The sequence below is a fragment of the Tursiops truncatus genome, chromosome 7 (genome assembly GCF_011762595.2).
Source record: "Tursiops truncatus isolate mTurTru1 chromosome 7, mTurTru1.mat.Y, whole genome shotgun sequence".
In the NCBI taxonomy this organism is placed as follows: Eukaryota; Metazoa; Chordata; class Mammalia; order Artiodactyla; family Delphinidae; genus Tursiops; species Tursiops truncatus.
In genome coordinates this window covers 15639447-15783625 of record NC_047040.1, presented here as the reverse complement: position 1 = coordinate 15783625, position 144179 = coordinate 15639447, and the positions used below count along the sequence as shown (strand labels likewise).

Here is a 144179-nt window from a genome sequence, read left to right as displayed (position 1 = left end):
CAGGAATGCAGAAGTGCAGAAAGAGAAAGGCAGTACCAGATGGGTCTTGCTTGTGTTTTGTCTCTAGAAAGTCAGTAGGAAAATGAGGTTGGAGGCCAATTGTGACACCCCAAGCTGTCGGATCTGCAGATAATAAGGGAACATCGCAAGCACTGCTCTCCCAAAATAGAAACTCTTCACTTATAGAAGCCACAGGTCATGACCTCCCGGGTTTCAGCCTCCTTATGTATCATCCATTCCTAAAATTACCCTCCGCTTCTGCCTGCAGGGTCCACGCTGGGAAAAGAAACAAAGAGGTTTTTACAATTCTTAAAAAGTAGAAAAAGAAAGAAGCAATGTCTTTGCGAATTTTTTTTTTCTTTTCACCCATTTGGACAGGGAACCTCGGATTCTACACGTAGATAGTTACAGATAATTTATTAATACATCCAAGTGTTTAAACAGTTTTGGGGGGCTTAACATGTCACAAGCACTCATATAACATCTCTTTAAAAAGGCAAATATGTATAATTTCTCACCACAAAAATTCAAAATACACATTTGAACTAAATATTGTAAACTGTCAAAAGGCCTTTAATGGTGCCTTTCACTGACTTGAAGCTCTCATAGAAGGCTCCACATAACTCTCTCACCTCTGTAACAAGTTTTACTACAGAAAGAAACAAAATCAAAGAGGAACCACAGAACCGCAAGTGGTAAAGATGAAATTGACCTTGAGACATTAATTCCTCCCTCCCTCAGCTGCTCCTGCCGCCTCCACCTTTACCCCACACCACAGCCCAAAGGATATTTTTCCTTTTAAGCCTCAAAATATGAGATACCACAAATTCCCAACACGAGCAATTGCCTCTTACAGAAAATTTGACTTGCAAGTGACCTACATATGTATAAATGGCCACTTCCTGCCCCTTTTGATTCCACACTCACAAGTAGCAAAGCTAAACCCTCTTAAGGAACCCCTCAGCCCCCTCACCCTTGCTGGGCAGAGCCCCCCATCCCACAACCCAGCCCCTGCCATTAATGTACCAATTCTCATGGGAGCATCTTCCTAAGAGAAGTCACTGGAGTCCCCGACTCTGCTCCCAGTAGACAAACCTCTGCCTCACTCCTTCTTCAAGCCCCCGACTTTGTCTAAATAAAACAAAAGTAGGATGGGAAAATCACCAAAGTTAAAAGGCATGTGTTTATAAACATACAAATGCACAATATATACATATGCATATGTACAAAGGTTCATAGGTATACCTTTATGTGTGTTATATGCACATGAAATTTATAGATACAGATAAACATATGTATAGGAAAGAAAAATTCTTGACATGTGAAACCAGATAGAAAATGTAGTAGGCACAGTTGGTGCCCCACCAAGATCCTTGTTACTGAACTGGTGCTCCCAAACCCTGGTTGAGATGAGGGCTAATAGTTCAGGGCTGTACCCTTCCCCATCAAAGTACCCCGAGCTAGAGGAGAGGCATTGCCCAAAGATGTTAGGCTGTTAGAGTCCCAGACAAAGGGTCTGCACCACGTCCTCAAGGTAGGACAACTCTTGGTGTCTTTCATACCCCAGAGTTCCATGTGGGATCAGACTGAGGCTGGGCTTCAGCTAACGCCACATTTTGCCTGGCTTCTGTCTCAGTCTGCGACACTTACTCCCTGCCAGTGTCCACTTGAGAGAACTGCTTCAATAAATCTGTTGCTCGAGAATTCCTGTCTCTGGTTTGGCATCTAAGGAATTCAATCAAAGCCAGGGAGCAGCAGAGGAAATGACCAAATATAAAATCAGAAGAAAGGACATGAGTTCATACATACAAAGTCATCTGTTACTTTGGGAGTTTACTAAAGAACATGTCAACTTAATTGACAGGAACTGGTATTCCTGTCAACTCAGGAATACCACTGAGAGGTATTCTGCTGTTCTTCCCGAGAGGGAATTGGACCTAGGATGGAATTGTAGAGGAAACACAAGTGCTAGATTTGGGGGAGGGGTGGTGTCATGACATGCTGGGCTGCAAAGGACAGAAACACACCCAAGCTGGTTAAAATTAATGGAAGTGGTGGTGGTGGAAATGAAGATACAGATTTATGAAATCCAAAGAAAAGCTTTTTAATCAACCTCAAAAAGAATAAAGAAAAGGAGAGCACTAGGACCTCAGCAGGATTTTGTGGACCTTCCCTTTCATGCACCACCTGAACAGATGAAAGGAACAGATGGTGTTCCTTTCATTTTTAATAATAAAACTCAGGCATTTAACGTCTCAAGTAAAACCCCATAGAATTCTAGGAAGATGGCTGAAGTGGCAGCGGCAGTTTGGGGATCTTCCTGAATCCCTACACAGAAGCTAACAGAGCAACTGGAAAGCAAAACTAAAAGCCCATGGACATTTACAATAAAACTAAGTGACAGAATGAATGAATAAACAAATCATGATACGTATTTACAATGGAATATTACTCAGCCATAAAAAGAAATGAAGTAAGGATACATGCTGCAAAGTGGATGAACTCGAAAACATTACGCTAGGTGAAAGAAGCCAGACACAAAAGGTCATATAGTGTATGATTCCATTCACATGAAATGTCCAAAATAGGCAAATTTGTAGAGATAGAAGGCAAACTGGTAGCTGCCTCTAGAGGCTGAAGTCCAGGGAGAATAGGGAAAGATTGCTTAATGGCTATGGGATTTTCTTTTGGAGTGATGAAAATGTCTTGGAAGTAGATAGCAGTGCTGGTTTCCCAACATGGTGAGTATACTAAATGACACTGGACTGTACACTTTAAAGTGGTTAATTTTATGTTCTATGAATTTCACCTCAATTAGAAACAAAACATTCCCAGCCAAAGCACTAAAATAAATAAATATTTTTTTAAAAAGAAAAGAAAAAAACAAAACTATGTGACGAGGCAGTCCTACACGTCAAAATATAAGTGGATAGGGCCAAATTGCCAACAGCCTCTAGATCTGTAAGTTATTGGTGTCTGAATAAATGAAAGCAAAGGGAAGCAATAGGGCATCTGACAAACCTGAGAAGAGGAAACTATCACAAAAGTAGACAGATTTCCCTGGGAAATGTGAAGGGTCCATTTGAAATCCACAGCTGGAAGGGGTCATGCCTACTCCAGCAGTGGATGCAAACAAGGAGCCGTCCAAGGAGTCCTGAAGAGGCTGGGGCAGTGTAGCCCCTGTGAACTCTCACAGCTGGCCCCCAGGCTACCTTCCAGAACAGAGGTCCAGCCTGAAGAGAAACTACTAGAAGAAAAACAAAACTAAACAGAACAGGAGCAACAGAGATGAAGGAAAGAGATGGTTCAGATAAAAAGGTGCAAGAGGAACAACAGCCTGGAAATCTCAGAAAACAAGCCTCCATTTTATGGAACACGTGAAAAAAGAAAGGAGAAGGAGTGTTGTGAAGTTGAAAAGCTCTCTGAGCTCAGTGTTTGTCTAAATTTCAGGAAAACTAAATTCGTGTAAAAATGAGTCACTGAAAATATTAAGGTCAAATCTACAAAAGTGCCACAAGAAAAAAGAGAATGGGAGAACAGTAACATCCAGCATGACAGAAATATGTGCTCAAAAACCAGATCAAAACTGTAATGGACAGTTTCAAAATGGGCTGGAAGATATTATGAAAACAACCAAGACATAAATCAGCATTAGAAAAACTCAAAAGTTATGTGGCAGAATTCAAGAAAGAATTAGAAATAAAAGGAAAAAATCACTTTAAACATGAAGACTAAACTGGATGAATACAAGAGACAATGCACATAATAACTAATGCCTTATGAGAACTAGAAGGTGAAAAGGAGAAAATATTTTTTAACTTTTTTAGTCTTTTGATTTGTGTTTTGGTTTTGGGAGGGGTTTTCTTCACCCATTTTGCTTACTCTCACCCACCCCATAGAAAATATTTTAAATTAAAGGTAAGTGAAGTAAGAGAGAAAAAAGGATTGAAGAGAACATGACAGATATTGAAGACAGGCAAAGTCCAATTTACAGATATAGAAATTTCCTTTAAAAATAACTAAATAAAGGAATAGAATACTTAGAAACTTTATCTCTAGAAAATTTTCCTGAAATTTAAAAAATGTATAATTCTCGGGCTTCCCTGGTGGCGCAGTGGTTGAGAGTCCGCCTGCCGATGCAGGGGACGCGGGTTCGTGCCCCGGTCTGGGAGGATCCCACATGCCGCGGAGCAGCTGGGCCCGTGGGTCATGGCCGCTGGGCCTGCGCGTCCGGAGCCTGTGCTCCGCAACGGAGGAGGCCACAATAGTGAGAGGCCCGCGTAACGCAAAAAAAAGTATAATTCTCAAGTTCATGAGAACATTGGACCAGAACAACTGACACTAAAATGTATTCTAGTAAAATTATTAGGCCTTAAAGAAAAAGAAAAAATTTGAGGAATATCTAGGCAAAAAAAGAGCACATGATTTATAAGAGAAAAAAATCAGATTATCTTCAGAGTTTTTAACAGCAACATTTTATGGGAGAAGAAAATAGACTAATATATTTAAGCTTCCCAAGAAAAGAAAATGTGAGCTAAGGATTTTGTATCCTGCAAAGCTGTTTTCAAGTACAAAAGGCACACAACAACTATTATCAACATTTCAGGGAGTACTGTTCCCATGAGCCCTTCCTGTGGAATCTACTAAAAACAAGCTTGAGACAGCCAAAATGACAAAAAAGACATAAACATGAGGACTACTAGTGAGCAAACATAGAATAACTTATAGAACACAGACTAAATGAGCATTCAAAGGGAAAAAGTCTAAGGAGTAAATGGCTATATATCTGACAATGACGACATAGTGCAGCCATAAAAAAGTGGGAGAGTGAGGACAGCATGTACTAAATAAAACTAGCAATAACTGTTTTCAGTAATCAGGATGGTGAAAGTATCATTGGCGTTGTTATTCTGAGATTACATTACATGAATAATGTAGGATAAAGTTAATGTAGAATTCTAATTCTACATCCCCTGTGCCCTTAAGAAAAAGAAAGAAGGGGACTTCCCTGGTGGTCCAGTGGTAAAGAATCTGCCTTACAATGCAGGGGACGCAGGTTCAATCCCTCGTCAGGGCACTAAGATCCCACATGCCGTGGGGCAACTAAGCCTGCGTGCCACAACTACTGAGCTTGTGCGCCTCACCTGGAGCCCACGTGCCACAAACTACAGATCCCGTGCACTCTGGAACCCGTGTGCCACAACTACAGAGCCTATGCACCCTGGATCCTGTGCACCACAACTAGAGAAGAGAAAACCCACATGCCACAACTAGAGAGAAGCCCACGCACCACAACAAAAGATCCCGCATGTCTCAACAAAGATCCCACGTGCCACAACTAAGACCGATTGCAGCCAAAAATAAATTAAATAAATAAATAAATAAATAATAAATCTTTAAAAAGTAATAAAGTTATTCCACGTCTTAGGGAAAAAAAAGGAAGATAAAGAATGAATATAGGAGAAGTAAAGACCCTGTATTCCTAAATTTGAATTGGAAATTTCAGTATGAATTTACAAGGTTAGATGTATGTGTATATGTCTATGTACATATGTGTGTGTTTATATCTGTGTATGTATGTGTGCACATTTATATGTGTGTATCTGTGTGTATATCTCTGTGTGTATCTATGTGTATGTTATGTATGTACACATGTGTGTGCTTACACATGTGTATGTATCTGTGTGTATTTACCTGTGTGTATGTGTGTGTGTTTGTGTGCATACAGGTATACGTGTATATCTATGTGTATGTGTGTGTGTTTATGTGTGTGTGTGTACATATTATGTATGTGTGTGTGTGTGTGTGTGTTATTATTTTTCTCTCCTTTAGTTCTGGACACTGAAAAGACCCAGAACAATGACCTACCGAAAATCAGTGAGGGCACCCCAGTACCCATATTGCTGTCTTGAAATATTTCACACTAAAAGAAACCAGAACTTCTTGGAGAAACGGCTTATTATTGGTCTGAAGAAACAAATATATAGGATGAGCCAGGGATGTACCAGAGAGTCAAAATGGTATCAGAGACTATTAGGGTCACATTAAAGGGAATCAGAAGCCAATCTGAAGAGACAGGCCAACTTTAACTTCAACAAAAATAAGAACTACAATGGTTTGAAGTCTATCAAATATGTCTAAATCCATGAGATTATAATGTTTAAAATCATATTAATAATTAGTCATCTGAGATGACAGGAATCAAATCCATTGTCTTAAAAAAACTGAGTAAATAGGACTTCCCTGGTGGCACAGTGGTTAAGAATCTGCCTGCCAATGCAGAGGACGTGGGTTTGAGCCCTAGCCTGGGAAGAATTCACATGCCACTGAGCAACAGAGCCCATGTGCCGCAGTTACTGAACCTGCCCTCTAGAGCCCGCGAGCCACAACTACTCAGCCTGTGTGCCACAACTGCTAAAGCTTGCCCGCCTAGAGCTCATGCTCCGCAACAAGAGAAGCCACCGCAGTAAGAAGCCCACGCACCGTAAGGAGGAGTAGCCCCCGCTCGCCGCAACTAGAGAAAGCCCACGTGCAGCAATGGAAATCCAATGCAGCCAAAAATAAATAAATAAATTTATTTTAAAAACTGAGTAAATAAAAGGAAAGAATCACATATTTTCCTTGTCTTTTCTATACGAACTGTACCCCTGGATAGAGGAGGGCAAGCAAGCATCTCTTCATAAAATTATTCTAGCTACTAAGTGAAAACAAAATAATAAAATTAGAGTTACCACGATTTTTCAATCCTCAGTGAATTAATGCAACTAGGCATTGCATATCAATATCTCCTAAATCAAAAAAGCAAAATAAATGTGATAGCCCTTTTTTGTAAATGAAACGCCAACACTTATGCTGTTTTCAAAGGGAAGGAACCTGAGCCTAATCTAGCACCTGCATCCTGCTGCTAATTTTCCGAAAAGACAGAGGACTGATGAACATGCAATCAGCAAAATTCAGATGGAGGAAAAAGCCTACAGGTTAAACACCCTGGGTTCTTCAAAAGATAAATTACAAGCAAAAGAAAGAGTTTAAGGGATTACCTGTAAACAGACTCTGAGACAGAGACTTGTATGCAGAAGGGTTCATTGGGGAGTGAACTAAGGAACAATATCTGTAAGGAGGTGAGGGAAGCAGCATCTGGCAGAGGGGGAAGTTGAGCTACGGGTTAGTCATAACAGACACACAGCTGATGCCACAGCAGAGCACAGGAGCTAGGTGGCCCTTCACAGTTATTCAAATTGACAGAAGAGGACCAAACCAGGCAGGCAGAGTTTCTTTCCACATGAGCTTCCCCAGTAGGGTCACTTACTTCAGCAAACCAGAAAGGAGAATCTCTACAATGAATCTGCTAACAAAACAGTCTTCTATAATGTAACAATCACAGAAGTGACACTCCGTCACCGTTGCCATATTCTATGCGTTCGAAGCAAGTCATAGGTGTCCACTGAAGGGGACAGAATTATGCAAAGGCACGGACGCAAGGATCCACAGTGCCCCTGGCAGCTGGAGGTATGAGTGCCTCAGTCCTGAGTAAGGAATGGAGGGGCCACCACAGTATCTATTTTAAGGAGCAAACTGTAGATTAGAAGAGACTTCTAGATCTGAGAGGCTTCTAAGTTTTTTGGTTTGGTTTGGTTTTGCTTTGTTTTAATGAGCAAGACTAAACCACAGGGTCTAGCATGCACAGTTTAGTAATAAAAGAAGAAAGAAGCTCAAGAAAGTGTTAAATGTAAAAGTCAGGATAGTTATTGGGATTGGACAAATGAAGGGGCTTCAGAGTTGGCTGACAAAGTTCTATTACATGATCTGGAAGGTAGTTATAAAGGTATTTGCCTGATTATAATTCATTAAGCTATGCATTTGTGTTCTTTTTTTTTTTTTTTGTATCTGTATTTTATTTTAAAACGTAAAGGTTAAGGGGGACTTCCCTGGTGGCGCAGTGGTTAAGAACTCGCCTGTCAATGCAGGGGACATGGGTTTGAGCCCTGGTCCAGGAAGATCCCACATGCTGCAGAGCAACTAAGCCTATGCGCCACAACTGCTGAGCCCACGTGCCACAACTACTGAAGCCTGCACACCTAGAGCCCGTGCTCCGCACGAGAGAAGCCACCGCAATGAGAAGCCGGCTCACCACAGTGAAGAGTAGACCCCGCTCAACGCAATTAGAGAAAGCGCGCACACAGCAACAAAGACCCAATGCAGCCCAAAATTAATTAATTCATTCACTAAAAAAAAAAACAAAACAAAACTGAAAGGTTAAGGGAAAAAAATCCTAGGATATAAATATGATTAATCCAGTTGAGACAACTGTCCAGCCTCTTGAGTCAAGTGGTAGCTAAAGAATGTAACAAGATCCTTGAAAAACATGACCACCCAAGCCCACCCCTTTAGCAGGGCTATAGCAAATGGCCAATTTCAATAAAGGATGAGTGAGCAAGAAAAAATGAGCAGGACCTCTTACAACTCCAAACATTTTATTTTTGGTAGAGACAAGATGAAAAAAGTGGTGTCCAATGGTATCACTTCCAACTTAGAAGCCCTGTTCATTTAGAGTAATTGAGGTCAAAAACGTGGATATTTCCTAATATTACCCAAGCAGCCATGTGGATGATGGAATAAAGCTGTGTCAAAATTTTCAGTACCATGGAAATAAGAGGTTATACCACTGAGAATGTTATTTGGCTATAAGCAACAGAACCGATCTCAAACTGGCTTAAACAAAAAAGAACTTTAATCCCACATAACAGAATGTCTGAAGCTGAATAAAGCTTCAGTGTTGGTTGATTCAGCAGACTGATGATATCAAGAGGAATCCAGGTTCTTTCCTCTCCTCTCTTGTGCCCATATCTGAATCCTCCCAAAGCTGGATCAAAATGGCCAAATTAGCACCAAACAAACATCACACCATGAAACAATGTCAGGAGGAAGAAGATGTGTCTGTCTCTTCCTTTGACTTTTTCTTGGGAGGCAAAACTTTCCTTGGAAACCAGCTGATAGACTCCCTTTCGCTGAGTCACATGATTAGTTTTAAATGAATCATCATCAAGGGGCATTAGATTCCCTCTAGACCAATCACACCCACCCTGGAGCTGGTAAGGGGAGGGATCAACATTTCCTGACCACACAGCTGTACGGGGTTGACTAAATACCCAAATAATATCACAGTTCTATTAGGAAGGAAGGAGGAAATGGGTGCTGAGGAGGCATTAACAGTGTAACTAACAAGCAACCAGCAAGTGCACCACATAAATAAATCCTCCATCTGTGAGCTTTGTCCCTTAAAAGGTTCAATTACTGGCCACAAAACCTTAGCAGACATGTAGGGAAAAAAAGTAAATGTTTTACTAACTCCCTATAGGGTCCCTGTCTTTAGAGCCTTCCTTCATCCACAATTGGGTCAGCAGACCCCCCCCCGCCATCGTTCCCATCTCTTCCCATATGTCCATCCCTGCCTCAGCCCCTGGAATGTCTCTTTCCAGTAATCAGGGAGAATTTAAGGACCATAACACAATGCCCAAGTTTAGTCAGCCCTGATATTCATCTGCCATTCTCTGAACTCTCACAAACTTCCTTTCTTCAGTAAGTCCTAATGAGCCAGGCATAAGGCCTTTCTACTAATGGTAAAAATTATGAGCTTTGGAGTCAGACAAATATGGGTTCAAAATATAGATGACCTTTACTTACCATCTGTGTAACATTGCACAAATTTCTTTTATTTTTTGCTGAATTATAATTACCATAAATATTATATTAGTTTCAGCTGTATAACATAGTGATTCAGTACTCTTATACATTATGAAATGATCACCACAATAAGTCTAGTTGCCATCTGTCAACATACAAGGTTACTACAATATTATTGACTATATTCCCTATGTGTACATTACCAGCTGGTGACTTATTTATTTTATAACTGGAAGCTTGTACCTCTTAATTCATTTCACCTATTTCGCCCATCCTCCACAGCCACAAGTTTGGTCTCTGTATCTATGAGCCTGTTTCTCTTTTGTTTGTCCATTTGTTTTGTTTTTTAGATTCCACATATAAGTGAAATCATGCAGCATTTGTCTTTCTCTGTCTGACTTATTTCACTTAACATAATACCATTCAGGTCCATCCATTTTGTTGCAAATAGCAAGACTGCATTCTTTTTTATGGCTGAGTAATATTCCATTGTATATATAAACTACATCTTTTTATCCATTCACCTATTGATGGGCATTTAGGTTGCTTCTATATCTTGGCTATTGTAAATAATAGTGCAACAAGCACAGGGGTGCATATATCTTTTCAAATTAATGTTTTTGTTTCCTTCAGATAAATATCTAGAAGTGGAATTGTGGAACATATGTTAGTTCTATTTTTTAATTTTTTGAGAAAACTCCATGCTGTTTTTTGTAGTGGTGCACCAATTTACAATTCTATGAACAGTGCACAGGGTTTTTTTCTCCACATTCTTGCCAACATTTGTTATTTCTTGACTTTTTGATAATAACCATCCTGATAGGTGTGAGGTGATATCTCACTGTGGTTTTAATTTGAATTTCCTTGATGATTAGTGATGTTGAGTATCTTTTCTTGTGCCTGTTGATCATCGGTACATCTTCTTTGGAAAAATGTCTATTCAGGTCCTATGCCCATTTTTGAATTAGGTTTGTTTTTTTTTTTGATGTTGAGTTTTATGAGTTCTTTATATATTTTAGTTATCAGCCCCCTATTGAATATATTGTTTGCAAACATCTCCCATTCAGTTGGTTGCCTTTTCCATTTCGTCAATGGTTTCCTTTGTTGTGGAAAGGTTTATAAGTTTGATGTAGTCCCATTTGTTTCCCTTGACTGAAGAGACATATCCAAAAAAATGTTGCTAAGACCAGTGTTAAAATGCTTACTGCCTATGTAAGAGTTTTATGGTTTCAGGTCATACATTTAAGTCTTTAATCCATTTTGAGTTTGTTTTGGTATATGGTATAAGAAAGTGGTTCAGTTTCACTATTTTGCATATAACTGCTCAGTTTTCCAAACACTATATATTGAAAAGAGTTTCTTTTCCCCATTTTATATTCTTGCCATTTTGGTCATAGATTAATTGATCATAAAAGCATGAGTTTATTTCTAGGCTCTCTATTCTGTTCCATTGATCTACGTGTCTGTTTTTGTGCCAGTACCATACTATTTTGATTAATATAGCTTTGTAGTATAATTTGTATCAAGGTGTTTATACATCCTGCTTTGCTCTTCTTTATCAAGATTGCTTTGGCTCTTTGCAGTCCTTTTTGGTTCCATACAAATTTTAGGGTTATTTGTTCTAGTTCAGTGAAAAACGCCATTGGTATTTGCATCTAAACAGCAGATTGCTTTAGGTACTATGGACATTTTAACAAAATTAATTCTTCTAATCCAACAGCACTGTGTATCTTTCCTTTTATTTGTGTTATCTTCAATTTCTTTCATCAGCGTCATAGTTTTTGGTGTACAGGTCTTTCACCTCCTTGATTAAATTTATTTCTAGGTATTTTTTATGCAATTGTAAATGAGATTTTTATTCATTTCTCTTTCTGATAGTTTGTTACTAGTGTAGAGAAATGCAACGGATTACTGTATACTAGTCATGTATCCTGCAACTTTATTGAATTCATTTCTTAGTTCTAATAGTTTTTTGGTGGAGTCGTTAGGGCATTTTATATATTGTATCAAGACACTGAACAAATTTCTTACAATTGGAGATGATAGTATCTCCTCCTGGAATTGTTGTGATAATTAAATAAAATAAAGCAAGTGACATGCTTACCAAAATTTCCATTTGATAAAAGTTAGTTTTCTTTATCACTTTTTCCAGGAATTTGATTTGTGCTAATAAAATCATCATGCTGTAAATCACAGCAAGGTCCTTTCTGACCCACTTCCTAGAGACATGGAAATAAAAACAAAAATAAACAAATGGGACCTAATGAAACTTCAAAGCTTTTGCACAGCAAAGGAAACCATAAACAAGACCAAAAGACAACCCTCAGAATGGGAGAAAATATTTGCAAATGAAGCAACTGACAAAGGATTAATCTCCAAAATTTATAAGCAGCTCATGCACCTCAATAACAAAAAAACAAACAACCCAATCCAAAAATGGGCAGAAGACCTAAATAGACATTTCTCCAAAGCAGATATACAGACTGCTAACAAATACATGAAAGAATGCTCAACATCATTCATCATTAGAGAAATGCAAATCAAAACTACAATGAGATATCATCTCATACCGGTCAGAATGGCCATCATCAAAAAATCTGGAAACAATAAATGCTGGAGAGGGTGTGGAGAAAAGGGAACACTCTTGCACTGCTGGTGGGAATGTGAATTGGTACAGCCACTATGGAGAACAGTATGGAGGTTCCTTAAAAAACTACAAATAGAACTACCATATGACCCAGCAATCCCACTACTGGGCATATACCCTGAGAAAACCGTAATTCAAAAAGAGTCATGTACCAAAATATTCATTGCAGTTCTATTTACAATAGCCCGGAGATGGAAACAACCTAACTGTCCATCATCGGATGAATGGATAAAGAAGATGTGGCACATATATACAGTGGAATATTACTCAGCCATAAAAAGAAATGAAATTGAGTTATTTGTAGTGAGGTGGATGGACCTAGAGTCTGTCCTACAGAGTGAAGTAAGTCAGAAAGAGAAAGACAAATACCGTATGCTAACACATATATATGGAATCCAAGAAAAAGAAAAACGTCATGAAGAACCTAGGGGTAAGACAGGAATAAAGACACAGACCTACTAGAGAATGGACTTGAGGATGTGGGGTGGGGGAAGGGTAAGCTGTGACAAAGTGAGAGAGTGACATGGACATATATACACTACCAAACATAAAATAGATAGCTAGCGGGAAGCAGCCACATAGCACAGGGAGATCAGCTCGGTGCTTTGTGACCACCTAGAGGGGTGGGATAAGGAAGGTGGGAGGGAGGGAGACGCAAGAGGGAAGAGATATGGGAACATATGTATAACTGATTCACTTTGTTATAAAGCAGAAACTAACACACCATTGTAAAGCAATTATACTCCAATAAAGACAAAAAAAAAATCATCATGCTGCTATTTCAAAGTATAACCACCCCTTCACAGATCACTACCTGAACTTTTGGGGATTTTTTTTTTTACAGCACTAGCAATGATTTGATAAATGTATTGGGAATTTTTCTCCTAAATTTGTATTTATCTATTTATCCATCACTTCCAATCTTAGTGTTATCCATCTATTTTATTTCTTTCTCCCCTAAATCTGTTTCTCCCATCTGAAATATGAATATTTAAATTATAATATGCCAGGGCTTCCCTGGTGGCGCAGTGGTTGAGGGCCGGCCTGCCGATGCGGGGGACATGGGTTCGTGCCCCGGTCCGGGAAGATCCCACATGCCGCGGAGCGGCTGGGCCCGTGGGCCATGGCCGCTGAGCCTGCGCATCCAGAGCCTGTGCTCCGCCACGGGACAGGCCACAGCAGTGAGAGGCCCGCGTACCGCAAAAAAAAAAAAAAAAAAAAAAAAAAATTATCATATGCCAAAGATGCAATCCACTATAGCTTATGGTGCTAAAATCATACATGATAATTTCATGATCTGAACTGATATTAATGTGGATCGTTTCACATCTTAATTGTGTATGGCTGACGTTTGCACTAAGATTGAACAAAACTGAATTTGGAATCATGAACACATGAACAGAACTGGTCCACATAGAAATGCTGGCGTAGAACTCTGCTTGATAATTCTAGCTTGTGCACAACCTGCACAGCTATCTGGGCAGCCATGGGTCTAAGATACCTCATTTCTCTCCTGGGCCATTTCAGTAGCCTCCTGCCTCCACTCTTGCCTCCCTCAGAGTCTATTCAAACAACAGCCAGATAAATCTTTTAAAAACAGCAATTAACACCTCAGTGTCTTCCCTTCATGCTTAGAATAGAATTGAATATTCCTACTGGGACCAGCAAGGTCTCCCATGATTTGGATCTTTCCAATTCTCCCAGACACATGTCCCCCTCCCTCTCTTCTTTCACTTTTTCCCAGATGAGTTTATCCTCCAACACACCAACTCTTCCCCTTTACATTGCCTTCACACTTTCTGACCCTTTGTCTAGAATCTTCTTCTCCCAGCTCATCGTATAACTAATTCTTTCCTGTCATTCAAATCTCCTCAAATATCACCTGGGTCTTCTACCAGGAGTTCAATGAGAGTGAGCATTGAAACGAGAATGTGACCCTTCCATGGCGGAGAAGTATTACTTTGAAGATGAAAGTCTTCTTTGAACACTGGGTCTAACCCCAGACACACTGGGCCTAACCCCTACCTAAAACAGCTCCCCCAACCCTAATGTCTTATCTTGCTTTATTTTTCTCCTTACTATTACAACCTGACCTCGCATTTATTTACTGTCTCCCCTCCTAGAATGTAATCTCCATGAAGGTAAGCATTTTGTTTTGCACCTCTCTACATCCCCAACTCCTAGACATGTGTCTGTCACATAGTAGACACTCAGTTAATGAATTTATACCACAGTGGCGAAAGCTGGTCACAACACAATCACTGTGATGTTTTGTAGACAGTTGGGAACCATCCTTATTTACTTATGATGTTTGCAATATAATGTTTGTTATATAGATGATGTTGTTATTATTCTTAAAACACTTTCAAAAGTGCCACTGAAATTTCTGGTGTTCAAAACAAACACAAAGGGTTTCTAAATCAATCTAAAATATCAAAGAAATTATTGAGCAAAAGAGTTAGACAACCTGATACGTTGAAAATAAATACATGTTAGATATACTGTGTTTTTACATCAACTTAATCAGTATTAAAAATATACTTTATTTTTTACATTCATGGGAATAGCCTGTGGAAATAAATGACCATTAATGGCCACCAATGAAAATCAGAGAAGCACTCGTAAGATTTATGAATGTTTTCAAGTCATGAAAAGGAAAAACGTCAGCTTTCAGCTCCTAGCTTTCCAGCGAAAGGATATAAAACAGCAGTGTAATTATGTCCCGCAGATGTTGTGCTAGTAAGTTTCCCGTTGCATATTAACTCAACTGGGTGCTGGGGGGCAGGGGGCAAGGAGGGAATTGATATATTCCCATATTCAGTGGTATTAGCTCATAAAGAAGGGTAAAACATGTTCTGCTACACTGCCTGTACTCCCAGAGTTCATTCCCAATGAAAGCAGAAACCCATGGTCTTTATAGCCAGAAATATAATAAGTGACAAATTCCTTCAAACTATTCACCATACCTGATTTGAACGTTTTTTCTTCTTTTTCTGTCCATAACTTAAAAGAACACAACCCAAAACATTCCATTACAGATGCCCCATGATGAATTAGTGGCATGTTAATAGTGACTTATAAAAAGAGAGAAAGCCATTATAAGTTATGCTGCTTCTTGAAAATTCTTTTGCAAATAAATCAGCTTTTTAGAAAGTCGGTCTTTTTTCTGCATTTAGGCAATCATTTGGCTTTTCAGGCTGGAATTAGCTGCATAAGGTGTCTACGTTCCCCCTGCGATAGGAGCCTTCTACAAGTATTTAGCACACTATCCTTGTTTCAGTGTTCAAAGAAGACTTTCGTCTTCAAAGTAATACTTCTCCGCCATGGAAGGGTCACATTCTTGTTTCAATGCTCACTCTCATTGAACTCCTGGTAAAGATCTTTCTTTGAAATGGCTTTCTTGGAGCAACTATAACCCAAAAAGACAGTTAACGCCAGGAAAGAGTAAAACAACATGACAAAGAAAATGAAGAAATAGGCATTGTCATATGGTTTGGATTTTGGATTTTTTTCTCTTCTGTAGCATTTTTTACTTCGCTTTCCAGTGTTCTTTCCAGTAGTTGAAAAACACTGAGAGATGCAAGAATCCAGTTCTCTTGATTCATGCTGTAGCTTTTCTCAAAAATGAAAAATGGTAACATCAACTTGAGATCAAACTAGTATCCTGTACGTTTACTCCTTGGAAGGTAGCAACTTCCCTACTTGCTGAACTCTGGCTGATTGACTGTGGATGACTTGCCCTAAAACCCTAAGTACACTGAAAAGAAATCTCAGTTTTAAAACTGAAACTAAAATGCACTTACAGACTGAATACAAATGTAAATATTCATTGCAACTTTAATTAAAACAAGTTTTACCGTTAGGGTAACATGCAGACTTGACTTCCCTTTTTTTCCCAAGAAAAATAAATTGAAGTGGAAAAGGACACATCGGTTTTCTATATAGTTCTTTCAAACAAAAATCTGAGTCATACTTTTTATTTCATACATTTGCCCTTGAAAAAAATAAGAGATAGAAAAAGCAAATTCTAAAATCTTCAGGATAGACTCAAAATTTAATATTTTCACTTCAGTTCCTATACAAACAAAACCATGTTCTAACTTCACTCCCAAGAAAAGGAAATGCTTTCATAAATTTCTAAGAAAATGAAATCCTTAACTGTCCTGAGCAAGGCAACCGCACGAGGACGTTTCAGATGTCTTTTTGGTGTGGTTTGTCCTAGATCAAGTCCCCTTGCTTGATATTAGTGACCTGGGCTTCTGTGGACACTAACTTCCTATTGTGTTTCACCAGCACACAGCCACCTAAAGTAAATTGTTGTTTTACAAAGTAGTGAAACCCAATCTCAGCTACAAACATGCTCAAACACACACAAACCTTCCATCTCTGGACAAACGACAATCCCAGCTGTTTCTGCCTGGGATCTAAATTCTCGTGGCCAAGCACGCCCCCTTTGAAGTGGAGAGCACCTCTGCCGACCTGCATTTTGCAAACTTTGCACTGTTTCTCTAAGCCTGACCCCTGAACTGATTGTCTGATGACTAATTCACATGCTAAGCTCGCGGTATATCAGTATCACTGGCCTGCCTGCGTTTGTCATTAAGGGTTTGTAGTGAAAAGAAAGATGAAAGAGAAAGGTGTAATATTAGACCAGCAGCCAAACATCTTATGAGTGTGTTTTGAAAATGTGACTTATAAGAGAAATAGGCAACTCATTTTAAATAAGTCTTTCAAGTTAGGTAGAAGGCCTGTATATTTTTATTTGTAACTTCCCAAACCTTCATTCCTTTCTTTCCAAACTATTGGCTACTGTTAAAAGTATACCTTATACATGAACAACTTCACCGCTCTGTGAGTTTCAAAATTGCATAAGAAAGTAAAGATTAGTTCAACAGTGCTTGCATCTGAAACTAAACTGCCTTTCTGCTACCATCGTTGTCGCCAACATAGTCTAACAGAAATTAAAAATGTATATAGGTGCTCCTGATTGAAAAAGCTAAGTGGCTTGTTAAATCAATTACCAATTTTTCTGAGCTGTTAGGAACACGTATATACAGAAGATGAAAAATCTAAAGCATTTTAACTTTTTGTCACAAAAAATAATTTCACTGAGCATCATTTTGTCCACAAGATGTATGTGCTATAAATACTGTGAAAGATAGTCTGTTGGGACAGCTTGGCAAGTGCTGCAATGAAATTCTTTAGAGAAATAGTAGGGCCTCTAACTGTGGATAATGGCTCTTTGAACACCCTTTAAAGACCCATTTCCATAGACTGGACCAATTCTTTGAAAGGAATACATAACGAGAAGTCAAATAAAAGGGGTGGGGCAAAATGAGAAGATTAAAAAGAGTAAAAGATTAAAAGAGAGAAAGAATATAAGGAAAATTCAAAAGGAAAAAAGATCAAAAAGAGGATTAACCATGTTACTTGTTGTTTTTCAGAAATTAAAAAAGTATGGAGGATAAGGAATTTGTTTCCTTTTGGCCCAAGAAAAATGCCAATTATGGTAGCTAAACTGCCCGGATCACATATCAGCATGCTTTGGAAATGTGAGAAATGGATGGGAAATATAAACACGGAGCAATAGCTTACAGTTATGTTATGAATTAAGCCAGAAAAATATCAAGATTTAGTCACTGAATAAGCTGCCAAGGTCAATTTTCCCTGATGAACTTGAGTCAGATCAGAATAGAAGCGATAGCGCTGTAGTTGCATGTTCTGTGCCACAGCCCCACTGCCTTCTAGATTCAAATTCTCCGTTTTTTCATTTAAAAAAAACAAAAACCTCAGGCTAAGAGAACATAGTCAACAATAATGAAGTCATGAAATCCCTTTTCATTTCTTGATGTTTATTTGATCAGTGTCCTAGGCTCTGAGTTGAGATCTCTGATGTAGTGAAACCAGCTAGCCAACGCTGCCATGCACCATCATTTAATAATGGTCTTTGTAGATGACGACCTTTTCGCTTTTTTATGACATCATTTTGATATCAGGAATTAATCCTTTAAATTCACTTTAAAATATAGAAAGTGTTTCAGGATGTATATATTAATCAACTCGATAAAATTAATTGGAACATCTTAAAAAGCAGTATTTACTTCACCATTGAATATGTGTGTGTGTCAGACTATTTCGTTTATTTTAGTCCTGGTGAATTTACAGCACTTTTTGCATTATGTTTTTTCCGGTTCACATACTTCTTTGGGGTTTGGCTTTTTTGGTGGTTGTTGTTGCCTTTACTTCAGTTAACCTAAAACTAAAGGGCTTTTTTAACCACAAATTCTTTTAATTGCCAAATATTAATGGCTTGAAAAATACAAAAAAATAAATAAGAAGCTCTAAAAGATAAAGCAGAGAACTAGGAAATCATGAAAAAGAGCTAGAATGAAGAGAAAAAAATCAAAAACCTGTTCTATTACACTAATGACAAATGAATTCTAATAAAAATACAGATTTAGTGCTCCGCTGGTGGCGCAGTGGTTGAGAGTCTGCCTGCCGATGCAGGGGACACGGGTTCGTGCCCCGGTCCGGGAAGATCCCACATGCCGCGGAGCGGCTGGGTCCGTGAGCCATGGCCGCTGAGCCTGCGCGTCTGGAGCCTGTGCTCCGCAATGGGAGAGGCCCCAACAGTGAGAGGCCCGCGTACCAAAAAAAAAAAAAAAAACAGATTTAAATTCTAAACCATGTGGTGATTTATCTAAAAAACTGTCTATTGCATTAGGTACTCTAATGATACGGTTAATATAGTCTTTCTTAAACTCTCAGGGGTGTATATACCAGCAACACATTAAATGGGACTTTGAATAGCAGCAGCATCATCCCCTCCTCTTTTATGAACTATGTAAAATTTTTCCAAACTCCCCGATGTGTTTAGCTTCATTCAAAGTCCCCTTAAAGGCAGGTAGTACAGAATACAATCCAGAAAAGGGCATGAATTTTATATTAATTCCTCCCTTTGTCAGTGGTCAAAAGGAGCAGACTGCCTGCTTCTGAGGTGGGGGTCACTATAAACAAACAACTTAGGTCAGGAGCCACAACAGCTAATTTACCTCCCGTGGTCGCCATCTTGTGTGCACTTTGGTGGGACGGTTGGGGGTGGGCGTCATGAGTGAGCTAAGGCAAGAAGGGCGCTAGGTTGCTGAAGGGCTGGGAAGTTGACTGAAAATGAAATAGCTTACCACAGCAGTCCCACTTCTGGAAATCCATCCTGTAGAAGCAAAAGTGCCAACATGGAAAGAGATACAAATAGAGAGATAGAGACAGAGACAGGGACAGAGATAGAGATATATAAATAAGTTTACCCCAGCATATTTACTAGCAGGAAAAATCTGAATGTTGGTCCTTCCATCCGAAAATGGTGTAATGAATTAAGACAGATCCACCCTCTGCACCATTATGTAGCAACACAAAAAAATAAAGCACAATAAAATGCAAAAATCAAAATAAAAACAACTCCATGTGTGCCAATATAGGTTTATATATTTGTATAAGCATAAAGAATAAGTGGAGAGATACTGTTAATTTGGGGAGTTGGAGGGAGCTACACAGATTCTTAACTTTTTATACATGTGCCTCATTCTAGTTTGGTTATAAAAAGTATAGAATTTTATATACATATACTAATAAAGGATCTTAAGGAGAAAAAATACATGGGTTTTGCCCCGCATCCATTTTCTTTGGATCCTTTGCCCTAGAATCTGATTTTTTGAACCAACCTTTAGGCCACTGAAAGTGACAAAGAAAATGGGGAGAGGGTGTCTAAGTAGGTAAAGCAAACTGAAGTTGCAGAATATCTGGATGATCGATGTTTCAGCACGAATAAATATGAAGTGCAGAGGTCCCGAGGTAATGGGTGCTTGGAGTGCTAAGAAACAGCAAGGAAGCCAGTGTGGTTAGGGCTGAATAAACAAAAGGATTACAACAAAGGAAGCTGTAAAGGGATCCAGGAGCCAGATTATAAAATACGTTTGCGATTTTTTTTTTGCTGCAACTCAAAGTAAGAAAACCACTTTTGCATCACAAACCAGCACATGGTTGCATACATGTACACACACAGAGACAGACAGATCACAAACCACAGTTGAAAAACATTGATTGAATTTTATTCTAGGTGTGAGAAAACATCACTAGAAGATTTGATCTACGTTTAAAATAATCACTGTGGCTGCTGCGTGGAAAACAGACTTGGTGGGGCGGTAAGAGTGGAAACAAAGATCACATTTGGAGAGTACTGAGGTGGCTGTCTAGGTATTGAGAAAGAGCAATGACTACATTAAACTGTTAGCAACAGAAATATTAAGAGGTGATTGGATGTGAGAGAGATATATTTTTTTTTTTTTTTTTTTTTTTTTGCGGTACGCGGGCCTCTCACTGTTGGGGCCTCTCCCATTGCGGAGCACAGGCTCCAGACGCGCAGGCTCAGCGGCCATGGCTCACGGGCCCAGCCGCTCCGCGGCATGTGGGATCTTCCCGGACCGGGGCACGAACCCGTGTCCCCTGCATCGGCAGGCGGACTCTCAACCACTGTGCCACCAGGGAAGCCCGAGGTATATTTTTAAAGTCACTACAATGTGCCGATAATTTGGATGTGCAGCATGAAAGAAAAAGAAGAGTCAAAATGACTCCCAATTTGGGGGCATGATCAACTGGGTGAATAGTGATGCAACTTACTGAGACGAGGGGCAGCATGATTGAATCAGACTGTGACAGAAGGGGAATGGGGGGTTCTACTTGGGATACGTTAAGTTTGAAGTGAGAAGGACCATGTGGTTTGCTTTGGCTAATGAAATATGAGCGGAAGTGAAGTGCGTCACTGTTGAATATGTAAATTTGGGTGGCGTCGCGATCTAGATCTGGACGGCTAGCTAGTAAACAAAACGAAACAAAAGGAAGATTTTGAGGGCAGGATTTTTCAGACTGTTAATCTTGGCCATGAAATTAATGTAGGGATCAAGACCAGAACTATTTTCATGAACTGGAATAAAATGAAATTAATCGAATAGGACAGGACAGGATAAAACAAGATAGAGCTGAATCGAACCACATAGGATACGATAGAATAGATCAAAGGACACCACATGTACACTTGGCAAAAACCTGTAGCTATTGTGATGAGCCGTGTAAGAGAGACAGTTTGTAAGAAAAATGTAATGAATGCTTGTATCAGAAAACAGTGTTTTATCTTTTGCTCACCTGCATCTCATTTAACTTTCCAGTAGGTAATGATTTACCATAACAGGATAGTTAACATTGTACCTATTTTCAGTTAGGACATAGGAAGTCAGTAGAGAAAAATCCTGAGGTCATAACCTAATGCTAGACTTTCCCTCACTGACCCTTTTCTGCCTTGTTCTCTTTCTTTATAGCAGTTTATAAATTATATGAGATACATAATATTAAAAGGACTGAAGGGCCCAGTCACGACCACCCTTTCCATGGTTATTTCTGTGTGTACTCAAGGATCTTGATGATGGTGGCATTTTGCATGTTAATGTCCAAACCTCTATTTGTACTTGTGTGTCTTGGAAAATTTAAGATCTTAAAATTAATAGATCGCAGTTTCCTTTCTGTTCTTAAAGATTCAGGTTTTAGACAATAGAATAGAGAAAAAATGAGAGAATCTCCACGGCATCTATCCATTGGAGTGCTCACTAACTGTTACCTACTATTATAGTAAGATTCAGTACGAATAATCCCTTCAGTTCAAGCTCAGTGACTTGGAACACTCACCCACAAATTTTTATTGAAAGGCCATTAGGTTACAGGAAAATTACCCCATTTATTTCTCATGACAGTGCCGTAAGGGATGTGTTAATATCTCCATTTCATAGCTGAGAAAACCAAGACTTATGAGGCTTGGATGAGTTGCCTATTCAGCTAATCAGGGGGATTTAGGATTACAAACCAGATCTTTCCGAAGCCAAGCCAGGTTGGTTCTTATTACACTACACCACAGCAGCTTCATCGAAGTGTGCTCTTAGCATTGCTGTCAAAGGAGGAGATTGGAAACACCCTGCCATCAAAAAGGAAGTGGTTATGTAAAGTATGGTACATACAGCCATATGTATTAGTGGTACATACGGCCACTAATGCAGGAGAGCTATATGATATATAGACAAAGGTTTTTTTAAAATATATTATGTAGAAATAATCCAACAACCAAGAATAAAAGACAGAAGAGTGTTATTGAATATTCTTATTTGAGTACCAAAAAAGGGATGTATGCATACATCCATATACACACCACATGTATTTTCATATGAAGAGAAAATTTTGAGCATGATATACCAGAGCATGTTAGTAGTGGAGAGGCTGGAGAGAAGGACTGGGAATCTAGGCTAAGAAACAGAATTACTTTTCATCATTTACCAAGTGTGCTATTAACCCACATAGTCATCACAAGAGCTCTAGTCAGAATAATTCTAGATCTCTTTCTAAGCACAAGGTGGGAATGCATATCCTCCACCTTTTTGGACGTTAGGCTGTGTGGCTTGCTTTGGTCAGTAAAATGTGAACAGATATAAAATGTGTCTTGCCTGGGCAGAAGTTGTAAGAGCCAATGTTCAACTCATCTATTCCCTTCTGCTGTCCCAGCCTTGCTGAAAGCATGTGCAAAGATAAAACCTCCGTCAGCCAGGGTTCCTGAGTGACCACGATGAGCAGAGCTCATTGGACATGTAGAGAAAGTTAGAAGTAAATCTTCATCGTCTTAAGCCACTAAGATTGGAGGCTGTTTGTTATGGCAGTGTTGTCCTGGCTGACACGATATCAAAAGAAGTGCTGATGTAAAGAAAAACATAAACCTAGTAATTACGATAGAACTTTTTAGTATTTTTAGATGTTTAAGAGGGAAAAAAAAGATGTGTTTTAAAATATAAGTCAGTTCATTCATTAAATTAGGCAAATATTTATTGAGGACCAAATATATCCCAGGCCATTATAGGCGCAGGAGAAGTACCATTAAGTAGGACAGACAAGATCCCTACTGTCACAATTAACACACATAAGTGAGCAAGAAAGTATCAGGTAATGACGTGCCCTCTGATGAAAATAAGCTGCATAACGTTATTGAGAGGGAACGGGTGACTAGTTCGAGAGGTCAGAGAGGCCTCTGGGAAGAAATCACGTCAGCTGATGGCTGCCATTGTGATGATAGTTCTAAAACCACAAGGAAGTTTTCTTTTAAACGTCTTTGTAGTCTCCACATTTTTTCTATATTTCATTTCAAATCAGAATAACACCATAAAATAAATAAATAACAGTGAATAAAAGGATGGGGTGATAGAGCCTTCAGTTAGAAAACCCAGGAAGTCCAGCCTTCCTTGGGAAAGTGAAGGACCATATTCAGTTACACCTGCAGATGGAACTGATAGAGTCCTAAGTGGATGCAGAAGCCAATGTTGGCACCTCTGTAAGTGGAGGAGGCCACCAACTGAAAATTTATCCCATAAAACATCAATCAAGATAGCAGTAAAAGGGATGAAATGTGTATACACGTAAAAACAATTGAAAACATATCTGCCTAATTATATAGACAAAGATATCAAGATGAGTGCTGAAAGGGGATGAAAACCTAGGAGATGCAGAATCCCTGCTCCGATGGTACCCAACTCCAGGGCTAGTAACATGGCCTCAGGGACAAATGCCACCAATTACAAAAACATTAAAGAGTTAATAAAGCCCGTGAAGTGTTTCCAAAGAAAGGAGGATCTGAAAGAAGGAAGCCACAATTCTGCTTTTATCAGCAATTACGCCTTCATATTTTTGTATCAAGCTAACTTTATTAAATCATTCTGCAAAGGTCAAGTGGGATGTGTCTTTCCTGAACTATTTTCATATTTCATGACACAGACTGAGTAACTGGATAATATACACTGTATTTCCAAAGACTGAAAGACATTTATGCCCAAGTGCTGATTTCCTGTGGCGTGAGATTGGTCACTTAGACAATGGGGATTTATATGATGCTGTGTGTGTGTAGTAACTCAGCCAATTCCTTTTTTGTGCGTGAAAATCTTCCAGTTACCAGCTGTCAGAAATACAATTTAATTGCTTATCATTAGAATAATGAATTAATTCCAATTCATCTCTTCAGCAATAGGGCATCATATCCTCAGGTTGCCATAGTCAACACGTTTTCTTAAATGTAATAAATTACTTACAAGGCATAAGATCCATTTAGCTGCTAGGATAATAATTTATGAGATACCAAAGTTACCTCCCTCAAGATGTCTTCTTTTCCCTAATATTGGGGAAATGCTTATCAGTCCAAAAGAGGACCCCAATATTTAAATTTTTTTTTTTTTTTTTTTTTGCGGTACGCAGGCCTCTCACCATTGTGGCCTCTCCCGTTGCGGAGCACAGGTTCCGGACGCACAGGCTCAGCGGCCATGGCTCACGGGCCCAGCCGCTCCGCGGCATGTGGGATCTTCCCGGACCGGGGCACGAACCCGTGTCCCCTGCATCGGCAGGCGGACTCTCAACCACTGCGCCACCAGGGAAGCCCGATATTTAAATCTTTACAATCATTTTGAAAGTGACAATGAAACAACAGTGCACTATATTTATATAGTATCCTTTGTCCAAAATTTTTTAAACTTTTCACGAATAGCTCGTCTTTCTTTTAGCACCGCTAACAAGTAGACATTGTCTGCTGTGTTATCCTCGGTGCAAAGAGGCTAAGAAAACCAAACTATTAACCATGGTTATGTTTGGGTCGTGTCTCTTTAGATGAATTTTTGTTTGTTTGTTTTAATCTTTCTAGTTTTCTATGGTTTCTAATTTTTCTTTAATGGACCTTTAGTATTTTTACAATGAAAACAGAATTTTTAATGTTGTGAAGTAAATACTAACAGACATCACTACCCTTATAATAGACCCCATAGGGCAAGGATTAACATCTCTTCTCTGTCTTACTTTCACCAACCCATTGACCTCTATGCAGCACACACGTCTTCATTAAGAAGTAGAGATCAGGGTTTCCCTGGTGGCCCAGTGGTTAAGAATCCACCTGCCAATGCAGGGGACACGGGTTCGAGCCCTTGTCCGGGAAGATCCCACATGCCGCGCAGCAACTAACCCATTACATGCACCACAGCTACTGAGCCTGCGTTCTAGAGCCCACAAGCCACAGCTATTGAGCCCGTGCACCACAACTACTGAAGCCCGCGCGCCTAGAGCCTGTGCTGCGCAACAAGAGAAGACACCGCAATGAGAAGCCTGCGCACCGCAACGAAGAGTAGCCCCCGCTCGCGGCAACTAGACAAAGCCCGCGCGCAACAATGAAGACCCAGCACAGCCAAAAATAAATAAATAATATTTTTTTAATTAAAAAAAAAAAAAAAAAAGAAGGAGAGTATCAGGTCCTTTATCTACTCCCAGTGGGGAGGGAAAGAAAAATGAATGTTTCTTGAAGTTCACAATATGCACCAAACCTGTGTTAAGACACATAAAATTAACTCAGTTAATCTCACCACCCTATGAATTATTACTCACTTAATTTTGAAAATGGCAGCTCAGAGAAAGCACTGCCTGGAGAGCATAAGTAAATAATCATAGGAGATTGAATGAGGATCCACATCTGAGTGATTCCACAGCCATCCTCCCTCCAGGAAGACACACGCAGGTCAAGTCTCATCATGTTACTGCCCAGGATTTCCACTCCTGTCTCCCTCCAACACAACCTTCACGGAGGAAGGAAATTAGATAATGTCCCTCCTCTGCTTGAAAGTCCTCAGTCACTTCCCCTTGCATAGAGAATCAAATCCAAGCTCCTTACTGTGGCCTACAGGGGGCCGGGCATGACCCAGCCCAGGCCAGCCTCATCTTATGCCACAGTCCGCCTCTGCAAAACAGATGCAAGGACGTAATGTCAGTACCTCAAACAAGCAAAGCTCTTTCTCAGATCCAGGCCATCACACATTCTATTCCTTCTGCTTAGAAAACTTCTCTGTTCACTTCCCAAGACTCATTTTTTCTCATTCCCTGCCAGACCTTCCTTAAAGACTCAATCTAGGTAGGTCCCATGAATCTCTCTTTGCATCTCATTCTGTTCCTTTCCAACATTCAGCACTATTTCTAATTATACGTTTGCTTCTTTACTCATGTAGATCTATCTTCCCTACATGAGCTTCCAAAGTCAGGAACCAAGTCTATTTGTTGAACAAAACATCAAAGACACTAAAACAATTTCTGGCTAGCAGAAGATTCTCAAAAAGGTGTTTACCAAATAAATGAATAAAAGGGTTGGAACTCAGTTCTCAATGACTCCCAATTCACATTCTAATTGTTAACATAATATTGAGTATCTGCCTCACTCTCATCTTCAGGAGGGTGATGGAACACAGTTCTTCCTTCCCTCCCCATCTACACCCTGGATTTCACTGGTTTCAACTGATCCGAGGACATGACTGCAAGAAAACTGAACGAAGTTGGGCCTCTTTCAGCAAAGAAGACATATAGGAATCACCATTTAGGTAGTCAAACACTAGACCACCTCCTGCCCTGGACCATGAGGTTAAAAGCCCCCGGACTTGTGCCTGCAAAAATCTACTCACACTTTCTCCCCCTACAAATACACATTCCTATAAAATCCAAACCAAAGAGAACTAGAAATGGTCCTCTCCAAAAAGTTCCTGATATCCCCAGTAACTGCTCCCCCAGCGCCGTCATACGCTGTTAGGAATCGGTCTCGCAGTGAGACATTCCTCTGTGTGTCAGCACAGGGGGTGGGGTGTTGGAGACCACTGCCTCAGACTGACCCTTACTGTACTTCCTTTGCGTCTTAGAAACGTACCTGTTTCCATGACAAAAGTTGCCTTGATAAACAAGCCATCATCAGTAAGGATTCTTTGGAGCAGAGGTCAGGTTATTATTTTGTTTGTGACTTCAATCCCATTATTTTGGGAACTCTCCGGGGTAAGAGAGAATCATTTAAAAACTATGGCTATGTATGGCAAAGAAAAAAAGAAACTATGAATACATCTGCTCAATAAATTATATTCACATAGAAGAGCTATTTTTTGACTTCTCCATTCATGGTCATTAAAAATAATTCCTCCATTATTTTAGTAACTGGGATAGGTTAATGTGCGAGTTTAAAAGCCCAGGAGTACGTTTTACAGTCTGCACGTTATGAACAATGTGATTAAATAATAATATTAATAGCTAAAATTTGTTGATTGCCCACCTTTACCCAGGCATATGCAAGATAACATTTAACCCTCAAGAGAGTCCAATAAGGAAACCATCACCATTTTTCTTTCTTTACAGTATCTCAAATTAGTTTAGAGAAATAGATGACTTATCAGGTAGTACAAATTTTTAAACTGCCCATGGAGAATTTAAAACCTAGGTCTAGAGTCCTTAAAATCTATAGCATTAGGCTACACTGCCTTCAGAAAATTACTTTCAGAGCAATATATCATTCTTAAGGATGTGACGATGTAAAGTCGTGGGAAGAGGGTTGTCTCAGAAGAATGTCCCCTACCCTTTGTAACTCTGTCAAGTCCAGGAGCTTGGGGTCCATTTTCAACATCTCTCTTGAATCCCTAGGCAGAGATGATGTCATCTCTTCTCTGGTGTGCAGTGAATCCTACCTCGGTTCTTGTCCCCAGCACCAAACTGCAGCTCTCCAAAATGATCTTTCCAACAGTGTGTGTCAGGTTGTGTTTCTCCCTCCTTTAAAACCTTAGTCTAGCAGCCTCATAGGTGCTTAGGAGGAAACTCTTACAATGGCCTTCAAGGTCCTGCAAGACTCAGCCCCTTCCATCCCCTCCAGTAGCCTTTCCACCACTCACACCTAGCTGGTGACGCTGCAATCCCCCCAAAAGAATCAATCCAGTCTCCAGTCCACTCAATCCCTTTGCGTGAGCCACGAAGCACAGCTACAAGAAGTCTTCCTGCCCTCTCCCGGGTGCTCAAGGCTGCTCCACAGCCTCTCCGTGTCCCAAGACAGATCCCTCACTGCTCCCCTGAGGCCATTTTAAATGCTTGTCCCCTTCCGTTGCGCTCAGCTCCAGAGAAAACAGAGGCAGCAGAGGTGGCCTCGTGCAACTTCATGGCCTCCTCACCCACCTGCCAATACGTATGTCTGTGTTCTTCCTTACTTCCCTTACTAACATAGAAAATGTTTTAAAAGCTGCTCATTTTCCTGGATAAAGCCAGTCCCTCCAAATACTTGCTTCATCTTATTCCCTTCCAACTACAATTCACACATCCTTCAGGTTGAGTTCCTTCTTCAGAAGAGCACGTTAGGACAGTTTGAGTCACTCTTCACTCATTTACTTATTCAACAGGCAGGCACTGAGTACTCATTTTGGGTCACACGTGGGACTAGATACTTGGGTTGCAATGGTCAGCAATACCAAAGAGTAGGTCTATGAAAAAGACAGAACTAACGTATATCACTGGCATTTGGCAACAACCCTAAATTGCGTCCTTTATTCCTATAGTCTCACGTATCATCTAACACTGATTCCAAATCCACAAGTCCTTGTCCAGGGCTGAGGCTCGTCTCTGGATCTCTTTGCATAAATACTGCCACTTGTCACTTGTTCTCCTTCTTGATGTTTGACACCAGCTCTCCTTACCCATAAGTGATTAAACACCAAAACATCATTTACTCAGAAAGGTTGAGGCCCTACTCTTCACCCCCCAAAATAGATTTCCTTCTATAGAGATCTCGGTTCTGGTTCCATGTGGCAATTACGTAGTTTGAGGAGGGATTCTTCCATGGCAGGTCCACACAAAGGGCATTAATTAATCCATCCCTCCCCCATTTAAGTCTCTTTCTGAACTCACAACCATAAGCCAGTGACCTGGTCCATTACACTGGTTCCATTTGCCAGTGCTAATGAAGATCCCTCCTAACATGGAACGGTTCCCCAAGTATCCAATGTGTGTGAAAACGCATTTCCAAACTGGGCTAGTTAAAATCCTAAATCAATATGTTTGTTTCCATCACAGATGTAAAATATACCTATTTCTAGGAAAATTGCTGTCAAGGTATGACTCAGCAGCTGACATTCGTACATCCACTATTTAATAATTTTAAGCTCTCATTTTCAGTTTTTACATTTAAAGTTTTCAAATTAAATTCTATACGTACACGAACAAAAGGGAACCCCTTCACACACAATCAGGTTTGAACACAGTTGAATGCCAAAGAGTTCAAAGTCCTGAGGGCTGCCTGTTCCAGGGGATTAGAGTAGGGACCCCGACTAGGGTTAGGACTGGGGAAGTCAGATCCCCACTCCCCTGGAGATGGACTAGATACCCAAAAGAAAGTCAGGCGAAAAAATGATCTACAGAGAGTTTCAACGTAAGAAATATGATCAGAGCAACAGATCTCAGAGACAGGTAGAAATAAGAGAAGGGTATAAAGAAGTATATCAAAAAGAGGTATGAGCCACACATGGCAAGTTCTGAGATCAGGAGGGGAGGGAAAGTGATATGTAAGATCAGTTTCTACTGAGTAATCCCACATCCTGGTAGCATTTCTCTCATGTGTTGAGAGTGAATGATTTTTCTTTTAAATGCCTGCTTTCAACTTGAGTTTGGCGTGCGGACAGGTTGACATAATGAAGTGAGTACCACAAGGAGGATTTGCAGAGGTAAAGTAATGAGCTCCACCGTCAGGCTGAACAGAAGTCAAAGCCTGCTTCTGCTATTTCTGACAGGGTGTGACCTTGCCCAAACTAATGAACAACTCTGGACCTCAGTCTATTTAGCTGTAAATTGGGGCTAATAATGTCCAGCTCACAGGATTTTGTGAAGATTAAGCAAGATAACAAGAGTAAAAACTCAGTACGGATTACCTTCCTTTCCTCTTCTTATTTTTGGAATAGATGATTGTCAGAAAAGGGGCAACATATTTGACTAGAAGGATGAGTGTATTGCTAAAAAGACCTTAAGGCATTGAAAGAATTTGGACATTTTTATCTACTGCACTTCGAGTCCTTGGAGTTTTTAAAAGATGAGCTTGGGGCTTCCCTGGTGGCACAGTGGTTGAGAGTCCGCCTGCCGATGCAGGGGACACGGGTTCATGCCGCAAAGTGGCTGGGCCCGTGAGCCGTGGCCGCTGAGCCTGTGCGTCCGGAGCCTGTGCTCCGCAACGGGAGAGGCTACAACAGTGAGAGGCCCGCGTACCGCAAAAAAAAAAAAAAAAAAAAAAAAGATGAGCTCAGGTGCTTTAGATCAGTGCTGAACAATAGAACTTTCCATGATGATGGGAATGTTCTCTATCACTGCCCAATATGGTAGCTTCTGGCCACATGTGACCTTTGCACACTGGGGATGTGGCTAGTGCAACTAGGATCTGACTTTTAAATTTTATTTACTTTCAATAACTTATTTAAGTAGCCATACATGACTAGTTGCTACAAATTAGATGGAACTCCTTTATTATAAGGTTCTCTCATACCAGTCTGGGAAAGCAGAGAGAGTTTAAGCTCACAGGCTCTGAAATTGGACCCCCTGGGTTCAAATCCCAGCTCTGCCGTTGGGTGACCTCTCGTAAAAGAAGTATGCTAACGACATCACCTGCCTCATAGAAGATGTTGGGAGGAATAAACGAGGTAATACAAGTAAGACCTTCAAAGAGTATCACAATCATTTCCCCAATCAAGTGTCCTCTTGCTTTACTGTAGCCATGTATGTGCTTCTCTGTCTTACCCACGACATTAGAATCACCGCTGTAACACCAGGGCCAAGCCCCATGCCTGGCACATTTAGACTCTCATTAAGTAAGTGTTGAAGGAACACAGGGAGGGAAAAGAAGAGGAAAGGGAGGAGAGAGGATGGGAGGAAAGGAGGAAGGGAGAGGCGGAAGGAGAATGAATAAAATAGGCAGTAATGCCTTTTCATGAAGCGTAAAGAAAGCTTCTAACACAAAATAACAAAATATGAGAGCTTTCAATAAAAACCTCAGTGGGTATGACTGTCGGCGCTGAAGATGGAAGTGAGTACTCTGAGGGAAAACACGCTTCCCAGGGACAGTGAAGAGAGCTGACAGCTCTGAGAGAACCGGGAGAGAGGAAGGTGGGCTTGAGGGGTTTTTCTAGATTCCACATCTATGAAAACACAAGCTTCAATCCTTAAATGTACGTTCAACCAAGCTTCTTCATGAGAACACAAGTGTGGGTTGTGTAACCTTATTCATCCATGGGACAGTCTAATCTAAAAGGCCAATAAAAATTAATTTTAAAAATATGTATATATAGTTGTGAGGCAAATTTTGTTATATTAATATTACTGAGTTATGCAGATGAACAAGGTGAACATGAGGTTGATTTGGTCATTGGAACATCCTGATAATTGGTGGATGAATTTTGAGATTGTCTTTCCTTCTTATTCCAGAATAACCTTTTGTGATAATGATAAAGTATATACCAATATTTGATGGAGAATTATTTCTAGGTAAAGAAATAAAAGAAATTTAATATTTAAAAAAATAAGTTAAAAAAACAGGGCTTCCCTGGTGGTGCAGTGGTTGAGAGTCCGCCTGCCGATGCAGGGGACGCAGGTTCGTGCCCCGGTCCGGGAAGATCCCACGTGCCGCGGAGCGGCTGGGCCCGTGAGCCATGGCCGCTGAGCCTGCGCGTCCGGAGCCTGTGCTCCGCAACAGGAGAGGCCACAACAGTGAGAGGCCCGCGTACCGCAAAAAATAAATTAGTTAAAAATAAATAAATAAATAAAAGGCATTAGATTAGAAGTGAAGTATATGCTTTGTTGGTTCCCCATTTCCAAGTTTTTATTAATACTGCGTTCACCAGTTCCCCCAAAAAAGCAGTGTTGGGCAAGTTTTCATAACTGTTTATTCATTATAAATAGTAAATATTTACTGCACTTTTTACAGGAAAGACATTTTTACAACACATTGTTGTTGGCTGAGGCTGCAACACGAAGGTAACGCTTCTCTTGATCCACCACCCCTAAGACCAACGTAGGAACTAAACTCAGTACTATGTCTAGTCTCACTAACTCACTACGTCATAGTTCCTAACTCTAAAAGGAATGTACTTGTGCCTACCTCGTTCATGGTTCCAAGAATAGAAAGAAATAAATAACACTGCATTCCACCTTCCTGTTCCTCTTAACATCTCAAAAAACAAATTTATTGACATTCTAAAATGTCACCACACAAACGTATGTAAACCTCAGTTTCCTATCATCTTTCAATTTCAGGTATTATTGTATAATTTAAAAGTACATGACAGCCACATGGACATTTCTGGTGTTGCCCTGCCTTTCATAGAAAAGAGAAGAATGTAAACGAAGTCATTTTAAAAGCATTATTCTCAAACATGGTCTCTAATCAAAAGGAGCGAGCCGGGTATTGGTTGTCCAGCAAATGGCAAACATCACTGCATTCTACCACAATGAATCATGGGCTGCGAAAATAAAGCACCTGCAAAAATATAGTTCTGATTCTGTTTCTATGGCCCTGGCCAATGCCAAGGCATCCATGAGGTACACAGTATTGCACACTGATAAGCAGCTGTGGGAATGCACGTCACTTCTCCACCATGCCCTGCCCCCGCCCAGGTTGGCTTCCAAATGAAACTACATTGGGCAGATGTCACACACCTCTCCCACACTGAGAAAGAAAACAAGCTTTTCTTCTGGTTCCCCCATATCCTGTTAGCAAGACGTGTCCATCCAGGACATGTATTGACAACTGAATTACAGATGAGGATAAGATAACAAATAATTTATTTGGGAGGTCCTTTACATCTAGTCTTAACTTCCTAAAAATGGTGGCATTTATTTTTATATCCATTTCCAGTGTGTAAAAGTCAAGGATTCCTCCGTTCCTGCTTCATGGAGCGAGCAGTTTTAAGGTTGTAGAAGTGTCAGCATTGGACATCAAACTTGTTATACTTTATTCTCCGACTATATTTTCAGAACATTCTGCTTGCCCAAACCAGTCAAGATAAATCACACACACACACGCACACACGCACACGCACACGCACACAAATGGAATGTTTTAGCTCCTTGATCATCAGCACTAAAGAGTTGGGACATTTGATATGTAGCCATGTTAAATCATTGCCTTAAAATGTTGCATTTGTCTTTTATTTTTCCGGATCTTCCTTTTCTCCACTGCTTTTGTCCAACACGTTCAAAAGAATTTGAAACCAACTACTGGAGAAAGAAAATCAATCATTCTCCTTTGTCTCCTGTCGAGACTGCCCCCCAAGAGGGTGATTTTTTTTTTTTTTCTGAGAAGATTCTTCACGTCTAGGCTGTGGAGACCGGAAACAGGGCCAGTTTAAGCTCCAAGTGGACAGTTCACTTATGCGATATCTGGCTTGAGATAATGAAAGGCACCTGTAAGGAAACACATGCAGCTTTTCAGGTCAGGCTGGGACAATTCACAGCAAGGGGCAAAATCAGCTACAGGCTGACAATGTCATATTTAATACCGAGGTATCAAAGGATCGAGACGAATATTTTTATTCCTAAGACAAGTTTGACAGAACTCTGTGTCCTTGGGATTATACCCCATATGATCCTTGAGCTGACCTCATTAAGAACATGTGTTTCTAATGCCAGAGGTTATTTCATTTTGGCCAACCCTTGTGTTTTACCTAGTGGCAATCAGCTTTCACGTCTCAGCAATTAATAACCGCAAGATGTTGCTGACATTGGTTAAGAAAATAATTATACTGGGAAGCCCTTGCTGGAAAAACCAGCTGGCTTTGCCACAAAATTGATACCAGGATGGAAGGCTTAATCATGCTGGCAGCTCCCCTTTCTCAACGAAGAGTTAAAGTGTTCCACCCTTACAGGAGTAATTACCCCCTAGAAAGTCCAAGGCTTACTTTGTCCATACTGCCCATATTGGTAGCCTGTGACAGGGTCCATACTGTAGCCCGTGGTGCTATAGGTGGGTGGACAATAAGATTGAGAGGTTGGCAGACTGTCCAAGCTCTTCATATGGTCTAGTCTCTGACTGCAGCTGGCCGACACCGTCGTGGTAGGTTCCAGGCCCCCAGTGAGAGGCGAGAGCGCATAGTCGGTCTGGGGCTGATGGGGTACCCCACCGTGGTTGGTCAGGAGTCCCATTACCTAAAATAAACAGGCAGATTAGGAAGAAGTGAGAATGCAGGGAGGACCAGACCCTAGCCTGTAGCTGAAAGGATAACTGAAAAGGGCCGTTTCACTTCTTTGGAAATCTGCTGTTAAAGAGCTGTCCCGAAGACGGTGACCTCCATTCAAAGTGGCAGAGATATTCCATCATGCCCAGTGATAGCATCTGACTGCAGTTTCAGAAAGAAGGAGAGGGGGAAAGGGGAAGGAGGGTAGGGGAAGAAGGGAAAAGAAAAAGAAGGAAGGAGAGAGGGTGGGAGAGAGGGGACACCGTGCCCCTAGTGATAAAATCATACTGGAAATTCAAAGAAGGAGGGACACAGGGACAGAAGGTTGGAAGGAGGAAGAAATTATATCTGTTCGTAGCGAATCATGTTTAACCATGTATTTACAGCTGGGAGTCTCACATGTCATTTTAAACAGGCATTTGCTTATATATTTTTTTAAGTTGAATCCAAATCAGATTCTTTTTGTGTATTTTGAGATCTCTATGTCTTTTTTCATAGAGTTCCCTCTCACGAAAACTCCACTCTCCGTTTTGGCCATCCTTCAGTAATTAGAAATTAGTACACCCTCCCTGATATTCCCTTGCGTTTTCCTCAGCCCTCTTACTGTGTAATTAGTACTTGGTCACCTACTTTGAATTACGAGAGCTCTGAGGGGAGTAATCTACCGAGTTTCATATCCTCAGCACCTAACAGAGGGCGGGCACATATTAGGTACTGAATGAATGAATGAATGAATGGTAAATGATTCTGCAAATAACTGCCCCTATTACCTAATCCTTTCATTTCTTCTCTAAACTAACATTTTCATAAGAAGCACTTAAAAAAAATGCCTGAAGAGCAAACATGTTATAAAAGTCTGCTCGGTTTTTTAAATAACCCTGGAGAGCAAGCGAACTTTTAAAAAAACAAAACTGTGATAACAGAACAACTTTCCGATTAGCACGGTGACAAGTTTCACAAACACAGGCTCGATGACCCTTACAACACCTCGTGATGGAAGCAAGTAGATAATTAATTTTGCATCTGGAAAACTGCCACCCAAGAGAGGAAGTGATTTTTCTCAACTTCATGCAAGTCAGTGGCAGGACTCAAAAAGCAATCGCAGAAGAAATCGACTGCTGAGTGAAGAGCTTCCAGAAAATATCACCTGCTTACAAAGTACTGCAATGCAGGGACCCACGACTGCACAGTATTTCCATCCTAGTCCTGTTGTATTTTAAGACGTTGGAAGCATATGGAGATTAAAGTGTACAAATAAGAGCGAGATGAGAGGGCAGTAATGAAACTCAACCCTGATTGTAGGTCTTGGGTTATCCACCAAGGTAATTCAGGCCACAGGATCCTGGATGGAGGGGTACCAGCAAGGCAGGAGGGAGGGATGAATCTCGCATTCCAGAAAGCTTCCTAAATTAGATTCCAAAACCAGTGAGGCCACAATCCCCTTTGGGAAGGGTTTGCATAACCCTCATAGCTAAACAAAATCTTCTTGAAATAAAGCTTTAAACGGATCCATCTTCAATTAGCCCCAAAAGACAAAAAAAAAAAAAAAAAAGAAAAAGAGAAAACAAAACAGAATCTGTTCCACCTTCTATGGATTACCCTTTCTTCCTCCATTTTAACAAGCCATGATTCTCCTCACCATCCCACCCCGGCAAGTCTCTATTCTCCATTTCCTCGTCTCCCTTTCCCTTGAGCTCTTCTATGCGTGAGCAGATGGGAAGGCGGGCTGGTGTGGGGAAAGCAACACAGTCTTACCGAAATTTTTAAAGACATGCCAAGGGATCAAAATTTTCTTGAGCTTGAGATTTTTCAAAATCTCTAAAAATTACTTATATTCAAAAAAAAATTGTATGTTTCAGAGCCTACTTTTGTTTTATTGGGCATTAGGGGAAAGTGAGAGTCACAGAGTAAAGTAAGAATAAGAGTCACAGCTAACGGAGAATGAAAAGTCACCAGAACATGGGGCTCTCAGACACTGCTGATTACAGTAAGTTAATTACTTCATTTTCTCATTTAAAAAACCTGAACACAGCCCCAAATGCATTTATTTCCTGAATGTTCTTCCATCTATATATATTTTTTTCTTTTTTGCCTTTCTTTGAGTTCATGTAGATGATTTTGCAGTATATACTTGGAAAATTCATAAATGTCAATTGATATACTAATTTATTAAATATTTTCTTTCAGCCCAAATTACGAACGTCTATTAGAAGAGAAGTCTTTAAAGTAGAGGTTGTTCAGTGCCAAACACACTCCTTTCAAATCAGGAGTACCTCTCTGTGTACTGGTCTAATGGGCAAGAATGGACAAGGAAAATTAAAAGATTAAAAATGTGATATTTTTAATGAAAGGGGGATTATGGCACAGGGCACAAATAGTTTACTGTGTAAATAATCTGTGCTAAGTTTTTTTAAAAAGCACTTAGAAAAATCAACTTTGTAACTGTATAAATTCAAAGAAAAATAGGCAGTGGTACTGGATAAAAGGAAATATATTTTTAGTAGTGTCCTTCATGAAGATACTTACTTGAAATTCTGTTAATGGTATACCTCTTTAAGGAAGAAATGGAATACTCTATACACAGCCACAGTTGAAGAGTAATAGAAGAATTTTATTCAAAACATGCACACTCTCCCATGAGCTATATGTACATTTTTGTGATAAAATTTTTTTAATCCTCTGCCATATATTTCTTGTTTGCATAACTTTGAAGGCCGCAATAATTCTGAATATGGGAGGAAAAAAACATGAAGATCCTAAAAGAGAAGAGATGAGTCCTTCCTAGAAGCAAAATTCAGCTGATGATGTTCACGTAGCAACTTTTTGCAGCTGTTGAATTAGAAAATACCTTAGGACAGGAAGACCTTGAAATATATCTGTTGGAGGATGGAGAACATACAGTACCATCTGCCAAGGCTATATTCTAGGGCAAGAGAAAGACAGCTCCTTAAAGGTGCCAGGGCACAGTGTCCTAAAGACATCCCAGCTCATGGTCCAGTCAGGAGGGATGGCTGCTGTGTGAATGGAATAAGAGGGATGCTTGATAGATCTTCGTGTCACTGTTATGACTGTCACACACCGGAAGCTCGTGACAGCTCCTGCTTTAGCAACTGCCCTTAGCTCAGCAGCCCAATACCTGCGGAAGCTAATGTGAGAAAATAAAGAGGACCAGAGAGACCCGTTATCTTGCTTAGAGACAGATATTCTCCCACGAGTTTTTCTTTCCGCTGTGATGGTCACACATTGTAATCATGACTTCTTTCTCAAGAATTGGATGAGGATGGGAAAAGAAGCACTAATACTTCCCTACATTTGCTCTGAAATGGAAATTAATGAATAACGACAACGAACGCAATTTATTTCAATATTTCATACTGAGAAAACCTGAGAAATGTACATCGTTGTAACAGCTTCTTATTTAAAAATTAAAAAGGAAATCTGTGTTGGAAAAGAAAAATAACTATATCAATACAAAATGCATTACTCTCCCCTAACATAATTTAAAACCTCAAATCTCTATGGAAGGGTCCCATTACATTTGTATGTACATTTCTTTAAAAGCAATTTTGCTATTTAATGTGGTTCAAGGGAAGCTATGGAAATTTCTTTCTGCTGCACAAAGTTGGTAAACAGACTTCTTAGAACTCCCCCAATATGGTCATGGAATGTCTTCCAGTCATATTTTCTTTTTAAGAATGTTGTCAGGATCTCTTTCATATAAGCTTTTCCTACAGCAATTTGTAATTCAAAGCCTAAAATAAAATCTCCATTGGTTGCCAAGTGGGGGACTTTTCCTCATAAGCCATTAATAAGCTATTTCTATTACAGGGATGGCATTTTTGCCTGATTTTATTTTATTTTTTAATTTGAGGTAAGAGAAACACAATTGCCTGGTTTTCACAAACAATTTCACAGGAAAAGAAATAGACTCAGGGCTAATCAGTTCTGTCTACTGAACATCAATCACATTCTTATTAAATGTCAGATGAGTCCAGGAACTGCAATGAACAGGAAAAGTTTTCCTTTTATAAAGATCTCTGTTCTGTCTCCTTGGGAATGGAGGTGGGAGGAGGATTTTTTTATTTTTTATTTTTTTTAACTTTTAGTTGAGTACAACTCTTAGGTGAGACATCTGGAAAAAAATCTATTAAGTATACCAGTAACTTGTTACCTCCGAAACACTTCCCAGACACCGTTTCTAAATTGTTTTATGGCTAACCTTTAAAAACAAATTCAAGCCTTAGAATCTTGAACTGGGACTTCTGCTGGTTCCTCAGTCATTCCCTTTATTAGAGACTTGGTTGAAGATCTTTTTAAGCTCATTCTCAAGTTTCAGAATTCCAAAGAAGTTGTTTATATCTTGATTGGAAGATTATATGGTTCAGGAAAAACTAACTCTTTACAATTGCTTCATGCCATATTTCTCTTGAATTAATTTTCCTATTGTAAGATTAAATATAAAAGATAAAAAACTATGAGTCAAGCTAAGATTTACATTGAAAACAATGTGTCTGGAAAATATCCGTCTTGGCTTAAGTGTTATCATGTTGCCATCAGTTGAAAGTGCTCAGAGCTTATCAGAAATCTAAAATGATTTAGCAAATTATGGTGTACGTCTAGGCGCTTCTTTTTTTCCTTAGCGGGAATCCTGGTTCATGTCTTTATTTACATTTTTGCTCTTAAGTAATCAGATGCTTTTCTGATTTAACATTTAATAATACACATTTAGTTGCATTTTAGAAAACCACTGTGAATTACAGCTTTGTATGACATAAAGGGTTTTTTTTATAGCTTCTGCACTTTTCTCAAAAGGCTAATGATGATAAACTTTTAAAATTTGGATATAATTTATTCCCACAACCAAACAAAAAATTCAAATGTTTATGCACGTGTTTTTTTGCCGATACGGGTACTACTGGAGTTATGTTCTGCTTAAATATCAGTGACTGTATCTTTGAGGCTGTAACTAACCCTAAACTTGAACAGCGGAGATTTCCCTGAAAATGTTGTCTTCAGATTCAAATGCCTTGGGAATTATCCTGCAGCTGATTAGCATCTAAATAATTAGATTTTTTGGCCCTGTCTGTTTGAAAGCTGTAAGAGGGAAGTTGCCCGAAGGCAGAAGTTTCTAGCAAGGTAAGGACGGTGACCTTCTCACCCACCCAGAGTTACGGGAAGGGCATGGCTGACCTTTACCTAACCAGACAGAAAACCAGTGCATGTAAAATGTCCAGCTAAATACACACTTATTTTTTACTTTAATCCTTAGCTAACATTTTAAAGTAGCTATGTTTCACACATGATGCAAAAGTATGCGTGTCAGACAAGTGTGGTTCATATGGTGCGTATATTTCCAAGTTTCATTTGTAAAGATCACAGTGAGTACCTTCTCAGTTAAACTCTGTTATATGTGCTTTAATCTCCAGCTCTGTGACAAGTTACAGAATGAATTTTACTTTATTGATTCTTTAGAGTACCTCTTTCTCAATAGACCTAAGCTGTCAAATGGGTAGCACTATTCTTTAGAGACTGATGACTAAAATATAAACCTAGGCAAAAAAATTAGCATAGAAATGGCTTGCAAGAGACACATATACACATACAGAGTTTACTTCTAGACAATGATGAACAATCATATCGTGTCCATCTATTATCAATAAAATAAAGCCCATTAAGAAAAAGCTCATTTCACCTAAATGAAAAAGTATGGTTCATACAGTTGGTATCTGACTATGTTAGACCCACCATGGGCTGTAATAAAATTCTCATATGTTTTAATTCATTTACGCATGCCTGCATTTAATATGCTTTGTGACCATGTCTACAATTAATATGATTTATGAGAAAAGAACATGTGTGATATTGGGGGGGTAGGGTGTAGCATACATATTTTTTCTTCTGTGAATGAAAAATATAGCAAAATGGCTCAAGGAAAATTGTTGGCTGTTAGCATATTAAGATGGACTGACAGAGCCCTGAGTAAACTTGGGGGAGTTAATGATATCCTCTTATCTGACCCTGACACATTTGCAGCATGTAATTTACAGAAGCTCTGTCCAGGGAATCTTGACAAATGCTCCTAACGATGTCAGGGCAATGTTCCATTCTAATGTAAAACAGATGTGGGTCAGATACCCTCATTCATCACTTAACACAGAGAGTCTCAAACTCTTTCTGAGAGGAATGACATTACCTGCTGTTAACTCTTCTCATTTCAGGAAACAACAGCAGCCTTCTATCTAGCACTCAAACCTATCACCATTTCAAACACATGAGTGTAGAAAATTAAGCATATATCTTGGTTTAATTTTATGACTACTTCTGGACACGTTTGCTAAATATTAATTGACCTCTTGAGACCTAGGATTCCAAATACAGAAAGGGAAAAGCTCTACACTTGGGCATCCCACGGTAATTCAGTGAGATGGTGCTTAAAACTTTACCTCTAATTGCCCATAAGCTAAGCCTGCATTCAAGAAAATGCAGGGCTGATTCACCTAATAACCATTCCTAAAAGCACACCTTGCTGAATCTTAACTGCCCAGTTCTGTCTGAGATTCACACAGAACTTTACAATAACCTAGGTGTCCACGTTACCTTTTCGAAAGAAGGACCTCCACACTGCCCCTCTGAAGCATAGGGGTGCTGGGCTACACTGTATCTTCACTCCCCAAAAACTTCCCCTTCCACCCAATACTACAACTGTGTGTAGGGCAGACATTCCAGCCTACTGAGGGAGGAAAAAATTTGCCCCGCTCAACAGTGAAATTTCTTCTTTCTTCCAGATCATGTGTGATACAGGCAAATGTTTCTGCGGCTGCCCAAAGTCCATGTCATAAGACTCCATCTACTAAACGCCTGAAGATTACAGAAGAGAAACTTCCCTACACTTCTGTTCATGTGAAGGAAGATAAGTCCTTAGGACAAAGAGCCAACTGAAAAGATCAAGTGATACTGATTTAATGAGTAGATATCAGGAAAGTTGTTTCTATTAACTATGGGAAATCAGTGCACAGCCTTGCAAAAGTCTGAGAATGAACTTACCGTTCGGGAAGTGTTTTCTGCCCTGTTTCACAGGTTTTGTGTTAAGGCAGAATAAGCTTTCATTTAAGATGCATGGAAATGTGTAACAGCCCTATACATATGGGACAACATCTGAGAATACAGCCTTCTAAGGACCAGACGCTACTATTCCGGTAAGCTAAAGTCCTACCTACTTTAATTCCCCACCTTCCCGACTCCAGGGACACTGGACCAATAAAGATGTTGCAGTGCTTTTCTACCTGAAAACTTACTTGTGTTCTTGATCGTAAATTGGGCAGTGGCTATGTCTCCTATTCCCAGGCAGCTTGAAGTAGCTGGCAACCTCCAGGACCCACAGTGAGGCCATATACATAGTTCTTTGACCTACAGAAATTAAATCTGCTCCTACAGATCTTGACAGAATAGAGTCTTTGTAATTTAGTGATAAAAGGAATACTCCCCAATCAGTTAAATCAAAATTACTTAGATTGCCCCTTACTTTCTAAAACCTTGCACCTGTTGTTTAGCTACCTTTCTCTTTTGCTGGTGAGAGAGAAGTATAGCGTTCATAAGATTCTCCTGCCTTTGAGGTATCTAGTATCATAAAAGCTAGACTGTAGATTTTTTAAAAATGAGTTCATGTCAATATTATATTTCAAGGGGCTTCCCTGGTGGTACACTGATTAAGAATCTGCCTGCCAATGCAGGGGACATGGGTTTGAGCCCTGGTCCGGGAAGATCCCACATGCCGTGGAGCAACTAAGCCCGTGAGCCACAACTACTGAAGCCTGTGTGCCACAGTACTGAAGCCTGTGCGCCACACTGCTGAAGCCCGTGCACCTAGAGCCCGTGCTCTGCAACAAGAGAAGCCACTGCAGTGAGAAGCCCACACACCGCAACGAAGAGTAGCCCCCCGCTCACCACAACTAGAGAAAGCCCGTGTGCAGCAACGAAGACCCAAGGTAGCCAAAAATAAATAAATAAATAATTTTTTAAAATTACATGTCAATAAATCAAAATAAGAATAGGAAACAACAGGACAACCCTGTCCCCTCCCTACTCTTAGCCCCATGGAATGAAGGATGGTTGCCTCTTCTTTTCATTGTAGTGGGTTCTCATGTTATTGTGATCTGAATTACTCAAACAAAACCAATTTTTGTACATTGTATTTCTGGGGAGTATCATATCCCAGTAGCATTACAATGACTGCATTCTGAATGGACACCAATATGTGTCCTTAGGTCTTTAAAATGTCTGAGTAGAATACCTTAAAATACTCCAGTCCACCAAGAAACTGCTTTTCCTTTGATGGTATTCAGCTTCCACATTTGTCTTATTCACCAGGGACAAAGAAAAGTATGTCTTTTTGTCAGAGGCCTGCATGATATTTTTCAGCAAACAATAATGAGAGCTCTGTTGCAACAAACAGTATTATCACTTTATCAAAATGCATTTAATCCTTTTAAGTACTGTGTTTCTCAGCGTAGCTCTATAGGGTGACTCTTTTGCAATATCTCCCAAGTTTAACAGGAGGATGAAACAGAAGCTGAGATAGTTTAAGCAACTTGCCTGAAGACACACAGCTAGTGAGTGGCTGTTAAGTACTGGAATCTACTAAACAGGAATTCTCTCTGTTTTTACTCCCTTTTTCTGCCTATCTTAACATTATTAAGCAGTTAATAGCTTCTTCTTTAAAATTACTCTTTTTCCTGCTAAGGTCACTTGCAGAGGGTGACAATGTATTGAAGCAGGAGATAACATCAGACATTAAATAGAAGGAACATTCACTAGTGAAAAAAAATTAAAGAACAGTTCTAGAAATGGACAAATCATGAGTTGGGTCTCTACCCATTTTTTTCATTCAGCACTTCCTAGGAAATGTTCCTCAAAACTTGGTAGTCTGATACTCAACAAAAGGGATCCCCAGTTAAATTAGAGAACACTGAGTTAAACAAACATGTTTCTATACTGCAAGGCTCGTCAGAGCCTTTAGTAGGCTAATGTGCACTGCCACTCTGAAAGGTAAAGGGATATAATTTGAAATATTTACCAAATCATTGGCTCAAAATCCTTTTTCCCCAAACCACTATTTCAAAGAGCCCACTTTGGGGAACAAGCCTTTATTATGAGACACTGTTTGGTTTCTGGGTGTTCAAAGATGATTATGACCTAGTATCATGCTTCTAGAAGCTCATGGTCCAAAGGGGGATGGATATGTTATAATACAGTGTGGTATGTATTTTAACAAGGTATAAACACACTAATGTAGCATCAACGGAGACTAAAGTAAGAAATTCTGCCTACAAGTGTCACAGAAGGGTTCATACTGAACTAGAAATTTTCCCTTGGAATCTTATATATAGAGGGTCGGCTCTTTAGAGGGTTTTTACACTTGATCTTAGCCCAAAGGCCGAGAAGTGATATAAAGGCTTTTTGAATCGACAACTGTTTAATTAGCTTTTGTAATGCAAGCTACCCAGAATGAGACATCAGCATTTTGTGGAGGGAAAAGATGGTTATTTCTTTAAATAATGCCTGCATCCTTCATTAGTTCAGTGCTGAGGACAGCCTGCCCAGTCATCTCACAGCTCCAAAATATTCCCCGCAAGGTAGAAACACAACCCTTTGATTCCACAAAATGCACTATCTCAAAGGGTCTCCCAATTTACCATCTTTTCCATTGATCAGTGGAGACAATACAATCACTAATCTCAGAAACTCTAGTTTACTGAACTCTAGCTAAACGTCGAGAGGAATTTTTAAATATGACACTATACATTGAAAAATATACACCTCTGATGAAACCCAGACTGTTTTGCAGAGACAGATTCTTTAAAAAAAAAAAAAAATAGTATACAACGAATGACTGAATCCAGTCTTCTGTGTCTGCAGTACAAAGCACACATTCAGCCTCTAATTGAATAAATATGCAAGTATTGAGATTTCTATAGATATTGCCATTTTGCAAATGCAGTAATAAATTAAAAGCTTTACATTGCATTCCAACCACATATAAAGGGTTGATTCAGACCATTGGCCTCACACTAGAATTCAGCACGGCTTTCCTATGTTTTACTGACGAAAAAGAAAACCTTTTTATTCCAGTAGCTTAGTTATGGACCAAGCGATCACACTCAATTTTTTCTCTTCAATGGCTAAAGGAATTCAAATGGGCCTAAATACCTTGGGGTTGTTACATTTTTTGTCCAATGTACAAGAGAAAGTAGCTGATGGAATTTCTACATAAATCAATTGAATTCACAAAAAAATTTTATTTCAGCAAGAAAGGTTTTCTTGTGGCTCATTTCAGTGACATGACGTAAGATTCAGTCACTGGTGGCTGCTGCTCCCTTCCTTTCTTTTAAAAGGAGATTTTGGCCAGGTACTTGCTTCTGTCACAATTCTCCAACTAACTCGAGAGGCTGTGGCTAGAGCTGACATAAACCAGGGCTCTCCTCGCGCTCTTTAAGGGTAGCAACCACAGCCTTCGGAGAAAGACCAAAGGCACCAGGTCAGTTACAGGCTGCATTGATTCAACAAATGGATTAGCAACAACGTTTTCACCACGAAGCAGAATATCTTGAAAACCTAATATGGAGGAATGGAAACATGCAAATGGCCAGTGGTTACTCTGGTGTAGCTGAAATGGGCTTAGTTATGATCGTAAACATCCTTGAGCCTTCATAAACATGTAAAAGGCTTCTGCAGCCCTGGCTGTGAGCTCATGAGTTGCTTTAGAAATGAAACAGAAGGAGGCTGAATCTTCGGAGAGGCTGCCACTCTTGCACAGAATGTCTCTCTGTCCAAGCTTTGTTTGACACCCAATCAATCTCTTTAATCAAAAGCACTCCTTTTTCTTCCACAGATGAATTTCTGGAAATTGTAAGAGGGGAGTGCCTTTGTTTGGAAATGAGTTGGGGGCAGGCCACCTGTTTGTCTGGTTCTTCACGATGATAAAGGTAGGTTGAGGGCACAGGATCTGCAACCTGTGTGTGAAATGGACAAAACAAATGGCCTGGCATCAAGCAGCTTCTGGATGTGTGCCCAAAATGTCCAGAAAAATAGCTCTCCTGAAACAGGAGCTGGCCCCGCCATCACGGTAAATCTTACTGCTTTTACATGTATCAACAGTACTAAAGAAGACCAAGGAATTGCTATACCACAGTGAAAAGGATACTCTCTCTATACAAAACAGAAAAGTACCCATCTCAACCATGCTGAATGACTATACCCCATTCGCATAACAAACTGATGTGTAGTAAATCGCACACCTTCGATGGACAAAAATCCCTCATCTTGCCTTGCAGCTAAGGAATTTGAGATACTTGTGAACACTGTGGTCCAGGAAATGACAAGCAAAATCAAAAGCAGTCTTGAGTTCTGTGTACACATATTAATGCTTAAATGCTTCTCCCTAGTAAGTTTCAGGAGTAACAAATGTTTGTCAAAAGAAACGGTGCTGAGCAATTGAAATCTGATTTGAAATGGAACCACGACAGTCTAATACATATATGCATGAAGTGGAGAAGCTGCCTAATAAGCGTAGCTGACACCAAATATGCAATTTACATACATTACACACTGATAATCTCAATTTTAATATTATTCTTTAAAAGTAGCTGGATGGGTGGTGGAGTTAAAATTTTTCTTTTATAAAATGTGAATAAGAACAAAAGTGTATCCTGACGTCTTCCACCATTAACCACAACCTCCTTAGTGTAAAGATATATCTGCTCTTTCTTGGGTCCGTTTCAGAGGCAGGATCTCATCCCCACAGAGCTGTGATGATTCAACCAGACTTAACAGATGAATGGTCGATAAACTTGATGAGATCTGCAGACCTACTCTTTGTTCCTGAGGTGCTGAGTGGTGAGCAAACATTCAAGCGTGTTTAAGCCTGGTACACAAATCTTTATGAGAATTTTTTCTTTCCTCAGTACATTATCCATGAAATAGGACAGGTGTACTGGTTATTCAATTACATCTTACACAAACCTGGCCAAAATTTGAAATGAGGCCTCTGAGCATAGATCTTACTGTGGGGATTTATTAATAACAGTTAGAAGTTGTCTATAACAAACCTTTTTTTTGTAATTTAAGCCGATTTTCTTATTTTATCATTGGTTTCACTCATAAACCAGAAACGAAAATCGGCCCATCTGTTCTAAACATAAAATGTGTTCATAATAATCCAGATTTATACCAAATGTATTTTTAAGTATTGCTGAATTGAGAGAGTACTCCAAATTTATAGCCTCTGAGGTTACAAAGAGGACTTCCTCTTTTTAAGGAGGAAAATGCTTAAAATGAACGTAGGAAAGGCTCAGAAAGCTTCTTGGATATCAAATGGCTCCGTAGGAAAAAAAAAATGTCAATGATATAAGAGTAAATGAATCAAAACCATATGGATCAAATTTTCCCTAAAATATACAGTTTGAAAAATTAAGGAGGAAAAGTGCTTGGCAAAATGTGTTTTAGGTTTTACCAAACCCAAAACATTCAAAGAATCATTTGCAATGGTTGATGAACCCTAAATGCAGCCAACTTGGCCCATTTTTGTATACTACATAACAATAAAAAAAAGCTTCCTAGATAACTTCATAGTGTAACCCACTGATACTGTATTTCACTCAAGAAATCATTAGAAGCTGTCACCAGAAACCGTGGTGTTTGTAGGAGTAGGGGGGTGCCTGAAACGATATAAGTGTGTTCATTTAATTGGCCTTGTTTTGGGGGTTTGGCTCTGCGTGTTTGGGAGGTGGGGGGAGCAGTGAGGGTAATGTTTCTTGCAAAGGAAAGTTAATTAGAAGAACATGGGCCAAACGTTAATTAGTCTCACGTCTTGAGCATGAGAATATGGTAGTATTTCCTTGGCACTCCGTAGTCCAAGTCGGCATTCCTTTTTTTCTCCTGCACATGCAGGAAGGCGCTGGGAACACACCAGCTGGGTTTGGAGGGGAAATACGTGGTCTCTATTTCCCTTTGCTCTTTCTGTGGTGTTCCCACACCAAGAAAACACAACTTTTCAAAAGAGGGTGCTACTGCAGGGTAGAGGGAGTTGAATGGTTTCCTTCTCAGATCGTGTTTTGTCATTCATCATAAAAGCCTCATCTCCTGAAAGGGTTATATAGTTCAAATGGTCCTAGAAATTCAGAGACAGTAGAAAATTTCAAGGGAATTAGCCTATTCCCAACCCACCCATCCCTGAGAATCTCAAGTTCCCTGACAAATCCAGCTTTTGAGGGAGTGTGAAGCCCAGCCCTCCATCTGTGAAGGCTTTTGACGGTTCCTGCAGGAAAATCAAGTTGAATATCAGTGCTGGAGCCCATGGAAAACTTTCTACAGCATTATGCTCCTTCAGCAAGTGAAATGTGTAATTTCGTTTATTAAAGAACTAGTAATAACTGCAAGAGAGGTAGACTTGGCTTTTAACTCTGCCAGTGACTCTAACTGTGTTGCACTGGCCTCAGCTTTTGCATAAATAAAATGGGAATATTCCCCAGATACAGTTATGGATTCCCTCAGAACAAGACACACTTTTCCAATGATTCAGTAACACACAGACACTTTTAGCAACTTGAGGAAGGATACGACCAAAGCTTCTAAAAGTTTTCATCAGGATTCTGAGATTTGGAATGTCATAGATGCCTGTCAGTCTACTACTACTCTAATCCCACCAGCTGGACAGTGGAACCTTTTCCTGATTCACTGCTTCACACCCATCCCTCCCGAAGCTGAGAATTTCTCTGGGAAAAGCACTGAGGGAATCTAAGAAACACCATTTGACTAATGGCTCTGATTCCAAGCATTTTTTTTTTTTTTTTTAGGCCGCAGGTCATGAGAGATCTTAGTTTCCTGAACCCGCAGCCCGGGCAGTGAAGCACGGAGTCTTGCCCACTGGACCAAAAAGGAAGTCCCTGATTCCAAACTTTAAAAGAATCTTTGCTCAAGGGAGCTGATATGTTAGAGACCCCAAGGGAAAATCAACTACATCCCTCACACCAACAGAGAAACAATTTGCTTATCATAATAGTGTCTATTAATTCTTTGACAAGAAACTAGAAAGCCGATTTCACAATGGTTCACATACTTTCTAACTCATGATTTCCAAGTCTGAATGGCAAACAACACATCAATTTCGATGACACTAAGAAAAGAATCAAATAAAATAGCATCCACTAAAGAGATTTACAATGAATTGATCATAATGACTCAAAAAACTTTAGCTCCAATTCAGTTTAAATGAATAGGTAGGTAAAGACCTATGATGAAAAGTAAAGGCAGGGAATAGGTAAGATGCAAAGTTACATATTATATAACATAGAACATGCATACTATCTCAATTATATGTGTGTGTGTGTGTGTGTGTGTGTGTGTGTGTGTATTTTTTTTTTTAAGCATAAGACCCAGAAAGAGCTGAAAGGCAATATGCAAGAATATTAATAGTGACTCCCCAGGGGAATTTTTTTCCTACTCTAGAGATACCTTTTTAAATTTTTTTTCCATTTTCTACAATAACCATGAAGTACTTTTTATTATTGGGGGAAGTTAAAAGATTGATAAGAAAAATGTGTAAAGCAAAAAAGCATGTAGGGCTTCCCTGGTGGCGCAGTGGTTAAGAACCTGCCTGCCAACGCAGGGGAAAACAGGTTCGAGCCCTGGTCCGGGAAGATCCCACATGCCGCGGAGCAACTAAGCCTGTGTGCCACAACTACAGAGCCTGTGCTCTAGAGCCCACGTACCACAACTACGGAAGCCCGAGTGTCTAGAGCCCTTGCTCCGCAACAAGAGAAGCCACCGCAATGAGAAGCCTGCGCACCACAATCAAGAGTAGCCCCTGCTCGCCGCAACTAGAGAAAGCCCGCGAGCAGCAACGAAGACCCAATGTAGCCAAAAATAAATACATAAATTTATAAACATTTTTTAAAAAGCATGTAAAGAGTGCATTAGCAAAAAGAGTGTTAATTAACCCAAATCCAAAGTTTAGAAAACTAGTTTCTATAAAATGATTTTAAAATATGAATAAGACCCCCACCTCTATTTTTTATGAAACCTATCTCCTCTTCACCCAACTGGGTGCTATCATGAATGAGATTCGAGAGGAGGAGCTGGGAATCCTCTGTCCAGCCCCAGCTCTCTCACTCAGTGCTGTGACCACAAGCTCTCCGAGCCGCAGTTGATTTGTCTGTATATTAGACGTCCAGATAGAGACAGAGGAAATGGAAAAGTTGGAGGAGAAGAGGAGAAATGGCAGTCGCAGGTTTAGTTCTGTTTTTAATGTAATATGATCCAGTATATTAATAAGCACTTCTCTATAGCAAGGAAAAAGACTAAGCCATGAGCACACTTTCTTTACTCTCTTCTTTCGTTAACAGGTAAACCAGCTGTTAGACGTGGACTGTTTTTTTCAAATTTTCTTTACAATATTTTTAATAAAGCCAAACAATCACAAACAGGGTAGTGCACACCTCCCCACCTTGCTTAAATAGAGGCATTCCTGAGAAATGGTAAATCTGAAAGGCTATAGAAATCTGTTTTAATTCCCAACTCTCCTAATGTCCCTATTCCATCTTTCTGTAAACATGTCTGGCAAGATATTGATTCACTCAGCCTTTTTTCCTCCAACTTTGCCTAAGGAAACAAGGAGGAGCTTCATATTCTTCATTTCTTTTCTAACTCACTGGAGATGCTACGAGAACTAAGACAACATGGGTTCCTAGTGGTGGGTTGAGGAGGAAATATATGGTAGAAATGCAAGATGTCCTGGATATTTGCAATTTAATAAGTGAGGAGTTAACATAATGTGTAAGAGCATAGTAAAGAAATACAGGAGAAGTTGCCTGTGGAATTTTCCATGGCTTGATATTGGAATGATTCCCACCCTACCGCCAACTCTGGAATCATAGCCAGGCTTCTTGAAATCAAGGATTAACAGTTTCAAGGTCAAGTGCTAGTACCTGCATTTATATAACACAGTATAATACACTTATACTTCCTATAACATACAAGAGCAGACATCTATAATACAAGAAACTAGGAGCTTCACTTAGAGAATACATGTTCGTGTCATTATTTTTATTATGCTCGAACACTAAGAAATGCCAAAAGAATCCTGGGTCTCACCTTACAGAAGTGGTTCGAGTTGAAGTTTACTTTTATGCAAACTTTCAACTAAATCATGTTCATAAAAAGCTCTTCTATGGCCCCAAATGACTTATAAAACTGCAGAGATAACTACTTCTGATGTTACTTCTAAACTGTGGAAGAAGCTTCTATGCTATAGATCCAGACATTTAAAGATGAATCTATTAATATAAATCCATGATTTTCATGCAAAATCACATTCACAGAGGCGAGCACTTGGAAATTAAATGTATTAAAGTCCTGTAGGAAGCATGTCCATTGTTTTCATGTTGTTATTTTTCAGCTGAGGCTTAAAGCCACCTCTTATTTTTTATCCCAGGATGTGCTATAGGAATCTATGAAACTTAATTACATTCACTGTTACAAAAAAGGATTTACGAACTTTTGCCTTTAGGCAGAAATGTTTATTTCATTGCCTTTGCTATTCATTCTTTTCAACTCCAACGGCTTTGAACTTTTCAGCTGCTCGGAGTTATCACCGTTGTGCAGAGCCCAGGAACTCCACTCCCAAGACGCAGACCACAAGTTGAAGAAAACGAAGAAGGCAAAGATATATGAGTCGTTATTTTGGCCACCCTTTGTGCCATTAAAATCTCATTTTCTGCCTATTAGAATGCCCTCTTGGTGTTTAGGCAGCAGTGATAGTCAGTGATTAGTGTGTAATTGAGTATAATTGTCTTTTCACTTTTCATTTGTGTCATTCTGAGCTTCTCTCTGTTTTTCTAACCACCAAGAGGAAAAAGGGGGTTAAGAAAAGATAAAGCTGTTAAAACTCTCACTCTCGGCCCTGAAGAGATTCTCGATTGCAATTATAGATTGCAACCCCTTCGTGACATTTCTCCAAATTCAGCGGGCAGCTCTCCTCGCCACCTGGGCCAAGTGCTCTCTAATAAAATCAAGTGATCTGTATTTAAACAACTGCTAATAATGTCAACCTCAGACAGATGCCACATGTAGGAAATTTAACCAACCCTCTGACATGCAATTATCAAGGCAATTTATTAATATAATCTCTCAAGAAAAGCTCATAGTCCAATGCAAATTAGAAAAACAATTACAACATTCAAATATCTATATATTCCCAAAGAGCAGTAATTCTCCTAATTTGTGTGTTTATAACTCATTTATCCTAGAGTTCTGTAGTCATCAGCTGGGTCTCTCTCCACACAACTTGTGAACCTCCTCTCCAAATACTGTATAAAAGCTTTGGTGTTTTCTAATTAAGTGTTTTTGCTCACAACCCTATCAGCTGACCAAATACCATTAAAAAAAGAAATGTGTGTGAACCTCTTACCCAAAACCCTGAACAAGGAGTGCAGAAGATGAATGCCTTGACAGCTAAGTATAACATACAATCTCTGTGATTACATTAAAAGTCACTTGGATTTTAAGTCTAAGCTACAACTTTTGATACAGCCCGTAGGAAGGGTGGAGAGAAAGGAAACCAGAAAACTGAAATCATGTGGCTTGTATAAAGAATACATTATGGTTTAAATTTGGCAATTCATTATATGACTGCCTCGGGGAATTGACTATTTGGTTCTGGTATACAGCAAATCGTCTGTCTGGAAACACGGGACTGACCTGAGGTGAAAGGCCATTGCCAATGGCGGGGTTCATGGGGTTGGAGGGCCCGGACGGAGGCACAAAGCTGTCTGTATAGCTGGAAAATCCATGCCTGGTGCTGGAGAGGCAGTAGGCAGAGCTGCTGTCCGGGGTGGAAGGAATAGTGCTTTGGTGTACAGTGCTTGGAGGAAGCGGCTGAGGTCTGTGGACCGTGCTGCTGGGATCCGACACGGCTGCAAGGAAGAAGGTCATCAGCCATAAATCTCCTTTGGAGGCCAGCAGAGAAAGTTCAGTACAAAAGTTCACAGTCACCAAGCCATCAGCAGTATATCCTGGTCAGCCACATGTAAATTTCAAACTGTCCTTCTTGACACTCAGGTCTAGAACCACTCATAACAAATACAGCCACATCTCTGCACGTATGTGCAGCTACATAATTTATCTACAGTTTCAACGCACACTCGCCCAGAACAGAAATTCAGAAATCACATCGACAGTGCGAACAAACCTATTTTGGTAGTGAATGTTATTCATCAACACGAGGATTAACCCACGTAAGAATTGCAAGTCTCAAGCTTCTTATCAAATTTACTTCCAAAGCACCTGAACATTAGTGTCACAGTATAGTTTCGAATGCCTGCAAGGCTATCTTTCATAATGCAAACTAATTTAGTTTTATCATTTATCCCATTCACCTCTATGCACTAAGACAGAGGGACTTTTTATCAAAGCTTACCTTCCCTCTACTCCTACTGCAGTTAGGAGCCGTCACAGAACTTCAGTTAATGGCAGACTGGAGTATAAATGTAAAGTTTTAACAAAGGAAAAGCAAATTGCATGCTTATTCAGGGATGCTGTTTTGTTTTGTTTTAAAATACTGAAACAGTATTATATTACAACACAGTTTATCTAGAGAGATTCAGACAGGTCACAGGACAAACTATGTTTCTGAAATGGGACAGGTATCAGTACTTTCAGGACAACCTGATGTAATGTAATGAGCATACAAACAGCCACAAGGACACCGCAGAAGATTTCACTGCAGAAATTAAGCAGCAAGGAACAAGATTGGGTGTTGCATCTTAACCCCCGACCCCATTCCTCCATACCTTGTGGAATAGCTGTGGGCTGGTAAGAGGTCTCGGACAGCTGGTATGTTGGCAGAGTCGGCATGGCCGTGGGAGGGAATCCCCCCGGAATGAGATGGTTGAAAGCCATCAGTTGATTGGCCCCAGCCTGCTTCCTCCATCTTGCACGGCGGTTGCTAAACCAGACCTATGGATTTAATTTAAAATTTGAGGATTTCACTGATGAAATAATAGTACAGTCTTAATGAATTTTTCATGCTAAAACAGATTAAAGGCCCCTTACTGACAGGGCAAATAGACACAAGAGCCCTCCACCTTCTGGGTTGTATTGTCAGGGAAGAAAGGAGAGTTAGATGTCAGGGGTCAGTAGAGGGACTTCGAGGGCCTTCAATGGTCCTGCAGAGCCCCCACGAGCCCGGGGGGTGACCATGGGAAGGGATGGCTAAGCAGGGATGGGAACAACGGGAACTCCCTGCCATCACCACAAGCACCCTCCCACCTTCATGTACCGCAGCATAGCGGGGAGGATCCAGGAGTCTGTTTGGCCCCCGCGTGACACGTGTCCTAATTTGGTCTTACCTATCACACTAACCCTTGTTTTTTATAGTCTTATCAATGTGTTTGTATTTCTATGGACATTATGTGCACAATTCCTGGAAAGTCATATAAATTAACCAGAAGGATAAATGGAGCTATGCTACCATCCCTTCCAAAGTGTGAGACATTGTGCTGGTCTTCATGGAAATAGATGCTGAAGAGGTAAGTATTTCAAGAAATGAAAGCCTTTTATCTATGAAGCTCTTTTAAATAGTGGGGTTATTTATTATTTCTTTCAACAGCAGCTGTAAGCACCTATCTTTTCAACAGAGGGCTAAAGGGGTGGATAAGATAGGATCCCTGCGCTCCAGTAGCTTACTGTCTCCTCCTCTAGGAACTCACAGAGTAATCAAGGTCACCAAAATAACTGCTCACAGGAGGTAGAAACTCCATGTGTGAAAATGCAGAGAAATTAGGAGAAGTTTAGAGTGGAGACAAAGTTTCAACTCCTTTTAAAACTTGGATATGATTTCGAAAAGTGGTCACACCAGTTGGAAGAGATACAAGAGACCAGCATGTCTAAGAAAAGTTGAGACTTGATTTCCTTATAGAACAAAGTTAACAATTATACAACTTAAATGTAAATTTCAAGTCACAAAACTTTTTTTTATTTTTATTTTTTGCGGTATGCGGGCCTCTCACTGTTGTGGCCTCTCCTGTTGCGGAGCACAGGCTCCGGACGCGCAGGCTCAGCGGCCATGGCTCACGGGCCCAGCCGCTCCAAGGCATGTGGGATCCTCCCGGACCGGGGCACAAACCCGTGTCCCCTGCATCGGCAGGCGGACTCTCAACCACTGCGCCACCAGGGAAGCCCTAAAATTTTTAAAAGAGTGGAGAGAGGAATGTCTCCCTTCTGTAGCAAGAAAGCCCAGTTTAACAGATACTTTGCCAAGGTATCTGCTTAAACTTTTGCCAATCACCCAAGCATTTATCTGGAAAAGAGTTTGGTCATCTCTAACCATGATGCAAGACAGTTGTAAGGAAAGCTATTTGAACTTCCTCAGAACACTAACATTGAATACTCCTTAAGTTTCCAACAGGAAAAGAAGGGAAGTCAATATTTTCCCATGTTGATACATAATTGAATTAGAGTTTTACTTAACTTAAGAAATTGCCACCTGGGATAACAGAACCATTGACAGCACTCAATTTCAGGTCTGCGTCAATTGTGTTTTCTCAGCGCAAGTCTAAGCGTCTGTTACCGGGACTCCCAAAGGCATCAGGGTAAGGAAACTGTTTTCAGGGAAGTGCTTGGAACAAGCTGGTTAGCCTGAGGAGGCTGGGGGTGAGAAATTAGGGTTGTTTTCATGCCTGAATGCACTGTCCCATACCACGCACTGTGTCATATTTTATAGTATAAAACCTCCAGATTAATGAGGCACACCTGGCTCAGGTGATGGGTTTTTTTTTTTTTTTTTTTTTTTTTCCTCCCCACACTTATCTAGACCAGCCCATGGGCAGTGCACCTTCAGGTTAATGTACTAGGCTGGGAGGAGAGTTGAATTTCCAAAAGTTCTGATGTGACTTCACTCATTCAGACTTACTGTCTTCAAATCTACTGGTGAGATCCCTTATGAAGAACTCAGAAGCTTGCCACTTCTGACATTATCAGAGCATGTTGCCAATCTCTCTGTGCCAACTTCCTGCTGTAACTTTTAGATAAGCAAACCAAATGTGATTTTTCCAGTGGGTGGGCTCTGCCTGGTTAGTTGATCAGTCTTAACCTACTTTTGATCTACATTCATGCTAACGCCTCCATAATCCAATTTTTTAAATCAAAAATGTCTTTGCTCAGATAATAAATTAGAAGAAACATCATAACTACAAATCCCTTCAAAACATTAAATCCAAAAGGCTAGGGGTAAAGTTTTGGGGGTTTTATTTCCATTTTTCCAAAATGATACAAGTAAATATTGATGACATGGAATAAACCTACCGGAGTTGAATAAAAATTCTTATAGTTACAATACAGCATATATTATAACTACAATATAAGATGAAGAGAAATAGTTGGGAAGCAAATCTTTACTGAAAAACAAACCTTCAACAGGAGGTTTCAGAGTTTCCCAAAGGAAGGAATTTAAATGTTGTTTAAATTTAGGCTAAATAAATCCAGAGGGCTATTCCTGAGGGAAGCAGGGCTTACTGAAGACTGAGCTGCCTGTCTCTGGCCATTTAACCAGAATTTTCTTTTTTTTCTTTTTTTTTTTTTTGCGGTACGCGGGCCTCTCACTGTTGTGGCCTCTCCCGCTGCAGAGCACAGGCTCCGGACGCGCAGGCGCAGCAGCCATGGCTCACGGGCCCAGCCGCTCCGCGGCATGTGGGATCTTCCCAGACCGGGGCACGAACCCATGTCCCTTGCATCGGCAGGCGGACTCTCAACCACTGCGCCACCAGGGAAGCCCTTAACCAGATTTTTCTATCATCTTGCCCCTGCCAGCCTCTGCATCTCCTAGAACCAGCTGACACTGCCAACAGAAGCACTAAAGGAAAAATATACTGAAGTTGCAAAATGGGAAACAGCCCTTGCCTTCTTTATGCTTTGAAATTCATAAACATCTATTTTTAATAGAAAAAAAATGCCCTTGAAATCACCTTCATTTTAAGTACCCAAACTGGCTATGCACAGTGATCCTGGGGTACTGTTATTAGCCCATCTTTGACTGAAAGACATTCCCTTGCCCTCAGAAGTCCTACCCAACTCTTCCAATATTGTCTGTCTAATTCCTAACAGACAATCAAGGAATAATCTACTGAATGGCTTGTATAAGTGCAGAATACTGAATATGTTCATCTAAAATGGGTGGAAGGCATCTATGATTCAGTTGTTACTATCACGAGAAACTTTGTTTTGAAAAGAGTAGCAATTGCAACAGAGACAAACTGGCCTTTGATGTTCTGGAGGACAATATGAGTGTTCCACCAATTTCTTAGCCAGAAGGGCAGGAAGAACAAGTTTTACTAAGCTATCTACCTATTAAATGTCATTCTACGATCTCTAATTCAATGTGATTTCACTCTCCCCACGCAGCATTACCTGGCCTTACACATCACACTTAGCATGGTAAGAAAGTGGGGCGGGAGACATACATTGGTGGATAACTACTCCCAGGCGTGGGTAATTGCTTACAATTGCCTGTATAATATCACACTACAGCAGAACCTTCCCTCGCACCAAGTTTTTATTTCATTTGATGAACTGCAGCCTGGTTCATTTTCATCTGCTCCTGGATCTTTCCCTACTTGTACGTCTCTCTTCAGAGCCCTTCTACAAAGTCATATTCACGCTTTTGGACATGATATTTAGATCCATTCTGGAGTAATATAATATCAAATGATTTTTTGAAACAAAATTTAAAATACAACATCATAATAACTAGGGATTAAAGGTAATGAATCACAAAAGAACAGGTCTTTATAAATTTTTCTCTTCACGAGTAAAAAAAGTACCAATTTGTTCTCAACAATGAAAGTTGTAAAAAAAACTTAATATTTTAAGAAATACGGTAATACTTTTCATTCACATGGAAGCAGTGCAGACCAGGCAATAGTTGAATCCCACCTTTCCCCACCCCTCACTACCTCTGTGATCTTGAACAATTTGCATAATATCTGTGGGTCTCTGTTTTCTCATCTGCTAAATGGGAGAAATAAAAAACTCCTTCAGGGCTTCCCTGGTGGCGCAGTGGTTAAGAGTCCGCCTGCCGATGCAGGGGACACAGGTTCGTGCCCCGGTCCGGGAAGATCCCACATGCCGCGGAGCGGCTGGGCCCGTGAGCCATGGCCGCTGAGCCTGCGCGTCCGGAGCCTGTGCTCCGCAACAGGAGAAGCCACAACAGTGAGAGGCCCACGTACCACAAAAAAAAAAAAAAAAAGCTCCCTCACAAGATTAAGTGAGACAATATAATCAATTAAATGAGACAATACAATCAAAGCTTGCAAAACACCTAAGAGATACTGTGTTCAGTAAATGTTAGTTATTAAATACAAACCACACTGAGAAATCCAAGAATTAAGAGACTTGCTTTTTTTTCTAAGCTCTCTGGTCTACAGCCAAAGCCTTTTGTGCCCCTGAGCAAACAGGAAAGTACCCAAATAACACCTCAAATAATTGAACGCCAGTTTGGCTTGAATGGAGACTTAGGTCCAAATTGCTTCCAAGGTTCACGGATTAGTGTTAATTGTCCCATGGTGTAAGCCTAATTTTGCCCGTCAATAAATTACTGGTTCACATTTTTGGCGTGGTCCTCAAAGGCAATCTAACCTACATTGTTCCAGATGGGTTATTTCAAATGCCATTTAAAAAATGGGAAGAGAATGTAATCATTAATCCTTAGAAAGAGAATTCTCAACAAGATTATAAAATGTTTCATTAAATACTAGAGCTGAGGGGCTTCCCTGCTGGCGCAGTGGTTGAGAATCTGCCTGCTAATGCAGGGGACACGGGTTCGAGCCCTGGTCTGGGAGGATCCCACATGCCGCGAAGCAACTAGGCCCGTGAGCCACAACTACTGAGCCTGCGCGTCTGGAGCCTGTGCTCCGCAACAAGAGAGGCTGCGATAGTGAAAGGCCCGCGCACCGCGATGAAGAGTGGCCCCCGCTTGCCACAACTAGAGAAATCCCTCGCGTAGAAACGAAGACCCAACACAGCAATAATTAATTAATTAATTAATAAACTCCTACCCCCAACATCTAAAAAAAAAATGATTTAAAAAAAATACTAGAGCTGAAACTAAAGTGCCAATTACAGTACTTTCCAAGTAGGTAAATTCAGGACAAGCTGCTTGTTCCCTGGACCTTCCCACTCACTCCACTCCCTCTCTCCCATATCTCACACGCCCAGCCCTCTTCCCATTGCTGCTACCCAGCCTTGACCACTGTATGGAGAGCAGGTTGGGGAAAGGATGAGCAAGGCTGATGAGGAGAAATGCCACGCTCCTGTGAATGTCAGAGGATCACGACACACATGAAAGTGTACTTAACTGCACCTTTATGTATCCCAAGGGCAAACTCCTGCAGAGAATTGTAGGATGACCACATTTTTGCTTTATTATGGAGTTCAGGACCAATATTCTGTACCTATCTTTAAACTATACAGATCTGGGGCTTCCCTGGTGGCGCAGTGGTTGAGAGTCCGCCTGCCAATGCAGGGGACGCGGGTTCGTGCCCCGGTCCGGGAAGATCCCACATGCCGTGGAGCGGCTGCGTCCGTGAGCCATGGCCACTGAGCCTGCGCATCCGGAGCCTGTGCTCCGCAATGGGAGAGGCCACGACAGTGAGAGGCCCGCATACCGCAAAAAATAAAATAAAAATAAACTATACAGATCTGTTAGATGGCTTTAAACCACCATTGGGCTTCCCTGAGGATCACAAATTACTGATGCTATAAGGGTCCTGAGAGATCATGCATCCTAGGGGGTTTTAATTAAAGGAAAGAACAGGGGGGGATTTCCCTGGCAGTCCAGTGGTTAGGACTTCGCGCTCTCACTGCTGAGGGACTGGGTTCAATCCCTGGTCGGGGAACTAAAATCCCATAAGCTGTGTGGTGCTGCCAAAAAAAAAAAAAAAGAAAGAAAGAAAGAACAGGAGGTGGTGATTTTTGGGAATATGATGAGAGCTAGGGGCCCTCTCCCTATTTAACACTTGTGTACACACACACACACACACACACACACACACACACACACAGGCAAAGGCACAACATTTGTGCACAAATCTCAAGTTTCCCAGATCTCCTGAAGTCCATCCATGATTATCCTGGTCATCCATGGACCCAGACTAAGATCATCTGATCTAAACCCCATATTTTCAAATTTGTATTTAAATTTTGAAAAACCTGAAGTCCAGCAGGATTACAGCAAAATTGTGACTTGCCCAACAAAACATTTTTGGCAAAGCTGAAACCAAAACCCACATCTTCTGAGACTCCTAGTTAAATGCTTTTCCACAAGCAGCTTCCTTTCCTGTCTTCCATTACCTGGGTGGTAAGAGAACAATGCTTGCCTACTTCTTGGAGTTTTAGATGGAATATTTACTAAAACGTTTACACATCATAAATGTCTGCAAGTCACCCTTCCTTACAAAACTTTAGTGCTCGCCCTTATTTGCATAGTAACAGCTACCCAGGAGGTGAATTAGGCAAATTAGTCTTTGCTGTACAATCATTCTTAGATTGTGTACTCAAATTTGACTCTGATAAATATAACATAGCTACTGTCTAAACAAATTTTTATGGAATACTGACATAGGTCTAATTTATTAAAGCTTTAGTCTCATTTTTATCCAGAAGGGTTTAGAAGGTGTTTTTTTTCCCCCCCTCTGGGAGGAAAAAAAAAGGAATGTAGACACATTTGGGTTTTTTGTGGGGGGGGGGTGCGGTGTTTGGTGTTGGGTTTTCCCAGGTGCCCCAAATTAAAATAACTCACACTCTCTGGCTATCACTCAAACTGAGTTGACTTTGCTACTGCTTTCCCAGATCCTTCTAAAAACTAAAGGATTTTGTTCTGGCATTTTAATCAGTGATTAACTACTCCCTTCTTTTTCCTGCTGGGTTAAGTAAAAGATCCATATGCCGGGTGTTGTAGGGAATTTGTTAGGCTGTAGATCATAGCTGTGGTGCAAGACGTGATGTGTCTCAAGGGAACTAATGAAGCCATAAGGAATGCAAAGAGTCACCGGGTTAAAGCCACATTAGGACAGCTGTTAGGTTAATGAGGGCCCCGCTTCGGAGAGGAGGTCACTGTATAGAAAAATATGAACCACTCTTTATTGGTTTGATCCCATGTCCTCTGGAAGTTAATGGGCCATTCTTATTCTCCTTTGACGTTCACTGAGCCAGATGCGAGTGCCGGGCACTGTACAAGCTGCATGCGGTTGAGATTAACTCTGTCCCCCCATCTTTGTCTTTGGCAAAAGCAACAATGAACGAGGGAGAGCAACACAGCACGCTCTTTTCAATTTTCCGTCACTCTCTTTGTTTGATTTCTTTACAGCCAATGTTTATTTTTTGACTCTGAGTTCAGAACTGATCTTCGATCTATCTTAAGGACAGACCCAGTATGTGGGCTTGGCCAGCCAGAGAGGATAAGGACCAGATCCTGGAATATAGTGGGCAGTCAGTAAAGGTTTGCCAAAAGAATGGAAGAATGAATGGACCTCACTTTCCATTTAAACCAGGTGATCACATAACTATAATAAAAACAAATAGATTTGATATATGTAATATTTGTAGCATTATTATATATATTATAATACATACGCTGTATATATTACCATAAAATAATGTGATATTTATATATACGTCTATAAATATCATCATGATTTGTGGTCAGCGGTGGACATTTCTGGGAAGGAGCGCTATATCACAATGTAATAGGCAGAGGGATCGAATAGCTCCAGCTGTAAAACATTTGTGTTGCAAACCCCAGCATATCTGTGACTCTTCCCTACACTCACCTTTGCACCCACCTCCAGCTCACACGATCAGCTGCCTACCTTCCACCTTTCAAGGCAGTTCTCTCCTTTCCATCCTCACTGCCACTGACCTACTTCAGAAACCACTGAAAAGTTTGCCGTTGTCCATGTACCACCCCTAAACTCCACAGAGTGCCTGGTACATAACAAGGATTCCTGAAATGACGAGTGAATAACCTGAGTTGACACACTTCTGTATGTTATATCTGACATAATCATATTCTCCCCATAATGATAACCAAAGTTAAGAATGAACATTTTCATAAGTACCAAAAAATAAACACTAAGAATACAAAGAGAGCAAATAGATTTTCAAGCAATCATATTCCTTCCTGCCACCCTAGCACTCCCTACCCTTAATCAAATTGAACTATTCACTGTGTTCTCAACACGACTAGAGTGAAAAATGAAAGGTCATCTGATATGCAACTCATGTGCTTCCGACTCTGTGCTTTTGCTCATTATTCTGTATTACCAAAATACTCTCCCAACCTCCCTGTCCAATGAATATCTATCTAAACTCAAAAGGCCATCTGAACCCTCCCTTCTTCATGATCCCCTCTTGTTTACTCCAATAAAATCTGACCCTTTCCTCTTCTCGACTCTCACTGCACTTCAGCTCTCTCTAACACACTTATCATCTCGGCTTTGTTTTTAAATTATTCATGCGTTTACTTTATTACCCATTAAATACTAGTTCCTTGAGAAATTTGCCTTAATTCATCTTAGTGTTCCTTGGCCTTCCTAGCACTGTGATGATCAGAAAGAAAGTCAAGTTGAAGAAAACAATCCCTCTGACTTGGCTCTGCAGGCTACGAGAGGCTATTCCAAAATAGTCTGTGATAGGAGAGGTAGTTAGATGCTTATGGGAAAGTGTCGATCAATCTGGAGACCACATCAACTGCCTAGTTCGCTGCTGAGTCCCCAGCCTCACTCTAACTATGAACGTCAAGTATCTGGCAATAACATGACGTTTCCAGACAAGGTAACTTCACTCCTGGGGCAGTAAGGGGTTCCAGGATACCCTGAGGCATTTGTAATCTTTCCAACCATGCTTTACTGCCTTGAGAAGAAAGTTCATTACTCACAATGAAACATCATTCTATCACTCAATAGAAACATATTACACCAAAGTAGCCTTTCCAGAGGGTTCAGAACACTTCTGAGTTGAAAAGATAATTTAAAATGTTCTTTAAATAATACAGTTACTTGCAATGCTTCTAGACTTAAAGGAAGGGATTTTACCTTATATAACTTTGCACATCTTCATAATTGAAAGGCCATAGGGAGGAAGTGTATGGAATCCAATTACCTCCATCACTTACTAGCTACATGACTTTGGGTAGCTACTTAAATAGTCTGAGTCTCAGCTTCCTCATCTATAAATTGGGGATATTAATAGCACCAACCTAGGGTTTTAACGGTGAGTAAATGAACTGATTCTTATAAAGCATTTAGAACAGTGCCTGGCACAGAGTAACCACTCAAAATTTTGCTATTATCTATGTACCACCCCCAAAGTCTATACAGTGCTTGGTACATAACAAGGATTCCTGAAATGGTGAATAAATAATGTGAATTGACACCCTTCTCTGTGATACATCTGATATAATTACATTCTCCTCATAATGACAACCAAAGTCTAAAATAAGAATGTCTACTTTCATAAATACAAAAAAAAATACTAAGAATACAAAGAAAGCTAATTAAATGGATCACAGTTTTAAATCTATATATATAAAATACTTGTATCAAATAATGTGATAGAAAAGAAGCAAATATAGCCATCACATCAATAAATTTAATTGGACTTATCAACCTATTAAGAGGAAAAGGAAAACTTTCTGACTGGTTAGCAAAGTAGTATGTTGCTGTATACCACAGACATACCTTGGGGGAGATGGCGGGGCAGGGGGCGAGGGGGGGGTGTTGGCAGGAGGTGCTTGGACCAAGCACATGCCATAAAATGGAAACGGAGGTCATGACGTCGTTATCACGACACGGCGAAATATGAAGGAAAGAAATGAGAGAGAAAGGAAGAACTTTATAATGTGAGAGGCTGCCATGCACAATGAAGGACCATTCCTGATACATTTACTTTCTTGGTCTGAAACATGCTTTAGAGGAGAAGACACTCTTGTTTCCTGTGTGGGTTTAAGCAGGAAGGGGATGTTTGGATGTCAGTACCTGTACTCGGGCCTCGGTGAGCTTTGCCCTCTGGGCCAGTTCCTCCCTAGTGTAAATATCAGGATAGTGAGTTCTTTCAAAAGCCCGTTCCAGTTCTTCAAGCTGCTCTGCTGTGAAAGTGGTTCGGCTCCTGCGCTGTTTCCTCTTGAGCGGTAAATCTGGTTCAGAGTCGATGTCAGAGCCTTCATCTGATTGGGGTGCCGAGGCTAAAAGCACAGGAGAAAAAAAGTGATCAAATGTGAATCAGAAAACAAGTCTGGGGAGTTCACTGGTAGCTGAGCAGTGAGGATTCAGCACTGTCACTGCCATGGCCCGGGTTCGATACCTGGTCAAGGAACTGAGATCCCACAAGCTTCTTGGAGTGCCAAAATATGAAAAAAAAAAAAAAAAAGTCTGACCAAGCTATAATGATTCAAATCCTAGTCTAAAGTACATTCCCAATGTCCTCCCACTGACACAAAGCCCCTCCTTGCAGTATTACATTATTAAATGGTATTTAATCTCTTCCCCTATCCCATCTCCAAGGCCCCCAGGCAGAAATAATGGCTCTCTGCACCTGTCATTCTAAGCCCATTATGAACTCTTAGAAAGCAGAGACAGGCCTTACTCCATGTTTCTGGCCCATGTCCTTAGCCTTTAATGGGTACTCCGTTCTTGTCTAATAAATGAATCACATTTAATCTGGTTCCTGATCAATCTTCACCAGCCTTTAGACCAGGAAAAAATTTGTTAAAAAGGGATTTTTTAAATTAATATTCCAAAACTGACTTCGTATCTAAAAAGGCAATAATCATAAACTAGTGCAGGATTCCTATAAATTTGTAGACTATACCGCTCCTATAAGAAACACCGTGTTAAATTTACTCTCTCATTGCCAGATATTAGGAAATGCTTTAAGGAGAGTTTAGACATTGTTAATGCAAATCTCAAGAACAGACTCAGGAAGAAGCAGGCATCGTCTACGAAACTGTTTCTAAACAGAAGTTCAGAGTCTGGGTCTGAGAGGCAGCTGCTTAGGACCGCTGCCTAGTTTGAGGAACGCAGTGCAAAATAAAAACGCAGGACCCCCGTGTTCACAAGTTATCACGAATTTCAAGATGGCAACTACAGAGCATAAAACTAAGCACGGGGCCTTCTGCACATGGGGCCCTGAGCGACTGCATAGGCCACACGTCCCTGAAGCCAGCCTTGCTACAGGCCCCCTCCTCACCAAAGCTTGAATTTGCCTGGATGAGCACGCATCAGGAAGGAGACCTTCCAGTTTTAGTATGCAGGCGCCCAAGAAACCGGAGGAGGAGTTGGGAAATTAAGTCGAAATTGGCATTAATAATGCAATTTAGCGTCTGTGAGTTGTGACAGTAGAGCACCTGTTGGCCAATAGCAGGTTCTTCAGCTTGAGGATGCACCAGACATAGGGCTCTCGGTAGGAGAGCAGCCCCCTCCCAGAGGCCTGGCCCTCAGGACAGTGGCAGAGGTTGTCAGAGGGCTACCAGGCCACAGACTCTTGAGTGTAGCGTGGGAGCCAGAGCAGCCTTGCCCCTGAACACATGCAAATGCTCTCAAAACTTCCCAAATAACTGGAGGATCCTCTGGGGAAGAGGCTGAGGTGTGCTGTCAGCAAATGAGGAGAGAAAGCCAGAAAATTGTAGATGACTAATGTCAACGTCAAGGTAACTCATCTCCGCCCCCCAGGCTGGTAGAACCTGGGGAAATGCCGGAAGTGCAAGAAGCGATCCTAAAATGAAGTATCTCCTATACTACTAATTCTCTTTTCTCTTAAGCTCAAACTTAGTTCTGCCCTATAGAAATTTAAAATTTCATTTTACTTCAGTATAAATTATACGCTGCCCCAAAAGGTACACATCCAAAATAACCCACAAATATAATTTTAAGTTTTCTAATATTTTAGTCCTTCTACATTTTATTCACATTCAAATACTGTGAAATTAAGAGAGTAAATTAATAATATATATGACAAATCAAAGAAAACCGATACTGGCACATAAAAGCAAAATGGAATTATAATATGTAATGCTCTACTGTATGTTAGCCATTAAGCTTGGTTTTTCAATTGTTATCTAATTTAATGTAAAATGGTCTAATTTAATATAAATCTTATTTTAGGAAATGTTAGTATTAACTGAAAGAAAGAAAAATAGACTTTAAGTATGCTAACACTTTACAGGAGTATTAACATGCTAAGAAATATGTCATTCATTGCATTATAAACTTCAAAAGCAGCCAATACAACTTACATGTGTATACCTTTAATAAACGTGAACCAAATTAAAAGAACAATAATTTGTGCCTAATTGTAGGGCAGCGGTTCTCAAACCTCTGGAGCATCAGAATCCCTGGAAGAACCTATTAAAAACCAGATGGCTGTCCCCTCTTCTTATTCCATACGTCTGGGGTGGGCTCTGAGAATTCACATTTTTAACACATTCCCTGGCGATTGACGCTGATGTTACTGATCCTGGACAGACACTTTGAGAACGCTCTGCAGAACATTTCAGATTAATTATTCACTTCCCCCTCAAAATTCCCAAGTATATAAAATATTTTCTGCCACAATTTATCCAAAAAATTGCTCCCACCTGTATTTTTTTCTGTTATAAATAATATACTCCCCAAGAAACAGATTACTCATTCCCCTAAGAAGAAAATAAATTTTTATAGAACGTTTTCCTTCCATGCTTCCAGTTTCTGTTGCCCTGACTTTTCTGTCTAAAGTGAATTCAGGTGAAAAACTCAACAGCATTTAAGAACTGACCAAAATCTCTCCTCTGCCTGTGAGAACCTTAAATCTTTGCTTGCACTTTCTCTTACCATGATCCCATTAGGATAATAGTATGTGGAAATTTTCATGTTTCCTTTGGGAGTCTCTGGGGCTAGTAAATCCTCCCAAGTAAATATGATGTGCCATGCATTGTCAGGTCAATTAATCAAAATCATCGCTGGTTTCTGGAGAAAGAGGGCTGCTTAGATGTACAAGTACCAACCAGAGTTAATTCTGAGGGTCAAGACCACTGTTTCACCTTAACAATTAACATCCCCCAGAATAGAAGCTCTATGAGCTCAAGACCCTTCCTTTGCCTTGTTCATTGCTAGAATTACTGCTGGAACATAATAGGTGCTCAATAAATACATGCTGAATGACTAGAAGTACAGGAGAAAAATTAAGTTTTGAACCAAAACTCACTTTTCTGTCACAATTTTACATCTTTAAAATGGAAATTCTGCTCTTTTGAGTCACCCAACTACCACTTATAGATGAGCTTTGGGGCGGGGGTTGTGAGTCCTTGAAAATTACTTGGAAATTCTTGCAAGTACTTGCATGCCTGAATTTTTCTAGGAAATAATTACCAATTTTTTCAAAGAGGATTGTGATTTTTAAAAAAAGATGAAGAACCACCAACAGTCAGTGATAAACAAGACTCAAGACTATCTGAGTTCAATAGCACAGCCTTTACCACCAAAAATAAATTTTTCTTTAACAAGCTAGCAAATTACTACTTTTATTCCTAGACTGTTTATTCAAAAGCAATCCAAAGGTTCCATCTAACTAGGAAAAACTCCAAATAGCATCATTTTAAAGACACTGAGGAAACGATTTGCCTGATTTTTCTGCTAGAAAATTATCTGAACCAGCTGATCATTTTTGACACGATGAAGCCACAACCTTACAAGTTAATTCTAACTTTTCCCCATCTGTAAACTCCAAAAGGATGTGGGCTTTAAAAAATGTTCAGTTAGCAACCCTAGATTAATCTACCAGCTAGGAAATACTAGCTCTTTCTAAAGATGGAAACACTACCATTTCTTATACTACTCAATAGAATTAAAATGTTTTTTGTGTTTTTTTTTAAATTTATTTTATTTTTGGCTGCGCTGGGTCTTCATTGCCGCGAGCAGGCTTTCCCTAGTTGCGGTGAGCAGGGTCTACTCTTCATTGCAGTGCACAGGCTTCTCATTGCGGTGGCTTCTCTTGTTGCGGAGCACGTGCTCTAGGCAGGTGGGCTTCAGTAGTTGTGGCTCACGGGCTCTAGAGCGCAGGCTCAGTAGTTGTGGCGCACGGGCTTAGTTGCTCCGCGGCATGTGGGATCTTCCTGGACCAGAGCTTGAACCCGTGTTCCCTGCATTGGCAGGTGGATTCTTAACCACTGCACCACCAGGGAAGCCCTAAAATGTATTATTTACACAGAACATGGTTCACAATAATGTCCTAAATTTGAATCATTCAGTTTTTACCAAAAACAAGTCTAAAACTTAAATCCCATTTTAATAGCACAAATTAAATCAATCCGTTGAAGTTCTATTTTACATATTTAACTTTACTCAAGATACTGGAACAAATTCGATACTAGATACCAAGTATCTAATCTTGCTAAATATTTCAGCAAAGTAAAAACAAGGCCTTTCTTTCAGACAGCTTGACAGAAAGAAATTATTTTTTTTCTGTGAATAATATTTAAGCTATGACTTGAAAACTACAAGCAGTGTTAGCAAGACAGTTATCTAAATGCTAATAAGTTGCCAGGATATAGCAACTAGATTAAATATAATTTCTTCAGTCTATTTATACTGTCTGGCCTTAATTTTTTTTTTTTTTTTCGGTACGCGGGCCTCTCACTGCTGTGGCCTCTCCCGCTGTGGAGCACAGGCCCCGGACGCACAGGCTCAGCGGCCATGGCTCACGGGCCCAGTCGCTCCACGGCATGTGGGATCTTCCCGGACCGGGGCACGAACCCGTGTCTCCTGCATCGGCAGGCGGACTCTCAACCACTGCGCCATCAGGGAAGCCCTGGCCTTAATATTAAAGGGAGACTTTCATACATTTAAGTTGCTCAGTCACATTCTACACCTGCCTTCACAAAGTTTGCTTTACTGTTCTTTAGAGATATTGTCCCCTAATTTGAAATTCCAGAATAGTTCTCATAAGAAAATCCATATCAATACATAATACATGGTCCTTTAAGTGGAGATTTTATTGTTTTAATTGCATAAAAATTCTCAGATTTTATCCTAATCCATATTCTTATCAGACTTTGAAAGTTTTGACTCTATTACCAAAACCCCTTCACAATCCATTCTCTGACTTATACATTTGTTTAACTCAATGTCACCAATGAACCTGAAGCAAACCTTCCCAAGAGGTGGAGAATTTCTCTCCTTTCCTTACGTAACTACACAAAAACCCGTGAAGTAAATACTCACCCCAGAAAAAGGAAAGATTCAGAGAGGTTATTCAGGTCACACAACTTGGAAACTGGGATTTGACCCAGGTTTATGGGGCTTCGGAGAACTCTCTCTCATCTAGCCTGGAGTGTTCTAAATAGGTGTTGAGTTTCTTTATCACACACACACACACATACACACACACACACACAAACAGTCCCCTTTTGAAGAGGAATACCGGAAACACACCAAAACAGGAATCCCAATGTAAATCATTTAGCTGATTGCCACTACTATTCTTATTTGTCCCAAATTTTCAAAACTTCTTAGAACCAAATGAAATTGACAGAAATACAACAGTTTAATCAATAGTATATGCCAAATCAATTTCCCAATTGAATTTAATTCAACAAATATTTATTGAATTCTTTATATATTCAAAGTATAGATGTTTAACGACAATAAAGCACTAAGAAATGGATCAATTTTCCAAGATATTGAATGAATTTAAGAAATTAAAGCAGTCAGTCTGACCATGTGCAGTCTCCATTAATAATCATCACAGACGCTTAGTTCTAAGATCCAGGGTCAATAGGGAAAATACTACTGTTCACAAGCAGTTGAACTGATCACTCTGTTTATATCTTTTTTAAAGTCTTCTTTTTTGATATTAAAGGCACCTAGTGAAAGGATATCAAGAGCTGTAAAGTAACCTCAAATTCTTTTTAGGCAAAAGCGTAGGAATAAAAACTTGAAATCTGTTGGGATATTCACAAGTTATTCAGCAGAAACCTCAGCGTGATCACCAGGAAAATGTCACCTCTCACCCAGGTGCCTGAGTGTTTCAACTCTGTGCTTTATTCTTAATTTTAAAAGAAGCTCACTTCTTCTTTTTCTATGTTAAGCTAATTCTAGGTCTTAGGAGCAAAATTTTTAGTTATCCCAATCATCTCACATTAACTCCCCAAATCAACCTTGGGAAAATGGACATTTTCTGCTTAAAGAAAAAAAAAAGATCAAGCATAGGCAACAATCATACCCCATAGGATTACAAATTCTTCTTTCGGAAACAAATCAAACTGGGAGGAGAAGGCAGAAGTATTACCACCAGCGGACCAACCATGAAGTTTAATTAAAGAAGGAATTACAGAATTAGAGAGTATGTCTTTGTCCGTTAACCCCTTGTGACCTCTTCTATAGCCTCAGGAAATATTTCATCCTAGTTAATGCTATTATACATGAGATCTTACCTCAATTTTATAGGGATTTAGTCACGTGGAATTCTATAATTATTGGTTTCCAGACCAGTATAATTCAGAGATGGGAGACAGGCAAAAAGTGGAGAGCCAAAATCATTCACAAGCATGCACTTGGCACACTGTCTTTCTTCTCAGCAAGACTTTTCATCTGAATAATTAAAGAATCAAAACATGACAACCATTTAAACTCTATGTTTTCCCCAGATATAACACAATGCAATTTACAGACACGGGAGGAGGTGGGGGGAATCTCTCTCTGCAGGTTTTGAGGCTGAACTTCCTTGGTCAACTGTCATTTATTCTAAGACAGCCTCAGACCAAATCAGATGGTCGTCCCATCTGCACTAACCTTTCCAAGCAAAACCTGTCAGCGTCGGCACTCGAAGCTATGTTTCACCGATGAAAGAACAAGATACAGATAAAAATCGTGCCTAAGAGCCCCACAAGGTGGTTTCACCCTGTGTCAGACAGCATGAAGGTATTTCAGAAGTATATCCCATGAGGTCTTTAACGGGTCAACTTGAAGTTGGACGTACTTACTTGGCTAATTGTAGAATGTCTCCTGTGTTTGTGAGTTTCACCATTCAACACCAAGGGGACAATGGGACAACTAACTGTTTTCTGATCTGAAATAGCCCTTTTACACTGAGAGAGATGTGAATGACCTCTCTCGTGTTTACTCGGGTGAAAATCAGGAAGAGTCTGATATTCCCTCACAGACCCAGAGTAAATGACAAATGACACTTTCCCTTTGTGATCTTTGGGATTTTTGTTGACTTATTTGGAGGCTTTTGTTGGATCCCAAGAAATGGCCTGTGGCCGAGGCCTATTCTACCGATTTCCACGCTCCATCTGTGGAATCCATCAATGGAGCGTTTACCCTCATTCAGGGCTCTGACACCTGCCTGGCAGGGAGCAGCAGACACAAAGAAAGCCGGAGTGGATGAGAAAGGGGAGGTTGGGTGTTTTTTTTTTTTTTCCAGAGGAGGGAGGAGGGGTAGGTTGAAATGGAAGCACAGTAGGGGTTAATCCAAGCCAGTTGAGAGACTTCAGCACCTGGAAGCTTCTCTGCCACATTAATTCACAAGCTAAGAAGTAATCGGCAACATTATTTTTTTTAATGTTTTTAAACTGTATATACGTCAAGAGAAGGAAAAAAGAAGAGACCCCGCTGAAAGGAACAAACCAAAGATTTACAACAAAACCCTAAAGTAGATCTAGAAAGCGTGTGTGACCTAACAAACTCAAGCTATCTAATGAACTTTCCAGAATTCCTAACTCAGAACTAGGATTTGAGTAATTGTGATCATGATCGTTGATAAACTAGGAGAGATAGTTTATAACCTGATCAGTGGCCTCTTGGCGGGTGGCGGTGGGGGCGGGGGGGGGGGCAGGGGGTCTTGTTTTGCTTTTATTGCCTCTACAACTTCTCCCCCAATTTGCCAGCCCAAAAATCTTTAGCAAGTGCAAAAAAAAAAAAAAAAAAAAAGGCAGGACAGTGTATGGCAAGAATATTCTGGGCTCTCTCTCGGAAAGGTTCTTTTAAGAACTCTAAATCTAATTAAGACCCTCCAGCCATTCACCTACTCTCGTTCCCGCCCAGCAGTCCCCATCTGGGGGCTGCAGAAATGTAACGCCGGTCCCCTCCCCTCTGACCCAAGCCCTTCCCTCGGAAGCCGCCTTCTCACAGCACGGGGTCATTAGAAGGAAAATAAGCTCCTGCCAGGTTGGTGCTAATCAAAATAGCGCAAATAAACCCTGACACTCAACAACTCCCCGAGTCCCTGCTGCCCTGGGAGGAGAGTACAGATTGGTTATGAATATGGCCGGCCGCGGGGGCAGTCCAGGAGGGCCGCGTGTGCTCCGGGGCCCGAGAGTGACTTGAAATGCACAACATGGACCATTGGGTGTTTATTTAAGATAAGGGCTGACAAGCAGAGGCTGGCTGAACGGCCAAGCTGCCTCCGAGGCAATGAGCTGCGTGGCCCTAAAGACCCCGGATCCTGAGGTTCTAATAACATTGAATTTCAGGTGTGTGTTGGATCTCAATCCACGTTACACTGAGGAAATGTAATCCGGTGGAGTTCCCTCCTAACAGCCACTACCTGACCGTTAGTCACTTAAAAGGCCTCCTTTGTAACAACACAGCTAGAAAGAAAGGCTATTTCTCCTTCACTTATTGCAGCCCCGCTAGTGATTATTTTTAGTAGCTGTATTCGTTGACGTGTTTAAGTAAAAACATGTTTGTGCCCTTTCTTTTCCCCGACACAAGCAACATGTTGCTTAAAGGAGCCACAAAATCCCAAGCAAACTGCTGTTTCAGCACCTCCTTCCAAAGGCATAAAGTGAAGAAGGAATCGTTACTACTTTTGGGGACCCTGACAGTGACCCAGATTAACCCAGTGGCTTCTTAAACCCTTTATTTTGAGATTTACGTGTGTGTAACAAGAATCCTTTTAACGAAATGAATCTCTCTCATCAAGCAAAGATGAAGCCACACTTCCCTACCCGACCCCGGCAAATGATTTCTACTCGCAAATATTTGTTTTCAATGGCTTTTTGAAACTTCGTGGTAACCACCACCACCGTGTTTCAAAGAGAAAAAAAGAAAATGTGCTGCTATTCAATTAGGAAAACCGATTAGTTAACTAATTAGTCAGCTAACAGCATTCTAAGAATAGTCTCCCCTGATAAGAACTTTCCTCCCTCAAGAGCTTAAAAGTCAGTCATAATTAAAATTAAGAGCCAGAGCTCTCTCCGTGCTGAAGTCTCCGTGTCTCTAAAAGCAGTAAGCTAGGTTTTGGTTTACTGGGACTGGATTGCAGGGAGCAAAGAAAGGTAATTTGCACACTGAAGGGGAACAGGAAAACAGTAGTTCTTGTGAAAGGAAAAGGGCCAAGTGACTTTTATTTACAATTGCCAAGAGAGAGGCCATTATTGACCATATGTGCCACAATGCCCTCTTATCACGGGCTGGCCATCATGTCCTTTGGGAGCTGTTAATGAACTGGGTAATTGAGCTGCTGACATGTGTTACCAAAACAAAACAATAGGAAGAAGAGACAAATGAACATTTTATTTGCCAATCAGAGTAGGTTCAGCTTTTCAGGGAGCTGCAGCTAAGTAACTGACTGAATACATAAAACAGTGCATTGAGAGCAAGCAGATGCAGACACAATAATAGTTAACTGACAGCTTATGGCCCATCTGTGCTTAACATTTTGTTAGAGAAATTACTTGACTTGCTAAAGAGACAAGTCATACATCTGCCCCAAGTGCTGCATTATAAGAGATAAATCATCAGCTAAACTGTTTCATGACAATGAAAATGACAATGCTTATTAACAGTTATGCTGGGATATTTTGTCAGCACAGCTTGACACAGTTATTACTTACTAAAAGTGTGACAACTCATAGATATTCAATGGAATTGAGTCAGGAAAGAAAATCAGGACACAGCAAACAAGTTGAAAGAACAATAGGCATTTTTAATCTCTCAGGATTAAATATGCATTTCTAAAATGTTATGAATGAAAAAAATAAATGCATGAAATAGAACATAAGATCATGTTCCATATAGTAATTATGTATCTTTCTTCCATTTACACCTTATTTATGCACAACTGTAGAATATTGGAAATGCTCTCGTTCTGGGTGGCTTACCACTAATATCACCAATGATATCAGTTTAAGAAATAATTGTGGCTAGCCATTTTACTTTCCCAAACATACCTTCTTTTCCTCCTTTGGGAAAATATTTCTCTAATAGGGAAAGAAAAACCATGTTGCAAAACACCCACTTTATGAGGAGATTTAGCTTATGTTTTTGTCACTGCATCTGAATTGATACCACATTTTTTGGTCCAAGTGTCCATCCACTGCCATGTAGAACAACTTAATTCTGAAACCATTTTTCTGTAAACTGGTTAACTAGAGGCAGAACACGGATCTCTCAAAGCCCTTCTTGTGATGGTTCCTTCAACATTCTGGCAAAATCACCTCCATAACAGTAATAATGATATAAGAAAAGCTGCTATTCACTGATTTCCTGACAGCTTACTATAGCCAACCACTGCTTCCAGCGTTCTTTATGTGCCTTTTCTCTCATCGTTACCAAAACCCTATTGGAGTATTGTCATCCCCATTTTACAGATGAGAAAAAAATGAGTTCTCAAGCGTAATGTAACCTACCTGATCCATGAGAACTAAGAGAGGCTACCCAAATATAAGATCAATGAGTAACATTGTTATTTGAGGAACAGGTCGGTTAAACCATTGATGTGGGTTGAAAAAAAAAGGCCAGTATCGTCACATTTTTCTTCCAAGTCACAGTCAACCCTATAAATCCGTTGCGAAAACATGACCATAAAAGGTGAGTGATATTTTCCATGGTGGTTGGTGTATGTGAAATTATGTTACATACAGTTACTAAGAAAGAATTCTGGCTATGAAACCCAAACCTTAACTATATTTACAGAGCTTTAAATAAGACACAGTTGACAAAGAACCACCCTGCCTTTATTTTCCACTACCGAATATTTTTGCTATTGTGTGCATCAGTCATTTAAAAGTCAACAAATAAACTAAGGCTGAATATATAAAAGAGGTGACCAGTTACACAAAGAGCCTTTCAGCAGGTAGAAAACAAAAGAATGCTTTTGCCACCCTTATGAAGACAAGATAACCCAAGACACACAAAACCTAAACAACTAAACTTTGTCAGGATTAGCATGACTGGGAGATGTTTGGAAAGGAGAAGAAAGGCAGATTAAAGAAGAAAGTTAAATACTACACTTTTTGTGCCAGAAACCAACCAAAGGAGTTAAGAAGAAAAATGACTAAGAGACCTGAAATACCAAAGCAAAACATTTACAGAATTTCAGAATCAAAGGAAGCAACTTTTGGCCAGTCCCTTCATTTTGCAGTTGAAGGTCAGAAAGAGCAAGTAGGGTTGCCCCAAATCACACATCTTTCAGTAAACATTTACTGAGTGCCTAAGATTTGGCTGGTATTGTCCTTGGCACCAGGCATGCAAATATGAATAATGTATGGCGCTTAAACTAAGAAAGTAAAACTCAAATCACCTAACTCCCTCTCCAGTGCTCTTTCCAGTGAATCAAAGTAAAGTATCACTATATACGGAAGATAATCCAGCCATGCCCTGCAGCAACAGGAAGATTAAGTGGTCTCTCAAGGCTGAAAAACCTAGATACATTATTTACTAAATAACAGAGCCATAGATTCTGTGCGCCTGTGATCTTTAATACAGAGATCAAATTAATACATAAAAGCTTTAACTGACACCTCCCATATGGTATTTCAAGATTGTTTCTTTGCTTTTCGTTTTCTCTTGGGTTCCAAAAGGAAGAAAAGAGGCAGTATGGGAAGCTTGTTTTGAAAATCCAAATCTTATCTGGGTCCATTATTGCTTGTTGGAAGATAGAAAGAGGTAATAACTGAACATAAATGAAAGAGGAAACTTTTCCTGGAGGCAAAAGAGAAGGCTGAGCTTAATTCTCCCTGGCAAACGCATTAGTAGCAACATCAAGGTCATCATCAGAAATCACTCATGGGAGACCTACTGTGCAAATAGTACTTTGATAGAGGCCGGGAGGAAAGGGATAATGAAGAAGAGAGTGGGATTTCTCTCCATCCTGCAGAGGTATGATGCTCAGACTTGGAAGGTTGGCTTCCAAATTAGTGTCATATCCCACCAGAGAACCCCAGGAGGAACTGGCAAACCAGTCGAGATGACTAAGCAGATAATGGTAAATGATACATCACTGTCCTTAGTCAGATAGGGATGGCTGATTTTTGAAATTTTGTTTTCTTCTCTTTGCATATAAGCAACAGTCATCGTTGAATTCGGAAGAGATGATACCAAAGGTTTGCACAAACAAAGCAGTAAGCCATGGTAGAAGACCCCCGGCTCTAGAGACAAGCCAATCTACTTCAAATGCCCACCTGGCCACTTCCTTTCTGATTTGGGGCAAGCTGCTTAACCCTCTGACTCGGTTCTCTCATTAGTAAAATGTGGTTTAAAACATATGCTTCAAAGACTGGTTTTAAGGAAAGAAGAGTTTGTGAAGCACAGAACAGCTCCTGATGTACAATATATCCTCCGAAAATGTGGCCCTCTGCATCCCTTCACCTTCATATTAACCAACCCCACCGGGCATTAAAAAAAAAAATACCATGATAAAAATGCTCTCTAAGTTCTAAGACTCAGAGAGAAAAACAATCAACAAAACTTTGAAGATGTATGTAGCATTTCCGGATTTTGTGAAATAAGAGCATTATCCTGTCTCTCATCTGCTTCCTCTTCTGAAGATCCTGCCCATAATCAGCCAGTCTATACATATCCACTTACAAAGGATATTCAGTTCTTGCTCCATTTCCAATTCCCTTAAAAATCTAAAACATAGCCCAGGATACTCTACTCCTCCTGGCCCAGGGCATGTGTCTGTGCTGTGGGATCAATGGTTATGGTAGCTGTGAAAGTAAATAAATCCTGTGCTCCCAAATACCTCAAGACTTAAACAAGAAGGCTGAGCTTAACAAAAGTCAGGCAAACAGCCTACAAGAAATTAAGTATACTTGACCTCTCCTTTATGCCAACATTCATTTCGATTTCCATGGGGAAGAACTTTGAGTATGTTTGCTTGGAGGCAAATTCTCATCTTCAATTTTGTCTACTGATATGAATCTATATAGGCAAAATGAAGCATAGTTTTGACCAATTCACTATCTTCTCATTTTGATTAGTGGCCACAACCAATGTGAATAGGTCAGGTACCCAACTCTAGAAAAGAAAAAAAAAAAATCAAGAACTCTTTCAAAAGCAGGCTTCTATGTGAATTGTTGGGCAATTGCCTTTCCTCTCCACATTAGCTTTCCAGGAACTATCTTGCAGAGCTGGAAGGAAATGAATAAGGAAGTTTTAGGTAGGAGAGAGTAAGGGAGGGAAGGACAGAAGAGGAAAGAACAGAAGAGAAGAGGGTCAACTTTCCTTCCTCATGAAGAAGAGTAATAACACAATAAGTGATTTCAGAGTTAGTGGGTTGACCCCAGGCACTCCTTTCTCCAAAAGGCTCTGATGACAAGTCTTGTTGAGTTAGGAATGCCTGCTCGGACAGAATGGGGCGGGCAGAGGGTAAGGGTCTGAAAATGTGTCCTGATCTTCGGCAGCTTTAAATAAATTAAGGACCCTCCTGGATGCTGACCAAATGTAGTCCTACGCATCCTTCCCACCCACACCAGCCAGTAATTTTAACTGGAAATCACCCCATCAATATGTAAGGATAATGCCAGCATTTGAAGACTATGTTGCCAATTTAGTTCAAAGTGAAGCCCTACTCTTCGTCACCCAATTGTAAGTTTATTCCTAAGAAGAGTTTCTTGGACAAAATACATTTCTTATTTTGTTGTGGATTTTTGACTTTACATTATGAAGGTAAATTACATTATAAAATAAAATTTGAGCAGTGTCTAAAATTAGAGATCAGATTGTGTAAATGGATGGGTGGACGGATGCATAGACGGATGGATAGATGGATGCATGAATGTGTAGATGGATCAAGAGAGAGATATAGATTGGTCAATCTCCTTTACCGTATTTCTTTCCATTCTTTTGTTCCATGTATATTATTAACGAAATATAAGTTTTTAATAAAAACCCTCTCTTGGGCTTCCCTGGTGGCGCAGTGGTTGAGAGTCTGCCTGCCGATGCAGGGGACACGGGTTCGTGCCCCGGTCCGGGAAGATCCCACATGCCGCGGAGCAGCTGGGCCCGTGAGCCATGGCCGCTGAACCTGCGTGTCCGGAGCCTGTACTCCGCAACGGGAGAGGCCACAACAGTGAGAGGCCTGCGTACCGCAAAAAAAAAAAAAAAACCCTCTCTTGATTAGCTACACAATTAAAAAGTAAATAAATTTTTTTCCTCCAGCAAGTATTCAAATGAATTTGTTGTTTTAGAATAACAACAAAATTGGTTGGTTGGTAGTATTGTTGATACGTAAAAATTTCACTTGAGTTCTGAGGTTATGTAGGGTGCTTCCAATTTGCTCATCGAAACTTGTAGATACATTTGAATGTACAAATATAAGCATTTGCCCATGAGGACCGAGATAAATGACGTGTATTCACACTGCGTTCACATGTGAATGCAGTTATGCAATTCATTCAAACAAGCACTGAAGCCACTGTCATACATCTCTCTCTCCACTCTCACAGTAAATAAGCCACAGTTTTAAGAAAGCTTGTCAAAGGCCTGAGTCATCAGAGGTGGTTGTCCTTACTGACCACGCCTCTCAAATCCTCATCCCCATTTCCAACCATGATGCAACTGAGTAAGAGGGGGCCCTTAAAATGCTTTCTTCTTCCTGGTAGAAGAAGCCAGAGCAGGATCAGTATGTGAATGTCTGAGCATAAGATGGGCATAAAGAGAGACAGTGGCTAGAAAAGAAAACCAACAGGAGAAAACCAACTGAAACAGGAAGATGACGTTCCAGGTAACTAACAATGTAAATTGCAGGGTAAAAATTAGGAATATTGTTTAAAATATTTTTTCCACTATTTGCTAGAGATGTTCATGTTTTGTATTAAATGCGCTGCCTAGCACAGAATTTTAAAAACTGGAAATTACTTTAAAAATCATCATGATTTACCTTACTGATCAAAAAATAATAACTGAGTCTCAAATGAATGAAATGGTACCTCTATCATCATCTGGCTTGTTAGTGACAGAGTTAAATCTCAGACCTAGGTCTTCAAATTCTAAATTCTGGTTCTTTTCTCTGTATCACACTATCAACTCATAATTTTCTGTGGATCTGTGGGTGAAGTGACTTCTATTTTCTGATCAGCTATGGTAGGTAGAAAACTTCTCCCAGATGCACTGAATCCAAAAATTAATGAAATGAGATGAAGCACTTTGGGCTCAAATTGGGCTCAGATGGAAAAAAATATCTAGCATCTCAACCATTATATGTACATTTAACCATTATATGATTCTGTTTTTTTCTGATTATTAAAGTTCTTTACCTCATTATATCTTTGTAACAATTCTGTGAGTTAGAAATTAGTATCCTTGTTTTTCAAATGAAGTTGATACTCAGAGGGTTTAAAAGGACATGCCCAAAGTCTCAGCAAGCCAATAAGGTTCCAGAATTAAGGAGATAATCACCAATCTTCACTCTAAAATGCATAGGAATGATTTCTAGATCATCTATTTCTTAGTATCATTCACAAATTTTTTGCTCAAGTAACATGTATATTCAAATACCAAGCACTAATAACCAATTCTTACAAGAAATAATGACTAATATATTCCTGAATAAATCAGCTTCAAAATGTAGAAAACTATTAATGAACATGTACACGAATATCTACAAAGAGTTCACCAAGTGGAGTTTAAAGTTTTCATTGGACTGAAACAAATCCACTTCCCAGAATCCCTTGTGCTTACCAAAATGGACCAAGGATTGGCCATATCTTGACTTTGCCACCTTAACCCACTGTCTGTTCTACCACCTTTCTGCCCATCTTTACACAATGTCAGGTCTCAAAACCCAGTTCCACAAAACCTTCCCTGAACCTCCCAATCCTAAATACCCCTCCTTTCTCTGTACTGCAGGAGCACTTCATCTTTTCCATTCCATCGACACTTTTCCTTCCTAATTGAACTATTGACTAAACTTTCAGGTCAACTCTTTTGCAACCATACATTTCTCTGACCACTTCCTCGAATGTGTATAAATTTAGTTGTATGTCCCAGTGGTGCCTTTTCATTTAAAGGGTCAAGCAGTCAGAGGTCAGCAAACCAACTAGTAAGTTTATACAGACAAACCTAACAAATGCAAACACCGCCTTACGAAGAGCAGGTTTTGAGGGAACTTGGTCCTTTGCCTGCCAGTTGAGTAGTTGTGCAAGCGAAAAATGAGAGGCCATCTGAAGGGAAACTGCTTTGTGTGTCAAAGTTCAATGGTTATTTAGACTGCTCTGATGCTGAGGAATTCACAGAAGAAGAGAAATTGACAGATGGTGTCATGGCTTTATCACAAAATAAGGAAAGAATAATTAAGAGAAGCATGGAGACCACTCTATCTCAATTTTTCCCAGAATTCCAGTTAATTTTGGAGGCATCCAAAGGCCAGAAATGAAGAGACTCTTTCTTGGCTTCAGTGGTTACCAGTGAGACAAAGTATATGAAAGTGTTTTGTAAACTGTAACATTCATGTAACATATGTATTTTTGTCTTCGTCATTACCACCATATCATCGTTATTATTGTAATAGATAACACAGCACCAAACTTTATTAGCCAATATTAAATTAAAGAGGCATTATATTAAGCCTTTCACTTTCTACAGAAAATAAAAACTATGAGTATATGAGGTTCTTTTCTGATAGCTTACGATATCTGCCCTTCAAGATTTCTCAAATATCCTGATTTTTTTTAATACAGGAAGACAACCGCAATGTCATTCCTGTCTCAGCTTCATGCCCCTTTCCCTGAGAAAAATCTTTCCTTTCACAATGTCGTCTTCAGTCTTAGGCCTTAGGGAAGATTTACTCTCAAATCCCAGAATTCTACATATCTCCCAACAAAGGTGTTTTTCTTTTCCCCTTCCGAAAAGGTTTAAGTAAGTCCCAGCCTGCAAATACAGAGCCAGAAACAGATCCAAGCTTTGTGGGGTCTGAAGCTTTTACGATTTGGGGGGACAGAGTTCTTTAAAAATAACCCACAAAACTAGCTTATTTTTGCCTATTTTACAAAATCACATGAGCATGTGACACATTTTGAGGGCCCTTTGCAAGGATTTGGAAGGACTCCTTGCCAGTAAGGGCTCTGAAGTTAGCTTCACTGTAAATCCACTTTTGCACATAAACCTCTGGTAAAAGCAGAGAGACCCTAAGTGCAGTGCACAAGAGAAGGACACTTCTTCTACATCCACACTTCTTGCCATGAACATAGTGTAAACATCCCTAAACAACAGCAATGAAGCCCAGTTTACCCCCCAAGTAGCAGGGACAGACAAGTCAATCAATACTCATGATTGTAAACTTCTTTCACGGGGACATGGGGTTTCTTCCTCAATTCCAGTGAAATCAGCCTTCAGGGGCAGCCACTTCATCGGCCTGTGAGCAAAGCCCATTCCATAAACTATAACAGAGCCATACGGTCATGGATAATACAGAGAACCTCATGATAAGTACAGAAAGCCATTTTGCTTTGTTTTCAAACCTTAAGGAAACGTCTTGGGAATCCGGGGCATGTCCTGGGGAGGGATCTCATGAGGCTGCTGACACCCTCATGAAATCACCACCATGAGTGTGGTTCTTCCATGTGCTTATTCCTTTCACTCATTAGCCTCAAAGGGAATACAATTCAAATGACTTGTGAATTATTATTTAAATATTTTTTCTGCAATGAGTATGTGTTACTTTTATAGTAATGGAGATAGTTCCAGTATTGAGAGGTAACCCAAAAACACTTGGGTATTTTTATGAGAATTTGCAAACAACCTTCAGTCGATTCAATACTTTAACCAGCACGTGAAATCTTTTGGTACCTAAAAGGTGACACTACTAGCACCCTCTTAAACTTGAAAAAAATCAGAAAAATAATCATAAACACGATTAAAAATTCTGTGCATGTTAATTAATATGGTCACATCTTGCATGGGAAACGTTGGCACCACAGAAACTGGAAAAAATTATTATGATAAGGAAGAGGGAGGACTTCCCTGCTGGTTCAGTGGTTAAGACTACACGCTTCCACTGCAGGGGGTGTGGGTCTGATCCCTGCTTGGGGAACTAAGATCCCACATGCTGCACGGTGCGGTCCAAAAATAGAAAAAATTAAAATTTTTTTTTAAAAAAGAAAGAGGTCCTTGCACCAGATTTAAGCCAGATATAATACCCTAGAAATTGAAGTGGAAGAAATGGGGCTATTACAAAGTTACAAGGAAAAAAACCGGTTGGCTGTTTCAGGCACAAGTGCCTTATAATTTCACTTAAATATTACCTTGCATTTCTTCTTTAATTGCATCTGAAGATATGGCTTCATTCTCACCTGAGGTTTCTGAATTCTGAATATGTTATAGGACCTCACAGTTTTACCCCAAATAACTCATTCAAGACTAAATTTCTTTATATTTCTTCACTTTAGATCAAGCACTAATTTTCACTGACCTCAGTAGTTCTAATACATTACCATCTGAGAAAGATTTCTTAAAGATGAAATTTTGCCAAGACTCCACGAAATTGAAAATGCACTTTGCATTTAAAGGACCACCTATCCCATGACTTCAGTTGTCTACTAGAAGTGTTCCACTTTGAGGGTATAACCAGTCTCGGATGAATGAGGAAGGACTGTTGACACCCCATCACATGCTTTGCAACAGAACCAGATGTTGCCAACAGAACACTAATAATGGGAATCTCCACAAACATAGATGTGGCAATAGGAGATAAAATAATACTTCCAAATTGGAGATGTAATGGTCTATAGCAGGGGTCCGCCAAACACGACCTACTACCTTACCTGTCTTTGCATGCCCTGTGATCTACTAAGGATGGTTTTTACATCCTTAAAGAGTTGAAAAAACTTAAAAGAAGAAAAACATCAATGCATGAAAACTAAATGAAATATTAGTGTCCATAAATAAAGTTTATTGGAACATAGCCATGCCTACTCATTTATGTATGGCCACATGCTACAAAGGAGTAGTTGTGACAGAGACCAGTGGTCCACAAAACCAAAACTATTCACTATACAGTCCTTTATAGCAAAAGGTCTATACGATAGTACCTGGTCTATACAATAACCAACATCTTATGGGTACTTATTACGCATCAGGTACCATGTCAAACATTTTTACTTGCTTCTGTTCATCTAATCTGCAAATGAACACTATTCCCCATTTTATGGATGAAAAAACTGAGGCACAGAGTTACTTAACTAGTATGAAGTGGAAGTAGATTTGACATACTAACTTTCTCAGGTAGATGCTTGTGTTTATGAATTCTGTGCCAAATTTCATCCTCACATTCCCTGTCACCCCCAAGCCACCACCACTTGCATCACCCAGGGGTAGGCAAAATACAAAACACAAACTCTCATTTTTCCCTAGCACGATGCAAGTCCCAAGCCCTCTGCAGTATGCATGGAGGGATGCCTTATCCTATCTCCAGGGATGAATGAAGCCAGAGTTGTGGGGGATTTTTTCCCGTGAGGACCCATGTCCCTGTAATGTTACTCAGCTTTACAGAACAAGTGTCAAACTTCATGCATGAATTAATCACACCCAAGAACCAAAGTTATTACTCAGTTCACAAGCAGATAGAGAACCAGGAAACTCTTTTAATTGATCAACTTTCCCAGATGGTTTGAAGTCTTGCACCTATGGTTACTTTAGCTTAATGTTGACCTTGGCTTTGACTTCAGACTATTGGATTGTCTTGGATCTCCACATGAACTCAGTGACCTCTGACGCAAGCCACTAGCTACACCCACAGAAATGCTAGAACCATAGTTGTCACCTGACTCCCCACTCCTGTGTCCCGATGGCCCACACACAACTGGCATCCTTTTTATCTAAGTGGCCACCACCGGGGCAGCAAATTTACCTATTTGGTAAACAAGGAAGCTAGAGGCAGCACACACACACAAAAAAAGAACTGGTATTTTACTCCCAGGATTCTATTCTCAACCCAGTCCTTCAGCTGGGCAAACAGTTGCCTAAATTGTATTCACCATCTGTTAAGGAGTAATAAGAATCCATAGGCGGGGCTCCCCTGGTGGCACAGTGGTTGAGAGTCCGCCTGCCGATGCAGGGGACACGGGTTCGTGCCCCGGTCCGGGAAGATCCCACATGTTGCGGAGCGGCTGGGCCCGTGAGCCATGGCCGCTGAGCCTGCGCGTCCGGAGCCTGTGCTCCGCAACGGGAGAGGCCACAACAGTGAGAGGCCCGCGTACCGCAAAAAAAAAAAGAATCCATAGGTGATGGTAAGGAACAGATTTACAGGAGCACGAATAGACTTTGAAAAATGTGGAGAACTGCAGAAAGGTAAAATAAAAGTAAGTTATAGTTTTGAAGTATAAAATATGTATCCTCATTTGACATTAGTATGCTAACTTTCTCAAACACTGAAGACATTCTAGGGTGTGACTCAGAATCTAAAACTTCATGCCAGCCAAGACCCTATTTATACGAGTAACCTTAGATGATGCACCACCAGAAATAGCAATAAAACAAGTTGTCAAAGATATAACCAGAGTCCAGATAACAGGACATAACCTGTACCATACATATGTTTAGACATACGTTTTTTTTCCAGGAAAAAAAAAAGGGATCAAAGTTTTTAATAACCTCATCACAAAATTTTTCTCTAATTCCTCATTTATTTCTTCACCAAATGTTTATTTAGTGCCTACTCTACGTCCAGGTCTGTGCAAAGCAGTACACGCAAAAGGGTGAACAGAACAGAGCTCACACTTTAACAAATATCAAATTAAAAAAACATCTGACATCCAGTCTCCAGGAAATGCCAATTGCAAAGGTTTTTTTTCTTAATGCATAGTTTCACTTTAAGTTTTCAGTCAGACATATTAGATGGTTTACCAGATAATAGTTGGACTTCTAATCCCATTTTGTGTTCAGTGGATATATTATTTGCCTGCAGGGCGGGTAGTGGTGGGGAGCTGTCACAGTCTTTTTTCACTTCACATGTTGTCAGTGTTTTCTCACCTTACATTTAGATTGTCTTTGTTGTACTGAAATATGTTTGTCTGCTCTGACATGCTTCCTCCTGCCATAAGCATTGTCCGATGCTTCAGACATATGTGGTTGCTCTGAAGGTCTGAAAGTCAGGGTCTCTTAGATACCCAGAAAAACCTTTGGAAATCTGGGTTTCCCAGAGTCTCTGAGTATTATTTTATCACAAAGTCATCTCTGAGACCCATCTCAGGGTCTGCCCCTAAACTGATGTCTCCATCAAGGCCAGGATGCAAGAAAGTATCTTCAAGAGACCACTTGAAGATCTCTGAGATTTTTGTTCATATTATTTTCGTATCACTTTACAGTGCAAGCATGTCAAACATCTCAGTTAATATCAACATGCATTTGTCATAAACCCTCATGTACTTAAGATTTACTATTAAACTTTCTATTCTCAACTCAGTCAGTTGGACGAGTTGCAACTCATCCAACTGAAGAGAAATAGAGATTTTGTTTTGTTCAGTAGCCAAACTCATTTACAGATTTCACTGGGGAAAGAGGGAATGTGTAGTCTTCAAAAACATGAGTCATGGGATCTGATTTTAATACTGAAAATGAGTGAGGCAGTCCCACTCTTGAGGTTTTGTGATAGGAAATGTCTGCCCTGCCTAAATATGGTCACAGTCTCGAGGAGATGGGGGGAGGAGTAGCAGGACCTCCTAGCTGGAGAGGCCTCATCAGGTGGTGAAGTTAGCACCACTATTACACGGGGATATCATGCAAATCACCTACCAGCATCCACATCAGAATCACCTGCGGTGTTTGTTAAAAAATGATGATTGCTGAGCTCCACTCCAGATCTGCAAAGTCGAAATCACTTGAAGATGATCCCAGAAATATTCTCTTATGCAAGAAGCCCAGAAATTAATGGTAGTAATATCTACACTTACCTAGCACTTACCATATCAGTCAAAGTTCTGAGAATTTTTTGCATACTAATTCAGGTTCTCTATGTATGACTCTTAGGTTCTGTGAAGTTGGACCACTGGGCTAGATTTCGGAGTAAGATGCACGTGGAGTCAAATCCTAGATCTGCCATTTTTCCAGCAGTGTGCTTGCCGGGAGGTTATTAAACCTCCCCCAACCCCAGGGAACTCATGTTCAAAACAGGGATAATAATTCCTATTTTGCATGGTGTTGTGACGATGGCATTTCTTATACACATAAAGTACCCCACAGAAGCGCACTAGAACTCTCCGCCGAGTGCTGACGCAGGGCGCACTATCTTCCAGGGGGCGCTCAAGTGCCCTTAAGCAAAAGTCCACCCTTGAGCACTAATGACAAACCCGGTAGCATTCCTTACTCGCAGTTGTGAGATCCTCCCTTGAGAATGAGGAGCTCCTTCCCTATGGCTTGTGCCGGACCCTGTCCTTGGAAGCCTCAGAGTCCCTGGACTCTTTTCTTTCTTCCGGGATCGGGAGTGTGCGGTAATCAATCACATTCCAGGGGGGCAAACAGAGTGGAGACAGAGCTCTTAAGCGTTTTCAGAGTTTCCACGAAGGACTTTCTCTGCTCACAGAAAACCATTCTTTCCCTCCGACCAGCCCCGAGGACCCGAGGACTGTGCTCACCATCGCCTGGAAGATGCCTTGATCCGAGCAGGACCTCCTCTCGGCCGCTAATACCATCCCTCCCTCTCAGAGCCCCCTGCGGTCCCTCCTTGATCCCTCGGGCTCACACCGAGGCAGGCACTTCCTGATCTTTACCTCCCCCTCTCCGCTCCCACCGAGACAATCCCCCAGGTACAAAGACCCCCTAACCTCCTCCAGGCCCTCGGCCCGGGAGACTCGGAAACTGCGCTTTGATTTCTCTACTGCAAGGAATTAGCTTTTCTTTACTAGTAGCCTGGAAGTCTCATTTTCTCATGAATACAAAATTAAATATTGTATGTAACGGCGATGTTTAAACTAATCATCTTTTAAATTTCCTTTTCCAAAAATTCAGAAAGTGAATACCAATACGGTATCCTTAATGTTATGCCTCAACTACGCAACTTGTTTCAGGGAACGGTAACCTGACTCCATCTCGGAAAGCAGGCGTCGAATTTGATGTATTGGTTCTCCTCTCCATTTTGAAATTTTACGCTGTCCCTAGACCGACACTACTTCTAAAGGTATTAAACTTCAGCTCAGCCTGCATCAGGGAAGTGGACCCTGCAATTCTGAGACAGTTTTGCTTAATAAGGCAAATTGGAGACAGTAAATATAACTATTAATAGTTATAACAGGCTGTAGAGCCTGCTGGTAAAATCAGGAAAATATTCACAGAATGGGCACACACAGACACACCATGCCATAGGCTCTTTTTTTGTGAGGAAAAACTACTAAATGGGAAAAAAAAAAACCCCAAACTGCCTACATTTTGCTTCAATGTCTCCGCATGCCGTCCATTAACAAGGACACAAAAAATATTTGCTGACTAAAGGGCTCAGCACTTTTAGGCCTCAGATAGTATCTAATTCCTCACACTCTTTGCCTGACTATTGAAGTTATGACGTCATGGTAATTCAAGGTGTATATTGTTTTCCTTTGCTTTTAACTTATACAGCTAAACAGCCGATTAATAATAGACTTTCACGTTTTAAGCATTAGCAATATGCTCGAACAAGTATTTTTCCGCAGGTACCAGAAAAATTAAAACCAGCACAGCTTGTGAATTTTTTTAAATTATTATTGGAGGTTTTATCACCCTAATTATAGAGACTTCTCAACGACTTCCCCTGGGAAACTGCCTATTTTCCAGACATTGTTTCAAAAACATCCTTCCATTTGTGTAGAAAAAATAATCATATTAACTACCTGTCTCGGTTCATCTTTTTGAATCCTGATCAGAATGCCTGTAGTCACTGGTCCAAATGCCCTCCCGCAATATTTTCCTAAAACAAACAACGAGGGATGCTGGAGAGTGGAGGGCCGTAAGCATCTGAGAGCAGCGCAGACTTCGGGGCCTGCTGAGGTTTGTGTCCACGGGGTCTCCCCGCGTCGCCCGACCGCCGCTGCTGACCGCGTCCCCGTCCGGTCCTGGCTCGGAGTCCCCGCACCACCACCACCACGGCCGGCCGGGCAACGTCCAGGCGGGGGACAGAAGGGGCTTTGTAATGGTATGGACGGCAAACCCTTCTGGGAAAAAGGGAAGAAAAGAAGAACCGCTTCAAGGAAGAGGAATATTCGAGAGACAACCTTCCATCCTAAAACCAGCGTGATTTTCTGGAGTGCTCTCAAGAACATTTCTATTTCATGCTGAATCAAATTAGGACTAATTCCTATCACACCATCCAATTTGCGGGGGGACGGGGCCGGTTGGCGGGGGTGGGGGGGGGGTGGGGGCGGGGGAGGGCGAGGGGAGAACTATAGTGGTGGAAAGAACAGTATATTTATCTGCCCCTTACTCTGAACTTAGAAAAGGCGTCTGTGTATCTAAGCTTCAATTATTTCATCTGCAAAGTGGGAATAATAATATATAATAATAATATATATCTCACAGCATTGTTTTAAGGATTAAATTATATACTGTATGTGAGGCTTTATTATCATTATTATTTCATATTAATTATAAGTGAGAACAATTTTCTGATTTCATTATTAAGTAATATTTAATAAACCTAACAGGGTAATTTTTTTAAAAAACTGAATATCTTGCCACAAATTTATTTAAATACAAAGCTTATATTCAGAACCTGAATGATGACCCTCCCCCCACCCTTTTCATTGACCTAGAGATAAACTTTGACCTGTTGTTTGATAATCACACTTTTTCTGAAGATGCCTTGTTCCTTTTAGGCACAACAGCTTGACCCCAGAATCTGGAAACTGACATGCATCAATATACCTCTTTCCTCCCTCTTTCACTTGCCAGCAAGAACCTTTAACCTTTGGACTTGATTCCTAACCCTTGCATATTGTTTGCAATTAGTGAATATTTGGGGCAGATGGAGGATTCTTTTTAATCTGAGTTTTATTGGATGCTGACTATATCTTTCTAAAATGTGGATCTGAAATTTAGTTCTTAAAAAAAAAAAGAGAGAGAGAGGAATTCTTATTGGTAATGCTGAGATTATTTTTCTCTGAGTCTTATTCTCTTGGGTCACATCTGGGATTGACTGCATGGCACTGATCTTATACACACTATAAAAATCTCAAACCCTGAGGCATACTGTGAAGTGAGCCGCTAAAATGGCCTTGACCAGGGAACTAGAATAAGAAAACTTCTTCCTGCAGATTTCCACCTCTGTGGCTTCCTTTTAAAAAAATAATCATCATCATCATCTTAAAATTTAAATTTTCCTAAACCAAATTTATTTTATCTTTTACCTCATCTACAGCTGCTGAGATCTACCTTCCAAGAGTGGTTTGTCGGGAGAGGAAAAACCTACTGTTACTGCTTTTCAATGAACATGCACACGTGCGCGCACACACACACACACACACACACTGAAGCAACCGAACACAATGTATCCAACAGAACATCACTGCTGAATAAGCCCACTCCCCGCTTCCTGATACATTCTGAAATGGAAATTCCTAGTTCCTGAAACCATATTACATTAAAGGCAGGAATCACATTGCTTCTGCCTGTTTTATATCTAGATCAAAAGGGAAGACCAAAAGATTGTACAAAGCAAATAAGCACTTTGCAGGTACTCTATGATATATCAAATATAAAGACTAGGCATAGCATTATACCAATCAGCATCTATTAAGAACATCAAAATACAAGGGTTTATAACTACTAGTCCAAACAGAGAAATTACTCTGGGAAATAACACTGATTGTGTTTAGAGAAAGAAAAATACAAACGCCTATGTTTTTTGAAATATTTCAAAGCCAGAGCTGGTGCTACAGAATTCCGCATTTTTGTCTTTTTTCTTTTTGTTTTAATGGAAAAAATCAAAAAGTATCAAATAACTTTTGCCATAGAATCTGAAATTCAGTTCTTTGGAGTCATCCTTTACCTTTTTTCACAGATATATGGTAGGAATTTATTTTATCTAAAAGTAAAGCGCTTTCAGGAGAATGAGGTTCTCATGCTGATTCTGCTATTTATTACCAGCTCAGTGGCCTTGGATCGGCCACTTAACTTCTCTGAGGCTTGCTTTCATCTCTGAGGTGAGGAAAGCCATGCCAATCTGCAGCACATCACCACATGAAGTAGCAAATAAAAACTACATATAAAAGAACCATGGAAAAATAAAGCATTATAATTATCATTTACTGAACTGTGTTAGTTTTACTGGACTATATTTGTATCTGTTCCTTAACTAAGAAATCAGAGAACTTACTTTCATTTACATGTGGCTATGGTTCAACACCATAAGGTCTTGGTTGAGGAATGAAAAAAGTATTTCTGAAAACATAAAATTTAAAAAATAATGCTCTCCTTGTAACCATAGAACCTAGGGCCACCTAGACTTCGTATAATTAAAATGAATTCAAGTAGCCACAACCGTTCAGCATCACATCCTTCAATGCAGTGCAGTCTCAATGCAAAATTCCTAAAATTACTTAACTGACAAACATTAACGTTGGATATTCATCTCAATATACAGTTTTTAAAGAGTAACCTGAGATAAGCTGACTTTATCTAACCCAAAGTTTCCAAAATTTAGATCAACAAACTGAACTATTCTGGCAGACCTGGTATGCACATAACAAGGTGCCAAGAGGTCCAAGATGACCAATTTTAACAGCATCCTTCAAAAAACCAAGAGTTTCATAGGCAACCTCTGCCAGATTTGAGATTTACTTGTTGCCTCCTTAATTATAGCTTAAACTCATTTTCATAATGCTCACCTTGACTTTGTGTTAAATGTTTATTCTATTCTAAATGTTAGAAAATGGGTAGGAAAAACATGCTAAATACCTGGCATACATGTCAATTTGTATAAAACATTAGAACATGGCAGTCAAAGTTCATTGGAACTTTGCAATGAAATTTTAGGCTCAGAGGAGAAGTTACCAAGAAGATTGTAACATCTTTCTAAGTATCCTCTTCTGAAGCAGAGCAGGGGATGAATTTCTTTCTTCCCTCAAAGCAGAAAAAGAAAGTAAAGCTTCCTGCTTTCTATTTTCCTCCCTGAGTTCCTGATGTTCTAGTTTTTAATTCATGGCACAGAACATTGGTCTGGAAACCCTATAATACGGCACATTTGCAAATGTTTCTGAAAGGACCCAAAGGCCTAAATCTGTATAAATTAAATAAATTATACACAAGTCAAGGACAGGTTGACCTGTTTTTCATGAATATACATTAAATATTTTATGTATGCCTTCCTTGTTCTCTGAGACTGACTTTGAGTGCTGTGTGACCAATTCAGAAAGCAGGTTAAACACGTGTGGTGATTCAAAATTTATCTCTGGTGTAGACATGACTTTGCTCAATCTCTCTGACTTATTGCCAACCATTTCACTAAAACGGAGTATTTATATAGAGGAAGAATTTGTAATAGAATGGCATCCCCAGTTTGGTAGATGATTTCATTAATTTTGCATGTAATAGAAATAGATTCATCTTATTATCACTCTCTGATTTCCAAAACTCTTCAAAACCAAAACAAAACATCTTTCAGAAAATAAACTGTTCCCAGCAGGAATTTTTGTAGATATAGGCTGATTCTAAAATGTATGTGGAAAACCATTAGAATAGCCAAAAACAATTTTGAAAAAGAAGTTTGGAGGAATCACATTACTGGATTTTAAGAATTACCACAAAACTATGGTGATGGAGATGTGGTATTGGCAAAGGAATTGGCTTATAAATCAATGGAACAGAATAGGGAGTTCAGAAACAGACCCACACAAACACCACCAGTTGATTTTGACAAAAGTGCAAATGTTTTTCAACAGAGAAAGGATAACCTTTTCAACAAACGGTGCTGAAACAATTGGACATCCATACGCAAAAATAAATAAACCTTGCCCTAAACGTAAACCCAAGTACAAAAATTAACTGAAAATGGACCACAGACCTAAATGTAAAATCTATCTTTTATAGGAGAAAATCCTCATGACTGGGGCTATGCACAAAGTTCTTAGACATGATACTAAAAAGCACAACCATAAAAAAACAAATCAATAAATTGGACTTCATTGAAATCAAAGTCTTTTGTTCTGCAAGAGACTGTTAGAAGAATGAAAAGACAAGCTAATGATTGAGAGCAAATATTTGCAAATCACATATTTGACAAAGGAGTTGAATCCAGAATATAAAAAGAACTCTCAAAATTCAACAATAAGAAAACAACATAAATAATTTTAAAATGAGCAAAACAACTGAACAGATATTTCAGTTATACATGGATATGTGGAGGATATACGGATGATAAATAAACACATAAGAAGATGTTCAATATCATTAGTCATTAGGGAAATGTGAATTAAACCATGATTAGATATCTCTACACATCTATTAAGAATAGGAAACAATTTAAAACACTGACAATATCAAGTCTAGCACCAATGCGGAGCAACCAGAGCTCTCATCCATCGCTGGTGGAATGCAGAATGGTATAGCCATTATGGAAAATAGTTTGGCAGTCTCTTATAAAGTTAAACATACATTTAACATATGACCTAGCAATCCCACTCCCAGGCATTTACTCTAGAGAAATGAAATTTTGTGTTGGAACAAAAATTTTACATACATGTCTATGCCAGCTCTATTCACAATGAACAAAAACTAGATATAACCTAAATGTTCCTCAGCAGGTGAATGAATATACAAACTGTAGCACATCCATTCGATAGAACAGTATTCATCAATATGGCTTGAAATGATACACGCACCCCAATGCTCACTGCAACGCTGTTTATGAGAGCCAACACATGGAAGCAACCTAAATGTCCATTGACAGATGAACGAATAAAGAAGATGTGGTACATCTATACAGTGGAATATTACTCAGCCATGAGAAAAGAATGAAATAATGCCATTTGCAGCAACATGGATGAACCTGGAGATTATCACACTAGGTGAAGTAAGCCACACAGAGAAAGACAAATACCATATGATATCGCTTCTACACAGACCCTTAAAAAAACGACACAAGTGAACTTATTTATAAAACATAAACAGACTCATAGACGAACTTATAGGAGAAGGGGAGGGGAGGGATAGATTGGGAATTTGGGATGGACGTGTACACACTACTATATTTAAAATAGATAACCGGGGCTTCCCTGGTGGGCCAGTGGTTGAGAGTCCACCTGCCGATGCAGGGGACATGGGTTTGTGCCCCGGTCTGGGAAGATCCCACATGCCACAGAGCGGCTGGGCCCATGAGCCATGGCCGCTGAGCCTGCATGTCCGGAGCCTGTGCTCTGCAACGAGAGAGGCCACAACAGTGAGAGGCCTGCATACCGCAAAAAAAAAAAAAAGATAACCAACAAGGACCCACTGTATAGCACAGGGAACTCTGCTCAGTATTCTGTAATAACCTAAAAGGGAAAAGAATTTGAAAAAAATAGATACAGGTATAACTGTATCACTTTGCTGTACACCTGAAACTAACACAACATTGTTAATCAACTATGCTCCAATATAAAATTTAAATTAAAATAAATAAATACATCCATTTTTTAAAAAGGAAAGAAATATTGACACGTTCAATGGCATGGACGAATCTCAGAGTAACTATACGGGGTAAATGAAGCCAGTCTCAAAGCGTTACATACCGTATGATTCAATTTATACGATATTCTTTTTTTTTTTTTTTTTTTTTTGCGGTACGTGGGCCTCTCACTGTGGTGGCCTCTCCCTTTGCGGAGCACAGGCTCCGGACGTGCAGGCTCAGCGGCCATGGCTCATGGGCCCAGCCGCTCCGCGGCATGTGGGATCTTCCTGGACCAGGACATGAACCCAAGTCCCCTGCATCGGCAGGCGAACTCTCAACCACTGCGCCACCAGGAAAGCCCTATACGATATTCTTAAAAGAACAAAACTGGACAACATACCAGTGGCTGCCAGGAGCTGGGAGTGGGAGGAGGGTGTCAGTTCAAAGGGGCAGCATGAAGAGATCTGGGGGGGTGATGGAACTATACTGTATCCTGATCGTGATGGTCGTTACATGAACCCATACACGTGTTAAAATTTCAAGAAAGAACAAATGTATGTACACACATGTTCATAGCAGCACTATTCGTAATAGCCAAAAGGTGGAAACAACCCAAAGGTCCACCAGTGGATGAACAGATAAACAAACAGTGGGTATACAATGGAGTATTATCCAGTCGTAAAAAGGAATGAAGTTCTGATACATGTTACAACGCGAATGAACCTCTAAAACATTATGCTAAGTGACAGAGACAAACAGAAAAGGTCACATATTGTATGATTCTATTTCTATGAAATGACCAGAATATTTAAATCTATAGAGACAGAACACAGATTGGGGGTTGCTTAATGGGTACAGGGTTTCCTTTCAGGGTAATGAAATAGTTCTAAATACCTTAGAACTAGGTAGAGCTGGTGGTTGCATCACCTTGAGAATGTACTAAATGCCGCTGAATTGTTCACTTTAAAGTGGTTCGTATGAACTGCACCTCAGTACACAAAACAAAAATTAAGTCTATTTTACTATATGATAATTTCAAGATACAAATTTAAGTCACAAAATGAAGGAATCTAGAAAAAAATAGTAAGAGTCTGTAACTGCATGCTCAGATCACCTCCTTGAACACAGCATAAAGGAAGAGTTAGAGTTAGGTTGTTACATTCCCAAGAGCTTCCCACTTCCGTGTATCAGGCTCTGTTCTTCCCCAAAGTGCTCCTGCAAGATGGTCACTCATAGTGGGAGAATTTTTGTCCCATTTAAAAAAAGAACTCAAGTGTATGGAATCCGATTTCTTTTCAAACAACAATTACTTAACAACAAATATTAAAGAGACCTATTTTGACATGGATGGAGGCTTGAAAGGGTTATGCTGAGTGAGATAGAGAAAGCAAATACTGTATGATCTCCCTTATATGTGGAATCTAAAAAAAGCCAAACTCATACAAACAGAGACCCAAATGGTAGTTACCAGGAGCTGTAGGGGAGGGGGGCGGGGGAAAGGGGAGATCTTGGTCAAAGGGTACAAACGTCCATTTATAAGAATAAGTTCTGGAGATCTAATGTACAGCACAGTGATTATAGTTAATAATACTGTATTATATACTTGAAAGTTGCTAACAGAGTAGATCTTCAATGTTCTCACCACAAAAAAGAAATATTCATTATGTGATGTGACGCAGGTGTTAGCTAACGCTTTGGCGGTAATCACTTTGCAATATACAAGTGTATCAAATCAACACATTGAACACCTTAAACTCACATCATGTTATATGGGAATTATATCTCAATAAAGCTGGGGGCGGGGGAAAGCAGCCTACCTAGCCTTTTGAAAATATGATTATGTTGTAGAGTATATCGCGTGTTCATTTACAACAGAAGAAAAGATGAAAAGGGAGTGCTTATTCTTCCTTTAAAGACTGAGGTGACAGGACCCCTGGTTGTCCTCAGCTGCTTGGCAGTCCCCACATACAACATGTGTTTGATTGTTCCATGCCTTTGCTGCCCGTGCTGTTCCCTCTACCTGTAGTGCCTTTCCTCTAGCCCTTCTTGTGCTGATCAACTCCTAGTCACCCTCTAACGCTTAGCTCTGAGATATTCTCCTCCAGGAAGCACCTCTGAACCTGGAGATGGCCAGACGAATTTCCCTGCATTCCTTCGGTGCCCTGGACTTCAAAAGCACTTCGACATCTTAGATTGGCATGATCTGCTCATGCGACTGTCTTCCCTTCCAGGCTATAGGCTCGTGGAGAGGCGAGGGGCATCTTATTAATCATTATTCTCTCCAGTAACTTAGCATATAGTAGGCATTTGATGAGTGTAGCTGATTTGTTGGTTGTTGTATGTTTCTCACAAAATAGTCTGAATTGGTTTCTGAGCAAGTGCTGGTCTCTCCTTATTCATACAGGTTCTGTCACCCTTGTTTTAAAATGAATTATAATTCCCTGCGTTGTATACTTTCCCAGTTGTTCTAAGTTAGCCTCCTATGGATTCTTCATACTTGGAGCAAGATTTTTCCTCCAACCCTCTCAGGCTACTGGCAATTACAACGTTAAGCAATCCAGATTTCAAACAATACCAGAATAGGACGGTGGTTTTGACTTCTCTAGTTCATGCACATAGAATCTGAAGGATCAGATAGAATTTTCAGTTAATGCCTATGAATGAATCAGACTCTCAACTAACCAATCAGTAAAGCAACCATCTCCTACCTCACGCCAGAACCTGGCTCACCAGTGCCTGGAGAGGGTATCTCTCCAAGGGTTTTAAAGCAGAGCCAACCCAATAGTGTGGCAGCAGCCAGTAGCTGGTCCAGGTTTAGGGGGATCTTCTTAAGAAGAATATAAATTTACAATTACAAAAGCCAGGTACAAAGTGAATATTTGTTTAGAATGGGGAAAAAGTACAGTAAGTTACTGGAGCTAACTTTTGTGTTTCTCTCTCAAGGCAATTTAGTAGGAATTCGTACACGGAAACACATCCTGATTTCCTCTGCCCACCCAGAACACTCTACAGCACCCAGCAAACTCCCAAGGGTTCATGCATGAAAAAGTCCTAAAGTGGAAGCTTTATCACCTTCCTGGGAAATCCACCACTGAGTCACGCCCCAAAAATAAGATTAACAAAGACAATACTTGATGTTTACTGAGGGTCACTTGTGCCCCCGTGTATTCTCTCATATAATTTTTATTACAATTTTATAAGGCAAATACTATTTTTGGCCCCATTTCATAGACCTACTAGCTGCAGAGTGGCCTGGCACAGTCCCTGAGAACAGACCCCCTTCTCAATACTTTCTTAATGTCACTTGCCTTCCCAGAAGCCACAAGCCAGTTACATAGTGTGGCAGTTACAAGTGCATGTTCTGGAATCCAACAAACCTGGATTCGAAGCCCAGCTCTGCCTTTACAAGCTGTGTTACTCCTGCATCCTTAGATAGAAAATAGGAAGTACATTATATTGTTGCTTTGTTGTAATCTGTCTGGCCCTTGAAGGACTGATGGTTGATCCAAGGATACATTCTGATTTGGGGGAATCATTAAAATCGTAAGATCCCAAAGATCATACAGATTCCAGGAATTCTTTGTGTACCTCTAAGAAGCAGCTGAGGGGATGACAGAATGGGGTCCTTTGCATTGTAAGCCTATGAAAGGATATGGCATTGAACCTGAATATAGCAGGAGCTACAAGTGTAATAACTGCAACACTGTTCTAGATTCAGCCATTTGGATTCAAATTCTCCAACATACAGGCAGAGCAAATGATAAAATGTATCTTGACTTCAGAACCAGTCTCCCCTAGAGATTGCACACGATTCTGAGTTCAGGAAGGGGGGCAAAGTTAACACAGGAGACAAAAGGGAACCCAAATTGTTCTTCCCCTCCACTGTTCCACAGCCTTCATTTCTGGCAGCAAAAATCAGGGGTTTGTGTGGGGAAAAAGAGGCTAAAAAGGTAAAAGTTGGTGGAAATTTGCAAAATCACCCAGGATTAGGAAAAACACAAAGAATAACGAAAATGCTCCCAGTCTTTCTTTCGACTTCGAGCTGATTTTGATCGGAAAGTTATGTCAATGTTTCCGTATTCTAAGACCATGGACATTTCCTAAAATTCCAGATACTATGATTTTTAGTCATCCTGAAAAAGAACATAAAAATGAGCCCTGTAATTTTAAAACTAAAATAAAACAAGTTTTCAAAAATAGTCTGAAAAAAAGTCCTCTTTCTAAAAGTGGTAAAGTTTCCATAGTTATTATTGATGAAAATGTCCTAGATTATTCTATTTCTATTCCCTGAGTTTCCCCTTATTTGACAATTACTATTTAACTATGTTTTTATTATTATTTAGGGTATTTCATGGTACTTTTCTCCCAGGACACCTAAGGAAATTTGTAAATTTCACTGAATTCCAGTTCCTTAAGCAGCTACTACTCTCTGCTAACTTTGTTTCCAAGTGGAAATGCCTCCTAGTCCCTCAAACATTGTTCTGTCATATGTAGCATTAAACAGGACAGGAGAGAATTTACGCGTTGGCTCTACTAAATAGCTGAAGCGATTTATATGTTCAAAAATTAACCATAGGGCTTCCCTGGTGGCGCAGTGGTTGAGAGTCCGCCTGCCGATGCAGGGGACACGGGTTCGTGCCCCAGTCCGGGGAAGATCCCACATGCCGCGGAGCGGCTGGGCCCGTGAGCCATGGCCGCTGGGCCTGCGCGTCTGGAGCCTGTGCTCCGCAACGGGAGAGGCCACAACAGTGAGAGGCCCGCGTACCAAAAAAAAAAAAAAAAAAAAATTAACCATATAATTTGTTTTCCTAGCTTTGTATACAATTCACCCTGGGTGACCCTCAAATCAGGTTTGGGTTTTTTTTTAAAGAAGGAAGTTTTCAAGTGCCAGTGAATGGTGTGTTAAAATGCAGAGCAATTGAGTACTTAGTTCAATAATGGACTCTTTACAAAGGCAAAAACTTTTAAATTAATAGATACATTCTAACAGTATATCCAAAAGCTGCATAACAGATCCTTCACATCCATTACAGTCCCTCCAAACAAAACCCATTATGCACAAACCCAACATCAAACAACAATCTGCAACAGCCCATGTTGCAAATGATCTATATAGAGTCCTCAGGAGCCCTTTAAAAGGTGGCCACGTTTTGCAATTCACAGACAAGTTCGACCTATCTGCAGACATTCCAGCGGGTGCTTGGGGTTTCCTCCTCTTTTACCCATACACCCCTGAGACAGTTAGAAATCTTTTTAAAATCAGTTTGCTCGGCGTTCAAAGAAGCGTGTGGTTGACGCTGTTCTTTTGTATTTTTATAATGACCGATAAAAGTGGAATCCAAAAATATCTGTCCTAACCGCAAGAATAAAAGCCCATCCTGCCTCCCATCAGTCTCCCAGTCCTTCCTCCTTCCCTCGCTGTTGAGGATTTTCTGGCCACCTCCCCGCAAGGGTGTGTCAACAGCCGGGCGCGATGGGGAAAGCTAGGATCCGAGTGCCGGCTTCACTCATTCTCCACGGAGGCAGCAGGGACTCTTCGCCCAATCCGTCATATTATTTGAGCACAGCTTTTGCAGGTTAATTTTTTTTTTCCCTGAGAAAGAACTTTCTTGGATGGCTAAACGTGTTTGTCTTTAAGGGCTGTTAAAGGAGAAATCGTGCACCTTTCAGCCAGCTCCAGATGAAACGTGTTAAGTGATTCTCCAGCATGTAATGTTTGAAAATGCTGTATTTGTGCCCTATTTGGGCCTTTCACCAGGAACAGCAACTTCCATCAGCCTCCGCCCCCATCCAGCTCCCTCCCACCCCTTCCTACTCCTTTATGTATATATGTTGCATAATTATGGAGCAGTGAGTATTTATCACCTTTTTCTGGGCAGTAAGCAGAAAGAAATACAATACCATTACTTCCAGTTACTGCCTTTCCCAAGATAATTAGGTAACACAGTGGAGGGAGCTCCGCAAGCCTAATGCTGTTCAAGTTAAGTGATTGACATGGCTCTGTCTGGCTGCTCTATTAACTGTTTCATTTTGTTGCTATTTGCAGTTTGCTTGGCTAATACTCCGAACAAATACAGACTGTTTCTTTAGCCCTTTTTTTCTCTTTGACCTTCTCCTGCCCATTTTCTTTGACTCACTTCAAACTGTCTTGAAAAGGCCTGTTGAATACACACAGTCCATCAGAGGCCCAGGTTCATCCCTACCCTTGCCCTGAATGCCTTACTTCAAAGATGGGCCGCATTCTTTAATTGCCCTTTGAATTAATATCAAAGGGTCACAATGCGAGTGCCAAAAGAGAAAGGGGCTTTAATGAAGCAAAGAGCTACCATTCATTTGCAGATAAGCACGTTTTTATGCCTGAACGGTCACCTCGGCTACAGGCTTCGGGAAGAGGGGGCCGTCCCGGAGAGGACTTTTCCTTAAGTAGTGATTAGTTCAAACAAACAAGAGTAAACAAATAAAAGAAAAAGTCTACAGACAGCGACAACGTACAATAAATAATAAGACGAAAATCGGGAGCTGCACATCCCCATCCCCACATACTTCCCTTTAAAAAAAAAAAAAGGAAAGAAAAGCTGCACCTAATTAGCAAATTCATTCACCACTTTTAATCCCATATTTCAACACTGAAATTCCAAGGATGGGGTTCAGCAACACGCCTGAGATAAAGTATTTTCAGTCTGAAATTCTGTACCGTGGGTAACACCGAGGGACAATATTATGACTTTAAAATGCAGGAAAGAAATGGAACTTGCAAAATAAATGTCCCAGTGCTCAGGACATAATTACTTTTGATATGAACATTTGTGCTTAAATTATTGTCTTCACTAGCTCTCTCAGTACAGAGAATGTCGTTTGAATCTAATATAGTAAAACACGTCTGTGTATCTTTTTATTTACCAAAGCCATATTTTCCATTTCTCCCAGAGAAGTCACCATTTAGTGCCCAATGTCTTCGTGGTAGCTGCAAGTATAGAGTGATACACTAACAGCACCAGAGGTCACTGTAAGGTAAAATACAGCTCAAATCATAAATGATTGCAGAGTGAAACAGTAAGCCGTGCTTCCCCTCTGCATCATTCTCCTTTCCGAGAGGTTGGTGATTAGGGAAGGATTTCAGTCCTGGTGAATTATCATCTTAGCTAAAGCTCAGACAGCATTCTTGGTGCACAGCTACAAAGTAGATGGTTGGCTTCTGGTAGACATAATATTTGGACCAGCGCCTGGACATTTCTCTTCAGTGGATGCCTTGGTAAACAGAGTTTATGTTACTCTCAGTGACGTAACAAGGAAAGTCCTTGTTCAAATGTTTTAATCAGTCGCCAGAAGTGACTTGCCAGTTTTGAATTCGTGCACAAAACAATTGCCACTGCTGTGTTAAAAGAAAGAGGGAAAGAAAGCGTTCTCCCTTATCTTTGAAGAAATCAAAAGCATCTTCTCTTCACTGGCCTTATTTTCCATGAGCTTGTCCATCTGGTTCAGAGTTGCCAAAACAGAGTGAGAAAAGGGCAGCAAATAAATGTCAGAGAGGCAGCCAATCTGCATAAATCTCCAACTCCTTCCAGAGAAACTCCTTCCTGGCCTGCTGGGCCTTCCAATTTTGTGACATGAGCCAACAGGCATTGGAACAATGTGGAAATCAAAAGACCTATTTTGCACAAATCCAAACCCTTAAAAGCAGTTTCTCCCAAACCACTTTTCCACTAGATGTGCACCACTGTGCCGCTCGGCAATAAAGCAATGTTATTCCAGCAACCAAGTCCCATATGTCCTGGATACAGAATTATTTCAGGGTATTCTGAGCTGACCACAGGAAGACGCACTTAATTCGTGTTAAACTGTACTCTAGGAAAGCACTAAGGCGAATCAGCTACCAGATCTTATTTCACTGAGTACAAAAGCAATGGGCAGATTATAAGTAAATCATACTTTATACTCGTTCAGAACTTCAGACGCGTTCAGGGCCACTAACACATCACAACAATCCTTTGAGATAGTGGAGCGTGTTATTGTCACCCCCGCTTTGGAGGAATCCAGCTCAGCACGGCTAATGAGTTTCCCTTCATCACACAGCTAGCTAGACATTGAACTGGGACCGAAAGCAAAATCTTTTCACCAAAACACCCTTCCCAAGTCCACAGTTACATCTGGTGCAGAGCTAGATCAGCAGTCCAGCGTGCTGTGGGGTTGGTTTTGTTTCTTTGGGTGTTTTTAACCAAAATACTCAAGTGAAATAAACTTCAAGATGCTGCAGATCCAGCTTAATGAGCCACAAGAAAATTGTTCGGACCATATATATTTCAACGCTTCCCCAGGATGCTACAGTCATATAAATACAACCATTGATAAGCTCCATTCAAAGACAGCAATCGTGTTGGTACCGATGATAATGGTACTGCTGATGATTAACGATTATATCTTGCATTTCTCTAGGGCGTTACTCTTCTCGGAGTGTTTTTCATAGCCACTAACCGATGGAATTAAAGGATTCCTTCAGATGAGAAAAGAATTTTTTTCACTTTAATTTTCAAGTGCCAAGGAATACAGCGATGTAAGTCTCTAACATGCTTGATGCCAGGCGAAGTAAAGCAATGTGAATTTTTAAAATCTAAACAGCTAGTCACTGAAGCTACCCAAGTAATAGGTTTCTTACTGCCTGTGTAACTCTCAATGAAACTAAGGGGCACTTGATACCCAAGTAAAATTTGTATTCCCAAGGGACAAATCTTTCATGATAGCATTCTCTTTTCTAGACACCTTCTCACTTGCAGCTTCTGAAATTCAGGCCCCTGTGAAAAACCCCTATCTGAAGCTTAATTTGCAAGCTGAAAACATGCAACAGGAAAGGTATTGCAACTTTACAAATAGCTGTTTTATTAAGGGGCTTTCTAGACTTAGACGAAAGCTTTGTCCAGATGCTGGCTAAATCTCTCTCCTGTAGGTTTTCACTTTCTCTGTGTCACCAAGTCATAACCAGCAACGCAGCCGGCGTTGCATGCAACCCTTCAAGCAGACAACATTGACCTGGGATCTGATGATTATTTAGTTTAGGAAACACTGCCTAGTAGCCTCCACTGTTTATCCCCGTTAGGAATCGAAAGCACACGTGCAAGAATCTCTCACCTTCCATGAAGAAAAAAGCAGAACAAGCCGTCCTGAAATTCGTAGACTTACAAAAGCGGTAATAGCTTGACTTCTTTAAAAATGTCAGTCTACCTCTTCTGTTCTTGCTGCCACTCCTCCCAAGAACCAGCACGGTGCCCAAGCACGGCGTAAGTGTTATGTCAACTAAAGAGGCTTAAAGGGGAAGAAAATGTGATCTAAACAAACCTCCCTGAGCAGACATCCTGCTGTAGGCTTCAATGGGAAACATTTGTTATGAAGTAATAAGAATTTGCATAATTTGGGGGAAGACTTTGTTTTCAAAGTAATTCTATTTTTCACCTGCTCAGCCCTTTGCCGTGTGTGGCTTTGGTTAAGTTTTGTTGATGGAGGCCCATGTTTAACCAACTGTTTTTAATTTACAAATTAAACTTGTCAGAAGTAGAAATCCTTCCCTTGGAACTCTTCCAATATGTCAAGAATTAATTCTAATGAAAACGGCATTGCCTAAATGCAGGATGGCCAGTCACTTATTTTATTTACACAAAGTCCCTCTCAGTTTCTTTGATAAAAGCAGCTAAATCTTTTTCCTCTTTCATGTTTTGTCAGCACTTGATTCCTTTTGTCCCTTGGCTATTTGCCTAGCTGTGGACAATAAGGCAGGAAGAATAGAAGCAGATTGTTGGAATGGCCCTCAATAAACCTAATTATGACATGTTGACTGCCCTCACCATGACACAGTCAAGGGACCCAGGCTTATTCAATTACCCTTGCCAGGTTTCTCTTTCAGACCTAAAGTTATCCTTTGACTGTTTGTATTTCTGAACAGTATTCATGTTCATTGTGAAAGAAAATCCCCTGGACTTTGAGGGGTTTTTAAGTTGATGCTGTTATTGTAGCTAATTTTTATTAACTGAATGATAACATGATAAAGAAATAGACTTTTGTTATGTAATAAGAACAAATCAGTGTGTGCTTAAAAGTTACACCTCTCTTTCCTTTCTCTTCCAGCCAGCCTGGCAGGACATGTAACCTGAATTAATAAACAAAAATAATTTCTTCAACCTGCATGTCCCTTTCAACATGATACTGAGTCTAGCTCCACAGAACGGGACTGTTGCTTCCATGTGATTCTTCTTAACTTAAAAAATAATAATCACGTGATTGGGGGTATTTTGGAGGGTTTTTTTTTTTTTAACCACCAAGAAGGTTCCTTGCCCTATTAACACCAGAGAACATAAGTTCATTGGTACCTTTACGCCAACAGCTATTTCTTCAGCTGTTTGAGATAGACAGGATGCACAGTATTTAATTAAATCCCTGGCTGCTGGTTGGAGGAGCCCTTTCCTCCTCCAACAGATTGTTCAGAGATCACGCCAGTGGTTCCTGCAAAGCCAGTGTATAAAAGCTGTGTGTCAAGTGAACAAAAGAGTGGAAAAATGAATGAATGCCAAAAATCAGCTACTGATCCATCCTAGCTTTTAAATCAACTAGGTCTGATAGAATTAACATTCAATTGTATTTAAAACTGCACGAAGCCTAGCAGGAAAGATTGTTTTGTAAGTTGCAGCATCTCTGGGTAATTTCTTTTTTCTTCTTTTTTTTTTTTTTCTGTTCAGAAACTCATTGTTCCCTTTAGGTAATTTGACAGCTCTTGGGACTATAATAGAATAAAAATTCAACCACAGTATAACAAAGTAGGTGCTGTAATTTCTTGAATTTGTTCCTCAGTTCAACTTCCTTCATTAGAAAATTCCCATCATTCTAACAAAAGCACATCTAAATTGCCATGTGCTCTGCAAGTGAATTTGGAGTTTGGTGGGGTTTGCTTTGGTTTGGTTTCCAGGGAAATTACCTTTGTAATCTTAATGTGAGAAAGAGACGTCACAAAGGACTTATGAAATAAAATATACAGAATCCTTAGCGTTTGAAGAATGTTTGGAATAAGTACTCTCTAGAACATGTTCTGCTCTGCTGGTTCCTCTCCTGGCAAAGAGCAACAGTTTCAATTTCTCCAGATTCTAAAGGGATATTTTTAATCTCAAACATCCAAACTCAATTGTACAACAAAGTCTTTAAGTATTATTAATATAAATACTTTTAGTGGAATGTATATTTACTTTATATTATAGAATGTCATTCTACAGTTTAGTTTTAGCGTTTGTTGATTTCATTTTCTTTAATTTGTATAAATTTACATTAACACTGATTTTTTAGAAACAATTACAAAACTGTTTTGTAATTGAACAATTACAAAAATAATCATAATGGTACTCTACCTATAAATAAAAAAAACACTTCTTTTAATAGTAGCATGGAAAACAGTAAATGTCTTACCACTAGAAAGTTAGTGCCCTTCCAAAGTGTTCAAATTACTTTAATCAGCAAATGTAACCTCATGAATAAAGCTTTAAAAAGTCTACTTTTGCTACTCTATAGTGGAAATGTTATTAAAATATCCAAGATGTCTCACTATTTTAACCTGAAGCATATGTATTTTTGCATTCCCTAAAATATTTTAATGTTTTTATATAGTTAAACAGAATAACAACTCTTCTTCAAATCTCAACTAGCACTTCCCTAAGAAAACATGAAAAAAAAATAAGCAAAGGAAATCAAATACTCAGATCGACTACTGCTCACCACCCCAAACTTGGCAAAGCGTTATAAATGCCTGCCATTTTAAAAGTTATACTGTTATCTTGCTACTCAAACTATATTAAACAAATGAATGCCCTAACTCTCACAAATTCGACTTCTTCATACCTGTTGGAACCCAATTTATGTGGAGTATAAGTCAGACGTCTGCTTATGGATACGGAAAGGGAGTCAATAACTTAAATTGTTTTGATTTGTGTGGAGTTACTCAACAAAAATTCTAATGTTGACCAAAAGTAGCTGAGATCAGATTTCTTCTTTAATCTATAGGTCAAGTAGTGACTTTCTCAATCTTATCAAATAAAAATTTTAATTTGCCATTCAAAGTTCAAAATTGCAATACATTTGATCTGAGTACAGGATAATCACTAAAAAAAATAGAAACAAACTCTTTCATATGGTAAACAGTAGTACTTATTATTCTGAATGTATAAAGGGGTATAGTTTCTCTTCCTGATATTCTCATTTTATAACGTTCTGCTTCTATTTTTAAAGATTGGTAGATATTTTTTCACAATTTGCTTACAAAATCTGTTTGTTTAAGATAAAGAAAACTACAACAAAATTTAAGCCACAGATATCAGATACATAAGAAAAATTATACATGCATATATTAGATTGGGTATTTTAGATGCTCTAAAAATTCCTCAAACAAAAAATGACTTTTCACAATACATTTTACATTGTTAATTTTATCGTTTAGTCTTTGTAATTAAGGACTGTAGCATTTGAACCATTCTCTATTCTCAGAATATATATTAAAAACTTGATATGTAGTAGATGTTGACTTCTGAAATAATTTTCCGCCACAAAACTAAATAAGCGAGGGGAAAACTTTATTAAAATCTTCCCTTGTTAGGCTACGACATCTTGCTTTGAGTTGTTTCCAATGTAACGAAAAATATTTCTTACATTCTCCTCAAGTTTCTAAAATTCTTCATAAAAAAGTCCTTGAAAAAACAATAAAAGTTTTCAGATTTGAAAATATCTCCCATTTAATCTTTATAAGTTTTCTCACAAACTCTGTTTTGAGTGGAAATTTTTGATTGATTCAAATATGATTTTTTTATTTGTAAGTGTATATTGCATGTATTTTAACTCAGAGGCAAAAAAAAAGCAAATCTTGTTTATCCAATTGGGTTTCTGAGAACTACTAGTGAGGGAGCTAATTTAAGTTTAAGATATGACAGCAGAATCCGATTAAGTGAATGCACCATTGTCTGATTCTCTCTCTCCTCAAGCCCAGACAGTTCCTAGCTTTGACTTCATCAGTTGCCAGAAATCTCGTGTGTTCCTCTCTGGGCACAGGAAAAAATGTCTAGGCACAGATGATTTGAAAGAAGGAATGTTACCGTCCTGCTTAAGCAACTCCAACTTAAGGAGAAGTTCTCTAACCAGTACCCCCAGGCCTTTCCAGCCTCATCTGGAAGCCACAGCTATGACAAGAGGTACAAAAAAGCATGCATTTCCCCTGTGTGGATGGGGAAAAGCCAGGGTGCCTACCTGTTCAATGGCGCAGCAAGTCCCCACCCTCACTCTTCCGGCACCTAAGGGCATCCTTCCCCCCAGAGATAAGACAAGTAAGAGTTGCTCACCTCCTGAGACATCGAGGGGCCACCAGGGGCCTCTCCATTCTTGCCCCGATTCCCCAACTGCCTGGAGGCCCCACTGTTTCCTCAAACAGCTGCCTGGGGCTTCCCAATGTCTACCAAGAGCTGGACTTGGCCGCAGCTGCCACAACCTGCCAGAGCTGGGAGAGACTGTTGCCTTCACCTGGCCAACGCTTCCATTTTTCAAAGGAAGAGAGAATGAGGTCTGGAGAGGGAAAGCAACCTGGTCACAATGATAGTTTCAGAGACCTACAAGAAACATCTAAAAATTGCCTCATACAACCTTTACAGCTGAGGGGACCAAGGCCCCCCAGAATTAGGGTCTTACCCACCTGCCTGTAACCAGTAAGTGGATGGAGGTTCCTCAGCTTCTCGTGAGGAGTTGGTCCATGATCCCTCTAAGGGGCTCCTTGCAAGGACTGAGGGTCACGTGGGTAAATTCTCAGCAGCTCTGGATTGCCAGACCCAGACTTTGGCTCCATAAGTAAACAAGATAAGGCATAAGAAACGAGGAGGTATCCTAGAAACTCTAAAGTCCAAGATACAAGTGGAGGGTAACTGAGTATCAGTATTATTATTATATCCTTATGCTCTCACACACAGCTGTGCCAGGCCCATACTCCATGCACAGGGAGCCCATGTGTCTTAGCCTCTACCTTCCCCACCCTAAACTGAATGAGGACAAGGGTAGATGCATTTCTGTGGGACCTGAAGCTTTTATCATTTAGGGGTCCCCTGGAAGGGATACACACAGGTGAGGGGCCCTGGAACTGAAGGTTCCTCAGCTCTATGGTAAACCCACCTCTGCCCAGGACTCCTCTTTCATCCTCCACTTGAGAGGGCCTGGGGGAGATGTGGGCTGTTTCTAGATGCTTGTATCTACTGTCATTACCTAATACTTACAAAACATCAATCAAGTCTAACTGCCAACTATGGGGGCTCAGCAGGAATTCAAGATCATGAGAGTCCACAAACACAGCGGGCTGTTTCTGAACCCCATATATCACAGGTGGGATAAATGCCAGCTGTCCCTCTGGGACCCTCGTGGCTTACATTCTCCAAAGCAATGTGTTTCTGAGGCTCTCCAGGACCCTAGCGCTGAGAGTCCAGGAGCCTCTGGCCTTCCAGAAGCTCTCCTAGCCAGTAGACCCATCATGGATGCCCCTTGGGCCCTACTCTTTCTGAAGAGGAGAACCTCACTTCTTCTGACTTCTGACAATGGTCCAGGCACCATTAGAAGCATGAAAATTCAGATCAGATATCTGCTCCTGAGAATCAGAGGCAAGATGGGCCCCAAAGTGCCCTCCCTGTCTATGGCTCTAAGCCAGAACAGACGCTGTATGTCCTTCCTCTGGCCCTGCTTTTTGCCAAGAAACCCAAAGGACACAAGCCAAGTCCCTTCCCTGGCATCCAGGAAGTGTGGAAAATCCACCTACAGGAGAAATGCTCTTGGTGCCCACCTGCCTCTGCCTCCCCCAGATAGCTCAATGGGGTACCACGCCCTGGAAGGCCGTGCTCACCAACAAAGAGCTTCCTCATAGCAGAGCTAGTCCTGCCCATTCACAGCGAAGTTGGGATCTGCTGGAGTACGATTTGCGGGGCAACAGAAACCTATACCTTGCCCCAACCAAAAAGCTTTCCTACATGGGTACCTGGAATTCTGTCATTGGGGAGTCATTCCTCCGTGCCAGGCAATTGCTCCCAGGGCCCTTTTGGAAACTGCGTCCTTAGGAAGGGCAATTGGTCGAGTCAATGTGAATGAGGTAGAGCTCGGTGGAAGCAATGGTATGTGTGTGTGGAGCTGGAGTGCACAAGGGGAGGGTAAGCCAGGTAGAAGCAGGACGGGGGTTGGGGAGACAGGAAAGAAGAGAGAACAGCAGCTGAGACTACCCTCTTTTCACCCAAGGTCAGCCCATAGAGTCCTTTGTGAAAAGAAAGTGAGAGAAACATTCTCACAGGGTTTGGGAACGGAAGATTGGGGGCAAGGAGATGATCAAACATCCCTGTACAAAACCCAAACTTGTTCCGGTAACATCATTTCCTATAAACTACTACAGTCTGAGTGACCGTCTCCTAAAGTTTTTCCAAAAGGATTTTCCAAGTACCAGAAATATCGATGTGAAAGATAATCATTGTCTTCCCTAATGAATTTAATTTGAGCTTTCAATTTTAAAAATAAATAAGTAAAAAGGATTCATTTCAGGGGAAAAAAATCATTACTTTAAACAAGTAACATTAAATTATAGTAATTCAATAAAACGATGAAAGTTCGCCAGCCAGCAAAGATTCAGACCAAATTCGGCTCTCTATGTCATTTGTATTTTGTAGTAAGGAGAGTGTTGCTCTCCTTATCTGCCCCAGGTATGTGCTAGTACTCCACCAGGAAGGCAAGCCTGTATAGTGGCCATTGGTTTCAATTTGTCTAAAAAGGACAAACCACTTGACACAGAGCTGTGCCAAGGAATGAGTACTTGACCTACACAAGATCTGTTTGTCTCCACACCCACTTCTTGAGCCTCTGATGAAAACAAGATGAGGTGGCCTTCCCAGCCCCCAGCTGGCTTTGTACTCAGGACGCCCCGAGAAACCCTAGCTGACACTTTCCACAGGCAGGAAGAAGACAGACAGAAGTTGAGGCCCAAAAAGTTCACTGACAAAAGCCCGGAAGCTAATTCAAAACAAGCCAGGCCTTGAGTTTGCACCCTGGCCTTCTACCTGGAGCTGATTCCCTGTAGAATGGGGGACATTCCACGACCCAGGCACCCCTCTTGCCCCTGCACTCTTAAGCCAGGCTCCTTGTAGTTTCTAACCTGTTGCTAAATGGGAATTTAGTGCTCCGTTTGCCTTCTTCTTTCAGACAAAAATTCAGCAGTATTCAGAGCTTGGCAGGGCCAGTGACCACAAGCAGACATTGGCTTCTGGGAAGAAGCTATAGAAGTTGCCTTTCTACTGCCCTCTGATAAAAGTGTCTTGCATGCGTACAAGTGCCGATGTGTCCCATCTGCGTAAAAGTCAAGCAAATCGACCACCTGGAAAGTTTCCACCCTGGAGAGCTTCCCAAATCATATTCTGCCCTGGCATATTGCAGGTTCCCTGGATGCTCTGTGAGGAGACCCAGTTTATTCGCTCGACCTCCTGAAATGGACTCCCAGCCCCCTTTAGAAATGGTCTGAGAGGATTTTATGTCTTAAAAATTTCCAACATATAACCAATAATTCCAGACACTGAGATCCCATTCACTTGGGAATCATACAACGGAAAGTTGAAGTGTTTCCCCAGATGAATTCATGGGTCTCTTTTTATTTTAAAAAGTTACAAATCTAAAAATCAGAAGAGAAGGGGCAGCTCTCCCACCGGAACCCCTGCTCCCTGACGCTGAGCCAGTTCCCCAGAGAACGCCTCAGCCTGCTTCCTCCTTCACCTGTGTCATGAGAACAATGTGAGGATGTGTTGAGAATCTAAAGAGTGGTTGTTCTGCTGATGTGGACCTGAAAACCACTGATTTTATGTGGTCGAAATTTCTGTTGAGAACCTCACAGCAACCTGACAAATCACAATCTTCCTCATTGGGATTAATCCTCCCAAGACCCTCCTTCCTACGTGGAGAGCTGCATACTTTTGCAGGTAGTAATCAGATGTCACAAATTATGGGCCTAATTCAATCCAAATTATGCACAGAGCCAGGAGAGGGAGAAAAAAAAGCTGCTTTTCATTCTTCTCAGCTCTTTGCAGATGCTCTAAATGCCAGGCCTGTTTACATCCCCACTGACTCCTCTGGAGTTCCGTAAGGCAGTCAGAGGGGAAACAGAAAGAGAACCAGGGTTCCCAGCTGGCTGTTTCTATCGAAGCACAGACAAAAGTTCTAGCATTAGGAAAACACACCTTCCTGCCTTGTGTCTGGCTGAATAGTGCTACATGCTGTGGGGCTGGCTGCAGGAACAGTCAAGAAAGAAGACTTGTTTTTGTTTTCCTGTTATTTTGAAAAAAAAGAATCAAGATTTTGATTTTCAAAAATAAATCCCTAGCCCCTAACTTGTTCTCCTGTTTCCAAAAGGCCCAGTCCTAAGAAGGAATGACTTGAAATATTGACTTTAAAATATGTATTGGTGGGCTGCCCTGGTGGCACAGTGGTTGAGAGTCCGCCTGCCGATGCAGGGGATGCGGGTTCGTGCCCCGGTCCGGCAAGATCCTACATGCCGCGGAGCGGCTGGGCCCCTGAGCCATAGCCGCCGGGCCTGCGCGTCTGGAGCCTGTGCTCCGCAACGGGAGAGGCCACAACAGTGAGAGGCCCGCGTACCGCAAAAAAAAAAAAATGTGTGTGTGTGTGTGTGTGTGTGTGTGTGTGTATTGGTGTTCACATCTCCAGTTTTCTCAGGAGGCTTTGGAGAGTGTTGTTTTCTCATATAGTTGGAGCCCAGTTCTTTCTGGTTCATTCCACAGACTTGAACTTCCAGCTTAGGGAAGCCAGGTACTCAGCAGCATCAACAACTGAATTCCTGAGCACCAGATATAAGGGGAAATGGGCTGAAATGATCTGAGGGAGGCAAGCTATGTGCAAAGACATAAAAAGTCTTCTGTGCCTAGAAGGGAATGGATACATACCCCTTAAAAGTTCGTAAAATCAAAAACTAACCTTTACCAAACTCAAGAAACCCCTAGAGAATCAGGCCAGCACTTTTCAAATATCAGAAATACAAGACCATGTTTTATTAGACATAATCTGCTTTCTTACTAGTTCAAACCTAATTTGGTAACCCTGAAAGACAATTTCTCTTTTGTAACTAAACAATCAGAATAAGTTGTCTCTGAATTGTTCTACAAACTATCCATAATTTTTCCAGCGCAGAAAGAAAAATAAGAATGCTTAACATAAGTGTACCATTTTTGATGGAGGCGAAGTGAAGTAAATAGTAGATAAGAAAAAAAGAATAAAAAGGGGAACCAACAAGTCAAAGCAAAAAGCTTTCCTTGGATTTAGAGAATGTTACATTTGGAGAAATATCAAAATATTGGAGGAATTTCCTAAGCAGAAATTTCAAAACCTATGCTCCTACCTACGTACAGTGGTAGAAGGAAGTGTCTCTTTTTTCTTGTACAAGTGGCCACAGGCAAACACACACACACTCCATGTTTAGGGAGCATTCCTTCACCATTTGTTCTCAATGCAGAACCCAAATTCCCCCAAAGCTATCAAAATCACAAATGCCGTTCCCTTTGTCTCTACCACAGAGGAATTATTTTACAAATAAAGTCACACATGTGCCAAATGGTGCTGTTGGATTGGAAACACTCTAAATGCTGTTAAGTAAATCATCGCTTGCCAGTAGGATGGAATACTATGCAGCTATATAAACAGGCTGAGGAGACCCTCAGTCTGATGAGGAGTGATTGCAGAGATATATTCTAAGGTGGAAAAAAAAAAAGCAAAGCACAGAACAGTTTCTGCAGTGGGCTACCATTTGTGCAAACAAACAGGAGAGAATATTTTTAAGAGAGAAATACAATTGCTTGTTTATGCAGACTCTCTAGAAAGACAGCCAAGATACTGAGGGTCCTGAGTGGGAAGAAGACTTGTCACTGTACGCTCTTTTCTATATTTTGAATTATGTACAGAGTGTAGGTTTTACCTGGTCAAAAATAAATATGATTTAAAAATACAATCTGACAACACATGTATTTTTCACTTGAGGGGGTGGACGTGAGGGCAATCCTCAGAATAAAAGAACGCTTTCGTTTTTTAGGCTAAGAGTTGGCCCCCATAATCCAGGAGTCCCCTTGCCTCTAAAAGCTTTCAGGGGGCTAGCACAGTCCAGAAGGAAGGCCCAGGGCTCACCAGCGAATTTTTATCAATTCACTGGGGGTCGACCGGCCAAGGAGCCGGGCTGCCCGCTGAGACGCCTAAGCCGTGACAGCTGCGTAAACTGGCGGTGCCCCAGCCTGACCTATTTCAGAGACAGGTCAGCCCAGTGCATGCAGGGATAAGAAAACAACCTTCCTTCTCTCCAGTGGCTGCACTCCAGCAGGAGAACCACAGGGCAGGAGCTCTCCAGCCCCCCGCAAGTCTTACAAGCCAGGCTACTTTCTTTTTACCCTCGCATTGCACCCTACTCATACAAAAGTCCCAAGCTTTGGGGGCTGGATAGAGAGGGAAACTGAATAGAGAGGTCATTGAAATGTATCCTCCAGCTTAACAAACGCTATTTTGGAAAGTTTCCTTAATATTTCTGAACTCCAATTTTAAAGGAGAGGGATTAAGAAGAATCATGCAGAAAGAAAGAAGAATGCACACGATATCACGTGCGGAGCCATAAAGACATTTAAGAACAAGGAAGCAGGCTGGAGAAGGGACGCAATGAGAAATTACACAAACACAATTCCACAAAATGAAGGATTGCACCAGGATTTCAGGAATAAGAACGCATGTGTGAGATCCATTTTCAAAAAGCAACTTATTTGTCAGTCCAGTGGAGGAAAAAAATCTTGTGCAAATACACAAACAAAACAAAGTTTGATTTGGAAGAGTTTTAAACAGCCAAGTTAGTCTAAGAGAGAAAAGTAAACTACAGAACGGGAGAAAAAGTAATTAAGAAATATCTTTTGACATCTCGGCAAATGGTTTTCAAATTTTATTATTTTTCAAACTATTAAATCAATATAGTCTATTACATTAAAGAGTTTCTTATAAACTCAATTTTCTGGAATCAGTGAAAGTGAATTTTTTGGTGTGTGCATGTATGTGTGTTGGTCTTCATTGTTGCTCCTAAGCCTGAATTAAGCTTTTATTTGCCCTTGGGCAGAGCCCATCTGCCAGTAGGCTAGTCACTTTCTGCATGTTCAGAGGGCTTTTTTCCGCACAAGATTTTGAGTTTTCCTGTGAGACAGGTGTAACTTGCACATAACTTGCATCTTCTCATTTTATTCTCATATCCCCCTGGGAAATTGGTATAATGTGCTCTCATCTTACCAGACATCAGAACTCAAGGGGCTCACACCCAAAATGTGCTGTTCTCAATTTTAGAGCAAAATCAGTGATGCAAGACAGACTACTTTTACCTTGGGTGCTATGCTCTTATAAGGCAAGCAAAGACATGAAAAAGGACTTTGGGGTGTGTTTAAGTCAGACAAGAAACATTCATTTGTATTAGTGAACTTCAGTCAGGAAACCAGTCAAGTGGGGAATCATAAAGAAGGAACCTGTTGCTTTTCTTATAATAAAATGAATTGGACCAATTAATTTTCTTTAGTTCAGGTTAAGCTCAACCATGGTAATTGGGAGACACACACACACACACACACACACACACACACACCTACCCTGTGGCCAAGATTTTCTTAATCTTGATAATATGTTTGAATACTGGAAGAATTTTAAAATATGTGTTTGAAGACAGACTCTATGAGTCTATAATTGTTTAAAAACAAGATTTTTTTTCAAAAAGAAGATAGACCCTATAAAGGAAACAAAAATGATGTTAATACCCCCAGACAATGCCGAAGTAAGTTAATGCCTATATTAGGGTTTGCCAAAAAAAAAAAAAGATAAAAGATATGAGGGGTATAGTGGCTGTACTCTTAGTTTATCTGTGTACCTATAAAAATCACAAGCCTACAAATGTAGGCTTTCTGTTAAAAATGTAAATTTGTATGTGACCATACAAGTATTGACTATGAAAGTATACAAAAACCAACTCCATGTTGCTAGATAAATTGCACACAGCCATTAACTTTCCTTTCTTAGCTATTCTACCCTAACTTACTTATTGTTTGCATGTAATGACATAAAGCCAAGTACATTTAATTCTGTAGTTGTTTCCAGAAATATGCCTACCATCTGATTATAAATTTTTTTAAAATTTACATTTAAGCTTCCTTAAAACTATACTATTTGAATTCTCAATATGATCCTGGAAATTTTTAATGCTGAAAAATCAGTGGTATTTCCTCTCCCTCAATCCTATGTTAGTCAGCCAAGAAGAGTCTCCCATCCTTGTCACAAAGCATTTTGATCATCTATTTTAAAATAGAATCCAATGGAATCGGATCCAGAATGAGTGGGAAATTGCTCCTCGAATCAAGAGTTTATATTAATATGCTATTGTAGGTACAGTAAAGCTGGCCAAATAAAAATACATAAAAATCAAATCACTAAATGGGTTTAAGGAGACAAATACATGGCTAGTTTGTTATTGCCTGTCATGAGTTCTAGTTTGTATTACTGGGGAAGATTCATTTCCCAATCACTGCAGTAAGAAGGCGGACATAAAAACTCAGACTACTTACTTTGATTGAGTTGCTTCACTGCAAAGAGAAGGGGTTCTTTGTTGTTTGGGATTTTTTCAACTTAAAATCCTGCAGCTAAAGTTTAAATGCTACGAACTTCGTTATATGCAATGTGCAAGGTAAAACTCTTTCTCAGGATTTTTTTTTCCAGGAGAAATGTGCACCAAATCAAATTTGAAATGTTACATCATTGTTCTTTATTAAAATACAACTACTTCTTTAAAGAAAAGTGGCCATTTCCAGGGCAGAAATTATCTGTTAGTCTCTTCTCAGTTTTTATCAGGAAGGAAGGAAAACAGACATTGAAGATATGAATTCATAAGGCTTTTACTGCTCAAGTGTCTTCAACAACTATTTTCCATGGTTTTCATAGCTCCCTTTGACGATGGTGAAGCTTCTAACTCATCTCTCTTAAATAAACGTTTTATAACGTTAACGGCCATTTCGATAACTGCTCATTTCCCAGTTACAAACTGGAAAGTACATATATTCTATTCCTTTGAGACCATCACAGAAATGCGGGGGAAGCTTTCTAAAAGGAGAGACGTCCCAATTTCAGCAAAAGTTCAACACTGTTGGAGCTCAGCATTTGTCCCAACACTGCAAGATAGAGCTGAAAGCTGAGCTGTGCCACTCTCTACCCAAGACTGGCATGAACGGGGCGAGAAAACCTTTCCCAGCGGAGCAGAGGATGGTCCTCTGTTCTCACTTTGGTGTGCATCTTCCAAGAGAGTGGCAACTTCTGAAACTCCTTTTCACTTTCTCTGATCACAGTTCCCCACTGAGGCAGCCAGTGCTTTTTTTTTTTTTTTTAACAATAATACCAAGTATTTATTTTTTCCAGCCTTACTGAGATATAATTGACCTAGCCCGTTATTGAGTCAGTAATTCTGCCTTGGTACTGACATCAGACCCCACTCAGAGTATGACTCTGCTGTCCCCCTGGCAGTATATGAATACATAGCCTGATATCTAAGGGGGGAAAGTCACTTTAACTCCACATGTAAATGAAACATGAAATATACATGGAAAATGCAGCAAAGAACTCTCTAGCACTGCATCTGGACCCAGGGCAAGGTAGTCATAATAGATCTGCACTGACTCACACTTCCAGTTTAATCTGTTTCAGGCAGTTGTCCCACACTGCAATGACTGGGACTATGTCAAAGGACATTTGAGCACAGATAAATTATTAACTAATTGGGAGATTATAATACAAAATGTTAGAAAATACCCACTAATGATTCTGACTCTGTATGTCAAGATTCATCTTGTTCAAGAGTGAATAAGAGGACTTGCCTTGTGGCGCAGGGGTTAAGAATCCGCCTGCCAATGCAGGGGACACGGGTTCAAACCCTGGTCCGGGAAGATCCCACATGCCGCGGACCAACTAAGCCCGTGCGCCACAACTACTGAGCCTGCGCTCTAGAGCCCGCGAGCCACACCTACTGAGCCCACGTGCCGCAACTACTGAAGCCCGCGTGCCTAGAGCCCGTGCTCTGCAACAAGAGAAGCCACGGCAGTGAGAAGCCCGCGCACCGCGAGGAAGAGTAGCCCCCGCTCGCCGCAACTAGAGAAAGCCCGTGCACAGCAGAGAAGACCCAATGCAGCCAAAAATAAATAGATAAAATAAATAAATTTATATAAAAAAGAGTGAATAAGAGTAAAATAAAATAAATGAAATAAAAATAAAACCCTAAGCACAGTTATTTAGTAGTGAAATGAACACAGAGAAAGGGATTCAGAAAATCCCGCACACAGGCAGATCTATGATGCTCAGTTGAATATTCAAAACTGAATCTGGCATAAATTTCACAACCTCAGAGTGACTTGTTGGAATTTGCAAATTAAGCACAGAGATGGTATTTCCAAAAGAGTCTTTGCATGCATTTTAGCTCTCATAATAAAAGAAAAATCTATCCAAATATATTGAACTCTTAAACAAAACAAAACAAAAAAAGCCTAACAGTTCATCGAAAAATCAACAGCTAAAAAAGTCATAAAATTATTCAAAGAAATATTTTTCCTAGCATTCAACAGCAGTGTTGAATATGAATTGGTAAGCTGTGCTGTTACCTCAAATTCTCATGACTCTAGAAAGTGTAACCTACAGGAGAAATAAATCCTTGTGTGTGTGTGTGTGTGTGTGTGTGTGTGTGTGCAACTGGGTATAGTTTACTGCCAACATAACTCATAGTGACCGACTTATAAATAAACTTGAACTATACACACAAACACATATCTGCTCCTACATTGTAGGAGGTTTAAAAATATACACGGGACTCATCTAACCATCCATAAACACAAAAATTGTGAAAACATATGTAGAGAAATGCAGTCAATCTAACTCTCAGTTTCCTGTGTATTTAATTGTTCTCCAGCTAGTTTTACACAAAACTCTGACATCTTGCCTTTACGTCATTCCAGCTTGGCAGGTAACTTCAGTAAAACTTCCATATTTAGAAATTTAGTGACATTCAGGATCTTAGCTTCCATGCCTCTCGTCACCTCCCCCAAACGAGAACTTATTTGATGATAAGTTCACCATCTTAGCCTAAGTTCTAAACAAGAAATCACCATAGGATAATTAAAAACACCCCATGAATCTCTTCTCTGCAAACTTAGGACACGTAACTGGTTTCGGTTCCTATTTCTTAAAGAGAATTCAGTCAATCCTCCTTAGAGGTTTCAGAGGAAAAGAAGGATTTTCCAAGACAGATAAGTTGAAATGATCCCGCTTTGATCTCAGTGGTTAAGAATCCCTCACAATGGAAGATGGCCACTGAGAGGCCAGGATCCCGGCCTTTTAATGCGCAACAATGGTATCAACAAACAGCTACTTAATCAATATTTGGCCAGAGCTGCTGAAAACTTCCTTTTCAGATTTTAATTCCTAGTTGTAAAACAACCCCAGAGCAGCCAGTGAGATAAGGCATTAAACTGACTGCTTAATTGCCTTTTACTGTCTTGTTAGTTATATATGTACATTCTTAATGGTTCTTTAATCTTTATTTACCCACATAAATAAGTTACCTGCCATAGGACTCCACCGAACTGAACCAACCTTCTCTGCCCCAGCCCTGGCCAAACTCTCTCACCGTTTATTGCTGCTGTTGAGGCTTTTAATATTCATTGGCTACTTATGTACGTACAATGTGAGCATATAACCTCATAGTTAGGAAGGAATTTTTTTCCCCTTAAAATATATGTATTCATGAATGTTGAACCTGAGTTCGGTGGCAACGCTCGTATTCACCTGATTAATTTCCGCATATTCCACTCCCTGAACTGACGCGCACTTGCTGGTTCCACCTCACCGCGCCGCTGGCTTTTACTGCTCAGCCCTGGGGACTCTTAAATGACCCTTCAGTAATTATTACCCACGTGAAGCCCCTACGTCCCCGCTCCGGTGCTATCAACAAGCAAATCAAACTTCAAAATAAACATACAATTTCAAGCATTAGTTAGAAAATCTGCATGTTTTCAATAAGGCTAGAAAGTGAGCCCACAGCAGTCAACCAAACAGAACAAACCCTCGAAAAATAAAACCACGATCCGAACTCGGGTCTTTCCTTTTAAATCGGGCCAACAGGAAAGTCGTTACCGTTATCTCCTTGAAAAGAACACAGCGAGGTGTTTTAATTTAATTCAAGTTTTGATATTTCCAATACATTTCTAAACGGGTTATATTTCCTTGTTGAGTATTGTAAGGGCTTCAGATAACATGAAATTTACCCCAAAGACCAGAGACGACATTGGGGTCAAATTCGTGATTCTGACAAATGGACTCGGAGAGTGGGCCGTCCACTTTAATAAAGGTTCCGATGCCACAAACCTAAGATCTTATAGCCCGTGATTTTAATCTGTGGGAAAGTTCCTCCCTCCCCCGCCCCCGCCTGTTCCCCCCCGCCCCCCCCTCGCCCTTTGCCTCGCGCCAAAACGTCCTTCCCTGCTAACTTGAAGGCTGGGGGGGTCCGGGGGGGAGGGCGGGTGAGGGAAGAAACGGCCTTCCGCTCCCCTCGATGTCAGTAGCACTCCAGTTAATGATAAAATGTTCTTTTCATGATTCCACTGGAAACGAAATAGTTCCAGGACTTTTAAAACTTCTGTACGTTTTTAATTGCTTTATCTTATGTCCCGCTGAAAAGTTGATGTCGTCCTCGTTAATTTTAGAAAAGCTCCTAAGTTTACAAACTCATGCAAAACTTTTGTCACCTTTACTTTCTCAAATTAAAAAAAGAAAAAAAGCACTGTTTTTCAAAAACATCAAATTGAAAGGGAGCGTTAAAAAAAAAAAAAAAAGGAGGGTAAGCTCCGACCTACCTATGCTTGGGGTCTCTTGGCTCAATCTTTGAAATTGTTGCAAAGCTCCCACGCTCACTGGTGATTCTTAAAAGGGGTAAAGTCCTATGAAAGTGTATCTCCAGCCCCAATCAAAACATCAATTTGGCAATCTGGCCTCTCTCCCCCTGCACTCCCGAGCTGCCACTTCAAAGCCGCAGCAACAAGTCAGTAATTGTAACTTTGCATCTAAATATTTAAGCGAGAGTCTTGCAGTCGCGTGTCCATTTACAGTCCTCATCTGTGCTCTAATTCCATTACGGCACAAAGCAAAAATGTTTCCCAAAACTCACAAACAGGAAAAGCGTCACCCTGCTGCTGCTGCCGCTGGAGGAGGAGTTGATGAAGGAGCAGTTTCTATTGATTAGTCACTGCTTTTGTGTTAAGGTCTTTCTTTAAAATAAGAAAAAAAAATGGGGGAGGTTGCAGAAATTTCACTAATGTGAGCCTCAGGCAAGGAAGGGGGAAAAAAGAGGAGAAGAAGAGGGCGGGGGAGGCGGGCTGTGTCTAGATGAAAGTGAGAAGGACATAAAGGAGGCAATTGAGTCGGCTGCAGCCCGGCGAGCTAAGCTTCGAGCCGGCCGGAGCTCAGGGGAGGGGGCGGCGCGGCGCTTTGGCGCAGGGCGCAGGAGTGGGGGCCGGCCCATTGTGGCGGCGCCCGCGGGCCAGCTCCGCAGCGCCGGGGGAGGAACAGAGACGCCTATTGAATGGCCGCAGCGCGGGCAGTACCCACAGCCCCAGTTGCTGCGACCGGGGCTAGGTTCCTACCGCTGCGCCTGCTCGACTCTTGGGGAGAGGAATGGTGTGTGGGGAGGGGGGTGGGGGTGTGGGGAGATGAGGAGGGTGCTGGGGGATGTTCCTGGCTGCCCTACTCTCTCCTTCCACCCTGGCAAAAGAGCTGGAAGCAAAGATCCAGAAGTGGCGCACAGCGTCTACTGCGCGCCTAGGGCGCACGGGCCTGAGCGCCCCGCGTCGACCCGAAGCGCTGCTCTTGCACTGGGCGAGGGACACGGCAAAGTTGGGAAGGTGAAAGAGGCCATCCAGAAGAAAGGACAAGACCCTGGAGAGAAAAACGAGGGCCGTTCTGACCTCTTTCAGGGTACCTCTTTCCCTGTGTCCCAGTCTCTGACAAGTAGAGAGAGGTACTCGGGAAAGCCAGTCTCAGAAACATCCGGCAGGCCGGAAACGAAGCTGGAACCTCCAGAGAGAGAGAGCCGCCCTGATCATGACACCTACACGTCCCTCCTCAGCCGGGCTCCTCCTGCCCGGCCTGGGAGCTCAGAGCCGTTTATCAACATTCAGTCTATTTTCCAAGCGGGGCAGCCTGGGACTTTTGCAGCCAAAAGGATAGAGGGAATTTTATTATTTTTTTTTTTTGAGGTTTCTAAACTTCCCTTCAAACTCCACTCCACTCTGTCCTTTCTCTGGGCCCCTCTTGTCCTCCAGGGCTCATCTGGAAAGGGAGCTAGAGGCACTGAAGTGACTGGCACTGCATCTTCCCTGACAGCCCCAAATTAAATTAGACTTCAGCCCCCGAGGTGTGTGTATGTGTGTGTTTTCAGCGGTTCAGCCCCCTCTGGGGAGAATACTCTGATTTTGAAAATGGTAGCAATTGCCCTTGAATGGCAGCGGGCCCAGCTAGACGGCCCAAAAGACTAGAAACATTTTGTAGGTGAAATGGCCACTTTCTCCACGCTGGAAAGTCCATAAAACTTCCTGGCGCAGCAGCTATTGGGGCTCATTGAATAATTCATCCCTCATTGCAAGCCCATAATGTCTATTCTCGGGCCTTTGTGGGGCTGTTTTCTCTTCTTTTCTCCTTGAATTATAAAAAGGTTGCCTTCCTTTGTTCACATCAAGCTGCTGCGGGCCGGAGCTTTGTCTGGGCCGAGCTAAAGTGTGAGTTTCAATGGACTCTCCAGGCTTTGTCTCCCAAGTTCATCTCCAAGTGTAGATTGTGTAGAGAAGGCCTTCTTTGTAAAAGCTGGAAAAGTTGTACAAATGTTTGACCAGCTCATTTGGGGCGTTTTGTCTCCTGGGCCTCGGTTGCCGGTGCTGCGAGGGAGCTGTCGAGCTGCGGAGCAGACGCCACCAGCAACAAGTAGCAAAGCCTTGCCACCCTTCACCCCCCCTTCCCAAGCCTCTCCTACCCCTGGGCTCATTGCCCCGCTGCCTGCAGGGGCCCGTTAGGTTTGGGGTTGGCTGGTTTCTCGCCTTCCTCCCTCCCCAGCACCTCCGTGATGCATCTGGACCTAGAATAAAAGCTGCGGTCTCTTCTCAGAGACCAGGGCAGAAACGCACCCCTCCAAAAGGAAGGGCTTAAACCGAGTCCACGTGAGGCCCCTGCTTTAGAAGGAGGGCAGCAACAGCACATGTATCTCCCCTGCCCAACCCGCCGTGGGTTTTGGTGTCTTTTCTTGATTGTCTGTGTGTGCCGGGGCATCTAGGCACCTGTTTATCGCTGAAATCTGTGGTTCGGATACATAACATTGAAATCTGGGTCCCTTCGAGGTTGTGTACAGAGTTTGCATTGATTTGGAAAGCTGCCGCTCCGGAGGGCCAGCGGTCCGCCCCGGAGTTGAGCAATGGAGGTAAAAGAAGCGACCACTTTCCTGACCCACAGTCCTACCCTGGATGCCACCGGCTGAGGGCTCAGACCCAGCCGGTCGAAGTGGGTGATCGCTCCAAGCCCACCTGGAGAGCCGCCTGCCCTTCTAGGGCAGCTCAAAAGTCAACTCAGCCCAACGAAGTCCCAGCCCCGGGCGAGGGAAGGCCACGCATGGGGGAGGGGGGCACCAGGCAACTCCCGGCCCTTTGCGCTTTGGAGGAGGTGCAACCATCCCCAAGGCCAAAAGTGCTGAGACGCAAAACGGCTGAGACTCTCCTGCTGCCGTGAACCCTTCCAGGTTCAACTCCTACGGGGTTGGCTTTCTTTTGTGGGAGTGGGCGTACCTTTGGAGTCTGAAGACAACCCGCCGGCTGCACTTATGACTCCGCGGGGGAGATTCCCTCTTGAGGCTGACAGATCGCAGCCAACAAGAAGACAATGGTCCGCACCCCTGGGCGGAGAAAGGGTGCCGGCACTGCAGGCCCAAGAACCCAGACCCCCTCGGTTTGTAACCCAGTGCTTAGGCTTGTTTTACTTCCCAGACACGCACAGCTCAAACCCTACCGCATTTGAAAACCGATTTAAAACAAACAAAAAAACAGCCAACTTACAGATATACATTTATAAGGCAATCAGTGTGGTGGGACCCCACTGCCTTAAAGAGTTTTGAGTCTCTCTCTCTCTTGTCCTCGTTCCCGTCCCTCTCCCTCTCTCCCTCTCTGCGCCCCCCTCCTCTGATGTGGAAACTCCTTTGGAGACCCGGGCCTTTCCTAAGGGCGGAAAAAGTTCCTTTAACCTCCGGAGGCTCACGGACTGCCCCCTGCCTCACAACAGCTCAGAGACGCCCAGTCCCGTACCCCAGAGGGCAGCTGGGTGGCCCCGCACCCAGACTGCAATTTGCAGTTCTGCCTTCCGTGGGGCTGCGAGTGGTGTGGAGGAAAGGTTTAAAAATAGAAGAAAAAAAAAAGAAAAGAAAAGATTTTTGTGTTCACTGTAAGTGCGTCTCTGGTCTTTCACTTGAACGCTCTTACCCGGGTGCAGGGGATATGAGCGAGAAGGGGCCTTGACACGAGCGGGGCCGCGCCGCCCTCAGGACCCCAACGTCAGAGCGCGGAGTCCGGGGAGGCGCCGGCCCCCAGGGCGCCGCCCAGCGCGCCGCCGCTTACCTCGTTCGCTCAGGATGCCGTCGATGCTGTGTTTCGCCTTCTTCTCACTCTCCTCCGCCTCCTTCCTTTCCAGGTCGGCCTCCTCCTCCTCGCCTTTCCCGAATTTACTCCTCAGGATGCGGCTGATGGAACTCACTGGGGGCGGAAGGAGGAAGGGGGCGCTTACGACTGAGACGTGCAGGGCCGCGCTGCAAGGGGCCCCCCGGCCCCCAGTCGGGGTATGGGTGGGGGGGCCTCGAAGGCCTGCCCTAAACAGCTTGCTTCTGCCTCCTCCAGCGTCTTTGGGCATCCTCGTCCTTCTACACCCCCTCTCACCCTCCCACTCATACCCCCCATCGCATAATCGGCCTCTAGGAACAGCGAGCCGGGAGCCTGGAAAGCTCGCACCTCCAGGTTAGGGCCGGGAACCGCGGTCTCGGTCCGCTCTCCCCAGTAGGAAGTTTCCCTCCCTAGACTCCACAGACGGGTCTCTAGATCTCCAATCTAAGAGATTTCTCCCGCCAGCCACACTGCACCGCCTCAACCTGAAGGCATTGCGCCCCGCGGTTCGTGGTAAAGGCAGGAAGAACCAGAGCGGACCCGTCCCCTGCAATTCAACGTTTTTCTTTTTTCTTTTCTTTTTTTCTTTTTTTTTTTTTTTGAGGCCATAAAGGGTTTAAATTTCAACTGCAGGATCGTTTCCTATTGTAAAAGTCAAAAGAAAATGCACTCTCTCCCATTTATTTTTTCCAGATTCCAGTCTGGTAAACAAATCCATGCTCCGAAATATCTCGTTCTCGCAGGGGGGAAAAGGGAGTTTCCTTTTAATTAAAAACAAACCCGCGCGCCCTCGCCCTCGCCTGCGCTCGCCCCTCTTCTCCCTCCGCCTCCCCCTGGCCGCCGGGGGCGCCGGATGGGCCCTGGGACTCTCGGGAAAAAATCCCGGCCGTTGCCGAAGCCTCCCCTCCTTGGCGCGCACGGTGAAGTCTCGGTTGGCGCGGCCCCATCTCCCTTCGGTTAGGATTACCAAAACATTTGTTTCTCTTTAAAAGGGAACATCAATATTAATAAACGCTTGGCCTCCGCCTCGCGTTTCCTGCCCTGCCTCTTCGACAGAAATCCTCTTTGGGGAGCCCTCAGCGGCGGTCTCTCAACCCCAGGACAAGCAGCTCATCACTCCCTCCATAAAACGCCAAAAACGTCTAGCTCGTAAATATTTCAGAGCCCTGGGAGGGGCCGTCTTCCGATCGCCCAGATCGATCATTGGGGTGATGATGGTTCAGATGGCCTGCCCGGATAATAGCGACTGACGCCTCGCCCCAGGAAGACGTTAATGAGCCTGGTACCTGAGGGTACGGTGTTTCGGTCACAGACCGCGTCCTTGAGTAATTTGTCTCGAATTTCCCAGCTGAACATGCCTGGGTTCTCTCTTTTGTATTCCTCAATTTTCTTCTCCACGTCAGGCGTTGTCACCTGCTTTAAGAGAACAGGCAGGCAGGCGTTGGTACCCAGTCCTCTGGGCCAGACGTGGCGACCGCACCGCCTCGGGCCTGGAGGGACGCTCCTTCTTGCGCCCCCTGGGAAGGTCCCTCTGCTTAGCAAAAGGACCCTTGCTCTCTGAGGCTGTGTACTTTAGAAAGGGGCAGAGAGGAAACCATCCCACCCGGAAGCAGCCTGTGTACTCTTCTCCCCAGCTCAGCCCCTCAATCGGCTTAAAATAAGAAGAGGTATGACATATGGGAAGGGGTGTACTTTCTGATCCATGGAAATAAAGAAAGGCAACCCCTTACACTGAATCAACACGAAAACGAAACTAAAAAAGGAATGCTTGAAAGAGTAGCAGAAAACTCAAGTTAGATCTGCGACTTGGGCCTTTCCAAAGGAGCACAAGATTTTAGCTAAGGTGAAGACCAAAATGAAATCCAAAAGGTGAGTAGCCAGGTTTTTTAAAAATTAGAGAGGATAGCAAATATGGATAATTTTAGAGACTGACTCTTTTTTTCCCAATAAAAAGAGTTTCCAGAAATTCTTAGAGAGGTTGCAAAGGGGGCTGGCATGGCAGGAGGAGAGACGGTTGTCTGGAAGTCTTCAGTTTACCAGAACCCTCCTTTGGGTTTTGCCCTGTGGCAACTAGAAAATTATATTGGATTTTCCCCACATCCAGAAGAAAAGGCAGACCGTATACAATCCCCTCCCACTCGGCCGTAGCCAGTGTGATTCTCTTTCCTTTTTTAAGGAGAACCAAAATAATTTGAGGATAGCACCAAAGTACCTTTTAAAAGCCAAGTCATTGGCTCATTACAAAGAAAACAAATCACCCTGGCTTTTGACTCCTTGAAGACAATTTGGACTGGAGGCGACTGGGGATGGGAGCTGGGAGAGAAACCATTAAAAGCCAAAAGTGGCTCCTTGGATTAGTTTTGGAAAAGGCAGTGCAGTGGCTGGGAGCTGGGACGATACTTGGGGAATAAACCAGCAACAGGTGGGCACATACAGCTTACACACTTTGGGTGTTTGCCTATTAAAATAATTTGATGGGGATTCCAGGACTCTGAGGCATAAAAAACAAATGCCTTATCACCTTTGCAGAAAGGCTGGAGTTTTTCCTTAGCATTCATCAAGGAGCGCCAGCTAAGACAGCACTCTAGCCACTTCCCTTCAACCCCCAATACACACACACACACACACACACGCACACGCACACGCACACGCACACACGCACACACCCCTTCTCAGATTTGGAAAAACTCCTCAGAAAGCCCCAGATGGCAGTCCTTGCCCCCTGCCCATTCTTCCCTAACTCGGGACACTGCAGGCAGGAGGCCTCCAGGGCCAGGACCACGCGCTCACCTTGGGCTTGCTGCCACCGATGGCGCCGGGACGGATGGAGCCCGTCTCCTGATATCTGCACAGGATCTTAGAGACGCAGCCGTGGGACACACGCAGCTGGCGGGAGATGACACAGGGCCGGATGCCGTGGTGGGCCATCTCCACGATCTTGTGACGGATGTGGTTGGGTAGTGGCCTGCCGTTGATAAATACACCGCCAAGTTGGTTGACCCGGCCCTGGCCGAGGGGGGTGGACACTGAGAGCAGAAGGCGAAGAGAGAGACACACAGAACGTCACTTCGGGAGACCAGAGAGCAGCCCAAAAGATGAACCCACCTAATTTCTCACTTCTCTGGCCCATCGCCATGTTACAGCCTCAACACTGAAACTGCTCCATTCAGGCTCCCAGCCCCAGACCCTGTTTCAACTACACTTGTTCAAATTATTAAGCAATTCAGGGGTACATAACCTTGTGTGAAGGGAACAACCAGGGCAAACTAACTCGCTCCAGTGAAACTGTCTTCCCTTTGGGCCCAGGAAAGGGGACAACTTGTGGGGGGAGACTCTGAGGCTGGAGCAGCCTCCTGACAGAAAGGTGTTCACCCAGGCCTTCTCGAAGTCACACGAAACCCTATCTAACTGAGGCAGCTTTCTTTCTAAGGCACTTGGAGAAGCTGACAGCCCTTCAGGTTTCTGGCTAAGAGGGCCGCAGCCAAAGGTCAAAGAGGGTCCTGAAAGCAAGCCGCAGGTGTCAGTGCGTGTCACCTGTTACACCTCAGGACAGAGGCGACAGACGGGTCTGCTCGCAGGTCCCCTCGCCTCCGCTGGTGCCCTGGATATTACATCCTACTCTGGACTGAGGGCCAAGGCTAGGCACCACCCGGTCAGCATCCCGGCTCGGGCGCCTCAACCTCGCAAATTGCCTAGAAAGTTTCGGGCTTGCAAATCCTCTTGCCTCCCTGGGATTCCAGAACCTTCAGGCTAACTGAAAGGCAGTTCCCCAAACAGGTTGTGGAAACTTCGAGATGCCGCTGGAGATGAATGGAATTCTAATTAATAAATCAATTAATACTAAATTTTCCAAACTTTGCCGCGGCAAGAAATTCCTTCCGGAATTAACAAAAGTTTAGCAAACACGGGAGCAGCCGGGACAGTTTTGAGATCCTTCGGGTGGACAAAATGCTGAGAAGTCGCTTTCTGGTGCTCAGAAGCCGGCTGATCCTCTCCCCACCACGGCATTTCCAAAACAACAGAGGAAAGCGCAACGGCCCAGGAGCAGGCCTGACGGCCAAGCTCCGCGAGGACTTGAGAGAAGGGCGCTTCGTTTGCCCAGAGAAAATCGAGTCGGGGTCTCGCCCGACTGTTCCCTCCTGGGGCGGGGGTACCCCGGGAATGGGCTCCTGGACGCGCCTGTGGAGACCCGGGGCTGGGTGGAGCAGCCCCGCCGCGGCCCCGGGGTTTTGGGCGGCGCTGAGGCCCTTTCTTACCTTCCAGCGGGAACCCGCTGCGCGGGTAGTTCTGCCCCGGGCCCGGCCGCATCATCCTGGGCACAGCTCCGGCCAGTGTGGTCATCCTGGGGACAGCGCCGCTTGGAAATTATATCCAGGTGAAGGCGAAATAGAATGACGAGAGAGGCGCTGGTGACCCTCGGCAACTCCCCCGAACGTGGAGAGCCCCTCCCCAAAAAGACTGGAGCGAGAGGAGGGACACGGGGAGGGGGTTGCTCGCTCCTAGTCCAAAGAGAGGCTCGAGGTGGAACCGGGGAAAGGGGCGGGCAGGGAGGGCCCAGAGTCCAGAATCCCGAGCCCAGGGCGGAAAAGTTTGGTGCGAAGCTGGGCGAGCGGCCCCGCGGCTGGGAGCGCTGGGGAGGGGGCTCTGAGCGCCGCGACGAGCCGAGGAGGGGGCCGGGGGCGGTGCGCGGCCGGCCTGAGTCTCCTCCCGTCGTGACACCGAGTGCGGGGATCCGGGCTCGGGAGCATTTATTAGTTCTTTCACCCAAAGCTTGGTCAGGAGCCCTGAGCTGCGATTGGCCGACGGGGAGACCGTCCCGGGTGGCGGAGACACGCGCTGATTGGGCGACAGCGGCCACTTTCTCTTCCCATCCCCGGCGGCGCCGAAGCCTCGGCAGGCCCGGAGAGGAACCTGCGCTGCGCCTCTTTCCCGGGAAGAGAAGGGTACACCCACGGAAACAGGGAGAGACAGTCCCTGCTGAGACTGGAGAGGGGTCCGCGTCTGTCTGTCTGTCATTCTATGTGTTTCTCTCTCCTTGACTTTCTATTTCTCCGTCTCCTTATCTCTCGGTGTGTATCTCTGTGTGTCTTTCTCTGTCTCTGACTCTTCCTCTCATTCTGTCTCTCTGTGTGTCTCTATGTCTCTGTTCTTCTCCCTGCGGCTCTGCCTCGCGCCCACTTTTCTTGGCTTCCTTGCCAACGAAGGGGGTGCAATTACAATAAGAAGGCATTGGAGCCCCCAGACATCTTTAGTCTTCCTTCCTCTGGTCCATGCCCCTTGGCATAGGCTTATTATGAGGGTCTTCCCTATGGGGTTCCTCTCAGGAAGAGTCCAGAGGGTGCTGATAAGTTCTTTTGTCTTCACAGTCTGGGGGCAGGGATAGTGTGAAGCTTAGGTAGTGGCTGGAGGCCCCAGTACTGGTTGGTTGAAGGCTGGGGAAGGGAGGAGAAAGAAAAAGGTCTCCTCTTCTTGATTAAAAAACCGTCTCTAGGAAGCCCCAGCTCTAAGTCTGGAGGCATAGATTCCCCAATGCTTTGGCAGAGATGCCTCTATATGTTAAAGTTTTGCCCGGCTGCTGCATTTGTTCTCAGGAATTTATTATGGTATTCAGACTAAAGTGCTGGAAAAATAAAAGGAGCAAAGTCTTGGCTAGGAGCTGAAGTGTCCCCAGCAGGATATGACGCCAGGAGTGTTGTAAAGACTGTCTGTCCTTAGAGAAGGTGCTATTGTGCATAGTCTTTTATTTATAACTTGGTAAGTGCCAGCGAACTCGCCTCCTTTACACCCCCGAGTGCCAGCCCCGCGCTCAGCACCGCGCTTTATTCGCTCGAGTCTATTCAAGGACTGTCACTCGGGGCCTGCGAGGTATTCAGGGCCTTAATCAATCAAAAGGATGAGAATCAGGCAGGTTTTTCCCTTTGAAATAAAGGAAACAATGACTTCTGGGCTTCAAGTTCCCCCTTTTCCTTTTACGATTTTTGAATTTTTTCTGCACTGGAGTTCTCCACCCTCTCTCTCCTTCCCCTTTCCCTTAACTCACTTGACAGTTTTTACATGAACTCGGGCCCCCAAACCCAACTCCCCACCCCCTAATTAAGGCAAACTAAGAAGGCAAGATGGAGGGGGGAGTATAGCCGCTCAACCGACTGCGAGTGGGCTCTTCAAAAATCCACTCGCAAGTGGGAAAAGCAGGCAGCTTTCGGCTCTGCCCCAAAGTCAAAAGGTTTGGTTGACCCTCTGAGCAAGGGGAGACCAGCCTCTGGAGACACCAGAAAAAGTCTGGACATGCCCTCAGCCACCCAAGTGGGGAGGGCCCCACGTGCATTCATAGTACACAGGAGGGACGCTGCTTAGAATGCAGCCCTGTTTAACCTGGTTTTACATAAAATGATTCAATTTGTCAACGGAACAACTTTCTCAGTTCCTTTTTGCACACTTGGGGGCCACAAAAGCCTGTGTCCTGTTTCCTAAGCTACTTCTCGAGCTAGACTTTTTCCAAGTTTTCTGTCTCCAAAGGTTGAGTGGAGCGGCCAGAGCACTTTCTAGGGTCACCCGTCCGTGTTGGAGGAGGGAGACCTGAAAGTGCGTTTCCAGAGGGCAAACGCAGACTCAACTCACAGTTCAAAGGAACCCTGGGACCCGCGGCAACGAGGGCTTAAAGAACGTCCAGGACTGAGTCTCATTTGTTTGGAAGCCGAGGGCTACCTCTTCGAGCCCTCGCCATGGACCCGGGGCTCTCCCGCGGGGCGTTCTCTCTCTCGAGAGCCCGCGGATCCGGGAAGGGATGCGCTTGCCGCAGACTCGCTCTGCCGGGTTTCGCGTCCTCCCAGTTGTAGAGCCGGGAGGACCTTTGAATGGAGGTGCTGCAGGTTGAAATGGATTTCTTTCGAGGGCCCATAGGTGCCCGTCCAGTAGGCGCATCCCTAAACCGACCACCACTTGCTATAAAAATGTACAAATGGAGACGGGGTGGGGGGCGGGGAGGAGGGACTGGCGGCCTGCAGCCCGGGAGTCTCTTTGCTGGCCTCTCCCCTGCCAGACCGCTCTGAGGTACATATGTAGCCAGAAGATTAACTCAGCTCTTCCTCAGCCTGGCAGCAGCCGGAGGACCCGGGAGACCCAGAGACGGGTGGGAGGGCATCCTCAGGCTCCTGGCAGCTGGGCCGGTCGGGCTGCGGGGTCGCTTCCGAATTCCCCAAATTCCCTGAGGTTGGTATCCCCGAGGTCTGACTTGGGAGGGCCAGGACAGCGATGCTGGCTGAGACTCCCCGGCCCCGGCCGGTGGTGCCCACTCGTAGTCAGGCCAGACCAGGCGGGGAGGGGAGGGGGAGGCGGGGCGGGGAGGGGAGGCGGGGTGACCAACAGGTCACCGGAGGGCGGGGTAGTTCCCGGTTTCCCAGACTGGTTTCTAAAGAAAGCACCCGATTCTACACTCCAGCCACTCCTTCCCTATCTCGGAAGCTTGGGCCTCCCCTTACTTCTTTCCAAAGTCTCTCTGGAAGCCGAAGCTACACCCACACCTGACTCCCCGGAGCAGGAAGGGGACCTCCACCAGGGCACCTCCCCTGCCGGGAACCTGTGGGCCCCCGAATCCCCATTCCACTCGCGGGCAAAGGAGTAACCCTGCAGTGGGGTTTGGAAGGCAGGCGCCTGGCCCTGCAGCCCTGAGCCCAGGTTTGGGAGGCAGTATCATTTCCTCAGACTGACAAATTACCCAGAGAGCAGCCAGGAGGGTCTCCAGCACCGTTCTGTGAAGGAACTGCAGTGTCCACCCGCACGTGCACGTGCAAAATGAAACTGGAGCCCTGAGGACAATAGTAGGATAATTCGACCCCAAAAGGAAAATAACTTGCAGCTGCTTCCTCTGCCCCCTGTTACAGAGGCACTTCAGGTGAAATAGATAGCGGCCGCCCCTCCAAGCCTGTGGCGAGAATGCCCGGTTCACTAGAAGTCCCTCCGTCCCGGCCAGCTCGGATGCGTGGATCTGGAGTCCAGTCAGGTTGAGTGGAATCTGCTTTGGGCCAAGTGACACCCTTCAGCCCACAGCCCCGCACTTGTGGACCCCAGGCCACAAGAGTTTCATGGCCCACGGACTTCTTGGGCCTCCGAGAGGAGAGAGACCACTTCATTCTAGCCGGACACAGGCCTTAGGAGGAAATTATGAGCTGTGTAAAATAATGTCCCTGAACTGGAGGCGGGGGTGCCTTATCTGGAGGGTGTAGCCTCGCGGGGATGCGTCCCAGGGTTGCAGGCATCACTCAGGATGGAGTCTGAGGTTTGAGCAAACGCGACGGGAAACCCTCAATTCCGCGGAAAGGTTTTCCCGCGTTCACCGGGAGGAAATCAAAACGCCAGACCCTGACCACGCGCTTCTTGGCCGAATACCAGATTGGTGATTGCTGGGGTTAAACCCGTGGCCCATCACAGCGCCTGGCTTAGCGACCGTGATCAGGCCCCCAGCTGTTGTTTGTCAAAAGCTTTGGCGCCGCTATTCTCCCCCACTGGAAAATTAGTCGGGATGGGGTCGGATTTAGGGACTGGATGGGGATGTGCGCATCGCACTGAAACGTGGTGTGGGCCAGCCGCAGTGGTTTTGTCCCCGCGGTGCCCCTGTAGCTAGGGAAGCGGCCCCAGAACGTGTGAGTGGGTTCTCAATAAAGAACATATGGTTTGTGAGAAAAGAAGGGAGAAGGAAAAAGAGGAAAGGAAACAGAAGGGAGAGGAAGAAGTGAGGTGTAAAAATATAGTTTTTGAAAGGCAGTGAGGGAGGGAGAGAATGAATCTCACAGCAGCTTGTCTCCTACAAGATGTTCATTTGGTTCTGCAAAAATTATTTTTATGCAAATAAGGAAGACAAGATGCCAGAATCTGGGAGAGGGGGGAGAGGTGTCTCATAGAAAATAGAATACATACTCTCTAACCTTCAAAAAGTGTTTTGCCCAACTCGGAAAGAGTGAGTGTGTGTGTGTGTGTGTGTGTGTGTGTGTGTGTGTGTGTGTGTTGGGGGGTGGGTGTTGAAGTTTACAAGAGAAATTTGGTAACTGCTCTGCTGGTGTGTGTATGGGCCGCGTTTGAAGGGATCCTGGGGTGGGAGAGGGGAGGTAAAGATTTAGGGGTCTTGGAAAGGGGGTACTGGCTGGCATTGGGGGCTGTCTGGGCCTTGAGGAGGAGAGGAAGTGCACAGGCCAGATCTGAAGTGGGGTGGAAGCAGAGCTGCGGACGTGGATGTGAGGGCTGGGGAAGCGGGAGGTCTCCTGGGTTTCCTTGACGTCTGGAGCAGAACGAAGAGCAAGTGACCACGCCAGGAACTCCTGCCCCAGGGTGCCTGGGGGCGCTTCTGGACACGAAGTGCCCGGACTGTGTGTTCCGCTGGTGTGGGGCGGGAGAGACGTGGAGGGGGCGGAAGGGGAAGCAGTGGAGGGGGTGGACTGACAGGCCTTTCGCTTTGATCGGGCCAGGTTTCTCTCGGACTCCGCCGCGGCCCCGGTGACGGAGCCAGCGCCATGAGCCGCCATCGCCTCTCGGCCTGAATCCCTTCAACCCCCGCAGCAAGTTTCTCTGCCAGGTGGATTTTAGAGGGAGAAACGGGAGGCGGGTGACACAAGGAGCAAGAAAGATCTGGGAGGCTGTTCAAACTCAGGGTATCTAGCTGAGCCACAGTGAGGTCCCGGGAGCCTAAGGCGGCAGAGCTGTGAGTCCCTGACCTGCGGTTCCCAGGTTTTAAAAGCGGGTCGGGAGCGGGGACCGCACAGCCAACTCGGAGGAGTAAACGCAACAGGTGCGGGGAGCTGGAAGAGACCAGGTTTCCGTGAGCGGAGTCCGGGCGCGATTTGGCTAAAGCCTGAGGACTGGCAGGGACGGAAGAAGATGATTAGGAAGTGTTGTGCGCAGTCCGCCTCCCGGCCACGCCCACCCACTTCGGGGCGGCCCCTGGGAGCTCACCTGGTACGAGGAGAGGAGGGGTCCCTTGCCCTGGGATACGTCATTTCCTGACCCCCTCCACCCTTTCAAAGGTGGAGGGGAGGAGGAAAGGAGGAGGGAGAAAGAAAGGAAGGAAGGAAGGAAGGGAAAGAAAGAAAGGAGAGAAGGAAGGAAGGAAGAAAGAAAGAAAGAAAGAAAGAAAGAAAGAAAGAAAGAAAGAAAGGAGGAAGGAAGGGAAAGAAAGAAAGGAAAGAAGAAAAGAAGTCACCACAACCAAAATAGGCTGCCTCAGCCCTTCCAGTCTCTAGATAGGACTTACGCTAAGTTCCTTCCTAGGTATTAAACTTTTTCTCCATCTCCCTTCTCCCAGGAAAACACCTATTTCCTCATCTAAACAAAGTTCCTCTTTTGGGGGATGAACCTTTAATCCAACCTTGGGTTTGCGGATGAGGAGTGGAAGAAAACTTTTGATTTAGAAGTTTAGAGTAAGGAGAACCCTATGGGAAAAACCCTGAAACGATGAAAACTGACCATCTCGAACTCAAAGTGATGGGAAGGGGCGGCCAGGAGAAGTCTGAGCTGGAGCGAGCATTGGACAGAAGTGCAGACCCGGCCCTAACTGGCTGCCCAGAGCCCTGCCACAGAAAGCTGTCCCGGGTCCTCTCGGTGGTCCCAGGTGCAGGTCACCCTCGTGGCCTTTCTTTCCCCGCCCCCCCGAAAACCCCACGAGAGGCATGCTGGTCCCAGACCCCCAACGCCCAGCCCCGGCCAAGAGTTAGGACAAGTAGCCCCGAGAGGAATGAGCTTCAGAAAGCCTTTCTTCTTCTTTTCATTTCTAAACGAAATCTAATACTATCTGGCTGCAAAAATATGTCACTGGACCAGAGTCTGAAAGATTAACATTTGGATGTGTAGGAAATGTAATCTGCATGGCTAATTGATTCCCAGTGTATCAGTTTAAAGGATAAAGATCAATATCTACATGATGGATATTGTATTAATAGGGGCATAAATAAAGGCCGAAGAGTCGTTACGAAAACCTTTGAAGCCGCTTCCCGGCTCCTGGGCCCTCCACGCTGCCGGCCACTCGCGGCGTCCCCCACCCGCCCGCCCGCCCCCAGCCCCTGCTGGGTGGGAAGCACTCGGTCCCCACACCCGGAGGAAATGTTTCCGGCTAGAGCGGGAGTGTTTTAATGCAGCGAAGCTCAAGAGAGAGCCGGCCCTTTTTTCCTAGGCTGTAGCAGGTGGACAGTAAGGCGGGAGAGAGGGTGGTATTTTAGCAAAACGCACCGCTAAGATGCTTAGAAACAGACACAGAAGACCCACACGGGGACATACACAGTCACACACGTTCACACACGTGTTCGCACACGCACAGGCACGTAGAAATCCACGCACAGGCATACATAGCCATACAGACACACAAACATCCATCCCGAGATGGGTTCACACACGCACATGCCCATGCGGGGGTGGCTTCCCAGCCTTTCCTGCGCGCCTTTGGCCTTAGGGATGTGGAGCTGGCCTCTTCTTCCCGCAGGCCCCTCCCTGAGAGCACCGAAGGGAGCCCCGGCCGAGCCCTGGATCAGTGATCCCTGCCCAAGAAAGCCCCCTCTGGACAGGAGGGGGAGCGGTAAGGAGGTGCAGAGGGGAGCGAGCCGGGAGGAGCGAGAGAGGGGAGTGCCCGCCAGGTCTCCCATTGTCCTTTGAGGAAAGGGAGGGCCACCCCGAGCTAGAGTGATGGCAGACTGGGGGGAGGGGGTGTTGAGTGCCAGGGAGTAGATCCCCGAGACTACGAGGCGAGGGGAACAGGATGGGGGACACCTCGATCCGGAACGAGAACGCCTCAGTCCGGTGGTGGCCTGGGTCCCAGCGGCCGCCTCCACAGGGCAAAGCCCGCACCGCAGAGCGAATTTTCCACATGCAAATAAATCACCCTTCGCGCCCTCCTCTCCATTAATTAAGAGGGACGTTTCGACAAAACGGGCGTAATCTTTATTAATTACGCAGCCCTCAGTGCGCGGGGCGCATCAATCAGGCCCAAAGCGAAAGTACAGCGGGCGCCTAATCCCTTCCCGGAGCGCCTTTGGGGAAGGAGCCGAGAAGCCAGCGGTGTCCGCATCGTGTCCACCCTTCCCGGCTGGCGCTGCAGTGGCGGCCGGGGGAGACGCGGCCCTCCGGGCCACGCCACGCCTCTCCCCGAGCCTAGAGCCTGCTGCGCGAGCGCCCGACGGTTCCCGGAGCCCCGACAGAGCCCGGTGTCCCCCACTCAGGTCCCTCCCGCATCTGGGCACTCGCTCATTTACTCACACAGCAACTCACAAGCAGACTCGTTCGAACACACCCCACGGCCAGTTTCTTCAGCCCCCTGCCCCCCAGCCAGTTCCCCACCGTCCTCTTCCCTCGGATGCTCTTAGAAGGAGCCGGACCAAACTCGATTCTGCGGGGCCCGAATCCGAGCTGAGCAGCGTTCCTGGGAGGGGCTCATTTACTCCTGGAGCGAGGAGACAGGGGTGGAGAGAAGAAAACGCAGTCCTGTCGCCCCGAGGACGCCCCTGAGAGCTGCCCTGGGGGGCGGGGCGGGGAGGACCTTAGAAGCTGTCCAGGAGGCCAAACCCTCCCAGGCGCTGGAGGGTGCAAGAGGACGCCTGCATTGGGCAGGAGAGCGTGGGAGGGGTGGGGCTCTAGTTCTTGGCAGAGAAACCCAGAAAAGCTCGAAGACTCCAGGTCCCGTGTGGGAAAGCTGGCTGGAGATGGGGGCCGCCAAATTCAGCTTCCTTCCAGGCAGCCCCACTGCACTCTGTCAGCTGAGGGCAGGGACCCTTGAGCTCACTCCGGAAAGCGTCCTGCGGTAGGGTGTCTGTGAGACCACCCTTCTCAACCTGGCCAGCATTATTCCCTCGGCCTGAGCTCCTTCTCACCCTCCCCCCACCCCTCCTACGCCATCCTAGCAGGTCCCGTCCTCTCTGCACCTTGAACCTGGAACATCGGAGCTGAGATGCTTCCGCTGGAGCCCCATAAAGAGATTCTGCCGGATTTAAAAGGGGGGGGGCAATTTAGGGCACAAACCTAATAGGGTAATTATTTCCGAGGCCATAGCGGAAGAGGTGGGTGCTGCGCAAGCCCTCTTCGTGGCCTCTCTGAGATCGGACAGCGAGGATCCGACCCCGAAGCACGTAGGGTGCGCTCCTAGGTGCCTCTCTCGGTTTTGCAACCTCCAGCCTGGCGTCGGAGGTTGGGCCTTCAGCCTACTGTACCCTAAAGGACTGGTCTGCCCGCCCTTGCATCCTTCCGCGTCCTTGGCGGGCGGGCTTTTCGTAGCCTTCCCAGGAGGCGGAAAGTCTCAACGCGCAATCTGAGCTTCTCTCAGGAGCGCGGTGCCCGGAGCAGCCTGCTTTGGCGCACGCCCTGGGGACCCGATGGCCCGAGGAGAAGCGGGACCTGCTGTCCTGCTTTGGGCCGCGCTGGCGGAGCCCAGGGGTGAGCGAGGCGGTGGCCGGCTAGCACCATCCTCCTGGCTTTAGCAGCGCCTGGAGCGTCGCCCTCTTTCCTGGGGCTTCCTCCGTGCGGGGGCTGGGCATACTCGGTTTCCGACACTCTCTCAATCATTCATTCCCCCTCTGAAAGTTTTCATGAAATGTTCAGGCTCCTTTACTCACTGGTCATCTTCAGGGCCTGAGACACTTGCAAGCCTGGCCTTTGAAGCCTTTCCCTGGGGCGGTTTTGATTACCTTACTCTCCCCCTGCCCCCACCATTGGTCGGCCTGTCTTCTGGCTGTGTTCCCAGAGCTGTCTCAGAGCTTCGCATTGATTCCACATATACTTCTTGAGCGTCTACTACGTGCTTTTCCGAGGGCTGGGGCTACCCTTGTGAGGAAAACAAACCACAGTCCTCAACCTGGCAGAGCCGATGTTCCAGAAAATAACCAAAGAGAATATAAATGTAACTTGTCAGGAGATTGATTTAAGGGTGCAGCTCAGCTCTGGCGAAGCTCGCAGGACCGAGGGGGAGAGGGGGTATTCAACGTTGGAGTGGGGTGGAGTGGGGTGGGGGCATTGCTATGTCAGCAGAAAAGGCCTGGGCAGGTTCCGTAGAGGTAGATTCCTGCAGAGAAGGGAGGTAGGAAGGAGTGATTGCTGAAGGAAGGAAAAGGGTGAAGGGAGAAAGTGAAAAACACGTGTAGATAGAAAACACCTTACGGAGTTATTACCGCCAGTGGGTGGAGCATTCTGAAGTCCTGGCAATACTCGGGGCCGGGCCTGGGCAGCCAAACCTGCAGAGGTGCTCTGCCTGGAAAGAGGCAGCTGTTGGGTCCTCTTGGGGCTTGAAGTCTCTCCAGATGTTTCCCACTGTCCTCTTTCTGAAGACACTTCATTCAGACTCCTAAAGGGGTGACAGGGGACTGAATCTTCCCAGCGACAGACAGAGGCTTCCTTGGAGCCATCCGTCACCCCACCTCTGGGAGTAATGTCACCTTTGAGGGTCAGGAGATCGAGATTTCCCTGTCGCCTCCCTTCCCACGTCTGTGGCTCAAAAATCCAGCAGGAGCTTGGGAGTCTTCCTCTCAGTGCCCATGGTCTGAAAATTGCATGATTATTTGAGAGAAAATGAAGGCCCAACTTCTTGGTATCCAGACCCCCCAGTCACCGGGACCTGTCATTCCCATTCCCCAAACTGGAGAGAAGTCCTTCCAGGCAGGAGAAAAGTTGGGCAGACTAGAAATGCGCTGCTCCACAGGGCGGGGCTGATGTGCGTGTCCCTCCTGAATGATTCCCAGCAGCTGCCACCACTCTGAGGGGAAGGGGAAAGGAAGGACTCCTCCAGAGGAGCCCTAGACCCTAGTGAAACCAATCATCCTTCCCCAGCTAATGGCCTTGTGAGGTAAACGCGAAAGAAACAAGCAGGACCATTCAGGAGAGAATGTCTTCACAAGGCTTCACATGTTATTAATAGGAAGGCTTTGAAAACACCTTTCCCTGTGAAAGTCTGGGATCAAGGGAACCAGCAGATAAAGTAGAAACAACAGCATGCAGCCCTGCAGTGGGGGCTTGAAAGGAGGCCGTGGCTTTCTCAGAATGGTAGCAGAAACACTACTCAACAAAAGGGAGCAGTTCTTACTTGTCAGAAAACTACTGATAAAGTCTTAGTAGATTTTGGAGCTACTTAGTAAGGGAGAAAAAGAGAAACAGTGTGTACCTGCAGCAGAGGTAAGAAGGTGCACGTGGAAAGGGAATCCCTGTAGCACCTCAGACCTATGTTTTCTATCTCCAAAGCAGGCTGAAGAGGTTCTCAGAAAGCCCAGGCTGTCCTGTTACAATGAGATCATAAGAGTCATCCCTGTAATAGAAAGGATAATCAAAGGTCCCCCCAAACAAGGTCACATTTCCAAGTAGGGGAGGAGGCACTGATTGGTGAGGTAGCCCCAGTTTCAGAAAGGAGCAAATGGTGAGGTTTCATTTGGGCAGGATGACCCAGGAAGGCAGGAGCTAGATCCTGGAGCATGGTGGACTCTGTGGAGAGATTGGCAAGTCACTCCAGGAGGGAGAAATCAAAGAAGATTCCTGAGCTCAAAAAGCAGGAAAGTACCCTAAAAATAGAAGTTTTCAGAGACAGACAAAAAGAGAAGAAAATGAAAAGTCCTGGAAGAAAAGAGGATTTTGCTTGAAGACTGAAAAGGGGAGGGGGAGAGAGAATAACGAAATACTGAAGAAACATTATGACTAAGATATTGCTGATTAAAAAAAATCCTAATTGATGTTAGTCAAGGTGGGTTCACTGTAGACAACAAGAAATGACTTTTTCTAATTTGAAGGACACATTTGCACTGGGAAAAGTGGTCTGAATCTCCAATTTCACTGTTCCAGAATATGTGGTCATGGGGGACATACTTGTATACTAGGGGCTACCAGGATACAGAGAGTTGACTTAAGAATAAGTCATTTAGTTTGCTCCCAAGGTTTTAGAATTCATTTATGTTAAAAACAAGAAATAGGGATAGGACTTTGCCCACTCACACGTTACAGAAGTGCAGGGTGATGGGAGAAAGCATGGATAAAATCAACACTTGGAACAAACGCTTTTAAGGTACCACTTATCAAAGTACCAGCGTAGGGAGGTCAGGCTTTTCTGGTGCCACCAACCTCTCCCCACCACTACAGGCTGCTGAGCCATGTCTCCATCACCTGTCCCAGGCTCCCTCCCAGGAATCAGACCACACTTTCCAGGAGACTTCTCAGAACATGCCCGGTGTCCTGGGGTTGGCAGCATGAGTCCTCAGAAAGCCTGGCACTCCTTGGTCTAGAGGCTTGGGTTCCCCATCTTGGGAGAATTGGGGAAATTGTGTGGCAACAACAGCCCTTAATCATACTGGCACATTATCATTGTATAATAATAGTAATAAAACATTATATAAGAGTAATAGCGTAAATGTATTGAGCACTTCATAGGTACTGGCATTATCCTCAGCCATTTACAAAGATTAATTTACTTACTGCTTAAAAAAACCTAGATTGTACCCAATTAAAATGTACCCAATTAAAAAACAAAGGACCAGAGACATTACTTAACTTACTCTAGGTTACACAGCTAGGAAGCAACAAAACTAAGATTTAAACCCCCCACAATGTGGTGTTGCCACTCCTGTTCAGTTAGAAAGCCCTACAGGTTTCTAACGCTGGCATCGAACCCCAAAGGGATGGAATCTGGGAGCTGGTTAAATACTTTACTTCTCATTGTTTGCCCTGTTCTGGTTGTAAATAAATGTCAACAAAAGTTACCTTTAATGCCCCCGGGAGGCACTGATCTATCTTATCTCGATTGAAAATAATTTGGAAATTTACTCCCTTTCAGTTCCCTTTTTAAAACCTTCCAATGAAAACAATCCCACTTTAAAATTTTTGCTTATTTTAAACACCCCGTTTTCTTACTCCCAGAGTTTATTAGCCTGTATTTCCGTGCGGAGAAGAACCTGAGACACTTAGCATCGTTCAGCCGCCCCTGCTTCGGGCCGGGCACGTGGCAGGCAGCTGGTGAGTGTTGGCAGAAAGAATCCAAATCTTCCTGCCCCCTGCGGATCAGCGCTATATTTGGAACGTGGCGTGGGCCGGGCTTTTTGAAGTCCTCCTAGGCCCCTAGCCGTGTGGCGAACCTCTCCTCCTTAAGGACCGCCTCGTGGTGGTGGAAGGTCTGGGGTCGGATGCCAGCGCCGCCCCCTCGGGGAACTGCGAGGAATTTCCAAGAGGAAACCCGAAGATGCCTAAGGTATTTCCAAGCCCCCAACCCTTCGCGTCCACGTCCCGCTGACCCGCCCGCCCGACAACGGGAAGGTTTGTCAGGACACCTTTTGCGTCTTTGAAAGCCGTGGGGACAATGCGGAAGGGGGCGGGAGGTGGGAGAGGGTTTCGGAGCCCCGCGGGGCTGGGATTCGGGCAGAAGCCGGCTTGCGGACCAAAAAGCAGCAGAGAAATGACGGGACAGACAAGCGACTCCGCGCCCCGCAGCCACCGCACTCGGTGTCTTTCTTCTCAACCTACATATGTGGGGCTTCTCTGCTCTTTTTAAAAATAGATGCGGGAAATTCCCTGGCGGTCCAGTGGTTAGGACTCCGCGCTTTCACTGCGGGGACGGGTTGAGTCCCCAGTGGGGAGCTAAGATCCCTCAAGCCCCGCAGCGGGGCCAAGAGGAAGGGAGGGAGGGAGGAAGGAAGATAGATGCGAACCGAGAGCTATGGGGCGGGCGCTGGGAGGGCCCGTGGGCATCCAAAGATGGTAAGGACACCACTGGATCATAAACCTTCAGACCCTGAAATCGGGACGTCACAGAATCCGGAGAGTTAGGGGCTGAAGACCAGTTTCCATACGAAGACAAAACAAATAAACAAGCTAAGCAGCGATGTCGAGTGGCTGAGTTTGTAAGGCACCGTGCCAGCTGGTTCCGCCGCGCGCGACGAATGCGCTGGTGACGGCGTCCTTGTGTCTTCGACTTCTCCCCGGCCTGCCCTTCGGGATCGCAAGCTTGGAGATTACTGAGCTGGGGTTTGGGGTCGGGGTTGCGAAAGGGACACGCTTAAGTCGTTGTCGTTGGCCCAGTTGTGCGGGGACTAGCCTGTCGCCCCGGGCGGCCTCGAGTTCTCTCCAGCCCGGGAGACTGCGCGGGAGCGGGCACAGGCCAGCCCCAGGATGCGGATTCCACCCCGCCCGCCCCAGGAGCCTCCCCGGGGACCTGTCGCGGTGGCTGCCCTCGGCGGTCCCCGCGCCCGCACTTTCGCCCCGATAGTCCTTGCGCTCAGCTACGAGCTACCTCGGGCGTCCGCGTTAAAACGCACAGAAATCGAGGTGATCCTCCTCCTCCCATCGCTGGCCGCTGGGTCTCAGCGCAAATCCCTTTACACCTGCATCCAAGAGTGTGGAATTAATTTGTACGCTGAACGGCTACTCGGAAGGGTCTTTTGAAAGAATGTAATAACTCTCCTAGCGAATATCTTAAAACACTACTCTCTGCTCTGGATCTGCTCGCGTGTCCACACCTGTTGGTGACCAGCAGCTTCCCCTTCAGTTGTCACGGGCGATGACACCCACAGCTGTCAACTGGCGAGGTTTTGTTAATTTAACCTCTAGACTTTCTTGGTTAGCCATATAATCCACCCTCAAATCCCCACGTTGTCACTGAATTTTGACTTGGAAAGCACACCCCTATTTCGAGGGACCGAGGGGAGCCCACGGAAAAGCCCTGTAATGTGCGGAGGCGCAGCCGTCATCCCCGCCACATTAGGAAAGATCACGAGCGCCCGCAATTAGGAGGCAAATATTTACCTAACTTTCCTGGGAATACAAAGTCAACAGTGTGAGTGTGCGTGCGTGCGTGCGTGCGTGCGTGTGTGTGTGTAGAGACAGAGGGAACAGTCAGAGCAACAAATAGTTATCCAAATTATGGCCGTTTCCAAAATCCAAGCATTAGTCCACAATCTCCCATTTTCTAAGAAACCTGGCGGCGTTTAGTTCATTAAAGTGGGGTTGGGGAGAACGTAGCATTTCAATAAACAACGTTGTGAAGTATAATGGCTTTCAAATCTTGCTGCTCAGTAGAATCACCTGGGGCGCCTTTTAAAAACTGCTGCTGCACCTCCCCTCCCCACCCCCACCCCTACTCCCAGACCAATTAAATAAATGTCTCGACCCGGGGGCGGGACGGGTGCTTCCGCGTTTTGTTTTGTTTTGTTTCTTAAGCTCTCCAGGTAATTCTAAACTGCAGCCAGAGTTGAGAACCTCTGCTAAGGCTCAAATCAGGAAATAAGTTTGCTGTGTGTGAATTTAATAAGAAATTGACTCTAGGGACAAATCTTTTCCTTGCAGAGTTCAGTCCCAAATTTTCTTCGAAGCAAAAACTGTCTGCTTGACAACTTGAAGTTAATCCTTCCCCTCCCCACCCCACCCACCTACCCAGCCCCAAGCTGCAAGTCAGGTGCAATTGCTCTCCACCTCCCAAGTTTGACTAGAAACTAGTTTTAAATGCACACACAGTAGACATATAAATCTTATCAAAGTATCATTTCCATGTGATAGAGAGTACTGTCATTGTGGTAAGAGATAGCTGAGCCACTCAATTATTACCATGGTTCTTGAAATAACTGCTGAAATAAACGTGTTCTCTTCTTGCAGCGATTAAACACTTTCTCTCCCGTTAATTTCGGAATGTGTGTTTGTAATACTAGGGGTTAGGAGAACTTTTTTGCACATCTTCTCTACCTTCTTTCTTCCTACTTCAGCACTACCCCCTCTTCCACCCCATGGAGATGTGGTATTTCTAAGCCAAAGATAATCCAATTTTACATGCAAAGACAATTTTTTTCTAAAGGAAGTGTGCACATTCTTCCTGAGCTCCTAGGAATATTCTTGGAGATTGAACACTCTTACTTCCCTGAATGTATTTTATAATCAAGCATGATGGTGAATTTATCACAGAAGCAAACTTGCCTCTCTTTGGCATGTTTTAGTTTTGTATAAGAGAAAGGAAGCTGCAAGTTTGATCAATGGATAGAAACAATGCTAATGGTATGTATTACAAAGCTTTTCTTAAATGCACAATGAAAAGAGATCTAGCAAAAGATAGATAAAATCTCTCTCGTAATTTCTTCATTCACATAACTTGGAACCAAGCTCCGGCTACGGTCATTTCTAATACTCATTTCATAAATATTTACTGTAGTAAATATTTGATATTCCACAAACTTACTCTATAACATATACGATAAAAACATATTGTTTCAGAGGAAGAAGTATGCTATTTATCTTTAACAGGGATGCAGTTCAATGCCCATGGCATGAAGGTAATCATCTTTGGATCATAACAGAAATTTAAAATACGAATATTAGCTAATGGGAATTAAATGATTAAAGAGGATGAGTTGGATCACAGATTAATGGGGGATTACTCAGCTACTGAGATGATAAATTTAGCAAGTCTATGAAGGATGATTTATTTAAAGTGGCAAAGATTGAAGAATTAGTAAAACAGGGAGTAACACATAATGAGAAATTTAATAGCTCTTGCTCTCAATGTTGTGGGGAAATTTCACTGCATTGTAAGCTTATCCCAACTACGTAGGTGCTGCCAGCTTTGGAGGGGATGGGGCAGACGTGCTTATAAAGAAGGTAGCCAAAAGGATTCATACCTTGAAATCTTAAAATGCAGAAAATGATCGGAAATGGAGGCCAGATGTCTTTTAGTCTCTCCACTGTCTCCTGTCACTGACTACATTGCAGTTCGAGTTTTGCTGTAATAGAACTGCTTTTTCTCATAACTCAAGGTGCTTTTTGGTATATTTTTTCACCTTTCAAAATTCCTTATGAAGTTGGGGGAAAGCAATTGTTTACCTAAGTCCCCCAGGGTCTCAGGAGTTATTGAGGGGAAGTCAAGTCACTTAACATTCAGTCCAGGGTTTCCCATTAAGCCCAGTCAGCAGACTAGTTATCTGCCACTTACCATATGCCAAGAACTGGCTAAGGCTTTGTGGATAGAATGGGTGACCAGACAAGGTTTCTGCCCTTGTTTTTACAGTCTGGTTGCAGGAGATTGAGATAAAGCATATAACAAATAAATAAGACCACTGCAGATAGTAGTGTTAAGAAGAAAATAAAACTTCAGTAGATATTCCCTTGGGGATAGAGTGGTGA

The 144179-nt window shown here is 42.6% G+C and overlaps 1 protein-coding gene across 3 annotated transcripts; it reads right to left on the bottom strand.

The window, feature by feature from the left end:
• Positions 1-32131: 32131 nt before the first annotated feature.
• Positions 32132-129033, bottom strand: PAX3 (paired box 3). Of its 3 annotated transcripts, XM_033859666.2 has the most exons (10): positions 127343-129033; positions 125877-126112; positions 124373-124502; positions 123048-123182; positions 63516-63721; positions 53280-53445; positions 52189-52403; positions 34162-34408; positions 33637-33667; positions 32132-33478 (listed from the first exon to the last, which is right to left on the bottom strand). In XM_033859666.2, the coding sequence occupies exons 1-10, from the start codon at positions 127425-127427 to the stop codon at positions 33412-33414; spliced, it is 1518 nt and encodes a 505-aa protein (XP_033715557.1). In that variant the 5' UTR covers positions 127428-129033; the 3' UTR covers positions 32132-33411. The 3 variants fall into 3 exon arrangements, with proteins under 3 accessions (XP_033715557.1, XP_033715556.1, XP_033715554.1); XM_033859665.2 differs by having other exon boundaries at positions 32132-33667; positions 124373-124499; positions 127343-129030; XM_033859663.2 differs by having other exon boundaries at positions 32132-33667; positions 127343-129029.
• Between the last annotated feature and the right edge of the window lie 15146 nt (positions 129034-144179).

Excerpts from the sequence above, each read along its gene's own strand:
- PAX3 (XM_033859666.2), bottom strand. The coding sequence starts at position 127,427 with ATGACCACACTGGCCGGAGCTGTGCCCAGGATGATGCGGCCGGGCCCG. Across the intron at positions 124,503-125,876 it reads TCGGTGGCAGCAAGCCCAAG|CAGGTGACAACGCCTGACGT; the intron begins GTGAGCGCGTGG and ends GTTCTCTTAAAG. Across the intron at positions 34,409-52,188 it reads GCAATGGCCTTTCACCTCAG|GTAATGGGACTCCTGACCAA; the intron begins GTCAGTCCCGTG and ends TGTTTATTTTAG.